The following is a 144,179-nucleotide window of genomic DNA, read 5'->3' on the forward strand; positions in this document are numbered from 1 at the left end:
TTTCTTTATTATTTTGGTTAGGTCAGGGTGTGACATGGTGGATGTATGTGTTTGTCTTGTCTAGGGGTTTTGTATGTTTATGGGGTGTTTACTAGTCTAGGTGTTTGTATGTCTATGGTTGCCTAGATTGGTTCTCAATTAGAGGCAGCTGTTTATCGTTGTCTCTGATTGGGAACCATATTTAGGCAGCCATATTCCGTTGGGTATTTCGTGGGTTATTGTCTATGTATTGGTTGCTTGTGTCTGCACTTTATATATATAGCTTCACGTTCGTTTAGTTTTTTTGATTAGTTTGTTTAAGTGTTCTTCGTTTCCTGTTAAATAAATAGAAGAATGTATTCGTATCATGCTGCGCCTTGGTCCTTCTCTCTTCCTCCATACGACGAACGTGACAGAATAACCCACCACAACCGGACCAAGCAGCGTGAAAGGAAGGAACAGCGCTTTGTGGAGCAATGGACTTGGGAGGAAATATTAGACGGCAAGGGACCATGGGAACAGCCGGGTGAATATCGCCGCCCCAAGGCAGAGGTGGAGGCAGCGAAAGCCGAGAGGCGGCATTATGAGAAGCTAGCTCGGCAGCGCGGATGGAAGCCTGAGAGGCAGCCCCAAAAATGTCTTGGTGTGGCACACGGGGAGTGTGGCGAGTTCAGGTAGGAGACCTGCGCCAACTTCCCGTGCTTACCGTGAGGAGCCGAAGATGGAACCAGAGCCAGTCGGGGTGGAGTTGGAGGTGAGCAACGGGAGTGAAACAGAGACTGTGAATGAATTAATGGGGAAATTGGAGGAGAGTGGAATGAGGGAGTTGCTGTGTTGGTGCATGAGGCACGACATTCGCCCGACGGAGCGTGTCCGGGATTTGATGTTACCTGAGTCAGCTCTCCATACTCGTCCTGAGGTGCGTGCTAACTGTCTGGTAATGACAGTGCCAGACAGTGCGCCTCCTTAGTCCTGCACCTCCTGTGGCAGCCCCACGTACTGGCTCTTCTGTGGCAGCCCCACGCACCAGCTCTTCTGTGGCAGCCCCACGCACCAGCTCTCCTGTGGCAGCCCCTCGCAACAGTCCTCCGGTGCCGGCGCCACGAACCAGGGCTCCAGTTCCAGCACCCCGCACTCGCCTTGAGGTACGTGTCCCCAGCCCAGTACCACCAGTGCCAACACCACGCACCAGGCTTCCTGTGCGTCTCCAGAGCCCTGTATGCCCTGTTCCTCCTCCCCGCACTAGCCCTGAGGTGCGTGTTCCCAGCCCGGTACCACCAGTTCCGGCACCACGCACCAGGCTTCCTGTGCGCCTCCAGAGTCCAGTATGCCCTGTTTCTGCTCCCCGCACTAGCCTTGAGGTGCGTGTCCCCAGCCCGGTAGCACCAGTTCCGGGTGGTAAGGGGCATAGTATAACTTCTTGCAACTATAGGGGGTGCTGTTTCAAATTAGCATAATTATCTCTACAGATTAAACTGCCTAGTACTCAATTCTTGCTCGTACAATATGCATATTATTGTTATTATTGGATAGAAAACACTCTCTAGTTTCTATAGCCGTTTGAATTATGTCTCTGAGTGAAACAGAACTCATTCTACAGCACTTTTCCTCCCAGTGTGTGAGATTTAGACATCTTGGCCTCTGGTTCCAGATCAGTTTTAAAAGTCTCTGTTAATCCTATGAGATACAAACACTGCCCACGCCTTCCTCTAGATGTCAGTAAGTGGTGACAATTTGAATGGAGTCGATTGCGCAATCATTGGCTCTATAAATGACAAAATACCGGAAGTAGCCTTCCTTTGGACACTGCGCTCAACGCGAGAAGGATATCTGACTGGCCTTTTTCCAAGCATTGGTTTAGCCAGTAATATAGCGTCGGTCATCTTTTTACTTGTTATAGGTGTTAGAAACATCATAATGTAGTTAATTTAAACCGTTTTATAGCAATTGATATCCGTTTAGTGCGATTTTGAGGCATTGCTTTGTAATAGACTTTGAAGCTCCGGGCACGTTTCGGGGTCCCGGTCGTACGTTAGTGGGCATTTCGACGGACAAGTGGACATCTTTCGACCAAAAGAAGATTAGACCCAAGAAAGGATTCATTGTCCAAGATTCTGATGGGAGAACAGCTCATAGTAAGAACAATTTATGATGATAAATTGTGTTTCTGTCGATAAATGTTAAACGTTTATCCCGCCATCTTGTTTGCTATAGCTTCACTTGGCGCAACCTGTATTGAAAAGTAAGGATAATTAAAAAAATGTAATTCCGTGATTGTATTAAGAATTAAATTGTCTATCAATCGCTGTCCACCCTGTATTTTTTAGTCAAGTTTATGAGTATTTATGTATAAGACTAGATCACTGTCTAATATGGTGCAGGACATTTTCTGACCAGCTGAGCTACTTTTGTCATTGTCTAACCATGATTTTGGTGGCTAAATATGCACATTTTCGAACAAACTCTCTATGTATGTTGTAATATGATGTTACAGGAGTGTCATCTGAAGAATTCTGAGAAGGTTAGTGAAAAAATTAATATATTTTGGCGATGATTACGTTATCGCTCTCTTTGGCTAGAATCAATGCTCTGGTAATGTTTGCACATGTGGTATGCTAATATAACGATTTATTGTGTTTTCGCTGTAAGACACTTAGAAAATCTGAAATATTGTCTGTATTCACAGGATCTGTGTCTTTCGATTAGTGTATGCTGTGTATTTTTACGAAATGTTTGATGATTAGTAATTAGGTAATACACCTTGCTCTATGTATTTATTCTAGTCTAGTTGTGACGGTGGTTGCAATTGTAAACTATGATTTCTACCTGAAATATGCACATTTTTCTAACAAAACCTATCCTATACCATAAATATGTTATCAGACTGTCATCTGATGAGGTTTTTTCTTGGTTAGTGGCTATCAATATCTTAGTTTAGCCGAATTGGTGATAGCTACTGGTGTTGAGAGAAAATGGTGGACAAAGAAAAATGGTGATTTTTGAAAACGTGTTTAGCTAATAGATTTACATATTGTGTCTTCCCTGTAAAACATTTAAAAAATCTGAAATGGTGGCTTTATTCACAGGATCTGTATCTTTCATTAGGTGTCTTGGACTTGTGATTTAATGATATTTAGATGCTACTATTTAATTGTGACGCTATGCTAGCGATGCTAATCAGTGTGGGGGGGGGGGGGGGGTGCTCCCGGACCCGGGGTAGAGGCTCGTGAAAGGATAACAGTGGTGTGCAGAACGGCATCTCTGAACGCACAACTCGGTCCCTGTCACGGATTTGATATTGCAGCAGACAACCACTACGGGTATCACTCCTATCAGCAAAAAACAAGAGGCAGCAGCTTTAGTGGGCACACGATCACCAACACTGGTAAATTGAGTGGAAAAACCTGGACCTACGAATCCCAGTTCCTGTAACATAATGCTATTGGCAGAGTCAGGATTTGGCGTAAGCAGCAGTAGTCCATGGCGGTGATGTTGGTGAAGGTGATGTAATGGTGTGGGGAATGTTATCCTGGCACACACTAGGTGCCTTGAAAACCAATTGAGCAATGTTTGAACACCACACCTTGCAGAATCCATTTCCCAAATAATTCAGGCTGTTCTGGAGTCAAAGGGGGGTCTGACCAGGAGCTAGATGGGTGTACCTAATAAACTGTCCACAAACACAGGGATATCACATTTTTGACTGCACTGGGCCTTTAAGATATGAATGTATGGTTCACCGCCTTGAGAAAGTTCAATGGGTGAGGGACAAGGAGGAGTAAGACAGAGGGAGAGAGAGGGATGGGGTAGGGCGGTATTGAGTGGAGTGAAGGAGTTTGTCCCCCTCTCTCTCGCCCTCCCTCCAGTCAGAATTTTGAATCAATACCTCCCACCCTTCCTCCTCCACTGCCCACACAACAGTTAGTAAGTAGCCTGCCTCACCTGCATGTTCCCCATTGGGTCTGTACACAAACCTCTCCATTCTGTTAGTCCATTCTGTTAGGCTCCAAGACACTCCTGGTCACATACACACACACTGTCACGACTTCCGCCGAAGTCGGTTCCTCTCCTTGTTCGGGCGGCGTTCGGCGGTCGACGTCACCGTCTTTCTAGCCATCGCCGATCCACCTTTCATTTTTCCATTTGTCTTGTCTTGTTTTCCTACACACCTGGTTTCAATTCCCTCAGTATTAGACGTGTATATAACCCCCTGTTACCCCCATGTCTGTGTGTAGAATTGTTTTTTGTTTCGTGTATGTGCACGCTAGACTGGTTTGCGCTGGGTTATGTCAACCCATATTGTGTTTAGGGTTCTTAGTGCCGTGTGTTTTGTTTGACGAAATAAAAGGCTCCTTTGGCTACCCAACTTCTCCTCTCCTGCGCCTGACTCCCTTACAGCCAGTTACGCATACCTAAAACACACACCCTCAAGTTGGATCAGAAGGACATCTGGACACTACTATAATTTACAAGCCATCACACCATGAGAGGATTTGCCCTCTTCTGTCTCCATGGCAACTGCTCATGGTACTACTGATGTCACGTGATTCACCATGCTGTGTGTCCGTGAGTGTGTCCTCCAGCCATACACCCCAGTAACTATAACATGCTGGCCACCCTCATTTCATCAAAACCATGTCCTTCTAAAACAGCCAATTGGATGTGTTCCTCTGCAGCGAACGGTCCCCGGCCTCAGCCGTTCTGGGTAATGAGATTGGGCTGAGTGACAGAGACTTGCAGCCTCCGCTCAAGGAAGGAAATGTCACTCCGTGGTAGGATGCCGCAAAATGTCAGAATCTGTCCTGCCAGGGGCGTTTACGGGGATGAAATTCCTATTGGCATTCTGGAACACTTTCTGACTCCCAGATAAAAGACAGTCCTGCTGTTTGTCAATAGACCAGCAAGGTTGTGATTTGTGTACCATTGCTACATGAGTTACTATTGGCTGTGTGAATGTATCCACGATACCAATGCTTCCACCTGTCTAGTGCCAAGGTTTTGTGGTCTTAGCCTTCTCTGTCTGGCATCCCAACTAGAGTCGTGAAAGGATGTGTACACCCCTCTCCCGGAGCAAAGACCACCCCCTTTCTCCCTCCTTTCATCCCTCTCCTCTATCCCCATGAATCCCCCTGGCATGTGAGCCTGTCTTTGATGGACCTCTCCACATCCGCTCCCTTTCTCCTGTGGTTCTATCGAGTCAGGCCTTTGGCCAGATCTAATCTATGGGCCGATGGTTCTCAGAGGGGAATCAAACCTACCGTATCTGCCTGCAGCAGCTGCTACCTCCCCTGTATCCATATATATACACTATATACTAGACAGTACAATGAAGGGAAAATGAGACCATTACAATGGACTGGATTACATTTTCAATAAAACGAGATTGGCAGAGATGAGGAAGGAGATTATCTTGGCTGGTGCAGATATACAGTAGGAGGATGTAGGGTAATAACATATGGCTTCCTGTGTAAAAAGCAAAGCTATATCACATAACATGACTTACACATATGCTGTATACATAAAATATCTGTTAAGGCTGTCGCTCTCCTCATCCTCGGATGAGGTGAGGAGAGAAGGATCTTCAGACCAAAATGCGGTTTGCGGGAAATAAGCCATCTTTTATTTTATAACAACGATGAAGATGGCAACACGAAAACAAACACTTTAACAAACTTACAAAATAACAAAACGACGTAGAACGAAACCTGAACATAAACTCACATCACTAAACGTAAACTCACGGACAGGAACGTTACATCAAAACGCACAAACAGCCAAACAGCCCCGAAAGTGAATAACATCGACATCACAGGAGACAATCACCCACAAACAAACAGTGAGAACGCCTTACCTAAATATGACTCTTAATTAGAGGAAAACGCAAACCACCTGCCTCTAATTAAGAGCCATACCAGGCAACCCATAACCAACATAGAAACAGATAACATAGACTGCCCACCCAAAACACATGCCCTGACCATAAACACATAAAAAACAACATAAAACAGGTCAGGACTGTTACAGAACCCCCCCGTCAAGGTGCGAACGCCGAGCGCACCAGCACAAAGTCCAGGGGAGGGTCTGGGTGGGCAGTTGACCACGGTGGTGGTTCCGGCTCAGGACGCTCTCCCCACACCACCATAGTCACTCCCCTCTTCTGTCTACCCCTTCCACTGACCACCCTAAAACTACCTTCCCCTAAATAAACAGCCAGCACCGGGACAAGGGGCAGCACCGGGACAAGGGGCAGCACCGGGACAAGGGGCAGCACCGGGACAAGGGGCAGCACCGGGACAAGGGGCAGCACCGGGACAAGGGGCAGCACCGGGACAAGGGGCAGCACCGGGACAAGGGGCAGCACCGGGACAAGGGGCAGCACCGGGACAAGGGGCAGCACCGGGACAAGGGGCAGCACCGGGACAAGGGGCAGATCCCGGCTGAAGGACTCTGGCAGGTCCTGGCTGAGGAACTCTGGCAGGTCCTGTTTGGACGGCTCTGGCAGGTCCTGGCTGGACGGCTCTGGCAGGTCCTGGCTGGACGGCTCTGGCAGGTCCTGGCTGGACGGCTCTGGCAGGTCCTGGCTGGACGGCTCTGGCAGGTCCTGGCTGGACGGCTCTGGCTCAGGCAGATCCTGTCTGGTTGGCGGCTCTGGCAGATCCTGTCTAGTTGGCGGCTCTGGCAGATCCTGTCTAGTTGGCGGCTCTGGCAGATCCTGTCTGGTTGGCGGCTCTGGCAGATCCTGTCTGGCGGGCGGCTCTAGCGGCTCCTGTCTGGCGGGCGGCTCTAGCGGCTCCTGTCTGGCGGACGGCTCTAGCGGCTCCTGTCTGGCGGACGGCTCTAGCGGCTCCTGTCTGGCGGACGGCTCTGTAGGCTCATGGCAGACGGGCGGCTTTGCAGGCTCATGACAGACGGGCGGCTTTGCAGGCTCATGGCAGACGGATGGCTCAGACGGCGCTGGGGAGACGGATGGCTCAGATGGCGCTGGGGAGACGGATAGCTCAGATGGCGCTGGGGAGACGGATGGCTCAGATGGCGCTGGGGAGACGGATGGCTCTGTAGGAAGGAGAAGGAGAGACAGCCTGGTGCGTGGTCTAGGCACTGGCTGCGCTGGAGAGGAGGAAACAGCAGGAGAGAGAACCCGGAGAGACAGCCTGGTACGGGGGGCTGCCACCGGAGGACTGGTACATGGAGGTGGCACCGGGTCTACCGGACCGTGAAGGAGGACACGTGCTCTTGAGCACCGAGCCTCCCCAACCCTACCAGGTTGAATGATCCCCGTAGCCCTGCCAGTGCAGCGAGGTGGAATAGCCCGCACTGGCCTATGCAAGCGAACCGGGGACACCACCTGTAAGGCTGGTGCCATGTACGCCGGCCCGAGGAGACGTACTGGAGGCCAGATACGTTGGGCCGGCTTCATGACATCCGGCTCGATGCCCAACCTAGCCCTCCCAGTGCGGCAAGGTGGAATAGCCCGCACTGGGCTAAGCACGCGTACTGGGGACACCGTGCGCTTTACCGCATAACACGGTGTCTTACCAGTACGACGCCTTCTACCTCCACGGTAAGCACGGGGAGTTGGCTCGGGTATCCTACCCGGCTTTGCCACACTCCTCGTGTGCCCCCCCCCAAGAAATTTTTTGGTCTGACTCACGGGCTCCCAACCGCGTCGTCGCGCTGCCTCCTCATACCAGCGCCTCTCAGCCTTCGCTGCTTCCAACTCCTCCTTTGTACGGCGATATTCCCCTGGTTGAGCCCAAGGTCCTCTACCGTCCAGGATCTCCTCCCAAGTCCAGAAGTCCTTGTTGCTCCGTAGAGCATTCCCATACCGCTTGGTCTTAGCGTGGTGGGTGATTCTGTTAAGGCTGTCGCTCTCCTCATCCTCGGATGAGGTGAGGAGAGAAGGATCTTCAGACCAAAATGCGGTTTGCGGGAAATAAGCCATCTTTTATTTTATAACAACGATGAAGATGGCAACACGAAAACAAACACTTTAACAAACTTACAAAATAACAAAACGACGTAGAACGAAACCTGAACATAAACTCACATCACTAAACGTAAACTCACGGACAGGAACGTTACATCAAAACGCACAAACAGCCAAACAGCCCCGAAAGTGAATAACATCGACATCACAGGAGACAATCACCCACAAACAAACAGTGAGAACGCCTTACCTAAATATGACTCTTAATTAGAGGAAAACGCAAACCACCTGCCTCTAATTAAGAGCCATACCAGGCAACCCATAACCAACATAGAAACAGATAACATAGACTGCCCACCCAAAACACATGCCCTGACCATAAACACATAAAAAACAACATAAAACAGGTCAGGACTGTTACAATATCCTATGGTATGGCAATATGAGAAATAATGGCGAACCCCACTGAATATTCTGAAGGCTTTTCAGGGTTGTGTGTGAGTTGGGGACAGTGGGAACAGAATAGCTGGCATTCTGTAACAACAAACAAAATGTGTATTTTCCTCCTATTGTAGCTAGTTGGTTATAACAGGGGTGTTTGTCCCTCTCTCTCTTTTCACACCTTCCATCGCCGTGGTAACTAGGAGACAGTGGCTGGGTGTGCGTGGAAATGGGTGGAAAAACAGTGGGCACACTGTAGGAAGCAGCTGTGTGGTGCCAATTGCCTGTATGCCCCCTGCACCCCCGCCCCCACTCACCCTCCCTCTCAAAATAGAATGCACACATCTTTCCCTGCTACCAAAGCAACGGCTCAAGCCAACCTCAAAGGAAGAACAAAATGTTCTCTCACCGCAGGTTGTATGCAGCGTAAGGGATGAAAAGCAGCACTGTCACCGGTGAAATAGTGGGAGGGACCCTGGGTATTGCCTTGATGTTGCCTTCTGGGAGGAGGCTCTTAATTGGATCCTGGTAATTGTAATCAGTATAGTTTGAGTGGAGTTCAGGTTTCATTTGTGTGTTCTTTTCTCATTCACATGGCATACCATAGCCCTTTCTGAGATATTGAATATAAAGCTAGTCTGAATTTCCTGTATCTACAGTAGATAGAATCAGTCATTTCCTGAAAGTAAGGACATACACTGCTCAAAAAAATAAAGGGAACACTTAAATGGCTTACAACTTGGCTTACAACAAATGGCTTACAACTTCTCGGCTGAGCCGTGGTTGCTCCTAGACGTTTCTACTTCACAATAACAGCACTTTCTGTGGCAACTCTAGCAGGGCAGACACCTGACAAACTGACTTGTTGGAAAGGTGGCATCCTATGACGGTGGTACATTGAATGTCAATGAGCTCTTTAGTAAGGCCCTTCTACTGCTTTGTCCATGTGTATTTTTGACATCTGTTTTCTTGGGGGGGGGATTATAATACAGTTTTTTAAATGCAGTAACTTAGAATATATCATATAGACAATCTTGAGAGATTTCAGTGGATTTTTTTCTCTCGTAACCCTTCTGGAGACCTAACGGAACCTGCAATCCCAACAAAGTCTTTAGTCAGAATGTTGAGGGAAATTTCAAAGTGCCACTCACTTTGTCAGGAAAAATGTATTCACACAGGAGAAACGCAGTGCAGTCGATGGCCGATAATAAATAGATGAGAGAAATGTACAAAAACATAACAGTCTATACATCAGCATCGGTTTGCATTGTCCAGGTGAATGGATAATAACTCATTGAGACATGGGTCGTAGCATTGGCACCTCCATCAAAAAGCCTTATCATTGATGATCATGACATAGCAAAGGTCATAAAAAGTCATATCTGCTGTATCTATGGGGCGGCAGGTAGCCTGGTGGTTAGAGCGTTGGACTAGTAACCAAAAGGTTGCAAGATCGAATCCCCGAGCTGACAAGGTACAAATCTGTCGTTCTTCCCCGGAACAATGCAGTTTACCCACTGTTCCTAGGCTGTCATTGAAAATACAAATTTGTTCCTAACTGACTTCCCTCGTGAAATAAAGGTAAAATAAAACATCTATGTAGAAGCCAATGGCACAACTAGCCACGACAATGTTAATTTAGTTAAAATAAGACAGCTGCTCCTTTGCAGAACACACTAAGTTTCACGATGGAAGTGTTCCCTCTCTCCTTCCTTCCCTTTCTCCATCCCGCCATCTCAGGCTAGTGACATGCGCTGCGGCCTCTCCAGGTTGGCACAAAACTTGTCCAGGAAGCATGATGCCAGCTCGTCGTCCACTAGGTACCCGTCACTAGACAGGGTGACGGTGCTCAGGGCACCGGTCTCCTCGGTCAGACGGAGCACAGACCTGGAGGTGACCACGGCCAGGATATACACCAGGATATACACCTGTGGAGGGTTGATCACCGCACTGAACCCACTGATGCCAAACACGCCCAGGTTAGAAATACTGTCAGGGAGAGACAGGAAGGGAAGGAGACAGACAGAGATTTAACCATTTGTACCAATAAAGCTAATTTTAATTTGTGAGAGGAATTGGGAGGAAAAATAGGGGAAGGAGAGAGAGAGAGAACGAAGGAGGGGTGGGGGAACGCGAGATAGAGAAAAAAAGATGGAGGGTGGTGAGAGACAAAGGGACGGGAATGAGAGAGAGAGGAGACAATGAGCATTGCATCATTAGTCTAGCTCAGCCAGGGAAAACATGCAGACAATTAACCAAGGGGAGATACAGCCAGACATAATGGGCCCCAAACCTCTTCCCTGTTACTAATTCAGTCAAGACAGCATGCACTCAAAACACAAGAAGCTGTGTGTGAGGTGAATTAAGGAGAATACAAAAGAGGATACCAGGAGACATTTCCTCAATAGACACATAAAGACATTGTGCCACTTCCAACAGCCTGAGGTGAACTCACAGAGAGAGAGAGAGACCATCCTATCTCTGTGTTTAGTAAGCAATAACATCCACAGGCAATTTCCTGTGTGGGTTAATAACATAGCCAGACCTGGGGGATGGAGGGATGGATAAAGGGAGGGAAGAAGCATGCATACATCTTCAAGAAGAGATAGAAAGAGCTTTCATCCTTTATAGAAATTAATTATCCTCCTCTCTGACACAGAAACCCCATTTATGTCTAAATTACCCAATTAATTCAAATGAGTTAAAACAGCCCGCCCTCCCCTGGAATGGATGGCCACATAATTGATGGCTCTTGTCGTCTGGCCACATATTCTCTTCATGTCTGCATGTGATAATGTAGAATCTACATATTATATGGACTAGCTGTGATGGTTGTAACTCTAATAGCAGGACATTAATGACTGCTTCCCTACCAGTAGCCTACTGACCTATTCAAGAAATGATTAACTTAGCGCCTGGTACAAACGCTGCAGATTGTCAGCGGTGAACCAGATACGGCTATTGAACACCTTGCTCCCACACCGTAGACCTGTATGTCTGCATATTCAAACATTTGACTATGTTGAAGTGCTAAGTAAGAACCTGAGTCAAACACCAGTTCACCGTCTAACAAGCCAAGAGAGAAATCCCACAGCCAAGTCTACACTGCATTTGTGCAAAGCATATCTATCTAAATAATATTCCAGGTGTAAAGGACTGAGGGTTAGTATTATCTTGCTCTCAGATAATAAGGTGTGTTGTGTTTACCTGTATGAGCCTCCCTGGTACTCATGAGGAAGCAGCTTCCCATCCCAAGCATTTTGGGCCAGTGCCTGGAGAAAAAAGATCAGCAGTCAGTCAGTCGTCGACTGTAGTCAGAGGCAGGGATCCACTGTGAGCCATAGGCTAATCAATGATCTACTGTCTAGAGGTGGTGATGGTTCAATCAGATCCATCAATCACGCTTCTAGCTGTCTCAGTGATACAGTATGGACCTCATGGTTCAACGATAATGTTGAAATAATGTCATGCTGATAACCTCCCTTCAGCTTATCATAGTCAACACTCCAAAGGCAGCCCTCACTCAGAGTTCAGACTGCATACTCCAAATGCTTCACACAAGAGCTTCTGTTAGCATTACTGAAATAAACCCAGGCATCAACACACACAGAGCTAGAGCAGAGTGCAGTTCAATCTCACTGTGTTGAACCTGTTAGGTTCTAAATAAACAAAGTAAAAAAACTCACGTACGCTTCATCAAGCTCAAACCGAGTTTATTCACCCACTGGGTCATGCAGTTGCATAAGACAAAAACATATTTCCACCAGTGGTAGTATATATACTCCAATTTGGGTGGATTCTCCTCCTTCTCTCTAAACATTACATATTTATTGCTAGGCAAGAAGTTAAGTGATACGAGCAATAAACTTTTCCTTTTCCCTTAATGTGACCTGACCTGACCTTGACCCCCTTCTTCACTACACCACATCTCTCCATCCTTATCCGTGCATGCAACCATGTGATTGCCCTTCCTTTACTCAATACACTCTAAACTTAATTGCATCCACCATATACATTCCTCCTACAGTTAACCATTAACTTCTGACGTACACCCTAGACTATAGCACTCAATATTTCAATAGGATAGTTGATAATAACAATATTCCAAGTTTAATCAGAACCCATCAAACCCCATTGAAGGCAACACTTTGACATTAACCTTTCACGAGCCTCAACCCCGGATCCGGAAGCACCCCCCCCCCCCCCCCCCCACACTGATTAGCATCGCTAGCATAGCGTCACAATTAAATAGTAGCATCTAAATATCATTAAATCACAAGTCCAAGACACCTAATGAAAGATACAGATCTTGTGAATAAAGCCACCATTTCAGATTTTTAAAATGTTTTACAGGGAAGACACAATATGTAAATCTATTAGCTAAACACGTTAGCAAAAGACACCATTTTTCTTTGTCCACCATTTTTTCTCTCCACCAGTAGCTATCACCAATTCGGCTAAACTAAGATATTGATAGCCACTAAACAAGAAAAAACTCATTAGATGACAGTCTGATAACATATTTATGGTATAGGATAGGTTTTGTTAGAAAAATGTGCATATTTCAGGTATAAATCATAGTTTGCCATTGCAGCCACCATCACAAATCTCACCAAAGCGACTAGAATTACTACAGAGAGCAACTTGTATTACCAAATTACTCATCATAAAACATTTCTTAAAAATACACAGCACATAGCAATGGAAAGACACAGATCTTGTGAATTCAGACAACATTTCAGATTTTCGAAGTAAATCGTTATATTAGCATACCACATATGCAAACGTTACCCGAGCACTGATTCAAGCCAAAGAGAGCGATATCGTTATCATCGCCAAAATATATTAATTTTTTCACTAACCTTCTCAGAATTCTTCAGATGACACTCCTGTAACATCATATTACAACATACATATACAGTTTGTTCGAAAATGTGCATATTTAGCCACCAAAATCATGGTTAGACAATGACAAAAGTAGCCCAGCTGGTCAGAAAATGTTGTGCACCATATTAGACAGTGATCTAGTCTTATACATAAATACTCATAAACTTGACTAAAAAATATAGGGTGGACAGCGATTGATAGACAATTTAATTCTTAATACAATCGCGGAATTACATTTTTTAAATTATCCTTACTTTTCAATACAGGTTGCGCCAAGCAAAGCTACACCAACAAAATGGCGGAACGTGCGTTTAACATTTTTCTACAGAACAACGATTTATCATCTTAAATATTTCTTACTATGAGGTGATCTTCCATCAGATTCTTGGGCAATGTATCCTTTCTTGGGTCTAATCTTCTTTTGGTCGAAAGATGCCCTCTGTCCGTCGAAATGCCCACTAACGTTCGACCGGGATCCCGGCTCTTCAAAGAGCATCACATAGAAATGCCTCAAAATCGCACTAAACTGATATAAATTGCTATAAAACGGTTTAAATTAACTACCTTATGATGCTGTTAACACCTATAACGAGTAAAAATATGACCGGAGAAATATTACTGGCTAAACTAAAGCTTGGAAGGAGGCGAGTCCGATGTCCTTAGCGCGCCACGCGCAGGCAGCCAAAGGAAGTTACTTCTGGTATTTGGTGATTTATGGAGGCACTGATTGCGCAATCGACTCCATTCAAAGCGTCATCGCGTACTGACACCCAGGGGAAGACGTAAGCAGTGTCTGTTTCTCCATAGCATTTACAGTGACCTTTAAACTGACTCCAGATCAGTGGCCAAGATGTTTGAAATCTGACTCCCTATCATGAAAAGTGCTGTAGATTGAGTTCTGTTTCACTCAGAGACAAAATTCCAACGGCTATAGAAACTAGAGAGTGTTTTCTATCCAATAATAACAATAATATGCATATTGTAGGAGCAAGAATTGAGTACTAGGCAGTTTAATCTGTAGAGCAAATTATGCTATTGCGAAACAGCACCCCCTATAGTTGCAAGAAGTTAACACAATGAAAACCAAATTGGCTGAGCAGGAGAAAACAGTGCAGGCAGTTGCTTTTAAAGAAAAATCATTGAAAGTTAGTCTTTAGGAGGGTTCCAAGCAGGCCATATGGGGTGGAATGGGACAGCACTATAATAATGACAAATGAACATTCTTTATACAAAATTGACCTCTTTGTCTGAATGCATGTAGACCTACTGCATCATCAATGTTTAACCCCGCTGATTCCAGGGTCTTCTACATCAGACCCTACCCTATTCCACTATTGTAGGATATATATTTTCCTCTCCTGCATACAGTGGTTTTTGCTGTTGCCAAATTGATCTTGTGTGTACTCTCTGTATTGATCTGAGTGGGCTTTCTCCGCCCGTGGCTTGGCAAGCTGGAGTAAGGGAGTTGACATGACTCAGTGAGCAGAAGACGAGTTCTCTAAAGTAATGGTGCTTTAGAAACAATTAAACACCCCCCTTTCTTCCATCACTCAAAAGTCAACATGAATCAATATGCTACCAAAGCACAAATCAATATGCTACCAGAGCACAAATCAATATGCCACCAGAGCACAAATCAATATGCTACCAGAGCACAAATCAATATGCTACCAGAGCACAAATCAATATGCTACATAAGGAGCTTGGAGGCTGCACTGTTGCACTTTATATAGGTGTGTGTGTGTTTTCTGGATTATTGACTCTCATCCCAGTGCATGTGAGGTGGAAAATCATCCATATGTTCCTCACATGCACACATTAGTAGTCAGGCGGGTCAGGTGTTTGTTCACCCACAACTGCCTTTAATTGCTAATAACCCATTTGCAACCGCCCGACTATAGGCGATAAAGTGAAAATCTGAGGCCTGCACCTGGCCCTAACTCGCTAATATAGAAAAATGCTCTGTACACTACAGTCAGAGACAGCGGAATCTTTTTTGGACCGGGGGTGGCAGGAATTTATTTGCCGATTTAGATATGTTTCTGTTTATAATTTCCTAAATGTTGGTAGGTTATTTGTTAGTCAACTTGTCTATAATTAGATATTGTACATGGAGCTTCTCTTCTGTTATTATATGTTGCCCTAAAAGACGAACTAAACCCTGTCTCAGCAGAATGTCATAAATCGATAGAAAAATGCTTCCATCTAGTTGACATCGGTAAAGTTCTCTGCCATATCAGCTTATTTCGCGGAGCAAAGACGTTTACGAACCAGGGAGAAAAAAAATGGAAAGATTGTCTGTGCAACATTTCCAAATGACATCAGTTTGACCGGTTGTAAGGAAGTAGAAAGCTTTGAAAATGTCCCAACATGTATCTGATCAGAATTTAGATCGGCTTGGATCCATATTTTATGTGGTTGAAATACTATCAGCGTTTATGAATCTAACTGTGCATTCGCATTCTCTCAAAATGCTGAAAGAAAGAAATCATATTTCTTCACTCCTGTCAAAATGTAGCCTACATTTGTTGTGTCATTTTACTGCAAGAAATGCTTAATTCTGCAGGAGTTAATATTATGGCTATGTGAGAGGTTATAGACCTACAGTCAGTGTCCAGATTTAAGTTTCTATTTACCCATCTGAACAATATTGGCGACTCTACAGTTCCTTTATGTGCCATAGGCCTATTTGAAGTCCTGATATTGTGTCAAATTTTTATTGCGCTTCACAATCATCACACAAACTGCTGTCATCCCCTTATAGCATTCACCAAATCTTTCCTAAACATTACTTTTCTTGCCCTCCCTTTTCATTATTTTCAACTCTACATTTTTCAGTTTTTCTCTTGCTGAATAATTTTTGCCTCCATGGATCGAAGTTAACTTTTTCTACCCGTTACCAAAAGAATTTGGCGATTGGCGTGTAGGCTATTTTGGCGAATGGCGTGTAGGCCCTGAAGCTTAATTAAGCTTATGCACTAATACCAGCCTAAAATAAGGAAATAAAAACCTCAATGTAGAAACATAGATAAATAGATTGAACAACAAAGACACATTTATGGATTTTTTTAAGGTACTGTTTTTTATGTTTATTCAACCCGCCACCCACCCGGCCTTTATCCACACAATATTTAATGATCCGCCCCACCCTGCGGATATAACAGGGACACAGAGGCTCCACAAGTATACACAAACACATACAGTACACACACAGGCTTATGCATTGAAGCATGTCATACAACCCTATGTATGATATTCTCTTAATATTCTATTTTCTATGGGCCAACATGACAACCCTGGCCCAAATGGAGGAAATCATTTGCAGCAGATGTGCAATAATACGTCTAACACTCATACACGTCATGCTCATTCAAATGGAAATTTACTTTAGAGATATTGCAGTGACACTGCCTTTATCTAAAAAAAGCAGTATGTCAAAAGACCCAGAGACACATTAGAATACATGGTGCGACATTAGCGATAACAGCATCGAAAGGAAAAGCAATCATGTGTTTTGTGGGTTCATGCTTGGTAGTCACTGAGTGCTCTGTGCCCCTTCCAGACCACATGTTGTATTCAATTAGCTGCTGATAAGGGGTTTACATTCTGCCCTAACTCAAACCAGGCTTCTGACTCTGGGTGGGAACACATGGACAGGAGACCACTGTGCGTGCGTGTGTGTATGTGGCACCGCAAGTGTGTATGTGTTTAATAAATGTGTTGTGGCAGGCCACAGATCGGTAGCACACGTTGTCCTTTGCAGGGAATACATTGGAATTACATTGTTACTTTCTCTATTTCTTAAGCTGGCACACTGGTGTGTGTGTATGTGTGTGTGTGTGAGTGTACCCAGCTGCTGAGGCCTATGTACCCGCCCACTATATAACCCTCCATTAATCGCTTTTAATGATCTAGCATTGTACATTTATTTATTCATAATCATGGCACGCTCAGTTCATAGCTGGCTGCTGAGATGGAGAGAACTACAGTGTCTATAATGTCATATCATACAGACATATCATACAGACATATCATACAGACATATATGTATACTCCCTCTAGATTCAGTATGGTTTAGGGCTGGGAATTGCCAGGGACCTCACGATACAATATTGTCACGATACTTAAGTGCCGATAGGATATGTATTGCGATTCGATACTGTGATTTTATTGTGATTCGATGTTCCAAACATATTGCTCACCATATGACTGCCGCAGAGGGATAAGCGAGTCATGAGAAAACAAGTTTAGATTCAACATGGAAATTAAGTTGCTGAAAACAAATTTGGCTCACTATTTAAAAAGAAGACGGTGAGCTTCGGTGTAGGTACAGCTGACTAGCAGCCGTGAAAATAATATTGCGATATTGTCAAAAATAATATGCCTATATGTAACTGTATCGATTTCCCCTCCCACATCACAAGTATGGTTATCTACTGTGTCAATCAATTGATTAAGTTATTTTAGCAATCCACCATCATCACCAAAGTCATTATGAGAAGCCCAATGGTGGCAGATTTAAGAGCTGCAAAAAATTATGCAGATAATGGTGTGGTTTAACCCTGCAGCACAACAATATCTGGTCCCTGTCCAGGAATGTAAACACCACCAACCCTGATAATGTGTTTACCTAGCGAGTGATTCAGAATGAGTCCCCACACTGCAACTCATTCCCAGCCTGAGCTTTCCAAAGAAAGCACCAGAGGAATGCAGTTACACACTGAATCTGAAACCTGCCCCTCGCCCCTACCAACTCGATTAGAGGGTCCTCCGTTGTCAAATGTTTCTGACGAAACTCTGAGGGTGACTTCAATACTGGCGAAGGGATCAAATAAACCAATCAACTTCGGGACACACTCGTGACTTGAATGATGAAATTCATGTTCCACATTTAAATGATAAAATTAGCATGAAATTCAAATGAGAAAATTCCCCCTGTCGTTTTACAAGATATAAACCTCAGTAATAGTTATTTATTTTAATTTCCAATGTTACATGTGTCAAGTCTCACAATCTGACGAACAATTACAGGTGGCAAATGTTTTGTGTATAAAATTGTGCAAGCTAAAATATTATGCAGTGAATTATGGAATACCACTTCACTCTGAAGCCGGCAGCATAGTGGACTATGTCAAAATGGCTATTGGAGGGTCTAATTATCCCTTACACCCTCCATTATTTTCACAACCACAGCTTTGGGACATGTGGATATTGTAGAGGCACGCGTGAATGAGCAAATGGAGGGTTGAGGGTGATTTGGGATTCAGCCACAGTCTCAAGGCCAAGGGGCTGCTGGTGATATTACCATTCTACACTCATTTTATAGAACTTCCATTTGAGTGCTTTGTAACTGCCACTAAATAATGGAGACAGCTAGTTCCATTTCAGATACTGTAACATTTCATGATTTTATTCCACTCCGCCCGGGAAAGTTAGCAGCTCACTGGCATGTATTTCTCCAACAGCACAGGCCCTGATTCTGAACTATGAGCTCCACACTACCCAGGTATCAGTAGTGTTCCACCCTACCTTGGCGTTAGCTGAGATCTCCTGCACTCCCTTGTCAGCAGCGTTTGTGATGATGGGGGTAATGAGGCCCTTCTCAGTCGCCACAGCGATGGAGATGCTGTTGGAGTCCAGCGCCTGGGGGCCCTCCTCCGACCAGGTCACATTGACCTCCGGCAGATCCTAAAGGCCAAGGTCAGAGGTCAGGACAGATTCTGGTAGATGGGATTCAAGGAGGAGGAGAAGAGGACTGAGGGGAAGAGAGAGTGGAGGGATGGAAGAGGAAAAGGGACTAAATGACACTGCATCCACGGCCTTCACAAGACAGGACAGAGCATTTCGGTATACCCTGTCCTATCCCCACGATTGATAAGATAAGAGATAAGATATGATAATGTTTCCACAGAAGTAAGGGAGGGTCAGGGTGAAAGGTGAATGGCCCACTGTTACAGTAGATTCAGTGGTCTGACCAAAGGCAGGACCACAGGGCCTAACAAAGTGGTGAGAGATGGTCTCATCTTCTTGTCACTTCTGTTTCTGTTTCTGTTTCCATGGATACAGTCAGTCACACAAAGGAGCCACATTCATACTCAAAATGCACATTATGAAAATCAAAGCTTATCCTAGCCAAGGCACCCAGCTGAATCCAAGGGAGTTTGTTTGGTGATTACATTCCCAGTCTTCACAGAGAGGGTAAGAGGAGAGAAGGAGAAAGAGGGGAGGGAGAGTGTCAAGTGTTATCTTTTTCCTACATAAGGAACTACAGGAGGAAGGACGGAATAAGGCATTGCAATTTATCAAGGAAAGCCCCAGGTAAAACACAGAGAAAGGAAGATCTACAGACATTTCCCTACTAAGACGAGACAAGGATGCCCTTTGTCTTTCTCTCTCTATCCTCGCCATAAATCATTTACAAAAGGATTCAGACCCTTTGCTATGAGACTCAAATTAGCTCAGGTGCATCCTGTTTTCATTGATCATCCTGTTTCTACAACTTGATTGAAGTCCACTTGTGGTAAATTCATTTGATTGGACATCATTTGGAAAGGCACAAACCTGTTAATATAAGGTCCCACAATTGATAGTGCATGTCAGAGCAAAAACCAAGCCATGAGGTCGAATGAATTGTCCGTAGAGCTCCAAGACAGGATTGTGTCGAGGCCAAGATCTGGGGATGGGTACTAAAACATTTCTGCAGCATTGAAGGTCTGCACGAACACAGTAGCCTCCCTACATCATTCTTAAATGGAAGAAGTTTGGAACCACCAAGACTCTTGGTTACCAAGGCCCGCTGGCCAAACTGAGCATTCGGGGGAGAAGGGCCTTGGTCAGGGAGGGTACTAAGAACCCAATGGTCACTCTCACAGAGCTCCAGAGTTCCTCTGTCGAGATGGGAGAATCTTCCAGAAGGACAACCATCTCTGCTGCACTCCACCAATCAGGCCTTTATGGTAAAGGGGCAAGACGGAAGCCAGTCCTCAGTAAAAGGCACATGATAGCCCGCTTGGAGTTTGCCAAAAGTCAACTAAAACTTTCAGACCATGAGAAACAAGATTCTTTGGTCTAAATAAACCAAGATTGGAGTCTTTGGCCTGAAAGCCAAGCATCACGTCTGGAAGAAACCTGGAACTAGAGGTCGACCGATTAATCGTAATGACCGATTAATCAGGGCCAATTACAAGTTTTAATAACTATCGGAAATTGGTCATTTAGGACGCCGATTTAGCCAATTTATTTTATTATTTATTTAAACATCAATGCCTTTCTTAAAATCAATACACAGAAGTATATATTTTTAAACCTGCATATTTAGCTAAAAGAAATCCAGGTTAGCAGGCAATATTAACCAGTTGAAATTGTGTCACTTCTCTTGCGTTCATTGCACGCAGAGTCAGGGTATATGCAACATTTTGGGCCGCCTGGCTCATTGCGAACTAATTTGTCAGAATTTTACGTAATTATGACATAACATTGAAGGTTGTGCAATGTAACAGAAATATATAGACTTATGGATGCCACCCGTTAGATAAAATACGGAACGGTTCCGTATTTCACTGAAAGAATAAACGTTTTGTTTTCGAGATGATAGTTTCCGGATTCAACCATATTAATGACCTAAGGCTCGTATTTCTGTGTGTTATTATTATTATTATTATTATTAAGTCTATGATTTGATAGAGCAGTCTGACTGAGCGATGGTAGACACTAGCAGGCTCGTAAGCATTCATTCAAACAGCACTTTCGTGCGTTTTGCCAGCAGCTCTTCGCAATGCTTCAAGCATTGCGTTGTTTATGACTTCAAGCCTATCAACTCCCGAGATTAGGCTGGTGTAACCGATGTGAAATGGCTAGCTAGTTAGCGGGGTGCGCGCTAATAGCGTTTCAAACGTCACTCGCTCTGAGACTTGGAGTAGTTGTTCCCCTTGCAATGCATGGATAACGCTGCTTCGAGGGTGGCTGTTGTCGATGTGTTCCTGGTTCGAGCCCAGGTAGCAGCGAGGAAAGGGATGGAAGCTATACTGTTACACTGGCAATACTAAAGTGCCTATAAGAACATCCAATAGGCAAAGGTATATGAAATACAAATCGTATAGAGAGAAATAGTCCTATAATTCCCATAATAACTACAACCTAAAACTTCTTACCTGGGAATATGGAAGACTCATGTTAAAAGGAACCACCAGCTTTCATATGTCCTCATGTTCTGAGCAAGGAACTTAAACGTTAGCTTTCTTACATGACACATATTGCACTTTTACTTTCTTCTCCAACACTTTGTTTTTGCATTATTTAAACCAAATTGAACATGTTTCATTATTTATTTGAGGCTAAATTGATTTTATTGATGTATTACATTAAGTTAAAATAAGTGTTCATTCAGTACTGTTGTAATTGTCATTATTACAAAAAAATAAAGAAATAATCGTCCGATTAATCGGTATCGGCTTTTTTTGGTCCTCAGATAATCGGTATCAGTATCGGCGTTGAAAAATCATAATCAGTCGACCTTTACCTGGCACCATCCCAATGGTGAAGCATGGTGGTGTCAGCATCATCCTGTGTTTTTTTTTCAGGGACTGGGAGACTAGTCAGGATCGAGGGAAAGATGAACGTAGCAAAGTACAGAGAGATCCTTGATGAAAACCTGGTCCAGAGCGCCCAGGACCTCAGACTGGTGGCGAAGGTTCATCTTCCAACAGGAAAACGACACGAAGCACACAGCCAAGACAATGCAGTAGTTGCTTCGGCACAAGTCTCTGAATGTCCTTGAGAGGCCCAGCCAGAGCCCGGACATGAATCCGATTGAAGATCTCTGGAGAGACCTGAAAATAGCTTTGCAGCTACGCTCCCCATCCAACCTGACAGAGCTTTGGAGGATCTGTAGAGAAGAATGGGAGAAACTCCCCAAATACAGGTGTGCCAAGCTTGTAATGTCATACCCAAGAATAATTGAGGCTGTAATCGCTGCCAAATGTGCTTCAAAATAGTACTGAGTAAAGGGTCTGAATGCTTAAGTAAATGAAATATTTCATATTTATTTTTTATAACTTTCCAACATTTTCTAAAAAACAGTATATTTTTGTTATTATGGGGTATTGTGTGCAGATTGAGGACAAAAACATTTCAATCCATTTTAGAATAAGGCAAACAACAAATTGTGGAAAAATTCAACGGGTCTGAAAACTTTCCGAATGCACTGCATATCAAACATATCATTTTTGAAAATGAACATTGTTTGAAACTGGCAGGCTAGTTAATACTCCTTGAGTGTAGCAGCTTCTGCTTTGATGATAAAATCATTGACGAACACTTTGATCTCTGCTGGAAAGAAGGAGAAAACAGTTGTCAAACACTACAGATCTATAGTTCAGGTGCTGTTAGTCAGGTAAGTGTTAGCGATTCTCCGGTACTTTTGCATATGTTTTAGCCCAAGGTTCTGAAAGTAGCACTCAAGCCAAAAGTGGTCCCCGAAAAATGCGCACTACGTAACATATGTGCAGATATGTGCACTACGTCATTGCTCTCTCTCTCTCTGCTGTATCCACTCCAACCTCATTGGATAACACTGGGCAGGCCTCTTGCTAGCTGTTACTCAAATGTGAGAGGCTGAAGTTCATGGGCTAGAACTCAAATTGCTAGGGAGCTGGCCCATGGCACCGCTTCAATAATACAGTTGCTGTCACGCTCGTTGACGGAAGAATCAGACCAAGGTGCAGCGTGGTAAGCGTACATCATTTATTTTGATGAACACAAAAAAAACAATAAACTACAACCGAACGTGAAGCTACATGCAGTGCAGAAAGCAACTACACACAAACAAGATCCCACAAACTAAAGGTGGAAAAAAGGCTGCCTAAGTATGATCTCCAATCAGAGACAACGATGATCCCTCTGATTGGGAACCAGACCCGGTCAACAAAGAAATAGAAAAACTAGAATGCCCACCCAAATCACACCCTGACCTAACCAAATAGAGAAATAAAAAGGCTCTCTAAGGTCAGGGCGTGACAATTGCTTTCAAACTAGGGATTTCATGGCTAATTAAGGTAAGACAGTAATTCTGCTCACAGGTTATGCATGTACAAACTACACATTGACACATCCAGCCCAAAGCGGGATGTTTAAAAAATACTTTCTTAATCGCCAAAGCAAAGTATCCCATACCAACTTCTCCAAAAACCATGGCAGATGACATCTGGTGTGCAAGCTATAGGATGATGTGGATTGTAAGAGAATCAGACATGCTAATTATGTGTGTTAGGACCAAGAGAGGCCTTATGCTGTTACTGTTGTTACTAGTGGAGTTTATTTTCCATTCTTCTCTCCTCCTGTTAAAGGGTAGTGTTATCATACAGGGCAGGGGGTACTGGGTGAGGGGCAGCTGGGTGGTAGAGAAAATGTCTATATGAACAAACACCCTTCACTCCCCCACCCAGTACAATATAAACTCAACCACCCACCCACCCACCCACCCATACTTTCTCTCACAACAATGTCCAGTTTAACCTTTCACGAGTATCTACCCCGGGTCCGGGGGCACCCCCCCACACTGAGTAGCATAGCCTAGCATAGCGTCACAATTAAATAGTAGCATCTAAATATCATTAAATCACAAGTCCAAGACACCTAATGAAAGATACAGATCTTGTGAATAAAGCCACCATTTCAGATTTTTAAAATGTTTTACAGGGAAGACAAAATATGTAAATCTATTAGCTAACCACGTTAGCAAAAGACACCACTTTTCTAACTCCATCAGTTTCTTACTCCATCAGGTGCTATCACCAATTCGGCTAAACTAAGATATTGATAGCCACTAACCAAGAAAAAACCTCATCAGATGACAGTCTGATAACATATTTATGGTATAGGATGGGTTTTGTTAGAAAAATGTGCATATTTCAGGTAGATATCATAGTTTACAATTGCACCCGCAGTCACAAATGGACTAGAATAAATACATAGAGCAACGTGTTTACCTAATTACTAATCATCAAACATTTCGTAAAAATACACAGCATACACTAATCGAAAGACACAGATCCTGTGAATACAGACAATATTTCAGATTTTCTAAGTGTCTTACAGCAAAAACACAATAAATCGTTTTATTAGCATACCACATATGCAAACGTTACCAGAGCATTGATTCTAGCCAAAGAGAGCGATAACGTAAACATCGCCAAAATATATAAATTTTTATACTAACCTTCTCAGAATTCTTCAGATGACACTCCTGTAACATCACATTACAACATACATATACAGTTTGTTCGAAAATGTGCATATTTAGCCACCAAAATCATGGTTAGACAATGACAAAAGTTGCCCAGCTGGTCAGACAATGTCGTGCGCCATATTAGACAGTGATCTAGTCGTATACATAAATACTCATAACCGTGACTAAAAAATATAGGGTGGACAGCGATTGATAGACAATTTAATGCTTAATACAATCGCTGATTTACATTTTTTAAATTATCCTTACTTTTCAATACAGTTTGCGCCAAGCGAAGCTACGTCTAACAAGATGGCGTCATAAGCGATTAACATTTTTCGACAGAAACACGATTTATCATAATAAATTGTTCCTACTTTGAGCTGTTCTTCCATCAGAATCTTGGGCAAAGAATCCTTTCTTGGGTCTAATCGTCTTTTGGTCGAAAGCTGTCCTCTTGCCATGTGGAAATGCCAACTGCGTTCGGCATGAACTGGAAACCTGCCCGGGGCTTCAAAGTGTCTCAGAAATAAATGTCCCAAAATGCGCACTAAACGGATATAAATTGCTATTAAACGGTTTAAATTAACTACCTTATGATGTTTTTAACTCCTATAACGAGTAAAAACATGACCTGAGAAATATTACTGGCTACACTAATGCTTGGAAAAAGAGCAGGTCGGTGTCCACCGCGCATCCGACGCAGCTGGAAAAGAGTTCCTACCTACAGGTTTTTTTCATTTATAGTGGCTGTGATTGCGCAATCGATACCATTCAAATCGTCATCACGTAAAGGCATCCAGGGGAAGACGTAAGCAGTGTCCGTATCCTGATAGCGCTCACAGTCGCCTTTAAACTGACTCCAGATCAGGGGCCAAAATGTGTGAAATCTGACTCCATGTCAGGGAAATTGCTGTAGAATGAGTTCTGTTCCACTCAGAGACAAAATTCCAACGCCTATAGAAACTAGAGAGTGTTTTCTATCCAATAATAGTAATAATATGCATATTGTACGAGCAAGAATTTAGTAGGAAGCCGTTTAATCTGTAATGCAATTATGCTAATGAGAAAACAGCACCCCCTGTAGTCGCAAGAAGTTAACAAACCCACACATACTTTATTTTGGGCTTCCAACCTCACTTACACACCGTTTAAAAAAAAAAAAATGTACTGTTTTGTCTTTCACTTCTTTTCTTTGGTGTGAATAATTAAAACTGCAAAAAACTAAAACCACTCCTTCAGAGAACACCCACAACTTTCTATTACTGTTCTCCTTCAACTTCCCTGACCTTCCGCCCTACCTCTCCCGTCTCTCTAATTCTCTGTCCTCCATCTCTCCTCCCTCTCTTTCTTTCTCTCCTCTATACCTCTCCCTCTGCTCTCTCCATACAGTGCCCATGGTGTCGTGGCAGTGCCTGGCATGGCATTAACACTGGGCTGTATGAGAGCGCCTAGTAGTGCCAAACGGTTATGAATGCTCTTAGCGGGATGACTAACAAGCTAACCGTGAAATCACTGTGCTTCTGAACAAAGAAAGCCAGGGAAAACAACCGGACGAAAAGAGAATCCCTTAACACACACACCACCCTGCTGCTAATAGGACTAGGATGGCCAGTCTCTCTCTGTTTCTTCTGCAGCACAGACACACAGGGCTGAAACAGGGCTGAAGAGCTGTATGAATGTTGATCAAATCAGGCTAAATCATATGTTCATTTTATCATCCCAGGAAATGGAAATGTATTAAACGCATTGTCAACGTCATCTTGAAGAGAATATAAATAAAGTGAGGTTTAACTGTTAGGTTTAGATGGAATGAGGAGGCTTTGCATTGTGTTCATCTCTCAAAGGGAATCATAAGCAGAACCAGGAGTTTCACCTGACCATGTAAACTAAGAAGGAACAACTTGGGACCTTGCGCCACCCCTTCACATCTCCAGGGGTTTCTGGACTGGCTCTGGTCCAAGTTTCAAAAACACCTTTGGGTGGTTGTTATGACATTCTTACGATGTTCCCTCTCTCTCTTTACTTGGAGAGTACATGTACCACCCTTCACTGAGAATAGCCATTCAGCAGAAGTGACATGGAACACATGTTGTGCAAAATGCTTTGGCTAATTTCATTGCTGGAGAGATGGGATGAGAGGTGAGACTGTGAGAGGAGCACAGGCAGGACAGAATGGGTTAGACACTGCCAGGCCTGCCTAATTACTTCACATCCGATCACAACAACAAAAACTACCCCTCCTCTCTCCATATCTTATTCAGTTTCTCTATCTCCCTCCCCACTTCCTTCTAACCGCTCTGTACTGTGTTATATACTACATTGCGATATGCTGTGCTACTACGAGCTCAATCCCATCCAGGTCTTATACAGTGCTAGCAGAGGTCTCATGAGTGTTCAGCTGGGTTGTATCATGTAGTGCTACTGTGTACTTGAACACAGCCAGCCTTCATATTTGACCAGCTTTTTGTTGTGCTGTGCCCTGTTGTGTTCTGTTATGTAGTGTTCTGATCTGATGTGTTGTGTTGTGTTCTGATGTGTTATATTGTGTTCTGATGTGTTGTATTGTGTTCTGTTATGTTATGATGTGTTGTGTTCTGTTATGCTGTGTCCCGATGTGTTGTATTGTGTTCTGAAGTGTTGTATCGTCTTCTGTTATGTAGTGTTCTGATGTGTTATGTTGTGTAGTGTTCTGATGTGTTGTATTGTGTTCTGTTCTGATGTGTTGTATTGTGTTCTGATGTGTTGTATTTAGTGTAATTTCAGTTACAGTTTACAGTAAAATGTGTTGTGTTCTGTTATGCTGTGTTATGCTGTGTTCTGATGTATTGTCTTCTGATGTGTTGTGTTCTGATGTGTTGTGTTCTGATGTGTTGTGTTCTGATGTGTTCTGTTCTGTTATGTTCTGTTATGAAGTGGTCTGATGTGTTGTGTTCTGTTATGTAGTGTTCTTATGTGTTGTGCCCTGTTATGTTGCGTTATGTTACGTTGCGCTGTAGCCTCACCTTTGGCCATCTCCTTGCGGAGCTGCAAGATGGCCCTCAGGTCACAGTCGACGGTGGTATAGGCATGGGGGATGGTGGTCTTGGACTGCGTTAGCCTCTGGTCAATGACACGCCGCACGTTGGAGGCAGTGATCTCTGTGTAGGTACACTAGGAAAAGAGAGGAGAGGCGAAAATTGAAGAATGTCAGTCGGTCACTGTGCAGATTTATGTTTCCTGATGATTTTATGACTCAGCTTCCAACAATAACTCCATTCTGGACAAATTCACTTTCACCTGAAATGTAACCCCCCAACCCTTCCTCCCATTACAGGTTACAGACACTCATCTGAAGTTAGACTTTCCTCTGAAGCTATAGTACTCTCGATGCTATTTAAAAAAAGAGTTACAAAAGATAGATTGATTGATTGTGATCAATGTTGCTGAACTAAAAATGGGACCAACTCTAAGGTGGTATATTGGATCATTTATTTGTGACTAGTCAATGTAGTGGTCTTGAAAATACAATATGGGAAACAAGACAAGGAGGAAATGTGCCATTTTTATAAACATTACTGAAATAACCATTATGACTAAATCCAGGACGTAATTTCCTAATTTACTGTGTAAATCTTTCCTTCAGTAACCCCTTCTGCAGTAATGCAACATTTAGTACTCAACAAAGTCATGAAACTTAACAGGATCTTTCCATCCGCATTACAGTGATAAAGATGCAGGGATGGAAAGCAGGCTGGGTGCCTGACCATGGCCAACCCCAACTAGTCTGGGTCGTCTTTATGAGGCTGCTGCTTGGAGTGTTTGGACAGGCCTGGCTCTAGCTTGGCCAGGGTCTGGGCTCTGTCTGAGTACAGGAGGAGCCTTCTATCTACTTCACAATACAGAATTGTCCAATAATCACTAGACTACTCGAAACAAAGGCATCAAATCAGGCTTAACAAAACAAAGCTATCTAATAAACGTACAAATACAGTTGAAGTCGGAAGTTTACATACACCTTAGCCAAATACATTTCAACTCAGTTTTTCACAATTCCTGACATTTAATCCTGGTAAAAATCCCCTGTCTTAGGTCAGTTAGTATCAACACTTTATTTTAAGAATGTGAAATGTCAGAATAAGAGTAGAGAGAATGATTTATTTCAGTTTTTATTTCTTTCATCACATTCCCAATGGGTCAGAAGTTTACACACACTCAATTAGTATTTGGTAGCATTGCCTTTAAATTGTTTAACTTGGGTCAAACGTTTTGGGTAGCCTTCCACAAGCTTTTCACAATAAGTTGGGGGAATTTTGGCCCATTCCTCCTGACAGAGCTGGTGTAACTGTGTCAGGTTTGTAGGCCTCCATGCTCGCACACGCTTTTTCAGTTCTGCCCATATTGGGATAGAGGGCAGGGCGTTGAGATGGCCACTGCAATACCTTGACTTTCTTGTCCTTAAGCCATTTTGCCACAACTTTGGAAGTATCCTTGGGGTCATTGTCCATTTGGAAGACCCATTTGCGACCAAGCTTTAACTTCCTGACTGATGTCTTGAGATGTTCCTTCAATAAATCCACATATTTTTCCTCCTCATGATGCCATCTATTTTGTGAAGTGCACCAGTCCCTCCTGCAGCAAAGCACCCCGACAACATGACGCTGCCACCCCTGTGCTTCACGGTTGGGATGGTGTTCTTCAGCTTGCAACCCTCCCCCTTTTTCCCGCAAACATAACAATGGTCATTATGGCCAAACAGTTCTATTTTTGTTTCATCAGACCAGAGGACATTTCTCCAAAAAGTACGATCTTTGTCCCCATGTGTATGTGGAGGTTTTGGAGCAGTGGCTTCTTCTTTGCTGAGCGGCTTCTCAGGTTATGTCGATATAAGACTCGTTTTACTGTGGATATAGATACTTTTGTACCTGTTTCCTCCAGCATCTTCACAAGGTCATTTGCTGTTGTTCTGGGATTGATTTGCACTTTTTGCACCAAGTACGTTCATCTCTAGGAGACAGAACGCATCTCCTTCCTGAGCAATATGACGGCTGCGTGGTCCCATGGTGTTTATACTTGCGTACTATTGTTTGTACAGATGAACGTGGTACCTTCAGGCAATTGGAGTTTGGAAGTTGCTCACAAGGATGAACCAGACTTGTGGAGGTCTCCAATTTTTTTTCTGAGATCTTGGTTGAGTTCTTTTGATTTTCCCAAGATGTCAAGCAAATAGGCACTGAGTTTGAAGGTAGGCCTTGAAATACATCCACAGGTACACCTCCAATTGACTCAAATTATGTCAATTAGCCTATCAGAAGCTTCTAAAGCCATGACATAATTTTCTGGAATTTTCCAAGCTGTTTAAAGGCACAGTCAACTTTGTGTATGTAAACTTCTGACCCACTGGAATGGTGATACAGTGAATTATAAGTGAAATAATCAGTCTGTAAACAATTGTTGGAAAAATTACTTGTGTCATGCACACATTAGATGTCCTAACCGACTTGCCAAAACTATAGTTTGTTAACAAGACATTTGTGGAGGGGTTGAAAAACGAGTTTTAATGACTCCAACCTAAGTGTATGTAAACTTCCAACTTCAACTGTATGTTAAATAACAAAACTAAAGCAAAAGTCAAGGTTCCGTTGTTAGGCAGTTATAGACTGAGAGGCCAGAGAAACCTATGTGTGTGTGAGTCATCATGCCACAGTATCCTATTCCCTCACATTATCAGATTATTGAAATCAAATTCCCCCATCCCCATACTACTTATAAATAGGTTAAAGTGTTGTCTTAACACTGGAGGTGGGCTTTTTCTCTCTGAGCGATGTACAGCGCCCTGACACAACTACCGTGACTTATCAAGAGACCCAGGAGCCTCTCTGCCTCCCTTCTGCCTCCTCACCCGCCATCTGTCAAAGGAAGCCGAAGTGATACTGATGTCTCATTTGGAGTCCCAGCAGTCACTGAGCAGCAAGGGCACTTTCATAGAGAGAGTGAGATAAACCTGAGGAGACCAAAGCCGATCGTCTCTTTATCCGTTTCTCTATATATATATATATTTTTTTTTTTTTAAATTTTGAGCCCCTTTTTCTCCCCAATTTTCGTGGTATCCAATCGCTAGTAATTACTATCTTGTCCCATCGCTACAACTCCCGTACGGGCTCGGGAGAGACGAAGGTCGAAAGCCATGTGTCCTCCGAGGCACAACCCAACCAAGCCGCACTGCTTCTTTAACACAGCGCGCCTCCAACCCGGAAGCCAGCCGCACCAATGTGTCGGAGGAAACACCGTGCACCTGGCCCCCTTGGTTAGCGCGCATTGCGCCCAGTCCGCCACAGGAGTCGCTGGAGCGCGATGAGACAAGGAAATCCCTACCGGCCAAACCCTCCCTAACCCGGACAACGCTAGCCCAATTGTGCGTCGCCCCACGGACCTCGCGGTCGCGGCCGGCTGCGACAGAGCCTGGGGGCGAACCCAGAGACTCTGGTGGCGCAGTTAGCACTGCGATGCAGTGCCCTAGACCACTGCGCCACCCGGGAGGCCCCTTTCTCTATATTTTTAACAGACATGTTGAGACAGTTGCCTGTGTTGGAGGTTTCTGGTGCTCTCGTCGACATTCGGTTACTCCCTCGTTAAGCCGAGAAGGAGGGAGGGATGGCTATCAACACCAATGTTTTGCACGGCTTACAGACGTCGTACACGTCTCAAACCAAAGGGCTTTATCAATTAATCAGTCAGTCAATAAATACATTTTTACATGGTGTTCTGTTAACACTGTGACCTTGGTGCCAGCCAGAAAATAGAAAACGCTGTCAACAGCACACATTCCAAATTACAGTGAGGCTAGAGGAGTTGGTCAGGACCCGGTCAGAGGTTCATGTCTTCAGCTCTCTACACTGTCTCCACTGACCAGATGATTCGGTCTGGATAACCCGTGCACAGCCAAAAGCCCCAGGTCTCTGTCTGTCAGTCTATCGGATGGCTAGGTCTCTCTCTGTGCATGACGAGTAAGGCGATAGGCATTCATGCTCACTTTGCATGGCATCATAGGGGCTGTGAGTAAACTCTCCTTTTGTGCAAACAACGATAAGGATCTGATCCATAGAAAACATATCAGAACACATGGCTTAGGGGGACTATTAATTCCCTAGTATTTCTTCCAAACCCTGCTGGAATACAAAATAACTGTCTACTCACAAATCTCACCGGCTATAACATGCTTATTACTACCAGTACGTGGGAAGAGTGTCACGCCCTGACCTGAGTATTCTTTGTTTTCTTTAAATATTTTGGTTAGGTCAGGGTGTGACGAGGGTGGTGTGTGTGTTTTTGTCTCATCTAGGGTGTTTGTACTGTCTAGGTTTTTTTTTGTAGATTTATGGGGTTGTGTTCATTCTAGGTGTTTATGTAAGTCTATGGTTGCCTAGATTGGTTCTCAATTAGAGGCAGGTGTTTATCGTTGTCTCTGATTGGGAACCATATTTAGGCAGCCATGTTCTTTGGGTATTTTGTGGGTGATTGTTTCCTGTGTCAGTGTTTGTGCCATACGGGACTGTTTCGGTTTGTTCAAGTTTATTGTTTTTGTATTTGTGTCCATGTTCAGTTTTCCCTATTAAAACATGGACACCTACCACGCTGTGTATTGGCCCGATCCTTGCTACACCTCTTCAGAGGAAGAAGAGGATGACAGCCGTTACAAAGAGGTGCCACAACAGGAATAAACAGGAAGAAATTGAGGACATGAAAGCCACAAATCACACCATTTAAATACCGATAGGCACGTGGAAAATATTTGCATAACCTTGGCTTTCTGATTGAGGGACTTATTTACTGCAATATGCTGTTCCTCCCCCACATGACATTATACAAATGTTACTTAAGGCTAGAAACAGGCTCCAACACTTACAGGCAAGGGAGTCATGTGAAGTCAGGAGTCAATCAATCAACGTGAACCTTCTATGTGAATCTGTGACAACGTGCCCTCAATTCAACCAATCATAGGTCTTGATAAATTGTGGGTAATGCCGATTATCTTCAGTGAATTGCAGCACTGAGAGAGGGCAAGGTAGAGTGTGTGTATAGGGTAAGGAGGGTAGGAGCCCATAGTGAGTCATACTAACCTTGAAGTGGTCGCTGTCTCCCTTTATCTGCTCGCAAACCAGTGAGTCTTGAAGAGTTAAACACACTCGTCTCTAACCCTGGCCTTAAAAACTTCTTGTCAATAGGGGGGCGCTATTTTCACGTTGGAAAAAAATCGTGCCCAATTTAAACGGCCTCGTACTCTATTCTAGATCATACAATATGCATATTATTATTACAATTGGATAGAAAACACTCTCAAGTTTCTAAAACGGTTTGAATTATATCTGTGAGTAAAACAGAACTAATTTGGCAGCAAACTTCCAGAGAGGAAGTGAAAATTCTGAAAATGGGGCTCTGTTTCAGGGCCTGCCTATTCAACTGGCTTATATTTATCGATATACATGCACTTCATACGCCTTCCACTAGATGTCAACAGGCAGTGGAAGGTGGAATGGGGTGTCTAGCTTGATCTGAGGTCGAACAAGAGCTTTTGGAGTGGCAGGTCAGGATTTTCCTTTCTCTACCTAGGCGCGCGAAGCACCTCGATATTGTCGCCTGATAAGCGTTCGGTTTACACGGCGAATATCTCCGGCTCTGATTTTATTTGATACATGTGATAATAACATCGTAAAGTATGTTTTTTCAACCGAGTTTTATCAGATTATTCAACGTTTGTTGGGACTTTTGGAGTTTTCCGTTCTTTGCGTCGAGAGAAAATGGGAACGTCATCAACATTGGCTAGCATTGTGGCGCGAATTCGACAGAAGAAAAGGACATTCTAAAACCAAACAACGATTTATTCTGGACCAAGGACTCCTTGTACAAGATTCTGATGGAAGCTCAGCAAAAGTAAGAACAATTTATGATGTTATTTCGTATTTCTGTGGAAAATGTTGATTCCTATTCTCTGCCGTTTTGGCGAGCGCTGTCTCGCAATAATGCAAGCTGTTTGTTATGGTAAAGTTATTTTTAAAAACCTAACATGGCGGTTGCATTAAGAACCAGTATATCTTTCATTTGCCATACAACAAGTATTTTTATGTAAAGTTTATGATGAGTTCTTTGGTCAGATTAGGTGAGTGTCCAAAATATCTCTGGAGATTCTGGTGAATAGATGCTACGTATTCACAATGTATAATCAGCATTTGTAGCTATAAATATGCACATTTTCGAACAAAACATAAGTGTATTGTATAACCTGATGTTATAAGACTGTCATCTGATGAATTTGTTCAAGGTTAGTGATGAATTTTATCTCTATTTTGTCGGTTTTGTGCAAGCTATTTTTGCGGGGAGTAAATTGCGTTGTGTGTTTGGCTACTGTAGTGAGCTAATATAAATATATATTGTGTTTTCGCTGTAAAACACTTAAAAAATCGGAAATATTGGCTGGATTCACAAGATGTTTATCTTTCATTTGCTGTACACCATGTATTTTTCATAAATGTTTTATGATGAGTATTTAGGTAGTTTACGTTGCTCTCTGTAATTATTCTGGCTGCTTCGGTGCTATTTGGATGGTAGCTGCAATGTAAAACTATGATTTATACCTCAAATATGCAAATTTTTCGAACAAAACATAAATGTATTGTATAACATGTTATAAGACTGTCATCTGATGAAGTTGTTTCTTGGTTAGTGACTAATTATATCTCTATTTGGACGGTTTTGTGAAAGCTACCTATGCGGTAGAAACATGGTGAAAATATGCGGTTGAGTCTTTGGCTATTGTTGTTAGCTAATAGAAATACATATTGTGTTTTCGCTGTAAAACATTTAAAAAATCGTAAATGATGGCTGGATTCACAAGATGTTTATCTTTCATTTGCTGTATTGGACTTGTGATTTCATGAAATTATATTATTGATTATATATATGATATCCCTGTCCCGTTAGGCTAGGCTATGCTAGTCATCTTTTTTGATGAGGATGCTCCCGGATCCGGGATGGGTATGAAGTAAAGGTTAACACGCTCGTCTAACATCATGATATTTTCCACTGAATACAGGTGCACGGCAGTCATGCACTTTCTTAGAAGACTTTGTCCATCTCAAATCAAGCTCTAGCCCAAGAGCACTTTGTGTAGATCTCGATTTAGAAATGTGAGTGTTTAGTGCTAGGGCAGTTTGCTGTGTGTGTGTACTTACCGGTGCTCCAGGCTTGCAAGGTATGGATTGAGGCGGATACATGGGCCTGCTGCCTGGTGGGATTTGGGCAAGTGCTGGGGTGGCCATTGGACTGGGGACAGCCATTGCTGGGACTATCGTAACTGGAGCTGCCTTGGAATCAGGAAACTTTTTCAGGAGATTCAGGTCATCTCTATAGAGGAAAAGAATGGCACAAGGTTGTTGAGAATATACTAAACAAATGAAGCAAAATAGAAAAGACCCACACATTCACCACCACTTGCACCTATTACCCAGATCAATACAAAGTAAATATAATTTGAACAAGACCAAAGTAATGTAGGCTATGAGTACAGTATGACTCATGGAAGGTGGATCTGGGACCATGGGCTTTGAAAAGACTGAACACTGGGCCACTCCTCTGACACCCTTACAGTCCAAACATCCATATGCGCAAACACTCATAATGGAAATAAAAACTGCCCTCACTTTGCTCTCACACAGCTGTATGCAGTATGACAGTAAATACAGAAACACCAGTATGTAGGTATGTAGCTAGGCACTAAGCAGCTATTTAGCTGTGTTGTGTTATTGAAGGTCTGAGGAAAGCATACATGATGTACTTTCTATCCCAGCGTAAACATCCAACTCTGGCCTTCCCTGAGTGACTGGGCCTATTGATATGGACCCTGCTTGGCTTTGGGGGAGAAAACACTAATATCTAAATGTATATCAACCGCAGACCGGAGTCAAGAGCAAAAGTGGTAACTCTCGGTTATGAAATACTCCTAGGACCAGCACAGAGATTGGACGTGAGAAGAGAAGCACTCACCAATCATAAACAAACACTGCCCCACAATGGAGGCCAGGATCGGATGTCAGATGCATTCACTCTCTCATCGGACAAACACAGCATGCATATCACATGGGCACACTGGGCAGGCTGAACAAGTTAGGAGATGTAGGTAAATAAAAAACCAACAGAACAAATATGAGCAACGAATGACGTCAACAACGCCCACACATCGCTCTCCAAATTATTATCTTTATCAATCCAATGACCAATCACAACCCCTGAGTGAAAACAAAACCTGACTCTGATTATCATTAGTTTCATCAAGAGTTCCTGAAGCATAATTAATGTGGTTTGTCAGAAAGGCACCTGGCATGGTTCAAAGTCGGCAGCCATCTTAATGGTCAAAGTTTATTTAAAAAAAAATATTTGTAAAAAATAGTAAACAAATAAAAACGAATATATCTTGATTAGATAAATATTCAACATCCCCAATACAAGTCTCTTACAACCTTATTCTCTAAGAGCCATTATTCTTTTCAAAATTCTTCAAGCTCTGTCAAATTGGTTGTTGATCAACCTGTGCTTAGCTGTATTCGGTTTCTTTTCATCTAAACCCCCCCCCATCCTAATCCTTGCCGATGACAAGCATACCTATAACATGATGCAGCCACAACCATGCTTGAAAATATGAAGAGTGGAACAGCGATGTGTGTTGGATTTGCCCCAAACATAACACTTTGTATTCAGGACATAAAGTTAATTTGTTAGCCATTTTTTTTGCTGCATTACTTTAGTGCCTTGTTGCAAACAGGATGCAAATTTAAAATATTTGTATTCTGTACAGGCGTCCTTCTTTTCACTCTGTCAATTAGGTTAGTATTGTGGAGTACCTACAATGTTGTTGATCCATCCTCAGTTTTCTCCTATCACAGCCATTAAACTCTGTAACTGTTTTAAAGTCACCATTGGCCTCATGGTAAAATACCTGAGCAGTTTCCTTCCTCTCCGGAAACTGAGTTAGGAAGGACGCCATCTTTGTACTGAATGGGTGTATTGATACACCATCCAAAATGTAATTAATAACTTCATCGTTCTCAAAGGGATATTCAATATCTGATTTTTTGTTACCCATCTACCAATAGGTGCCCTTTGCGAGGCATTGGAAAACCTCTTTGGTCTTTGTGGTTGAATCTGTGCTTGAAATCCACTGCTCGACTGAGGGACCTTTCAGATAATTGTATGTGTGGGGTACGGAGATGAGGTAGTTGTTAAAAAATCATGTACAAAACTGTTATTGAGCACAGAGTGAGTCCAGACAACTTATTATTAGACTTGTTAAGCACATTTTTACTCCTGAACTTATTTAGGCTTGCCATAAAAAAGGGGTTGAATACTTGTCGACTCGAGACATTTCAGCTTTACATTTTTTATTAATTTGTAAACATTTCTAAAAACATAATTCCAGTTTGACATTATGGGGCATTAATGGGTAGGCCAGTAAAAAAAAATCTAAATGTAATCAAATTTAAATTCAAGCTGTAACACAACAAAATGTGGAAAAAGTAAAGGGGTGTGAATACTTTCTGAAGACACTGTATGGATAACAGGGTTTGACGTTTTGTGATCGACCCACTCAGTTTTCCACCACAAAACACCAGAAAATGGCCAAAAAAGAGTAGAATCAGCTCACCTGCTTTTACACGATGATTTGACTATTAGATGATCAACACTTCTTTAGATAAAAAAAAAAAGAATAGTTCCACCATATTAAAATGAAAGTTGACCTGCACTTTAGCAAGAATTTAGTCATATAAAAAACGTAATCTTGAATTCGCCATGTGGTCTATATTAAAGAGCACTTCATTTCATTTAACATGCTTTTAAATTCAATATTGGTGCACAATTTCTACTTCAAAAGGGACTGGTTACATGAAACAACCCACCTGCTGCAACATTAGGATTTATTTGAAATGATCAAATAAAATAAAATACAATTAACATTGTCACCTTTATGACCAGACACTGCCAATTAGGCTCTAAACAATGACACCGTCACTCCTACAAAGAGAGCAGTGTGGACATGTGAAAGTAAAGGGTGGGGGAGAGATGGAGGAAGAGAAACTAAGAAGAGGAAAAAGGGATGTAAATAGAATAGGAAAGTTCTGCCCCAGTATTCCTAATCTTTGCTTTCAGGGAGGGTGTGTCAAAGCCGGGAGGTGGGGCAAGGAGGGTGAGGCAGGTCTCAGGTGTGATTGCTCAGAGGTCTCTAGTTTCACACCAGTGCACTGAGGCCCTCCAACCCCACATCTTTGTCTGAGCCAGCTGCCCCTGCTGCCCTTGTTCATACAGCCGGGAGAAGGCTGGGGCCACACCCTGCTCTCATTTTCCCTTTCCATGTAGTCCCTCTCTCTTTCCCTCCCTCTCTCCTTACCTCCCTCTCTCCTTACCTCACTCTCATTGTTCTTGGTTATTGTTGGTGGGGACCTTGTTGGAATGTTGGAAATTGTCTAACCACACACGAGAGACACACACAAACAAATGTGCAGGAGCGAACGCATTCACTAATAATTGCAGAGTAAGCAGGCAGGCAGAAGAGCCCGGTTCCTTCAGGTTAGGTAAGCTACAGGAAGCTACATGCCCTCTGAAAACCTGAGCCAATTTGCCTGGGTGGCCAAATCACTACCTGCCACTCCTCTCTCCCTACCCATTCTGCTGATACATGCGCATCTGAATTCGCATGACAGCTCCTATTCAGGCTAAGAGAACACGGCGAGCCCAGCCAGTGAACAAGAGGAGATATGAGATTTAACACCACTGACTATGTCATTACCTCCCTGTGGAGTTTCTTTAAAAGGGACGAGGGCTGCACAGGGAGATTTTCACATTATAACTTGAAGAATAACCCCACAATATACATGTACCAAATATCTACTAAATATCCTCCTATTCCTCTGTATGATGGAGTGAGGTACAGTTCTCCATAAATCCCAAAGTAATATGAAGTGTCTTTTCCATTTGATGAGAACATCAATTGATCAGCTCATAAATCCTGAGCCCAGTCCCCAGTGTGTGGCGATGACATCATCCACTGATAGGCTACTGTGTGCTGCTAGCTGGCTCACTGGCTGGCTGATCCATCACAAGACATCTGATTTTCACACAGGCCATTTACACTCCCACTGACAGACAGACAAGGCAAAAGAGCCTCAAATTCTACGAGGAGGTGACTGGAATATGATTAAAGACGCACACATAGACAGACAGACAGACAGACAGACACCCCACAGACACACGCATGCACAACTCCCCCCCCCCCCCCCCCCCCCCCCCGACTGTCCTGAGTCAAACCCAGACTACACTACCATCTGGGACAGAGTGATGATCATGAAAACCTCTTCCTTCCAGTGAAGAAAAGCCTCATGTCCCCACAGAGAGGGAAAGATCTGAGTCTCTCATCATCAAACACTAGATCTACCATGGTCTATCATTCTATGAAAGGAATTCTGTGTTGAGGTATACTGTAAAGGCATAAAACGTAATGCTGATGTTGGTAAAACTAAAGCTTAGTGTTTTCACACCACTTATCAGAGGACTATAAGACATCTAGAAAATGTATGCTGCGGACAGGTGGAGAATAAATCAAAAGTCTACCGAAAGTAAATGTACAGCATGCCTTGAAATAACTTACGAACACAGACTTCCGTGGACAAATGTTTGTATTTCTGAACCAACCGTTCCCATAAAAACACTATAAATCAGCAGCATTAAAAAAAACTCTACAGCATTTCTCTACCATCCGGCAGGCAAACATACAGTAGCACTCTGAAATGGTGGTTGTGCCTTTAACTTGGTATTGATGTTAACAACGGGGGACATAATCGACTATAATACCCTTGTTGTATGAAGACAATATGGCTGGTTTAGACACACTTCCCTCTGAGGCAGACTAAATGTAAATGTTCACTTTTTAAAGACAAAGTCCACTATATGCTTATACAAGAACATGCCCTGACATGATAACCTATTACGTAACGTGACATTAGCTGGTGAACACCCAATAGTCTAATTTACAGCATAGAAAAGGGCATTACCACAGATATTATGAAATAATATCCATGCTACGATATTCATGTATCATACTTGTGTAAATCAATCCCATTAACCATTTATTATGCTGAAACACATCCAGCAAGTGATAAATAGTCATTTCCAAGTCATTGAGGTGAGGTGAAGCATGGTAGAGATAGGTAGTGGTGCTTTATCCATCTGTAGCTACCCAGTCATATGTGTTCTCTAAACATGCCATACCTGTCAGTCTTAGAGAGGGGGAGAAAAGACAGCAGCCACATGCCTGTCATTGTGTTTGGATAAACATGGCAGGGGGAATGAAAGCTTGAAAGCCTATCAAGACCTTTTTCTCCCACCTACACCCCACACACTTCCCTCCTCTTGAGTTTCATAGTAAACAATGTTCCCCAGAAACACAGGGCCTTCCTCTTCTCCATGAAATGAAGATGAGTAGAGGAAAAGACACAGAGAGAAAGAGAGAGACAGACAGATAAAGGGAGAGAGAGTGAGAGAGTGAGAGAGAGAAAGAGACAGAGTACTGTTTACTGTTAATTTCTGATTGTTTATTTAATTTTTGTTTATTGTACATTTCACTTGCTTTGGCAATATAAACATATGTTTCCCATGCCAATAAAGATCCTTTGAATTGAATTAAATATATATAGAGAGAGACAGAGAGACTAATGATTTCACAGTTGAGTTTGTGTCAGAGCTGTCATATCACCACTCCACATCGCATCTGTTTATTTTAGTTAGAAAACTTACTGAAGGGTTACTTAACAGAGTGGGAGTGTCCGCATGTTTGTTTTGAATTACTTCCCTGCCATATTGGGTGTGTATGAGGGATATTGGTATAGTCAATCACTGAATTAACCTGGCTGACAAGACTCACGTGGTACGCACCTAGGACTGATGCGGTCCTGAAATGTAGTCACCCGGTGATTGTGAAGCAAATAACTGCAGGTCTCACGGTAATTGACTGTTAATTAACATAAACACGTCCAGCATCTCCTGGGTGCCATGCGTAGCCTACAAGCCACTGATGCAGACCTCTAGAACATCTACATTTTAAAAAGTCTAATAAATCCACTTAATACAGCCTACACCTTCACAATAAATATTTTTTATTTTAGACAGGTCTAAAGAAACATGATATGAAGAAAATGTAGTCTATTTCAGAACGGAATAGCATACTCTGAGTCGTCCTTATGTTAAGCCCTGATATGGCTATGGCATATGTCTGTGGGCTACACTGGTTCATTTAGCACACAAGATTTGCTTAGAATTCCATGGCATTATTTTTTATTATTTTATAGTATGAAGAACACAACTGAACATAGCTGAATAAAATAGAAAGAATATTTTCTCCAAAGTGCGCACATTTGGCTATTCTGTGTTGAGCGGTTAACAAAGAAACAAGTCGTCCTATGCTTAATTTATAATTGTTTATGCCACTTTAGTTGTGATACAAACGTTGGACTATATGTTAAAATGTTTAATACATTCTAAGGCTGAATGATGCGACAAATGATGATTTGGAAAAAGTCACATGAAAGGCATGAGCTCTAATTTGTTTATTGTGCAGGCTGCACAATCTTCATCAGTCTCTCATTCACAATTTGACAAGCACTTGATATTATTCTCACTATGCCTCAAATTTCAAGGCGGAATCCCCCTTGTGTGGCCATAATGCCCGCCTAAAAAAATCCATGCCTTCTGCGGCCAAAGTGGCCAAAGTGGCCTTGGGCGGAATATAATAATTATAACTCCCTTCTGCCAGCTGCCGTGCTCCGAAGCACCTCTCACTCACATGGCTCTCTCAGATATCTCTATTCTAATTAGCCAATGTCCGTCACGTGATCGGGTCCTTCTCACAGGCATTTCAGCTAAGAAGTAGACTACAAGTGAAGACAGACACATCGGGACACAACTGTGATCATCCCTCTTATTGAATTCCGAGACAAAACATACTTTTGGTTTTAGTCCACCAGCTTCAAACAGATGTAAAAATGATATTTTTCGTTACTGAAAAGTTATACTGAGAAACACTATCATTCCACTATTAGCGGGAGATATATTATCAACATCTTCTGAAATTATGATGCAAAAATAAATAAAAAAATCCTTTAAGTCAAAGAAAACAGGGCTAGGTCAAGAGCATCGACAAAGTTGGGGTGACAAAATAACCAATATACTGTAACCGAGCATGTTTTTAACAAAGGACACATGAAACCATGTCACATAGCCTATCAAATGTCAAGGTAAGCATGGAGAGGGATTAGGTTTCCTTTACCTGGTCATCTCCCCTCACTAAAGTAGGCTAAATACTTTGCTGCATTGTTTACCTTAGGTGAACTTTCTGCGTCGGGTGTGGTTCCATATACAGTATCTCCTTACACTCTTTCTTTCACAGACACAAACACGACTAACAAACAAAATGACACACGTGTACAAACATGACAAACAAACAAAATGACACACGGAAACACACAGACACGCACAAACGTCTCCCAAAACATATGGTCTGTGTTTCTATGGCCACCAGTGAGCTCCAGAGACTGGGTTGCCATGGAGACAGCTGTGTCTTAATGAGATTCCCAGCAGGGTATGAGGTGGGAAATGAGAACGTTCCATCAGACCCACGTGACAGCAGGTGGCCACTAAAAGCGTGTGTGTGTCTGTGTGTGCGCAGTTTCACAGCTTCCTCTTGTGTGAGCCCACCCACATAACAGGGTTAACTTTTTATGGCTGCAGGGGCAGTATTGAGTAGCTTGGATGAAAGGTGCCCATTTCAAACGGCCTGCTCCTCAGTCATAGTTCCTAATAGTTGCATATTATTATTATTATTGGATAGAAAACACTCCAAAGTTTCTAAAACTGTTTGAATTATGTCTGTGAGATTAACAGAACTCATATTGGCAGGAAAAATCCTGAGTTGAAATCAAAACAGGAAGTCAGAAATCTGAGCTTGTCTGTATTCACCAGAGTCCTTTAAGAAATCCAATTGAGTTATGACTGATGTTGCACTGCCTAGGGGTTTCACTAGATGTCAACAATCAATAGAAATTCCAATTAGACCTCTATGATGTTGTGGGAGAGAATGAGAGCAGAATCAGTCAGGTGTCCATCAAGCAGCCATTTCCTGATCATGCCTTTTCTTCATGCAAGGCACTGACGTTCCATTGCTCACGCAGACAAGAAGGAATACTCCGGTTGGAACTTTATTGAAGCTATATGTTAAAAACATCCTAATGATTGATTCAGTACTTAGTTTGAAATGTTTCTTCGACCGGTAATATCACATTTTTAAGATTTTGTCCGATATAACGCTGACCAGAATTAGCGTTTGGATATGTAAACTAGACGCGCTAACAAAAGAAGGTATTTGGACATAAATAATGGATTTTTTCAACCAAAACAAACGTTTATTGTGGACCTGGGATTCCTGGTGTGCTTTCTGATCCTAATCAACAAAGGTAATGGAATATTTATCATGTATTTTATTGTTTATAGTGACGCTATCTTTGCAGCTGTTGTATGCTACTTTGAGCGCCGTCTCAGATTATAGCGTGCAATTATTTTTCCGTAAAGTTTTTTTGAAATCTGACATAGCGGTTGCATTAAGGAGAGGTATAGCAATAATTCAATGTTTATAACTTGTATTATCATCTATATTTATGATGAGTATTCATGTTGGAACGATGGGCTATGCAAAGTCACTTGATGTTTTTGCATTTAATGAATCTTGTAGCCTCAATGTAAACTCAGATTTTTTGATATAAATATGATTTTAATCAAACAAAACATGCATGTATTGTGTAACATGAAGTCCTTTGAGTGTCATCTGATGAAAATAATCAAAGGTTAGTGATTCATTTTTATCTCTATTCTGGTTTTTGTGGAGCTATATTTAGCTGGGAAAAATGGCTGTGATTATTTTTGGTTTTGTGGTGACCTAACATAATCGTTTGTAGTGCTTTCGCTGAAAAGCCTATTTGAAATCGGACACTTTGGTGGGATTAACAACAAGATTACCTTTAAAATGATATAAGACACATGTATGTTTGAGGAATGAAATTATGAGATTTCTGGTTTTTGAATTTGGCGCCCTGCACTTGGACTGACTGTTGTCATATTGATCCCATTAACGGGACTGCAGCCATAAAAAGTTTTAAACATACAAATTCAATGTATAATCCAAATACATTTTAACATACACTGTATATACAAGTATGTGGACACCGCTTCAAATGAGTGAATTCCGCTATTTCAGTCACACCCGCTGCTGAAAGGTGTATAAAGTTGAGCACACAGTCATGTAATCTCCATAGACAAACATTGGCAGGAGAATGGCCTTCTTGATGAGCTCAGCAACTTTCAACGTGGCAGCGTCATAGGATGCCACCTTTCTAACAAGTCAGCTCATCAACGTTCTGCCCTGCTGGAGCTGCCCCGGTCAACTGTGAGTGCTGTTATTGTGAAGTGCAAACTTCTAGGAGAAACGAGGGATCAACCGCAAAGTGGTAAGATCACAGAACAAGACCTCCAAGTGCTGAAGCACGTAGCGCGTAACATTTATCTGTCCTCGGTTGCAACACTCACTACAGAGTTCCAAACTGCCTCTGGAAGCAACGTCAGCACAAGAACTGTTTGAGAGGAGCTTCATGAAACAGGTTTCCATGGCTGAGCAGCCGCACACAAACCTTGGATCACCATGCGCAATGCCAAGCCTCGGCTAAAGTGGTGTGAAGCTCACCGCCATTGGTCTCTGGAGCAGTGGAAATGTGTTCTCTGGAGTGATGAATCAGGCCTCACCATCTGGCAGTCCGACGGACGAATCGGAGTTTGGCGGATGCCAGGAGAACACCACCTGCCCAAACCATAGCGCCAACTGTAAAGTTTGGTGGAGGAGGAATAATGGTCTGGGGCTGGTTTTCATGGTTCGGGCTAGACCCCTTAGTTCCAGTGAAGGGAAATCTTAAGGCTACAGCATTCAATGACATTCTAGATGATTCTGTGCTTCCAACGTTGTGGCAAAAGTTGGGAAGGCCCTTTCCTGTTTCAGCATGACAATGCCCCCATGCACAAGCGAAGTCCAAACTGAAATGGTTTGTCGAGATCGGTGTGGAAGAACTTGACTGGCCTGCAAGCAGCTGCCTCATTGGTAACAAAAAAAAACTCCAGAGGAACTAGACTAGAGCTGAAGCCTATCCTCTTTTGCCTGGCCAGATAAACTTTCAGAATACATAGCTACGGTCTTTAGAAACAAAGATAGAAAAACAGACGCGTTTCGACTCCAATACAAATTAAAGCATTTTAATTCATTATGTAAAGAGTGCCTTGGTCCTCCTTTCTTTTTGATGACCAATTTACCAAAGAGCACCTTCTGTCTATCAAAACCTACTATTGTGTACCTTAGCAGCGCTTCCTTCTTTCTTTTTCTACTTTAGAACCATTCAAATATAATAAATTGGAAGGTTGTGCATGACTATGGTAGATGTAGGAACCAATCCATTTTTTCAGACTGTCGAGTATTTATCTGGTCAATATGTCAGTGTATTATGTCTGTTTGTAACAGTGTGTTACACACTATCACAATGTATGTAGACACCTGCTCCTCGAACATCTCATTCCAAAATCATGGAGTTGGTCTCCCCTACTATAACAGCCTACACTCTCCTGGGAAAGCTTTCCACTAGATGTTTGGAGAATTGCCACGGTGATTTGCTTCCATTCAGCCACAAGCATTATTGAGGTCGGGCACTAATGTTGGGCAATTATGCCTGGTTCGCAGTCCGCGTTACAATTCATCTCAAAGGTATTCGATAGGGTTGAGGTAGGCCTCTGCTCTTTAGGGGTTCATGCGAAGGAGGTGAGACTCACAGTCCTGTGGGGGCTACTCTGGGGAGAGGTGGTGGGGGTGCAGAGCAGGCCATCGGAGGGGGAGGGGCTGCAGCTGCAGGAGGAGGAGCCTGGGTGGGCACGGCTGCCCCAGGGGGAGGGATCTCCAACGTCTTCCAGTCCTCCCCTTCCTCCACCATGGGGGCGATCAGAGTCCCCAGAAGCACTGCACGACTGCCCTCCTCCATCTGTGGGAAGACAGACACACTTTTAAAATAATAATCACTTCATCAGGTTGCATTTAATTTGACTTAGACTGCTCAAGAAGACTGAGGAGATTGGGAGAAAGAGAGAGTGCACAAAATAACAAGTAAAAGAATGAGAAAGGAAGAAGAGCACTAGGGAGAAGAAAGAAGGGAGAATAAGTGAGGAACTAAAGAGGGAGAGGCCAAATGATAGGAATAATGGAAAGAGAACAACCCCGGAGAGAGAGGGTTTTCAAAATATGTGCACCTCAACACAACATTCATTACTGTTTCCAGAGGGACCATGGGCAGACCTTTCAAATCGCTGTGCATCCATCCCCACTGCCTAATCAATTTACTTCATTTCCCCTGACCGCTGTTCTGTTCCAAAAAAACACAAACAAGGGTAAAGACTAATAGAGGGGGGAATGGATTGCTTACAGTTTCTTAACCCCCCCTCCCATCGCACATTGATTCTCTCCCTCTCTCTAGCTATCCATTTCCCTTTCTAACAGAGTCAACAAGGCGCAGCATGGATGTCTCTACCCCCTCACAGTCAGCTAGGTGTTTTTCCTCTGTCAATATTGATTAGTTGTAAATGATAGGGTTAGCACAATAGATGGGCCAGGGCCGCGACACTCCATCTATTTCCAAAAGGGATCCACTTATTGAGCTGTCATTCCTGCTAAAGGGCGTAGCTCTGTTTGCCAGATAGGAAGGCAAAATAAGACAGAAAGCACAACAACAGCTGTTGGCGACAGGGAGAGCCGTCTCTTTTGATCATGGCGACACAGAACTTGATCAGGAAGTTGGTTTCTGCGTTAGATCACACCACAAGCCCTTGTAACTGGCTGAATGTCAGTTGGCTCAGATCACAGTATCAGACAGTTCTGAACCATAAGACTTGGAGGAAAACCCACAGCTGTGACTTGTTCAGCCTCACCTCTTCCAAAGTGCAAAGGGTTGACGTTTTTCAATATTAAAGATCAGCTTTAATATTGCAGATGGATTGTAGCTTCCATCAATGTTATTGTCAGTATCATTTCCAATCCCCCATATATTTTTTTGTAAATATTTTGCTTATTTTTTGGCAGGGGACATGGGAATCTTTTAAAATACTTTTACTTATGTCTTACGTTGTACACTTCTTTTAATATATTTTATTTCCAGGGAGTTGTTGTATTTTATTATTTGTTTTACTTTTGAACACTGTTTGGGGTGAGGGGATGCAATACAGTGCACCCCCCATATTATTGAACTGATTTCATCACCATTTCCAAGGGGGGGTTTGGGATTTTTTGTTTTATTGTCGTGGCTTATCTTGTAAACTTTTAACTTTTACTGCCTCAGAAACCCGGATCCGGGATCCCCCCCACCCCCCCACACTGATTAGCATCGCTAGCATAGCGTCACATTTAAATAGTAGCATCTAAATATCATTAAATCACAAGTCCAAGACACCTAATGAAAGATACAGATCTTGTGAATAAAGTCACCATTCCAGATTTTTAAAATGTTTTACAGGGAAGACAAAATATGTAAATCTATTAGCTAACCATGTTAGCAAAATACACCCTTTTTCTTTGTCCACCATTTTTTCTCAACACCAGTAGCTATCACCAATTCGGCTAAACTAAGATATTGATAGCCACTAACCAAGAAAAAACCTCATCAGATGACAGTCTGATAACATATTTATGGTATAGGATAGGTTTTGTTAGAAAAATGTGCATATTTCAGGTATAAATCATAGTTTGCCATTGCAGCCACCAACACAAATCTCACCAAAGCGACTAGAATTACTACCCTAGAGCAACGTGTATGACCAATTTACTCATCATAAAACATTTCATAAAAATAGACAAAGCATAGCAATGGAAAGACAAAGATCTTGTGATTTCAGACAATATTTCAGATTTTCTAAGCGTTTTACACCGAAAACAATATAAATCGATAAGTTAGCATACCACATGTGCAAACGTCAACCCAGCATGAATTCAAGCCAAAGGGAGCGATATCGTTATCATCGCCAAAAGATATAAATTTTTTCACTAACCTTTTCAGAATTCTTCCGATGACACTCCTGTAACATCATATTACAACATACATATATTGTTTGTTCGAAAATGTGCATATTTAGCCATAAAAAACCGTGGTGATACAATGAAAATAGTAGCAAATCAAGCCTGAACATGTCGGACGCCATCTTTCATAGTGATCTAGTTTAATCGAAAGCTAATCATATACTTGACTAAAAAATACAGGGTTGACAGGAATCGAAAGACAAATTAGTTCTTAATGCAATCGCTGATTTACATTTCTAAAATTATCCTTACTGTGCAATACAGGGTTCGCCAAGCGAAGCTATAGCAAACAAGATGGCGGATATATGCGTTTAAAATATTTCGACAGAACAACGATTTATCATATTAAATATTTCTTACTATGAGGTGATTTTCCATCAGATTCTTGGGCAATGCATCCTTTCTTGGGTCTAATCTTCTTTTGGTCGAAAGATGTCCTCTGTCAGTCGAAATGCCCACTAACGTTCGACCGGGACCCCGAAACGTGCCCGGTGCTTGAAAGTGCATAACAAAGCAATGCCTCAAAATCGCACTAAACGGATCTAAATTGCTATAAAACGGTTCAAATTAACTACGTTATGATGTTTCTAACTGCTATATCAAATTAAATTACAGACAGATACATTTCACGTTGATAACCGAGCCTCTGAAAATGGCATCCCGAGGACCTCTTCTGCGTAAAGGCAAGAGTCGAAAGGGGGGCTACCCTCACTCCTTGGCCTTTTATAACTTCTGAGAGCTACGCAGAAAGCCCATTCCACTTCTCATTGGTTACTGACATCCAGGGGAAGGCGGGTGCAGTTCAAGTCGTTCCATAGGATATACACAGACTTTCAAAACTGATCTGAAATCAGAGCTTCGCTCTCAGACCATCGCAGTACCTGTCATGGATTTCGCTGTAGAAAGAGTTCTGGGTCACCCACAGACAAAATTCCAACGGCTATAGAAACTAGAGAGTGTTTTCTATCCAATAGAATTAATAATATGCATATTGTACGATCAAGAATTGAGCACGAGACAGTTTAATTTGGCGACACCCAGAAATAAAAATGCTAATTGCGCCACCTATTGGCAAAAGTATCTGTCTGTATGATATTTTATTTATTTAGATATTGATATTATCATTTCTATTTTGCAAATAAAAACATTTTTATAGTCAAGACTTGGCTTTTCCTTGACGGTGACACATTGGCAGTCAGGATCTCTAGTCTCCACTAAGGGGAACCACATAAGCTTCCCCTTATCCAACAGGCGGTAGAGAAACAATATTTTCACTGTTCAGAGATAAAACACCGATGTTCTTCTGCCTAGCATGGACGTGGCTAGACTCTTCAGAGGATAATTAGTAGACTGAAACTAGGGTTATATCTGCTGGAAGGTGACCATTGGTGATCATCAGGTCCTGTTGGAAGGTGAACCTTCGGCCCCAGTCTGAGGTCCTGAGTGCTCTGCAGCAGGTTTTCATCAAGGATCTCTCTGTACTTCACTACATCTCATCTTTCCCTCAATCCTGACAAGTCTCCCAGTCCTTACCGCTAAAAAGCATCCCCACAGCATGATGCTGCCACCACAATGCTTCACAGTGGTTTCCTCCAGACATGACGCTTGGCATTCAGGCCAAAGAGTTCAATCTTGGTTTCATCAGACCAGACAATCTTGTTTCTCATGGTCTGAGAGTCCTTTAGGTGCCTTTTGGCAAACTCCAAGCGGGCTGTCATGTACCTTTAACTGAGTGGCTTCCATCTGGCCATTTTACCATAAAAGGCCTAAATTGGTGAAGTGCTGCAGAGGTGGTTGTCTTTCTGGAAGGTTCTCCCATCTCCACAGAGGAGCTCTAGAGCTCTGTCAGAGTGACCATGGGTTCTCGGTCAACTCGTGGGTGAACAAGGAGTACAGCAGAGTAATGATGAGACACCCCTGGGGTTGCCCTGTGTTAAGAGTCAATGTGGAGGAGGTGTTGTTGCCAATGTTCACAGCCTGTGTTCTACCTGTCAGAAAGTTAAGGATCCAATTGCGGGTTGTGTCCAGATCCAGGGCTCTGAGCTTGGTGTCAAGCTTCGATGGAACAATAGTGTTGAATGCTTAACTGTAGTCAATGAACAACATTCTCACATAGGTGTTCCTCTTGTCCAGATGTGTTACGGCCATGTGAATAGCGATAGAAATGGCATCTTTCGTGGATCTGTTGGAGCGGTAGGCAAATTGGAGTGGGTCCAGTGTACCTGGCATGCCTTGATCTGGTCCTTGACAAGCCTCTTGGAGCACTTCATGATGACCGAGGTGAGCGCGACAGGGCGATAGTCATTTTGGCATGTCAGCTTGTTTTTCTTGGGCACTGGGACAATGGTGGTCTCCTTATAGCAGGTGGGGACTACAGCCTGAGACAGGGACAAATAAAATAAAATACAATTTAATTTGTCACATACACATGGTTAGCAGATGTTAATGCGAGTGTAGCGAAATGCTTGTGCTTCTAGTTACGACAATGCAGTAATAACCAACAAGTAATCTAACCTAACAATTCCACAACTACTACCTTATACACACAAGTGTAAAGGGATAAAGAATATGTACATAAAGATATATGAATGAGTCATGGTACAGAACGGCATAGGCAAGATGCAGTAGATGGTATACAGTCTATACATATGAGATGAGTAATGTAGGGTATGTAAACATAAAGTGGCATAGTTTAAAGTGGCAAGGGATACATGTATTACATAAAGATGGCAAGATGCAGTAGATGATATAGAGTACAGTATATACATATACATATGAGATGAGTAATGTAGGGTATGTAAACATTATATTAAGTGGCATTGTTAACCTGTCTAGGATCAGCGTGGCGCTAGCGGCACACCCCCCCCCCCCCACTGAAAAACCAGTGCCGCGAAATTCAAAAAAAATATTTTTTTAAAATATTTAACTTTCACACATTAAAGTCCAATACAGCTAATGAAAGACACAGATCTTATGAATCCAGTCAACATTTCCGATTTTTAAAATGTTTTACAGGGAAGACACAATATGTAAAGATGTACATCTATTACCTAAAAACACATTAGCATAATCCACCATCTTTTATTTGTCCACCAACACCAGTAGCCATCACCAATTCGGCTAAACTAAGATATTTATAGCCCCTAACCAACAAAAAAACTCATTAGATGACAGTCTGATAACATATTTATGGTATGGGATAGGTTTTGTTAGAAAAAAGTGCATATTTCAGGTATATGGCATAGTTTACAATTGCACCCACCATCACAAATGGACTAGAATAATTACAATGAGCAACGTGTTTACCTAACTACTAATCATCAAACATTTCGTAAAAATACACAGCATACACGAATCGAAAGACACAGATCCTGTGAATACAGACAATATTTCAGATTTTCTAAGTGTCTTACAGCGAAAACACAATAAATCGTTATATTAGCTTAGCACATAGCAATTAGCAGCCCAGCATTGATTCTAGCCAAAGTGAGCGATAAAAGTCAACATCGCCAAAAGATATTAATTTTTTCACTAACCTTCTCAGAATTCTTCCGATGACACTCCTGTAACATCACATTACAACATGCATATACAGTTTGATCGAAAATGTTTATATTTAGCCACCAAAATCATGGTTAGACAATGTGAAATGTAACTCGGCTGGTCAGAATTTGTCCTTGCGCCACTTAGACAGTGATCTACTCTTATACATAAATACTCATAAACGTGACTAAAAAATATAGGGTGGACAGGGATTGATAGACAATTTAATTCTTAATACAATTGCGTTATTACATTTTTTAATTTATCCTTACTTTTCAATACAGTTTGCGCCAAGCGAAGCTACGTCAAAAAACATGGCGTCCTAAGCCACTAAAATGTTTCGACAGAAACACGATTTATCATAATAAAAATGTCCTACCTTGAGCTGTTCTTCCATCAGTATCTTGGGCAAAGGATCCTTTCTTGGGAGAAATCGTCTTTTGGTGGAAAGCTGTCCTCTTGCCATGTGGAAATGTCAACTACGTTCGGGATGAACTGAAAAGCGTGCCCAACTTTTCACATCGTTGCAAAAATAAATGTCCCAAAATCGCACTAAACGGATATAAATTGCTATAAAACGCTTTAAATTAACTACTTTGTGATGTTTGTAACTCCTATAACGAGTGAAAAGATGACCGGAGAAATATAACAGGCTAAACTAACGCTTGGAACAGGAGAGGGTCGGTGTCTTCCACGCGCATTACGCAGCAAGAAAAGACTTGCTAGCTAAAGGTTTTTTTCATTTGTAGGGCCTGTGAACGAGCAATCGAGCCCGTTGGAATCGTCATCACGTAAAGGCATCCAGGGGAAGACGTAAGAAGTGTCCGTATAGTCATAGCAACGACAGTGCCCTTTTAAATGACTTCAGAAAAGTGGCCAACGTTTCTCAAATCTGACTCCATGTCAGGGAAATTGCTGTAGAATGGGCTCTGTTCCACTTAGAGACAAAATTTCAACTCCTATAGAAACTATAGACTGTTTTCTATCCAATAATAATAATAATATGCATATTGTACGATCAAGGATTTTGTGGGAAGCCGTTTAAAAAATTAGCCACATTAGCATAAATGGTCTAAACAGCGCCCCCATCCCCAACAGGTAAGTGGCTAGTGATACAGTTTTACATAATTTACATCAAATTCCCATTATTAAAGTGGCTGGAGTTGAGTCAGTATGTTGGCAGCAGCCACTAAATGTTAGTGGTGGCTGTTTAACAGTCTGATGGCCTTGAGATAGAAGCTGTTTTTCAGTCTCTCGGTCCCTGCTTTGATGCACCTGTACTGACCTCGCCTTCTGGATGATAGCGGGGTGAACAGGCAGTGGCTCGGGTGGTTGTTGTCCTTGATGATCTTTATGGCCTTCCTGTGACATCGGGTGGTGTAGGTGTCCTGGAGGGCAGGTAGTTTGCCCCCGGTGATGCGTTGTGCAGACCTCACTACCCTCTGGAGAGCCTTACGGTTGTGGGCGGAGCAGTTGCCGTACCAGGCGGTGATACAGCCCGACAGGATGCTCTCGATTGTGCATCTGTAGAAGTTTGTGAGTGCTTATGGTGACAAGCCGAATTTCTTCAGCCTCCTGAGGTTGAAGAGGCGCTGCTGCGCCTTCTTTACAACGCTGTCTGTGTGGGTGGACCAATTCAGTTTGTCCGTGATGTGTACACCGAGGAACTTAAAACTCCCCACCTTCTCCACTACTGTCCCGTCGATGTGAATAGGGGGGTGCTCCCTCTGCTGTTTCCTGAAGTCCACAATCATCTCCTTTGTTTTGTTGACGTTGAGTGTGAGGTTATTTTCCTGACACCACACTCCGAGGGCCCTCACCTCCTCCCTGTAGGCCGTCTCGTCGTTGTTGGTAATCAAGCCTAGCACTGTAGTGTCGTCCGCAAACTTGATGATTGAGTTGGAGGCGTGCATGGCCATGCAGTTGTGGGTGAACAGGGAGTACAGGAGAGGGCTCAGAACGCACCCTAGCAGGGTGGATATGTTGTTACCTACCCTCACCACCTGGGGGCGGCCCGTCAGGAAGTCCAGGACCCAGTTGCACAGGGCAGGGTCGAGACCCAGGGTCTCGAGCTTGATGACGAGTTTGGAGGGTACTATGGTGTTAAATGCTGAGCTGTAGTCGATGAACAGCATTCTCACATAGGTATTCCTCTTGTCCAGATGGGTTAGGGCAGTGTGCAGCGTGGTTGCGATTGCGTCGTCTGTGTACCTATTGGGTCGGTAAGCAAATTGGAGTGGGTCTAGGGTGTCAGGTAGGGTGGAGGTGATATGGTCCTTGACTAGTCTCTCAAAGCACGTCTTGATGACGAGAAGTGAGTGCTACGGGGCGGGATTCGTTTAGCTCAGTTACCTTAGCTTTCTTGGGAACAGGAACAATGGTTGCCCTCTTGAAGCATGTGGGAACAGCAGACTGGGATAAGGATTGATTGAATATGTCCTTAAACACACCAGCCAGCTGGTCTGCGCATGCTCTGAGGACGTGGCTGGGAATGCCGTCTGGGCCTGCAGCCTTGCGAGGGTTAACACGTTTAAATGTTTTACTCACCTCGGCTGCAGTGAAGGAGAGCCCGCAGGTTTTGGTAGCGGGCCGTGTCAGTGGCACTGTATTGTCCTCAAAGCGAGCAAAAAAGTTATTTAGTCTGTCTGGGAGCAAGACATCCTGGTCCGTGACGGGGCTGGTTTTCTTTTTGTAATCCGTGATTGACTGTAGACCCTGCCACATACCTCTTGTGTCTGAGCTGTTGAATTGCGACTCTACTTTGTCTCTATACTGGCACTTAGCTTGTTTGATTGCCTTGTGGAGGGAATAGCTACACTGTTTGTATTCGGTCATGTTTCCGGTCACCTTGCCCTGGTTAAAAGCAGTGGTTCGCACTTTCAGTTTCACGCGAATGCTGCCATCAATCCACAGTTTCTGGTTTGGGAATGTTTTAATTGTCGCTGTGGGTACGACATCGCCAATGCACTTTCTAATGAACTCGCTCACCGAATCAGCATATTCGTCAATGTTGTTGTTGGACGCAATGCGGAGCAGTCTTGAAGCGTGGAATCAGATTGGTCGGACCAGCGTTGAACAGACCTGAGCGCGGGAGCTTGCTGTTTTAGTTTCTGTTTGTAGGCTGGAAGCAACAAAATGGAGTCGTGGTCAGCTTTTCCGAAAGGAGGGGGGGGGGGGGGGGGGGGGGGGGCTTATATGCATCGCGGAAGTTAGTATAACAATGATCCAAGGTTTTACCAGCCCTGGTAGCACGATCAATATGCTGATAGAATTTAGGGATTTTTGTTTACAGATTAGCCTTGTTAAAATCCCCAGCTACGATGAATAACCCCCCCCCCCCCCCCCCCCCCCTCAGTGTGTGTGGTTTCCAGTTTACGTAAAGTCAGATAAAGTTTGTTCAGGGCCATCGATGTGTCTGCTTGGGGGGGAATATATACGGCTGTGATTATAATCTAAGATAATTCCCTTGGTAGATAATGCGGTCGACATTTGATTGTGAGGAATTCTAAATCAGGTGAACAGAATGACTTGAGTTCCTGTATGTTGTTATGATCACACCACGTCTCGTTAATCATAAGGCATACACCCCCGCCCCTCTTCTTACCAGAAAGATGTTTGTTTCTGTCGGCGCGATGCGTGAAGAAACCAGCTGGCTGCACCGACTCCGTTAGCGTCTCTCGAGTGAGCCATGTTTCCGTGAAGCAAAGAACGTTACAGTCTCTGATGTCTTTCTGGAATGTTACCCTTGCTCAGATTTCATCAACCTTGTTGTCAAGAGACTGGACATTGGCGAGTAGTATGCTAGGGAGTGGAGCGCAATGTGCCTGTCTCCGAAGCCTGACCAGAAGACCGCCTCGTTTGCCCCTTTTACGGCGTCGTTGTTTAGGGTCGCCGGCTGGGATCAGATCCATTGTACTGGGTGGAAGGCAAAACACAGGATCCTCTTCGGGAGAGTCATATTCCTGGTTGTAACGATGGTGAGTTGACGTTGCTCTTATATTCAGTAGTTCCTCCCGACTGTATGTAATGAAACCTAAGATTACCTGAGTACCAATGTAAGAAATAACACCAAAAAAAACAAAATACTGCATAGTTTCCTAGGAACGCGAAGCGAGGCGGCCATCTCTGTCGGCGCCGGAAAACGTCCGAGAAAACGCCCCCAGCCGTTCAGCACACACCGAGGATGCAGCCAGGGACGCCATGTTGGCTGGCTGCTTTGTGAGTATTCACTCGAAAGTTTTCCTCACGTCAGCCTCAAAGAGTGAAAGCACCTGGTCGTCCATAGCAGCGAGATTCTTCCTGGATGGATCGGTATTGTCTGCCTCGAAGCGAGCATGAAATGTGTTATGCTCGTCTGAGAGGGAGGCTTCGATGGGCACTGCATCGATATTTTGTAGTCCTTGCCATATACAACACGAGTATATTCAAGTTTGAGTATGTATTATCGTTTTGCATCCCTAGTGGATTTGCGGAGATTGTACCTGCCTGCCTTGTATGCGTTGTGCGCCACCAATACATCAGGGTTCGTTCTGCTGACATTGAATAATGCAGCACGGGCTCTCAGCATGGTACGGATTTCTCCATTCATCCATTTTTGGTTGGGGTATATCTGGATTTTTATTGTGGGTACAACATCATCAACACATTTCCTAATGCTTGTGATTGACGATGAATATTCCTCAATGTTGATGGTGAAATCATTTTATTATTACATTTTTGAATTTTCCGCTTTTTCTACCCCCCTTTTCTCCATCGCGGCAACTCCTCAACGGGCTCGGGATAGGCAAATGTCGTGTCATGCGTCCTTGGAAACATGACCTGCCAAGCTGCGCTGCTTCTTAACACACTGCTCGCTTAACCCGGAGGCCAGCAGCACCATTGTGTCGGAGGAAACACCGTTCAACTGACGTCCGAAGTCAGCTTGCTGGCGCCCGGCCCACCACAAGGGGTCACTAGAGCACAATGAGCCAAGGAAATCCCCCCGGCCAAACCCTCACGATGCTGGGCCAGTTATGCGCCATCCTATGGGGCTCCAGGTCACGGCTGGCTGTCACACAGCCTGGGATTGAACCATAGGCTGCAGTGGCACCTTAGACCGCTGCGCCACTCAGGAGGTTGGTGGATGAATCTTCGCTGGTGGCTCTATCGAGTTGCTGCTTGTAGGTGGGGAGTAGGAAGAGAGATTTGATCCGATTGGCCAAAATGGGGTGGGGGATGGCCTCGTATGGGTCATGGATGTTTGTGTATATATGGTCAAACACGCTGGATCCTCTTGTAGTGCAGGATACATGTTGGTAATATCAAAAATTGTTTTAGAAAACATACCTCTCCTCCCCCCAACTCATACCACAAGCTGTCGATCAATCCATTCAGAATATGGAGAAGCAGTCTGGTTGAAAAGCAGAGTCAAGTGTATTCTCCATAAGCCCCGTTTCATCAATTGAAGCCTTTCTGAGTTCACAAAGTTTACTTTCCAGTGATTAGCCATTAGGATAATAGGAAGAGGCTGTGTAGTCCATCTTTTCAGCCTAGCTTGGATTCCCTCTTTCCTTACTCTTCTTTGTCATCGGTGTTAGCTTAGGTCAGGGCTGCCCAACCCTCTTCCTGTAGATCTACCGTCCTGTGGGTTTTCAGTCCAAGAAGCAAAGTCGAGCAGGAACTGTCAAGACGGGTGCCCTCCTCAGCACCGCCATCTTATCCGTGTATACCCCAAAGGGTTATTATGATTCTCCTTGTAACAGATTTATAAACATGAGGACCACTAAAGACAGCAGTGGAGAACGATATGCCACTAATGATTACACATTGACAGGCTGTAATGAGTGTTTGGTTAGGACTGCAGCCAGGTTTTGACACTGAGTGTATGAGTGAGTGAGAAACAGAGAGAGCAAGAAGGACAGAGATGGAGCAGTGAGGCAGTTCTTGTGTTTATCCTGCTATAACCCAGAGTGGAGGATGGGGAAAGGTGGCGGTTGAGGTATCCATACATCTTAATTTTATTGGATCAGTGCAACACCAAAGTATATCATAAACTGTCTCTGACAATCACTGTCCCAATAGACATACATGCAGCTAGTCTATTGTACTACAAAATAAACCTATTCAATTCTCACTGTGACAATGGTGCCTTTTCCTACTCCAGATTAGAGCTTGATGTTATGTGGGACACATACTGAGCAGTGAACAACGAAATGTACAACCACAGAGTCTTACACAATACTGATGTCACACAAAAAAGATTGTGACTGGGGTGTGAGGGAGAGAGAAAGCCCAGTGATGTTCCCTCCCCACTATTAGGCTCTCCATAAACATCAATTAGACAACCAGGTATTTATAGACTTATTTAATACAGCTGCCTAAGAAGCTGCTGCTGGGTGCTGTAATTCACACACACACACACACACACACACACACACACACACACACACACACACACACACACACACACACACACACACACACACACACACACCCCTTGCCACTGTCATTTTATTTTTTATTCGTCACATTATGCCATGCCATCTTATGTGTGGATGTCTCCCTCAATGAAGTAAAGACATATATAAGCACACATTTAAAATAGAGAGAGAGAGTGAGAGAAGCAACACAAACACCACCAGTGGGGCTAAACACTGCCATCATCTGGCTGTTAAAGGACAGCTACTGAGCCATTCAGTCACTCAGAGTCATTTAGTCATTTACATTATAAGACATCCTTGATTTCAGTGAAGAACGATAGGTCAAGAGGTGGATGAGGACACCATTTTTAGTAGGCTATGCATGGATTTCAGAAAATAACCATTAATTATATATGATTATATTTATTTTTGTACTGTTAAAAAAATGAAAGTGAGTGATTGGAATCTGAAAAAAAGGCCAAAATAATATTTGTAAATGCCAAAACATTGATTTATGTTTTTAGAGGGAAAGAAACGCTGGGCCAATTGTGCGCCACCCATTGGAACACCCAATCACGGTCGGATGTGATACATAATAATACTTTTTGTGGTATTATAAATATATATATATATATTTTTTTTTTATTATTTATTGAATATTCGATTAATTAAAGGCAGACTACAGAAGTGGGATACAATAATTGAATGGAGCAGATATACACTGCTCAAAAAAATAAAGGGAACACTTAAACAACACAATGTAACTCCAAGTCAATCACACTTCTGTGAAATCAAACTGTCCACTTAGGAAGCAACACTGATTGACAATAAATTTCACATGCTGTTGTACAAATGGAATAGACAAAAGGTGGAAATTATAGGCAATTAGCAAGACACCCCCAATAAAGGAGTGATTCTGCAGGTGGTGACCACAGACCACTTCTCAGTTCCTATGCTTCCTGGCTGATGTTTTGGTCACTTTTGAATGCTGGCGGTGCTCTCACTCTAGTGGTAGCATGAGACGGAGTCTACAACCCACACAAGTGGCTCAGGTAGTGCAGCTCATCCAGGATGGCACATCAATGCGAGCTGTGGCAAGAAGGTTTGCTGTGTCTGTCAGCGTAGTGTCCAGAGCATGGAGGCGCTACCAGGAGACAGGCCAGTACATCAGGAGACGTGGTGGAGGCCGTAGGAGGGCAACAACCCAGCAGCAGGACCGCTACCTCCGCCTTTGTGCAAGGAGGAGCACTGCCAGAGCCCTGCAAAATGACCTCCAGCAGGCCACAAATGTGCATGTGTCTGCTCAAACGGTCAGAAACAGACTCCATGAGGGTGGTATGAGGGCCCGACGTCCACAGGTGGGGGTTGTGCTTACAGCCCAACACCGTGCAGGACGTTTGGCATTTGCCAGAGAACACCAAGATTGGCAAATTCGCCTCTGGCGAATTGTGCTCTTCACAGATGAAAGCAGGTTCACACTGAGCACATGAGCACATGTGACCGACGTGACAGAGTCTGTAGACGCCGTGGAGAACGTTCTGCTGCCTGCAACATCCTCCAGCATGACCGGTTTGGCGGTGGGTCAGTCATGGTGTGGGGTGGCATTTCTTTGTGGGGCCGCACAGCCCTCCATGTGCTCGCCAGAGGTTGCCTGACTGCCATTAGGTACCGAGATGAGATCCTCAGAGCCCTTGTGAGACCATATGCTGACACATGCACTTTTGTGGCCTGCTGGAGTTACATTGTGCGCTCCAGAAACAGGAACTGGACGGTCACGTCAAACAAAGACCTTTTATTCCACCTCTGACCAAGATAGACACGAAATTTCTTCTCTCACCGTATCTTGACAACCAGGGGAAGGCGTAGGAAGTGTTTGTAGACTCCTTCGTCACACGCCCATGTATAGGCATGAGGTTGAACAGAGCATAGATTTCTGACATTTCACTTCCTGGTCAGGAAAAGTGCTGCAGAAGGATTTCTGTTTCACTCAGAGAAATAATTCAAACATTTTTAGACACTAGAGAGTGTTTTCTATCCAATAGTAATAATAATATGCATATTGTACGAGCAAGAATTGAGTACGACGCCGTTTGAAATGGGCACATATAATCTGGCTACTCAATACGCCCCCTGCAGCCATAAGAAGTTAAACATAAAAAAGAGTAAAATACTTTGCAAATGTAAAAGTAAATAAAAAAGTTAATAGATGATTAATCAATAAATGAGAATAGAATATGTAAAGGAAAATATATATATACGTTTACCAAGAGCCCTCCCAGATCGCAACCTGCTTTTGTAGGTCTGAACTTCCCATTAGCGGTGCATGAAATTGTCACTTTTGCACTTGTTTTTAAGGACACGCCTCAAATAACCCTCTCACCTCAGTGCAAGCGAGCTGATGTTAGTCAGTTAAATTGCCAAACCCGTCGTTAGGGCTGGAAATGCCAGTGCACCAGTTTTTGCATGGTAAAATTGCAAACTAACATTTGACACTTGCGCCTCCTTAGCACCAGCCGAAGATAGAGCCTCCAGTCTTACTAACCTTTCGATCACTGGCTGCTCTGATTCTCCCTTTAGGCTTGTACTAGGTGTTGAAATGCATGGGGAGGGAGTTACTAGATGTTGAAATGCATGGGAATGGAGTTACGAAATGTTGAAATGCATGGGGAGGGAGTTACTAGATGTTAAAATACATGGGGAGGGGGTTACTAGATGTTGAAATGCATAGGGAGGGAGTTATTAAATGTTGAAATACATGGGGAGGGAGTTACTCGATCTCCCTACAATGTAGAAAATAGTAAAATTGTATTAAAACCCTTGAATGATTGGACATGATTTGGAAAGGCACACGTCTATATAAAAGGGTCCCACAGTTGACAATGCATGTCAGAGCAAAAACCAAGCCAAGAGGATGAAGGAACTGTCTGTAGAGCTCCGAGACAGCATTGTGTCGAAGGACATATCTGGCGAAGGGTACCAAAACATTTCTGCAGCATTGAAGGTCCCCAAGAACACAGCGGCCTCCATCATTCTTAAATGGAAGAAGTTTGAAATTACCAAGACTCTTCCTAGAGCTGTCCGCTGGCCAAACTGAGCAACCGGGGGATAAGGGCCTTGGTCAGTGAGGTGACCAAGAACACAATGGTCTCTCTGACAAAGCTCTAGAGTTCCTCTGTGGAGATGGGAGAACCTTTCAGAAGGACAACCATCTCTGTAGCACTCCACCAATCAGGCTGAAGTCACTCCTTAGTAATGCACATGACAGCCTGCTTGGAGTTTGCCAAAAGGCATCTAAAGACTCTCAGACCATGAGAAACAAGATTCTCTGGTCTGATGAAACGAAGATTGAACTCTGGCCTGAATGCAAAGTGTCACGTCTGGAGGAAACCTGGCACCATCCCTACGGTGAAGCATGGTGGTGTCAGCATCATGCTGTGGGGATGTATTTCAGCGGCAGGGACTGGGAGACTAGTCAGGATCAAGTCAAAGATGATCAGAGCAAAGTACAGAGAGATCTTTGATGAAAACCTGCTTCAGAGCGCTCAGGACCTCAGACTGGGGCCGAAGGTTCACCTTCCAACAGGACAACGACCCTAAGCTCACTGCCAAGACAGTGTGGCTTCAGAACAAGTCTCTGAATGTCCTTGAGCAGCCCAGCCATAACCTGGACTTGAACCTGATCAAACATCTCTGGAGAGACCTGAAAATAGCTGTGCACTAACGCTCCCTATCCAACCTGACAGAGCTTGAGAGGATCTGCAGAGAAAATATGAGAAACTCCCCAAGAAACTCATACCCAAGAAGACTCAATGCTGTAACCACTGCCAAAGATGCTTCAATGAAGTACTGAGTAAAGGATCTGAATACTTATGTAATTGTGATTTAAATGTTTGATAAATTAGAAGAAAAAAAATTCAAACCAGTTTTTGCTTTGTCATTACGGGTATTGTGTGTAGAATGATAAAAAAAATTGGGTTTTTAATACTACTTTAGAATACGGCAATAACGTAACAAAATGTGGAAAAAGGGGTCTGAATACATTCCGAGGCACTGTACATATGGCATGTTACACAGTCTGAATACTGGATCTGGGGAAAGACTAGGAGGTGCTTGGGCTCTCATCGATGAGAGAAGTTTGTCAGGTTCAGTAAAGTCTCAAACAAATTGTCCGCAACAGTGACATGGGCTACTTCTTTGTAAATTAATGAGGAGGCGGAGCACATCTCAATTCAAACTGTTGTTAGAAATTAATTTCCAAGTTTAAATATAGCCTATAGATAATTAGCAGGCAGTGTGGGTCTTGGTTTGAGGGCAGCGCGGGTTAACTGTCCTGTTGCCTAACAATCACATTTTGTAACAGTGAGTGCATTCTGACATCTCACGCATAAAGAAACTCACACTGGGGTGACCATTAGAGATATTTGGAACTCACAGGGGAAAAGGTTAACCATGTTTGTGGCTATACAGTGTGTTTGCATTTACTTTGTTTATAAACACTGAAGTAAAACAAGTTTTTATTTGGGGTAAGACAGTTGAACGAAGTACATTAGGCATTTATAGTTATATTCTTCAAGAATCAATGAGTACATGAACTTATTGTGGCTGGGGGCAGTATTGAGTAGCTTGGATGAATAAGGTGCCCAGAGTAAACTGCCTGCTACTCAGGCCCGGAAGCTAAGATATCCATAATATTAGTAGATTTGGATAGAAAACACTCTGAAGTTTCTAAAACTGTTTGAATTATGTCTGTGAATATAACATAACTCATATGGCAGGCAGAAAACTAACAAAAAATCCAACCAGGAAGTGGGAAATCTGAGGTTTGTAGGTTTGCCTATCCAATATACAGTGTCTATGGGGTCATATTGCACTCCCTAAGGCTTCCACTAGATGTCAACAGTCTTTAGAACCTTGTTTCAGGCTTCTACTGTGAAGGATGAGGGAATGAGAGCTGTTTCAACCAGATGTCTGACAAAGTGCCATGAGCTCACTCAGGCACGCCCCCGTGAGAGGTAGCTGTGTTCCTTATTGTTTCTAAAGACAAAGGAATTCTCTGGTTGAAACATTATTGAAGAATTATGTTAAAAACATCCTAAAGATTGATTCTATACATCGTTTGACATGTTTCTACGAACTGTAATGGAATTTTTTTACTTTTCGTCTGGCCTGCGAGTCGTGAATTTGGATTTTTGAACTAAACCCGTGAACAAAAAGGAGGTATTTGGACATAAATTATGGACTTTATCGAACAAAACAAACATTTATTGTTGAACTGGGATTCCTGAGATTGCATTCTCATCAGGATCACCAAAGGTAAGTGAATATTTATAATGCTATTTCTGACTTCTGTTGACTCCACAACATGGCGGGTAACTGTATGGCGTGTTTTTGTGTCTACATGTGCCATATCAGCATTTTGTGTGTTCATGCATATTGTAGGTTCACAGTAATACTAGTTGTGTTTTTGCCAGTGTGTGTGTATTGGTGTGATTGATTGCATCATGATTAGATTTTCATATTGAAGCCATACGGTCAGGGTAGAGGGTGGGGTAGCGGTTCTGTAATCGGTGTTGGTGCGTATCCCACTTCCTCTATGAGTAACATCCCTCTCTCCGGGGGTCTCATTTATCAATCATGTGTAGGCACAAATCTGTACGTAAACCATGCGTGGCAAAGTCATAGATGTATTGATATGCTTGAGAGTGTGTGTAAATTTATGCACAGCCATGGCCACGCGTAAGACAAGTGGTGGAATAAGGGAACTGTTTGTCAAGTGTAGAATGTGGAAAATATATTTTGAAAATGTGTGAAATTGTGAGAGTAATAATTAAAATCGTTTTTGGATTGTATTTTATTTCCATTGTGAACATGTCTCACAGCCCTCAATAAACCAATGTTTTGGATGCAATCATCAGCGAAACAAACTAACATACAATTTCATACACTATCGCACAACAGGTTGACGTCAACAGGCGTTTCTTTTCCATCAATGGGTTCCCAAATACAAACGGATCAATAGACACCACAGCACCCACATCGCCATAAAAGTACCATCCCAAAACAAGTTCAAATATGTGAACAGAAAAGGCCTCCACTCTTAATTAATGTGCAGCCTATTTGGTGGCACGCATGACTCGTTCATTCTGCAGAACTGCAATGTTGGCCTATACGCCTACGGGAGGGAGCTGTTGAGGATGGATAGCTTATTGGTGAGTGTTGCCTATTCATTTTAAGTGTATAATATTTGGAGCCACAGGCTAAATATCTGGTGCCTCATTTATCAATATTGTGTGGAAACTATTCTAAAATACTACTTTCAAACAGAATTTAGGATGTTTGTACGTATAGAAAAAGTGTGATATATCAAACAGTCTTACAGGCGTCATATGCACACTAGCAGGAGATAACCAATCATAAATATACATGTTCTCAGCATCAGAGCTAGGTTGAAGTATGCAGCAAGGCCTGACCCTCATAAATAACCCCAGTGGAGCTATGCAGGCAACCTGACTAGCCCATACCCTGCCCTATCCCCACAGGCTGCACATTAAACTGGCTGCTAAATTAGAATCCTAGTGGGTACATACTTAGAGACCACCATACTACACTCACTGTGGGCTAATCTCTGATATGACCTACACAGAGCAGAGACCATACTGTCCCTGCCCAACACAGCCAAGAAACACATCCCTCACACACACACACACCAAGAGACTGGTATGCTTCCTCTCCAACACACCCACTAGAGGTTGGGCCTGGGGTGTATTGTTCAGGGGTGGGATTTTCAGGAGTGGAGTGGGGTGTTGATCTGGATACTGTCTGAGCCTGGGGGGGCTTATCTAATTCACTGCCTCTCTCTCTTTCTGCCAGCTCCCAGTCCTCCTAAGCCCCTACCCCCAACTCCTAGACCGTTGCCATGGAAATGACCTCATCCCCAGCTGAGACATGGATCGGAAGGAGGGAGAGAGTGGGGAGATTAAGAGAAAGAGAAAGCAATAAAAAATACAAAATGAGAGTGAGAGAGAATGAGCAATACAGGAATAGAGCAAGGGCTAAAAAACACAAGCCTACAACGATAACCCTTTCCCTAACCTGCTGCTTAAGTTTTCCTAACCTGCTGCTTAAGTTTTCCTAACCTGCTGTTTAAGTTCTACTAACCTGCTGCTTACGTTTTCCTAACCTGCTGCTTAAGTTCTCCTAACCTGCTGCTTAAATTTTCCTAACCTGCTGCTTAAGTTCTACTAACCTGCTGCTTAAGTTTTCCTAACCTGCTGCTTAAGTTTTCCTACCCTGCAGCTTAAGTTTTCCTAACCTGCTGCTTAAGTTTTCCTAACCTGCTGCTTAAGTTTTCCTAACCTGCTGCTTAAGTTTTCCTAACCTGCTGCTTAAGTTCTCCTAACCTGCTGCTTAAGTTTTCCTAACCTGCTGCTTAAGTTTTCCTAACCTGCTGCTTAAGTTCTACTAACCTGCTACTTAAGTTCTACTAACCTGCTGCTTAAGTTCTACTAACCTGCTACTTAAGTTCTACTAACCTGCCGCTTCAGTTCTCCTAACCTCCTACGTTTGTTTATCCCATGTGTAACTGTGTTGTTTTTGTCCCACTGCTTTGCTTTATCTTGGCCAGGTCGCAGTTGTAAATGAGAACTTGTTCTCAACTGGCCTACCTGGTAAAATATAGGTGAAATAAAAAATACATTAAAAAATCTGCTGCTTAAGTTCTCCTAACCTGCTGCTTAAGTTCTCCTAACCTGCTACGAAATGTCAAATTTGACGTTAAATTGACAAAAGCAGGATCCCTTATAGCCATGAGCGAGGGAGAGACCTATTATAATAATTGAAAGTACGTAAATGAGAGAGATCACTTCACCTGCTGTTAGTGATAACGTGGTCCAGTCAATCCTATTGGAAGATCTAAATAATTCCAATATGCATGTGGTAGAGTAGACCAGCTCCATCCTCTCTTTATTTAGGGTACACTCATAGACAACACCTGAACCGCTAAAACAATATGGGCATGCTGCGCTGTGCTAAGCGGCCTGGTTTACACTGCTAATTGCCAGTAGGACACTGCTCTGAATGATGTGACACTCACTGGACGGATGACTGCCTGGAGGGGACAATGACATCAGCTTTAAGACAGGCATGGGTACAGTATGTGCGTGTGTATAGTCCGGGTCACCTAACTAGTCGATGAATGTTGGGTTCCACTTAGAAAGGGCAACAAATAAGTAATTATGGCTGCTGGATCATTTAGCTCTGATAATGAAGAGGATGGAGGAAAGGAGGGAGTGTTTTCCAGCCGTAGCAGTACCACACTGAGTTGCCATCAACATCCTCTCTCTCGTTAGGATGTAATAGGTGTTTTCCATCTCTGCCAGATCGATCTGACAGCAGATGATAAACTGCTTTCATCACACTGTTTGGTGGGACAAACATGTGGCACAGTGTTAATGAGAGACAGTTGATCTGTCCATCTTTGTTAAAACCATTCATGTTTCCACATTAAACAGAGGCAGAGAAACAGTAAGAGAGAGAGAGAGAGATAGTTGTCATGAAGCACACCTCATCAGTGATGTTCTGCCAATTATAGAGGTGGGAAGCCCAAAGAGCTGCGACACGCGCACCCACACTGTTCACTCACCAGTATTTTGGCCAGGACACCATCATCGTTGGACTCCAGTGTAACCACAGCCTTGTCTGTCTCGATCTAACAGGGAGCCAGCTGCCACCGCCTCACCTGCAGGACACAAGCAACAGACAGACCACTTAGAATGTCATCAAAGACTTAAGCTAATAACTGGGATACGAAATTAAAGATACATGAAAAATAGGGAAGAGACCGTAGTATAGAAAGTCCATTTCTAAGGAATGCTGTAACAGCCTGATCATTACATTTACATTTAAGTCATTTAGCAGACGCTCTTATCCAGAGCGACTTACAAATTGGTGCATTCACCTTATGATATCCAGTGGAACAACCACTTTACAATAGTGCATCGAAATCTTTTAAGGGGGTGGGGGGGGGGGGGGTTAGAAGGATTACTTTATCCTATCCTAGGTATTCCTTAAAGAGGTGGGGTTTCAGGTGTCTCCGGAAGGTGGTGATTGACTCCGCTGACCTGGCGTCGTGAGGGAGTTTGTTCCACCATTGGGGTGCCAGAGCAGCGAACAGTTTTGACTGGGCTGAGCGGGAACTGTACTTCTTCAGAGGTAGGGAGGCGAGTAGGCCAGAGGTGGATGAACGCAGTGCCCTTGTTTGGGTGTAGGGCCTGATCAGAGCCTGAAGGTACGGAGGTGCCGTTCCCCTCACCGTTCCCCTCGGAGGTGCCGTTCCCCCCTCATTAGGTCATTTCTGGCTACATCATACATACATACATATATACATGAAAAATAAACTATGGTTAGAAAGGAAGCACTGCCTCTGCTTCCTAATATAGACTAACAATATGATCAAAATCACATCAAATCAAATCAAATTTTATTTGTCATACACATGGTTAGCAGATGTTAATGCGAGTGTAGCGAAATGTGTGTGCTTCTAGTTCCGGCAATGCAGTAATAACCAACGAGTAATCTAACCTATCAATTCCACAACTACTACCTTATACACACAAGTGTAAAGGGATAAAGAATATGTACATAAAGATATATGAATGAGTGATGGTAAAGAACAGCATAGGCAAGATGCAGTAGATGGTATCGAGTACAGTATATACATATGAGATGAGTAATGTAGGGTATGTAAACATAAAAATGGCATAGTTTAAAGTGGCTAGTGATACATGTATTACATAAAGATGGCAAGATGCAGTAGATGATATAGAGTACAGTATATACATATACATTATATTAAGTGGCATTGTTTAAAGTGGCTAGTGATACATTTTTTTATCAAATTCCATAAATTTCAATTATTAAAGTGGGCTAGAGTTGAGTCAGTATGTTGGCGGCAGCCACTCAATGTTAGTGGTGGCTGTTTAACAGTCTGATGGCCTTGAGATAGAAGCTGTTTTTCAGTCTCTCTGTCCCTGCTTTGATGCACCTGTACTGACCTCGCCTTCTGGATGATAGCGGGGTGAACAGGCAGTGGCTCGGGTGGTTGTTGTCCTTGATGATCTTTATGGCATTCCTGTGACATCGGGTGGTGTATGTGTCCTGGAGGGCAGGTAGTTTGCCCCCAGTGATGCGTTGTGCAGACCTCACTACCCTCTGGAGAGCATTACGGTTGTGGGCGGAGCAGTTGCCGTACCAGGCGGTGATACAGCCCGACAGGATGCTCTCGATTGTGCATCTGTAGAAGTTTGTGAGTGCTTTTGGTGACAAGCCGAATTTCTTCAGCCTCCTGAGGTTGAAGAGGCGCTGCTGCGCCTTCTTCACAACGCTGTCTGTGTGGGTGGACCAATTCAGTTTGTCCGTGATGTGTACACCGAGGAACTTAAAACTTTCCACCTTCTCCACTACTGTCCCGTCGATGTGGATAGGGGGGTGCTCCCTCTGCTTTTTCCTGAAGTCCACAATCATCTCCTTTGTTTTGTTGACGTTTAGTGTGAGGTTATTTTCCTGACACCACACTCCAAGGGCCCTCACCTCCTCCCTGTAGGCCGTCTCATCGTTGTTGGTAATCAAGCCTACCACTGTAGTATCGTCCGCAAAGTTGATGATTGAGTTGGAGGCGTGCATGGCCACGCAGTCTTGGGTGAACAGCGAGTACAGGAGGGGGCTCAGAACGCACCCTTGTGGGGCTCCAGTGTTGAGGATCAGCGGGGTGGAGATGTTGTTACCTACCCTCACCTCCTGGGAGGGCCCGTCAGGAAGTCCAGTACCCAGCTGCACAGGGCGGGGTCGAGACCCAGGGTCTCGAGCTTGATGACGAGTTTGGAGGGTACTATAGTGTTAAATGCTGAGCTGTAGTCGATGAACAGCATTCTCACATAGGTATTCCTCTTGTCCAGATGGGTTAGGGCAGTGTGCAGTGTGGTTGCGATTGCATCGTCTGTGGACCTATTGGGGCGATAAGCAAATTGGAGTGGGTCTAGGGTGTAAGGTAGGGTGGAGGTGATATGGTCCTTGACTAGTCTCTCAAAGCACTTCATGATGACGGAAGTGAGTGCTACGGGGAGGTAGTCGTTTAGCTCAGTTACCTTAGCTTTCTTGGGAACAGGAACAATGGTGGCACTCTTGAAGCATGTGGGAACAGCAGACTGGGATAAGGATTGATTGAATATGTCCGTAAACACACCAGCCAGCTGGTCTGCGCATGCTCTGAGGACGCGGCCGGGGATGCCGTCTGGGCCTACAGATTGCGAGGGTTAACACGTTTAAATGTTTTACTCACGTTGACTGCAGTGAAGGAGAGTCCGCAGGTTTTGGTAGCGGGCTGTGTCAGTGGCACTGTATTGTCCTCAAAGCGAGCAAAAAAGTTATTTAGTCTGTCTGGGAGCAAGACATCCTGGTCTGCGACGGGGCTTGTTTTCTTTTTGTAGTCCGTGATTGACTGTAGACCCTGCCACATTGCAACTCTACTTTGTCTTTATACTGACGCTTAGCTTGTTTGATTGCCTTGCGGAGGGAATAGCTACACTGTTTGAATTCAGTCATGTTTCCGGTCACCTTGCCCTGGTTAAAAGCAGTGGTTCATTTGCGCGAATGCTGCCCTCAATCCACGGTTTCTGGTTTGGGAATGTTTTAATAGTTAATGTGGGTACGACATCGCCGATGCACTTCCTAATGAACTCGCTCACCGAATCAGCGTATTCGTCAATGTTGTTGTTGGACGCAATGCGGAGCATATCCCAATCCACGTGATCGAAGCAGTCTTGAAGCGTGGAATCAGATTGGTCGGACCAGCGTTGAACAGACCTGAGGGCGGGAGCTTCTTGTTTTAGTTTCTGTCTGTAGGCTGGAAGCAACAAAATGGAGTCGTGGTCAGCTTTTCCGAAGGGAGGGCGGGGGAGGGCCTTATATGCATTGCGGAAGTTAGAATAACAATGATCCAGGGTTTTACCAGCCCTGGTTGCGCAATCAATATGCTGATAGAATTTAGGGAGTCTTGTTTTCAGATTAGCCTTGTTAAAATCCCCAGCTACAATGAATGCAGCCTCAGGATATATGGTTTACAGTTTCCATAGAGTCAAATAAAGTTCGTTCAGGGCCATCGATGTGTCTGTTTGGGGGGGAATATTTACGGCTGTGATTATAATCAAAAGAGAATTCCCTTTGTAGATAATGCGGTCGACATTTGATTGTGAGGAATTCTAAGTCAGGTGAACAGAAGGACTTGAGCTCCTGTATGCTGTTATGATCACACCACGTCTCGTTAATCATAATGCACATGCCTTTATGCTATATGCTAAATAAGTCTGTTTCTATCATACTGCAGAATGTGCACCATAGCAACTAGTTGGACTCTGTGGTGTTAAAAGACCCAGATTTTTCGGGAAAATATCAAAAGAACAGCACGCTCAATATTTAATGGGAAAGACCAGGCGAGATCGCTGGAATGTTTGATAGCAGGCTACATCTCTGGAAGGCATTAACATCTGCCTAGCAATGAAGGAGACTGCAATTATGAAACTCTGCTTCCCTCCACCACAACCATATTATGCACATCACACCTACAGACACACAGGAGAAAGAGTGGGGGACAGCAGCAGTACTGGTCGTACAGGAAGAGAAGAAGGGAAGATGGGTTCTGGTGGATGATTTCCCCAATATTACCTCATGTCTCCTACAGGGCTGGTGAATCAAATCGACAACATGAAAGGGATGATTCAATATCTTTTGGGCAATTCCATGGTAACAGAATGAAGCAGAGACTCCGATTTTCCATTTTAAAATGTATGTCAAACTAAAACCAAAGAGGGCTCCAGAGTGGCGCAGTGGTCTACGGCACTGAATCTCAGTGCTAGATGCATCACAACTGTTTTGAAGCCAGCTGAATCACAACCGGGCGGCACACAATTGGCCCTCATTGTAAATAAGAATTTGTTCTTATCTGACTCACTTAGTTAAATAAAGGTACATTTTTTAAATAATATTTACATTGCAACGACATGAAAAAACAGCACAAACTGTAATTATGTTACAGAACTTGGCATCTGCACTGTTGTTCAAGTAAAAAACATTTTTGTAGAATTATCTGTGTAAATTGTAAAAAGTCACCTTTGTGCATATAGTTGTATGGTTTATTTAACTTATCAAGCATTGGCTTTTGTTTGGCATACATTCTAAAGTGGAAAATCTGAGTCTCAGATTGGAATTGCCATTTAAAAAAGTTAAGTGAAGAAAGGTCAGAGAAGGCAGATGAGGTTGTGGCCTATGGGGTATGAGGCATATTGAGTCAGTCTCTATTTTCAACAGGCAATCCTAGAGTATAAAAGGTCACCTCAGGGCAGGACAATAACACAGGGAGAGAGAAGGTACACATCTATACACGGAAACACCAACTTCAGCTCAAATAGCCTGCTTAGTAAAAGATCACCTCAATATTTAGGAAGAGAGAAAGGGAAAATGGTGGGAGTGAGGGAGAGAGGTTACTGGGAGGATGGGAGAGAGGAAGTGAAGGGAAGAGGAAAGGAGAGAAGCAGTGGGCGGGGGTGGGAGTGAGTATTGACCTCAGAAGCTAAAGAGAGCCGGGAGAACGAAATTGGATTTGTGTGTGTGGTTTGAACACCAGGTGACCCTAGGAGTTAGACGGTGATGTACAATATTAAAGTTTAAACAGTCAACCCCTTTAACCTCTCCCCGACTGGAATAGCAATAGACTTAGGCTAAATGGTGACACAAACTGGACACTTACAATACAAGAGGATGGGATAGGGTTTCTGTTTAGGTTTCTAACTAAGTCCTCATTGCTACTGACAGGTGGCCTTGGTTAGAGTTGCAGCCGTAAATCACAGGGCTGCAGAAAAGGGTTTCTACTCCACTTGAAATAAACATGCTCCTACACTCACGTCACACAGCAATGAAAAAACAATTGCTGTGCTCTACAAGGTCGTTCCATCTGGGAACATATTTTATTTCCAAAAGCCTACATCTGATTATTTTTATACCGCCTCTGACAAACCCAAATGTCGGCATTAATATTACACCACTATATATAGAGAGCGATGGTGTAACCAATATAACAGTATAGCTTCCGTCCCTCTCCTCGCCCCGAACCAGGGACCCTCTGCACACATCAACAACAGCCACCCTCGAAGCATCGTTACCCATCGCTCCACAGAGCAAGGGGAACAGCTACTTCAAGGTCTCAGAGTGAGTGACTTTACCGATTGAAACGCTATTGGCGCGCACCCCCCTAACTAGCTAGCCATTTCACATCGGTTACACCTACATTCTCTAGAAACATATACCCATAAGTCTTTATAAAAAGCTGATAAATATTCTCTCTATACCACGAGATGCATTCCCTTCCAGTGTTAGAGCAGCCACATGGCAACACAGAGGCTACACCAATGTAAAGCGACCAATAGGAGTGGGGTATGGGCTGCCTGTCTCTAATGAATGGCTGTGTGTCTATGGCAGCGAGGGGGAACAGCGTTGCTACCTGACAAATAGACAACGGCCATGTTTCACTGTGCCAATTAGCTGGCAGCAGCTATCAGCTGCCTTCCTTCCTCTGCCTGCCTGGGGTCTGCCTGCTGTGTAGAAGGACGTGATGTCACAGGGTCAATGATTAACACTCTGGAACCATCACTCTCGCCCAGTGGTGGAAAAAGTACCCAATTGTCATACTTACGTAAAAGTAAAAGACACGTTAATGGAAAATAACTCAAGTAAAAGTGAAAGTCACCCAGTAAAATACTACTTGAGTAAAAGTCTAAAAGTATTTAATTTTATGTATACTTAAATATCAAAATAAATGTAATTGATAAAATGTACTTAAGTATCAAAAGTAAAAGTATAAATAATTTCAAATAATTTATATTAAGCAAACCAGATGGCACCATTTACGGACAGCCAGGTGCATACTCCAAAACTCAGACATAATTTACAAGTAATGTATTTGTGTTTAGTGAGTCTGCCAGATCAAAGGCTGTAGGGATGACCAGTATATTATCTTGATAAGTGTGTGAATTGGACCATTTTCCTGTCCTGCAAAGCATTCAAAATGTAACAAGTACTTTTGGGTGTCAGGGAAAATGTATGGAGCAAAAAGTACATTATTTCTGGAGGAATGTAGTGAAGTAAAAGTAGTCAAAAATAAAAGTAGTAAAGTGCAGATACCAAAAATAAACAACTTTTGGGGGTCACTTAGAAATGTCCTTGTTTATGAAAGAAAGCTAATATTTTGTCCATTAAAATATCAAATTGATCAGAAATACAGTGTAGACATTGTTAATGTTGTAAATTGAAGTTGCTTACAATATTTACCGTAAATTAGTGTGAAAGTCCCAGGTTTTACCCACTAGATGCTGCTGTTCCTGCTACCGCTACAACCTTTTATCCATTTTGCTGGTCTCCTGAGCTTATGAAAAAGATCACAACAGGAAACCAATAGCTTTTGGTCATGATGAAAATAAATAATGTGGTCATCTTCACAATCAAGCCAGTCCTCCATGAAAGCAATGTCGTTCATCATTCTCTTAGGCTTATAATCCGTGTCCAGGAAACAGACCATATGTGTGTGCTTTATTCCCTTCAAAAAAGGTCTGGATTAGTTAGACCATTCCTGGTGAACAACCAAACCTTTAGGCTACAGCAGTTCTAATGGTTTCAAATGTTATGGTCTCTAATAGTGTTCAATGGTAAAACAGAAAAGACCAGAGAACTGTATAACAGGTGGTAGGCTAGTGGTTAAGAGCAGTGGGCCCGTAACCAAAAGGTTAATGGTTCAAATCCCAGAGCTGATGTGCACGTCAGTAAGACACTTAATCCTAATTTCCCCTGTAAATCGCGCTGGATAAGAGTGTCTGTTAAATGACAAAAATGTTGTTGCAGGAACAGTGGCATCTAGTGAGCTAATGGTATATTATGAAATTGACTTATTAAATGGCTAATTTAACATCATCAGATTCACAAGGAATACATTACATTTGATGAAGATGCATCTCCCTACTACTTGTCAGACATGGAGAACTGATACTGTACAGTGGGTGTGATTGGCGTGGGGTCTGTAGGTGGCTTTTGACCATTTTATTGGACTGAATATTAATGGTTTTGCCAAAGACGGACAGATTACTTGCCTCTCATCAGCCACATGTTTGTCCCTCAGAACAGTGGGATGAAAGTTTTTCCTTCGCTGTCAGATCGATGGGAAAAGCCTCCTATTACATCCTAACAAGAGAGAGGATGTTGATGGCAAATCAGTGTGGTACTGCTACGCCTGGAAAACATTCCCTCTCCTCCATTATCAGAGCAAAATGATCCAACAGCCATAATAACTTATTTGTTGCTCTTTTTATGTGGAACCCAGCATTCATCAACTAGTCAGTTGACTAATTCTCAGAGATCAAATAACATTTCAATGCTAATATTGTCTGTTTCTAACTACATAAATTATTTCAGAACAATCTGATTCATGGAGCTCCTGAGTGATGCAGCGGTCTAAGGCACTGTATCTCAGTGACAGAGGTGTCACTACAGACCCTGGTTCAATTCCAGGCTGTTCTTAATGTTTTGTACACTCAGTATATTCTGATGGTCTATGGAGAAAGAATAGGAACAAAATGTTAGAGGAGAAATGCATGAAGAAAAATAATTCCAATCTAAGTCACGTCCTTGCCCCTGTAATCCTAGGTGCTTACAGTTTTAAGTATTACAATGTTATGCTCACTGAGGATGACAATGGTGGAAAACAGACCTGAAGATAGCACTAGTCTATTTGAAATGTCCTGCAAGACCCAAATGATACAAGGTGGGCCAAAGCTGTGGGAGAAAAGAGGGAACCTTGTATCGTATGTTCTGTCGCTCGTGTGGTTGTCCATGTGTTTATTTTGCCGTTAAAGTACGACGGTCTACTTCTGCTCTGCATGGCATGTGTAAGGAACTGAGGTCTGGATGAGCACATCACTGCACAGCAATGCCCTGGAAGCATGCCCGCTGAAACCCCCCATTCATAAGCCTGGCTCTCTGAATCCGAACAGGCAGTGGAACCCAATGTGCAATTGAGTGTGTGCTGTGCATCTGTGTTGTCAATGTTGAGGGGGGGGGGGGGGGGGGGGGGGGGGGGGTTAGTGTGAGCGAACTAGAACGAGAGAGCCTGCTATGTCAGGATCTTTCAGCCCGAGGCCTGTCTGTAAGATATTGCCCTGCCCCATCCCATCATTGACTGAAATTATTTTCATAGAGTATATTTTTTCCTCCAGCCTTATAAAAGCCCTATTACCATAATCAGATCTACAGGTTGTTGATCATTGATTGTAAAGACAAACAGCAGAAAGGTCACCACTTAATTAGAATTTGTCTGCTTTCTATTTTCATTTTGTTTTCTGTTTTCATGTTTTAATTTCAACATTCAGCTTTTTCAAACAGAAAATTGCATCCTGCAGCACTAATTCCAAAAAGTTTTGGGACACTAAAGTCCATGGGAATACGAGTACCTCCTCCCAGCTGCCCACTGCACTGAGAGTAGGAAACACTGTCACCACTGATGAATCCACGATAATCGAGAAATTCAATAAGCATTTCTCTATGGCTGGCCATGCTTTCCATCTGGCTACCCCAACCCCGGCCAACAGCTCTGCACCCCACGCAGCAACTGGCCCAAGCCCCCCCCACAAGGCTTTTGACTCTGTCAATCACTGTATTCTTATCGGCAGACTCAACAGCCTTGGTTTCTCTAATGACTGCCTCGCCTGGTTCACTAACTACTTCTCAGAGAGTTCAGTGTGTCAAATCGGAGGGCCTGTTGTCTGGACCTCTGGAAGTATCTATGGGGGTGCCACAGGGTTCAATTCTCGGTCTGACTCTTTTCTCTGTATATATCAATGATGTCGCTTATGCTGCGGGTGATTCTTTGATCCACCTCTACGCAGACGACACCATTCGGTATACATCTGGCCCTTCATTGGACACTGTCTTAACTAACCTCGAAACGAGCTTCAATGCCATACAACACTCTTTCTGTGGCCTCCAACTGATCTTAAATGCTAGTAAAAGTAAATGCATCCTCTTCAACCGATCGCTGTCCGCATCCGCCCGCCTGACTAGCATCACTACTCTGGACGGTTCTGACTTAGAATATGTGGACAACTATAAATACCTAGGTGTCTGGCTAGACTGTAAACTCTCCTTCCAGACTCACATTAAGCATCTCCAATCCAAAGTTAAATCTAGAATCGGCTTCCTATTTCTCAACAAAGCCTCCTTCACTCATCATGCCAAACTTACCCTAGTAAAACTGATTATCCTACCGATTCTTGACTTCGGCAATGTCATTTACAAATTAGCCACCAACACTTTATGCAGCAAATTGGAAGCAGTCTATCACAGTGCCACCCGTTTTGTCTTGCTATATATTCTTTGCCAAACCCACTGGCTCTAGGTAATCTATAAGACTTTGCTAGGTATAGTTCCTCCTTATCTCAGCTCACTGGTCACCATAGCAATACCCACTCGTAGCACGCGCTCCAGCAGGTATATTTCACTGGTCATCCCCAAAGCTAACACCTATTTTGGCCGCCTTTCCTTCCAGTTCTCTGCTGCCAATGACTGGATCGAATTGCAAAAATCACTGAAGTTGGAGACTTGTGTTTCCCTCACTAACTTTAAGCATCAGCTGTCAGAGCAGCTTACCGATCGCTGCAGCTGTACACAGCCCATCTATAAATAGACCATCCAACCAACTGCCTACCTCATCCCCATATTTGTTTTTGTTTTTCTGCTTTTTTTGCATACCAGTATTTGTATTTGCACATCCTCATCTGCACATATATCACTCCAGTGTAAATTGCGAAGTTGTAATTATTTTGCGACTATTGGCCTATTTATTGCCTTACCTCCTTACTTAATTTGCACACACTGTATACAGATTTTTTTTTCTTTTGTGTTATTGACTGTACGTTTGTTTATCCCATTTGTAACTCTGTCGTTGTTTTTGTCGCACTGCTTTGCTTTATCTTGGCCAGGTCACAGTTGTAAATGAAAACTTGTTCTCAACTGGCCTACCTGGTAAAATAAAGGTGAAATAAAAAATACAAAAATAAAATGAAATAAAATTTGGCTAAGCCTATGTTATATTCTTTTTGGGGGTAATTTTGATCAGGCATTCAATCAGAGGTGAGATTATCCCCATTTGTCACGTTCTGACCATAGTTCTTTTGTGTTTTCTTTGTTTTAGTGTTGGTCAGGACGTGAGCTGAGTGGGCATTCTATGTTGGCATTCTATGTTGTGTGTCTAGTTTTCACGTTTCTATGTTTGGCCTGATATGGTTCTCAATCAGAGGCAGGTGTTAGTAATTGTCTCTGATTGGGAACCATATTTAGGTAGCCTTTTTTGTGTTGGGGTTTGTGGGTGGTTGTCTTCTGTCTTTGTGTCTATGCACCAGATGGGACTGTTTCGGTTTTTCACATTTGTTGTTTTTGTAGTTTGTACGTTGATTTTCATTATTAAACATGATGAACACTAACCACGTTGCGTTTTGGTCCGATCCCTGCTACACCTCCTCATCAGACGAAGAGGAGGACATCTGCCGTTATACCATTTCAGCATTTTACCAAGCACATTTTTGGTAATCCTCTCCACATTTTCAGACCCTAGTTTATAGTTTCAATGACATAAGGAGTAATTTCATGCCGTCCCTAGGAGGGGTGCGTCACTTGAGTGGGTTGAGTCACTGACGTGATCTTCCTGTCTGGGTTGGCGCCCCCCCTTGCCGTGGCGGAGATCTTTGTGGGCTATACTCGGCCTTGTCTCAGGATGGTAAGTTGGTGGTTGAAGTATCCCTCTAGTGGTGTGGGGGCTGTGCTTTGGCAAAGTGGGTGGGGTTATATCCTTCCTGTTTGGCCCTGTCTGGGGGTATCATCGAATGGGGCCACAGTGTCTCCTGACCCCTCCTGTCTCAGCCTCCAGTATTTATGCTGCAGTAGTTTATGTGTCGGGGGGCTAGGGTCAGTTGGTTATATCTAGAGTACTTCTCCTGTCTTATTCGGTGTCCTGTGTGAATTTAAGTATGCTCTCTCTGATTCTCTCTTTCTCTCTGTCTTTCTCTCTCTCGGAGGACCTGAGCCCTAGAACCATGCCCCAGGACTACCTGGCATGATGACTCCTTGCTGTCCCCAGTCCACCTGGCCGTGCTGCTGCTCCAGTTTCAACTGTTCTGCCTGCGGCTAAGGAACCCTGACCTGTTCACCGGACGTGCTACGTGTCCCAGACCTGCTGTTTTCAACTCTCTAGAGACCGCAGGAGCGGTAGAGATACTCTTAATGATCGGCTATGAAAAGCCAACTGACATTTACTCCTGAGGTGCTGACTTGCTGCACCCTCGACAACTACTGTGATTATTATTATTTGACCATGCTGGTCATTTATGAACATTTTAACATTTTGGCCATGTTCTGTTATGATCTCCACCCGGCACAGCCAGAAGAGGACTGGCCACCCCTCATAGCCTGGTTCCTCTCTAGGTTTCTTCCTAGGTTTTGGCATTTCTAGGGAGTTTTTCCTAGCCGCCGTGTTTCTACACCTGCATTGCTTGCTGTTTGGGGTTTTAGGCTGGGTTTCTGTACAGCACTCTGAGATATCAGCTGATGTAAGACGGGCTATATAAATACATTTGATATAGCTAAGGATTTTTGTGCAATCATTTTTTTACATTAGGCATTTTCAGGGCAACATGCAGGGCTGAAGCCAAAGACCCCATCATGCTCACCATTACATCCCAGGCTGCTCTGGGTCACACAGCTCTGACCACCAACCTGAGTCTGCTCACTTTTAATGAATTGAGAAAACTGAGTCATGCTGAGCCTAGGAACCAGTAGGCCTCCACACCTGTAGGCCATCCAGTGGGCTATGTGAATTCAGGTCTATTTTATTTTCATTCAAAATGCCATGAAATGTGCCCTAACATAGACATACAACACTGAACTATTCATAACATGGAGATTTGAAAACAGATGGCACCGTATCGGTGACCTTTTTGCCCCAGGAAACAAACCATCTGTTTGGACAGTTTTACCAATTTTGACTCCCAAGTATGACTACAATGAATCCATCTTAGCATGTCAAATCATCCAGGACCAGTGTGTCTTTCTCAACAACTTTCCTTGATTCCTCGCTTCCTCTTTCTCAAAGTGCGTTGGATAACATGGATCTTCTCATCCAATGCGATTTGAAAAGGAAGTGCGAAGACACAAGGACTCAAAGAAAGATGAAAAGTGCTAGGCCAGAAAGCTAACCTTCTGGTTTGTCGAGGACACAAGGATTCCAGGAAAGACCAAATGAGAAAGACCTAAGGAAGATCTCAAATGCATACTTCTCGTGTCCTCTCTCCTCATCTTCTTCTCAAAACCCATTGAATGAGAAAACCAGAGGTCCCGCCCCGCTGACATCTCATCCAATGGGTTTTGAGAAGGAGATGAGGAGAGAGGACGCAAGGAGTATGCAATTGAGATCTTTCCAATTGTATTCAAAACAGACTTGATTTCCTTGACTAAGTCTCCGGTATGGTATGATGCTGCCCTCTGCTGGATTCTTCTGTGAATAGCCAAATCATTGGGGCAGGGGGAACTTTCTGTGTGAGCAATGACGACAGCAATCCAAACGTCCCGATTTCATTTTTAAAAGGATGTTCCCCCATTAAATGTGGTTCCTGTGCACTTAACATGTCTCCCAATTGACATTGGAGCATAATTAACATATTTTGTTCAGTTCTGTTTCTTTTTTTCCTCCAAAAGCAGAATTTAACACAACACAGGATACTTTTTATCTAGATTAGGAGGAAGGGGGATAAACATTCTGAAAAGCTGGCCTCATGACTCCTCTGATCTAACAAGATCTAGGTGGAATGAGTGGTTTGAATAGAGAGACCAGATCAACCTTAAGTCAATGTATCACTAACATGTCAATTTCAAGAAACGGAGTGGGATAATTTTGCCTGGATTGTCCGTAGTGGCATACTGAAAAAACAACTTTATTTTCAGGTTGGTCAAATCATTTTGACCTCCAACACCTAGCTAAGTAAGATAAACTATTTAGTCTAACTTTAAGCGTTGCTATCTAGCTATGCCCCCAAACACTAAATATAGCTGGATACTTGTAGCTAGCAAAACTAATAAAAAACGAGTTGTTTGTTATGACTAACATAAGCGCAACCATGACAGCTCAGCTGTAATGTACAGTATGTCTAAGATGGGGGAGGAAACCGATAGCGTGTCTGATAATGTTCAGGAAATCCAATGAAACATAAAACCCATATTAGTTACTTCAAAAAATTATCTCATAGATGCAGTGACCTCCGACTCAAACGTCTTTTTAAGAACTGGGGGTCATGAAGTTAAAAAAAAAGTTAAGCTACTGTTGCTAATGTTGGCTAGCAGTGCTGAGCTGTCATCTGCAACTAGCAAAATAAATGAAGTGTCAACGCTTACCAAATAAATATGGAGATTGAAAGAAGTTCCGGACATTGTTCTGAAACAAATGTGAAGTCCAGCAAACTTTGTTAAGCTTTGCAAAGGTTAGGCCAAATAGCGACCAAGGCGTAAGGAGGACGCCTTGTTTTCGTCCTCCGTCGGTGAGAAACTCTTGCCTGACTTCATTGATAAATGAAAATATACATGATTGTAAAGGGATTAAATGTATAGCACAAAGCCATTACATGGACTTGTTTATAGAGTATCAATTAAGCCAGGTGCCTAGACAGATACATTTATCAATAATTCTATATTTTAGTTGTAATTCTCTCTTCATTACAAAAAGGCCAAAGTAGTCCCTTGGAGAGGTCCTTCTCCAAGTGACAAGTTTTCTATTGTAGTCTTCTTCTGTAGCCAATATTTTTTATATATATTTTTTATTTAACCAGGTAAGTCAGTTAAGAATACATTCTTATTTACAGTGACAGCCTAGGAACAGTGGGTTAACTGTCATTTTACCTTGTCAGCACAGTGATCTAGCAACCTTTTGGTTACTGACCCAGCGCTCCAACCACTAGGCTACCTGCCTACACATTTGGCTTATATACATCATTGGCTGTAACCTGCTGAGGATGTTATGTCATTTCATAATTTTTCGCAGAAAAACGGTCCACCACAGCAGAATTTTTTTGATTATTTGGTTTACTTTTCTAAACCTGCTATACATTTATAAAAATCCTATTATGTATATTATTTTTAGGATCAATATATTTTCATATAGTGGTTATATTATAATGCAATTATTTCTCCACTAGACAGTTCCCTTCCTATCCAGCCTGGTCTCAGAGTATTTTGCATTATTCTGTACGTAAATCTGAGACTGTATTAATTTGTGGATGTCCATTACCCATTTCGTATGATATGTTACGAAATACAAATCAAATTATATTTTACGAATTTGCAAAAACGTACAATATGTTACGAATTTGCGAAATGCATGATACTCGACGATACGAATTCTAGCTAGGTGGCTAATGTTAGCTAGCTTGCTAACGTTAGCTGGGAAAGGGGTTAGGGTTACGGATTAGGGTTAAGTTTAGGAGTTAGGCTAAATGGTTAAGGTTAGGGGAAAGGTTAGCTAATGGGTTAAGGTTAGAGTTAGGTGAAGGGTTAGGGTTAAGGGTTAAGGGTTAATGTTAAGGGAAGGGTTAGCTAAAAAGCTAAGTATTTGCAAATTAGCTAAAAAGTAATAAATCTTTGAAAAGTTGCTAAAATTTTCCGTGATGAGATTAGAACTGCCAATCTTTGGATTACTAGACGTTTGAGTCACCAAACCATACACGCTAATTATGTTTTTGCCTTAAGTAATCATTTGTCTTATGTAACAGTACTAAACATAACCTATCATACTAAATGGTGTGTACGGATTTACATACGGAATAATATAAAATGCTCTGAGACCAGGTTGTCCCAACAAGTGAACATATGTGCAAAACAAGAGGACCAGCCTACCAGTATAATGTAAAAAACAGCATGACTTGCTTGAAAAAAAATGCAACCCTATTTACATATTTGGCCCAACACCAAAAGAAAGTTGTCTAAACCCAGGCTTACATAGCCAAATCATCATCAAGGAAAAACACATTCTCAAGTGTAAGACTATTTGGAGTACATCTAACTATAATTCAATAAAAGGTGTTAAACTATGCATATGGTGGAATAATTCAAACACTTGGTGGCAAGGGACTCTGTAGTGACATAATTATATCCTCCTGATTCCTGCTTACAAGCAAAAAAATTAAAGCAGGAGGCACCATTGACTTGGTCTATAAAAAAGTGATCACATGAAGCAGATGCTAAACTACAAGAATGTTTTGCTAGCATAGACTGGAATATGTTCCGGGATTCTTCCGATGGCAGAGTACACCACATCAGTCACTGGCTTTATCAATAAGTGCATCGAGGACGTCATCCTCACAGTGACTGTACGTACATACCTCAACCAGAAGCCATGGATTAAAGGCAACATTCGCACTGAGCTAAAGGGTAGATCTGCCGCATTCAAGGAGCGGGACACTAACACGGAAGCTTATAAGAAATCCTGCTATGCCCTCTGACTAACCATCAAACAGGCAAGGCGTCAATACAGGACTAAGATTGAATCGTACTACACCTGCTCCAACACTCGTCGGATGTTGCAGGTCCTGCAAACTATTACAGACTACAAACGGAAGCACAGCCGAGAGCTGCCCAGTGATACGAGCCTACCAGACGAGCTAAATTACTTCTATGCTCGCTACGAGGCAAGCAACACTGAAACATGCATGAGAGCATCAGCTGTTCCGGATGACTGTGTGATCACGCTCTCCACAGGAGATGTGAGTAAGAACTTTAAAGAGGTCAACATTCACAAGGCTGCAGGGCCAGACGGATTACCAGGACGTGTACTCCGAGCATGCGCTGACCAACTGGCAAGTGTCTTCTCTGACATTTTCAACCTCTCCCTGTCTGAGGCTGTAATGCCAACATGTCTCAAGCAGACCGCCATAGTCCCTGTGCCCAAGAACACTAAGGTATCCTGCCTAAATGACTACCGACCCGTAGCACTCACATCTGTAGCCATGAAATGCTTTGAAAGGCTGGTCATGGCTCACATCAACACCATTATCCCAGAAACCCTAGACCCACTCCAATTTGCAAACTGCACCAACAGATCCACATATGATGCAATCTCTATTGCACTTCACACTGCCCTTTCCCACCTGGACAAAAGGAACACCTATGTGAGAATGTTATTCATTGACTACAGCTCAGCGTTCAACACCATAGTGCCCTCAAAGATCATCACTAAGCTAAGGACCCTGGGACTAAGCACCTCCCTCTGCCACTGGATCCTGGACTTCCTGATGTGTCGCCCCCAGGTGGTAAGGGTAGGTAACAACACATTTGCCACGCTGATCCTCAATACGGGGGCCCCTCAGGGGTGCATGCTCAGTCCCCTCCTGTTCACTCATGACTGCATGGCCAGGCACAACTCCAACGCCATCATTAAGTTTGCTGATGACACAACAGTGGTAGGCCTAATCACCGAGGACGATGAGACAGCCTGGAGGGAGGAGGTCATAGACTTGACCATGTGGTGCAAGGATAACAACCTCTCCCTCAACATTATCAGGACAAAGGAGATGATTGTGGACTACAGGAAAGGGAGGACTGAGCACACCCCCCTTCTCTTCGACAGGAGTGATTGAGCAGGTTGAGAGCTTCAAGTTCCTTGGTGTCCACATCCCCAACAGAGTAACATGGTCCAAGCACAGCAAGACAGTTGTGAAGAGGGCACGACAAAACCTATTCCCCCTCAGGAGACTGAAAAAATTTGACATGAGTCCTCAGATCCTCTAAAGGTTTTACAGCAGCACTGTTGAGATCATCCTGACGGGTTGCATCACTACTCGGCCTCCAACCGCAAGGCACCATAGAGGGTAATGCGTACGGCCCAGGACATCACCGGGGCCAAGCTTCCTGCCATGTCAGAGGAAGGCCCCAGACTGCTCTCTCTGATACCCAGTGGGGGTTCTAGCTTGTATGGCTCCCTGGGCTAACATTCAGCGCCCCCCCCCCCCCAAAACAAAAGCACCATTCTGCACTAACTGTAATTTTTATTCAGACATTTGGAACAACACAAATAATAATCATAACATTAAAACGATATAAATATAAAAATATATACTAAAATAAGACAAAAAAACAAGTAACATACACAAATAGAAACAAATTTGTGTTGATTTGGTACTCGAGCATCAATTCCTTACCCATCCTCCAACGCTTAGAGTATATTATTCTTAACGATTTCATACAAACCAGAAATAAATGCAACACTATGTCTGTGGAACTATATATTCACAGTATTATGAATGAATTGTGGTTCATTTGGTAGAATTTTGTAGTGTGACTGACTTTACTAGTTTCATTGTACAAAGTAGAGGTGTGCTATTTGATAGATTCCCCCGCTCCCCCTACCTCAGGCTTCCAGTGGGGAGACCTGAGGTTAACCTACCCCCACCCCCATCTCGTACTTCTGAGTGGGAGACCTTCCCATGCAGTAGCCTGCCTAGCTCACAATCTAGAATCAGGGCGCCCACTCCGCGACAAGGTTAATTGACCCAAACGTCCAAGAGGCTCCTAAATAGCTTCTACCCCCAAGCCATAAGACTCCTGAACAGCTAATCAAATGGCTACCCATACTATTTGCATTGCCCCCCTCCCCCCTCTGGAACGCTGCTGCTACTCTCTGTTATTATCTATGCATAGTCACTTTAATAACTCTACATACGTGTACATATTACCTCAATTACCTCGACACCGGTGCCTCTGCACATTGACTCTGTACCGGTACTGTCACGCCCTGACTTTAGTTATATTTGTTTTCTTTATTTTTTGGTTAGGTCAGGGTGTGACAAGGGTGGTTTGTTTAGTTTTTGTATTGTCTAGAGGTTTTTTCCTGTCTAGGGTTTTTGTTTATCTATGGGGATTTTGTATGGTCTAGGGGTATGTAGGTTTATGGTGGCCTGAATTGGTTCCCAATCAGAGACAGCTGTTTCTCGCTGTCTCTGATTGGGGAGCCTATTTAGGTTGCCATTTTCCATGTTGGTTTTGTTAGTAGTTGTTTTCTGTTTTGTGTTGCTGCACCTTACAGGACTGTTTTGTTTTCATTTCACGCTCTTTGTTATTTTGTTTAGTGTTTCTGTTCTAATAAAAATAACATGAACAATTACCACGCTGCCCTTTGGTCCGATGACTTCTCTTCATCCGAAGACGAATATCGTTACAGAACTACCCACCACCAACGGACCAAGCAGCGTGGTAAGAAGGAGCAGAGGGTTCAGGACGCCTGGACTTGGGAGGAGATATTGGACGATAAGGGACCCTGGAGACAGGCTGGGGAATATTGCCGCCTGAAAAAAGAGCTGGAAGCAGCTATAGCTGAGAGGTGGCGATATGAGGCAATGCAGCGCAGCAGGCACGAGAGGCAGCCCCAAATGTTTTTTTTGGGGGGGGACACACGGGGGTATTGGCGGAGTCAGGCGATAGACCTGAGCCAACTCCCCGTGCTTACCGGAAGCAGCATGGTACTGGTCAGGCACCGTGTTATGAGGTGAAGCGCACGGTATCGCCAGTGCGCGCTCATAGCCCGGAGCGCTATAGGCCAGCCCCTCGCAAGTGCCATGCGAGAGTGGGCATCCAGCCAGGGTGGATTGTGCCAGCTCAGCGCGTTTGATCTCCGGTGCGCCGTTTCGGCCCAGGGTATCCTGCGCCGGCTCTGCGTACTGTGTCTCCGGAGCGCTGGGAGGGTTCAGTTCATCCTATGGCTGCGCTCCGCCCGTGCCGGTCTAAAGTGGGCATTGAGCATAATGGAGAGGTGCGAGTGGTAAGCACCAGATCTCCAGTGCTCCCCCACAGCCCGGTTCGACCTGTGCCTGCACTCTGGAGGGGCTGGGCTAAAGTGGGCATTCAGCCTGGAGGAGTGGTGCCAGGGCTGCGCACCAGAGCTCCAGTGCTCCCCCACAGCCCGGTGTATCCGGTGCCTCCTCTACGCACCAGGCCTCCTGTAGGTCTCCTCAGCCTGGTGGGCCCTGTGGCAGCCCCACGCACCAGGCTGTCTCTGCGTCTCCTCCCTCCAGAGTCTTCCTCCAGTCCGGACCCTGCAGTGACGTCCTCCAGTCCGGAGCTCCCAGAGTCGCCTTCCTGTCCGGAGCTGCCAGAGTGTCCCTCCTGTCCGGAGCTGCCAGAGTGTCCCTCCTGTCCGGAGCTGCCAGAGTGTCCCTCCTGTCCGGAGCTGCCAGAGTGTCCCTCCTGTCCGGAGCTGCCAGAGTGTCCCTCCTGTCCGGTGCTGCCAGAGTCGCCCTCCTGTCCGGTGCTGCCAGAGTCGCCCTCCTGTTCGGGGCCCGCTGCAAGGGTCCCCAGTCCAGGGTCGGCGGCGAGGGTCCACGTCCCGCGCCAGAGCCGCCCACGCGGATAGATGCCCACCCAGACCCTCCCTTATATCTTTAGGTTTTGCGGCCGGAGTCCACACCTTTGGGGGAGGGGGGGGGGGGACTGTCACGCCCTGACTTTAGTTATATTTGTTTTCTTAATTTTTTGGTTAGGTCAGGGTGTGACAAGGGTGGTTTGTTTAGTTTTTGTTTTGTCTAGTTTTTTTTTTATCTATGGGGATTTAATATGGTCTAGGGGTATGTAGGTTTATGGTGGCCTGAATTGGTTCCCAATCTGTTTCTCGTTGTCTCTGATTGGGGAGCCTATTTAGGTTGCCATTTTCCATGTTGGTTTTGTGGGTAGTTGTTTTGTGTTGCTGCACCTTACAGGACTGTTTCGTTTTCGTTTAACTCTTTCTTATTTTGTTTAGTGTTTCTGTTCTAATAACATGAACAATTACCACGCTGTGCTTTGGTCCGATGACTACTCTTCATCCGAAGACAAATATCGTTACAGGTACCCCCTGTATATAGCCCCGCTATTGTTATTTACTGCTGCTCTTTAACCTGTTGAGGACAGAGGGCGCTGTTTTCACTTTTGGGGAAAATCGTGCCCAATTTAAATGGCCTCGTACTCAATTCTTGCTCGTACAATATGCATATTATTATTACTATTGGATAGAAAACACTCTCTAGTTTCTAAAACCGTTTGAATTATATCTGTGAGTAAAACAGAACTCCTTTTGCAGCAATCCAGGAAGTGGAAAATCTGAAATCGATGCACTGTTCTAGGGGCTGCCTATTAAAGTCCTTGATATTTAAAAGTTTAGATGTACTTCATACGTCTTCCACTAGATGTCGACAAGCAGTGAGAGAAGAAATTGAGTGTGTAACTTGATCTGGACTCGAATCATAGCTCTTGGCATGACGTGTCACCAGTTTCCTGTTTTCTGGAGAGCGCGAGGAGGGACCTGGTTTTGCCTTCTGATAAGCTGACGTTATGGACGACTAATATCTCCGGCTTTGATTTTATTTGATCCATGTGACAATATCATCGTAAAGTCCGTTTTTTCAATATAGTTTAACTTTTACTGCCTCAGAAACCCGGATCCGGGAGCACCCCCCCACCACCCCCCCACTGACTAGCATAGCTAGCATAGCGTCACAAGTAAATTGTAGCTTCTAAATATCATTAAATCACAAGTCCAAGACACCAGATGAAAGATACACTTCTTGTGAATCTAGCCACCATTTCTGATTTTTAAAATGTTTTACAGGGAAGACACAATATGTAAATCTATTAGCTAACCACGTTAGCAAAAGACACCATTTTTTTTACTCCACTATTTTTCCACTCCATCACCAGCTATCACCAATTCGACCAAATAAAGAAATAAATAGCCACTAACCAAGAAAAAAACTCATCAGATGACAGTCTGATAACATATTTATTGTATAGCATAGGTTTTGTTAGAAAAAGTTGCATATTTCAGGTATAAATCATAGTTTGCAATTGCAGCCACCATCACAAATCTCCCCAAAGCGACTAGAATTACTACAGAGAGCAACGTGTATTACCAATTTACTCATCACAAAACATTTCTTAAAAATACACAGCTCACAGCAATGGAAAGACACAGATCTTGTGAATTCAGAAAATATTTCAGATTTTCAAAGTGTCTTACAGCGAAAACACAATAAATCGTTATATTAGCATTCCACATTTGCAAACGTTACCCGAGCATTGATTCAAGGCAAAATGAGCTATAGCGTTATCATCACCAAAATACATTAATTTTTTCACTAACCTTCTCAGAATTCTTCCGATGACACTCCTGTAACATCATATTACACAATCCATATAGAGTTTGATCGAAAATGTGCATATTTAGCGGCACAAATCGTGCTTACACAATGGAAATAGTGTCCAACTACTCAAGCAATCTGCCCGGCGCCATCTTGAAAATACAACTATTTTTATCGAAAACTATTCATAAACTTGACTAAAAAAATACAGGTTGGACATGAAATGAAAGATGCATTAGTTATTAATTCAACCGCTGAGTTAGATTTTTAAAATTAACGTTACTAGACATACAGTGTGCGTTACAGCCAGACTAGTGCCGCAATAATGGCGTCACTAGTCGCCATTATTGAGTTTACATTTTTCCACATAAAAACGGAATAACATCATAAATAGCTCTTACTTTTCGACGAGCTTCCATCAGAATCTTGGCCAAGTGGTCCTTTGTCCAAAAGAATCCTTGCTTGGTTGTAAAACGTTGCATTCAACTTCTGATATAGCAGCTAACAATAGCTAACAATAGCTATTTTGCCCCAACGTGTCCAAATCCTCAAGACGCAATACTGAGGAAATTCCGAAAAATAGCAATATACTCGCATAATCTGATATAACTCGGTTTAAAATAGCTTCGTTATGATGTTTCTAACACCTATATCGAATTAAATTACAGACGGATACATCTAAGGTTGATAACTGAGTGTTTGAAAATGGCATCCTGAGGTCCTTCTCTGCGTAATGGTCAGCGTCGAAAAGAAGGCACACCTCACTCCTTGGCCTTTTATAAACTCTGAGAGCTACGTAGAAAGCCCATTCCACTTCTCATTGGTTACTGACATCCAGGGGAAGGCGGGTGCAGTTCATGTCGTTCCATAGGATACACACAGACCTTTAAAACTGATCTGAGACCAGAGCTTTGCTCTCAGACCTTCGCAGTACCTGTCATGGATTTCGCTGTAGAAAGAGTTCTGGGTCACCCACAGACATAATTCCAACGGTTTATGAAACTAGAGAGTGTTTTCTATCCAATAGAATTAATAATATGCATATTGTATGAGCAAGAATTGAGTACGAGGCAGTTTAATTTGGCAACACCCAGAAAAAAAAATGCTAACTGCTCCCCCTATTGACAAAAATCTGATTATTGAAATTTTTTCGGGAGTTTTGCCGTGTTCCGTTCTCTTCCGTTTGTTGACGATGGAGAGATTCGTGCCACTTGGCAAGTGTGCTTGATAAATCGAGAGGGAAAAAGGCCGTTCTAAAACCAAACAACGATTGTTCCCGACAAAGGACCCCTTGTACAACATTCTGATGGAAGATAAGCAAAAGTAGGACCCATTCTATGATATTATTTCATATATCTGTCGTACATGTGAACTAGTCGTTTGCGCCCAGCTTTTGGGTACTCTCTCGCTATACCTAAGCTGCATGTCGTAATGAAGTTATTTTTAGAATTCTAACACGGCGATTGCATTAAGAACTAGTGTATCTATCATTTCCTATACAACATGTATTTTTTTGTAACGTTTATGAATAGTTATTTGGTCAGAATAGTTGAGTGCCATAAAAATATCCGCACATTCTGGGAAAAAGAAGCTACGTTAGCACAATGTATAACCACTGATTTCAGCTCTAAATATGCACATTTTCGAACAAAACATAAGTGTATGTATAACCTGATGTTATAGGACTGTCATCTGATGAAGCTTATCAAGGTTTGTCAAAATTATATATCTTGCTGGTTTATTCGCTATCGCTAACGTGCCTATTGCTATCGCTAACGTGCCTTAATGAATTCATGTGGTAGTGTGGTAGGCTATTGTAGTAAACTAATATAATGCTATATTGTGTTTTCGCTGTAAAACACTTAAAAAATTGGAAATATTGGCTGGATTCACAAGATGTTTGTCTTTAATTTGCTGTACACCATCGATTTTTCTGAAATGTTTTATGATGAGTATGTAGGTATTTGACGTTGGTGTCTGTAATTATTCTGTCTGCTTTCAGCGCAATTTCTGATTGTAGCTGCAATGTAAACTATGTCTTATACCTGAAATATGCGAACAAAACATAGATTTATTGAATAACATGTTATAAGACTGTCATCTGATGAAGTTGTTTCTTGGTTAGTTTGGTTGGTTCTTGGTTAGTTAGGTTGGCTTTGTGCATGCTACCTGTGCTGTGAAAAATGTCTGTCCTTTTTTTGTATTTGGTGGTGAGCTAACATAAATATATGTGGTGTTTTCGCTGTAAAACATTTTAAAAATCGGACATGTTGACTGGATTAACAAGATGTGTATCTTTCATTTGCTGTATTGGACTTGTTAATGTGTGAAAGTTAAATATTTCAAAAAAATATCTTTTGAATTTCGCGCTCTGCCTTTTCAGTGAAATGTGGGAGGAGTTCCGCTGGCGGAACGCCAGAGCCAGACAGGTTAATCATTTGTTATTCTTATCTCTTACTTTTTTGGGGGGTTTCTTAAACTGAATTGTTGGTTAAGGACTTGTAAGCATTTCACTGTAAGGTCTACACCTATTGTATTCGGCGCATGTGACAAATACAATTTGATTTGATTTGGGCATGTTTCACAAGTGAGGGCAATAGGCTCTGTTGATTTAGATAATTAACACTTTTTTTCATTTTCCTCAAGTGAGTGCGAACAAGGATGTGATTTAAAAAAAACTTGCATCTAGGTAAACAGACAGGGGAAATCCCTCTCTGGTATGTGGTTAGTGTGTTGAGCAGGAAATATAGACTGGAATACTGGCACATAATAATTTTCAGATTTTCCTCTGACATTCTGATTGTTGTAGTCATTGTTATCTGGGTTATACTACTGAGTGAGCACTAAGGATTCCTCAACTGGTGATAAGGATGATAGTCCCATGTGCCGAAATCTATAGGTTCTACTTAACCAGTGTAATACAGATAATCCTGTTATGGCTGCACGCTGAATATTGAAAAAACTGGAAAATGTGTGCACATTTTCAAACGGCCTCCTAAGAAACTTTTTATTTTCCAATATGCATATATTTACTACTGTTGGATAGATAACAGTCTGTAGTTTCTAAAAAGGTTTGAATTGTTTCTCTAAGTCGAACAGAAATATTTTTACAGCCATTTTCCCAGCCGAATTGAGTTTTCCAAAATGCGATGTGTCTCTTTAAGACCTTCTCTATAAAAGGCCATTTGACTTGGGACGATAGGGACACGTCACAGGCGTTCGTCAGACTGTAATGCGGAAGTGAGAATTGAAAGGAGTCGAATATCTCGTCCCTGGACTGAATAACACAACTTCTTGTGAGACCTGCGCAGTTAAAAAAAAAATCCGGGCGCGAAGGATAATTTGGTCTCGGCTTCTGGAACAAGGTAGATAACGTTGAATATGATGCCTGACTACGATATTATTTGATACATGTCACAAAATCATCCTAAAGTATGTTTTTTCAATATACTTTAATTATATTATTGCAATTTATTCTGGACTTTAGATGTGAAACGACGGAAGAATTTTTTGAAGAAACGCTTTCTAGCGCAGCAATGCTATCGTGCCTGCTAACCAAAGAGGGAAATAATTCGTTCTGGAACCCAACTAAAGACTCTACTGGACATTGGACCCCGTTACAACATTCTGATGGTACATCAAGAAAGATAAGACCCAATTTGGGATGCTTTTTCATATATATGTCGAACTGTTGAATGCTAACTCTGCTAACTGTGCTAGGCTAGTGCTTGACTAGAATCAATGCTGCCTTATGCTAGCTTCTGTTGTTAGCTAATATAACGATATATTGTGTTTTCGCTGTAAAACACTTCAAAAATCGGAAATGTTGGCTTTATTCACACGATATCTGTCTTTCATTAGTTATCCACCATATGTTTTTCTGAAATGTTTTATGAGGTGTAATTAGTAGCCGACGTTGGTGTATGTATTTTCTCTGGCTACTCCCGGCTGGATTCAGACTCAAGCTATGTATTAGCATTTTTGGGTAGCATCAATGTAAAACTGATTTATAGCTAAAATATGCACTTTTTATGAACAAAACATAGATTTATTGTGTAACATGTTATATGACTGTCATCTGAGGTCGTTTTTTCTGGGCTCTTTAGGTTGGTTTTAGTTTATTTCGGTTGGTTGTGCATGCTACTTCAATCATAATTCATACTTCATAATCATAATTCATACGTGTCTGTCCACTTTTGTATTTGGTGGTGAGCTAACATAAATATATGTGGTGTTTTCTCTGTAAAACATTTAAAAAATCGGACATGTTGGCTGGATTGACAAGATGTTTATCTTTCAAATGCTGTATTGGACTTGTTAATGTGTAAAAGTTAAATATTTTTAAAAAATAGATTTTGAATTTCGCGCCCTGCAGGGGTGTCATTTTCGGTCCGAGGTCGGGCTTGCACCCCAAACAGGATAAAGGCCTCAATTTCTTTCCATAGCCAAAAAAACTACTATTCACCTTTAATCTACAGTGTACACTGTAAACTATGTATTTTTTACAGAAAATTCTATCTAATATTTACTTGCTTTTTATATTCAGTATATAAAAGGAAAATAATAACAGAGCTTATCATTATAAAAACAGATTTACCTTAACATTTTAAAATGTTAAACTTTAAGTATAAATTGCCATACTTCATACGCATCAGCTTTACAGTAAGTGCAGACGACCATTCAAAATGTCACCTGGCCAGAGCAGTTTTGATGAAAGAACACACGTTTTTGAAACTCAAATCGCAACTACGTTTTTGTCAAAAATACAATTGTGAATTCTTAGTTTTTGCTAATCACATCCTACAAAATGTCTTAAAATATTATAATTACCCCAATTTGGCGAAATCACTAATATATCACTAGCTAGCAAAGTAACAATAACTTCTAACTGAACTGGTGGGGCTTCCAAGTTCCAACAGTCATTTTGGTTTTGGTGCTAGAGGTTGTGCAATGGAGGACTCAGGAACTGTGTCAACTTAGAAACCAAGAAGTAGAACGCTGTTTGAGAACGTGTTGTTTTGGTAGCGAAGCTGAGTAGGCCTAAATATATTATTTGAGACTTGGTGGTTACTTGGTGATTACACCAAACCTTTTTTACATAGCTAGCTAGATGACTAAGCTAGTCTAAAGCTAGTTAGCATTGCTGCTAGAATGAGGAGGTAGAAACAGTAGCTAGATATTCCTATTTCTTGCTACGTTTGTGGACCCTGAATGGCAAATCTTGATATCTAGTTTCTGATATCTGGTTTCTGAATTTATTGTCAGAAACAGATCGCAGGACAACACTTCAACTCTGACCAACCATCTCCAGAAAGACTGGTATAATATCTGGGGTAAGTAACAAATGTCACTTTTTTGCCCTATGTGGCATCAGTGGTAGTCATAAATAAATTATAGTCACAAAGTTCACAAAAAGTAAAAAAAAAATAATAATAATAATTGAATATGAACAAGTATTTTTACATTAAGTCTAAAATGGCAAAGTCTGAGGTTAGGGATAACTCATAAATTCTCTCCCAGAGAGCTCATAGAGCACATTAGGCGCACCGGCTAAATGTTCTGATCTCAACGGCAGACAAGCACCGAAGCTAACTGGCTAAAGTTGTTTAGCTTTCTACCCCATTCAGAGACGCGAACTACTTTAGCGCCTATTGACGATAGTATCTTCTGACCGGGGCATTTTTTAGGCGCCCCAACGCTAGTCTAAACATTAACACACATTGCTTGCAGTACATTTTGGAAACATAAGGAATATATCTTTCATATCAGCAAGAAATAATAATAAAATAAAAAATATAAAATTACTACACACCTTTATAGGTTTAGGGTTCATTTTCCCAAACGGACAAATCTCCATGTTACATCTCCCTGGCCCGGGTATCCTGGAAGGATATTGACCTCATCCCGTCAGTCGAGGATGCCTGGTCGTTCTTTAAAAATAATTTCCTCACCATCTTAAATAAGCATGCCCCTTAGAAAAAATGTAGAACTATGAACAGATATAGCCCTTGGTTCACTCCAGAACTGACTGCCCTCGACCAGCACAAAAACATCCTTTGGCAGACTGCAATAGCATCGAATAGTCCTTGCGATATGCAACTGTTCAGGGAAGTCAGGAACCAATACACGCAGCCGGTCAGGAAAGCAAAGGCTAGCTTTTTCAAATAGAAATTTGCATTCTGTAGCTCTAACTCGAAAAAGTTTTGGGACACTAAAGTCCATGGAGAACAAGAGCAACTCCTCCCAGCTACCCACTGCACTGAGGCAAGGTAACACTGTCAAAACCGATAAATCCATGATAATCGAGAATTTCAATAAGCAATTCTCTATTGCTTGCCATGCTTTCCTCCTGGCGACCCCAACCCCGGCCAACAGCTCCGCACCCCCCGCAGCTACTTGCCCAAGCCTCCACAGCTTCTCCTTCACCCAAATCCAAATAGCAGATGTTCTGAAAGAGCTGCAAACCTTGGACCCGTACAAATCAGCTGGGATAGACAATCTGGACCTTCTCTTTCTAAGTTTATCCGCTGCCATTGTTGCAACCCCTATTACCAGTCTGTTCAACTTCTCTTTCGTATCGTCCGAGATCCCTAAAGATTGGAAAGCTGTCGCGGTCATCCCCCTCTTCAAAGGGGGTGACGCTCTAGACCCAAACTGTTTTTAACCTATTTCCATCCTGCCCTGCCTTTCTAAAGTCTTCGAAAGCCAAGTTAATAAACAGATCACTGACCATTTCGAATCCCACCATACCTTCTCCGCTCTGCAATCCGGTTTCCGAGCTGGTCATGGGTGCACCTCAGCCACGCTCAAGATCCTAAACGATATCATAACCTCCATCAATAAAAGACAGTACTGTGCAGCCGTCTTCATCGACCTGGCCAAGGCTTTCGACTCTGTCAATCACCGTATTCTTATCGGCAGACTCAATTTGTTTCTCAAATGACTGGCTCGCCTGGTTCACCAACTACTTCTCAGACAGAGTTCAGTGTGACAAATTGGAGGGCCTGTTGTCCGGACCTCTGGCAGTTTCTTTGGGGGTACCACAGGGTTAAATTCTCGGGCAGACTCTTTTCTCTGTATATATCAACGATGTCGCTCTTGCTGCGGGTGATTCCCTGATCCAACTCTACGCAGACGACACCATTCTGTATACATCTGTCCCTTCTTTGGACACTGTGTTAACTTCTTGCGACTATAGGGGGTGCTGTTTTCGCATTAGCATATTTTGCATTACAGATTAAACGGCTTCCTACTCAATTCTTGCTCGTACAATATGCATATTATTACTATTATTGGATAGAAAACACTCTCTAGTTTCTATAGCCGTTGGAATTTTGTCTCTGAGTGAAACAGAACTCAATCTACAGCACTTTTCATGATAGGGAGTCAGATTTCAAACATTTTGGCCACAGATCTGGAGTCAGTTTAAAGCTCACTGTAAATGCTATGGAGAAACAGACACTGCTTACGTCTTCCCCTGGATGTCAGTGCTTGATGACGCTTTGAATGGTGTCGATTGCGCAATCAGTTTCTCTATAAGACACCAAATAGCGGAAGTAGCTTCCCTTTGCTGCCTGTGCCTTGTGCGCGATGGACATCGGACTCGCCTCCTTCCAAGCGTTAGTTTAGCCAGTAATATTTCTCCGGTCATGTTTTTACCCGTTATAGGTGTTAACAGCATCATAAGGTAGTTAATTTGAACCGTTGTATAGCAATTTATATCCTTTTAGTGCGATTTTGAGGCATTGCTTTGTTGTGCACTTTGACGCGCTGGGCACATTTCGGGGTCCCGGTCGTACGTTAGTGGGCATTTCGACGGACAAGTGGACATCTTTCGACCAAAAGAAGATTAGACCCAAGAAAGGATTCTTTGCCCAAGATTCTGATGGGAGAACAGCTCACAGTAAGAACAATTTATGATGATAAATCGTGTTTCTGTCGAAAAATGTTAAACGCTTACGCCGCCATTTTGTTTTGTATAGCTTCGCTTGGCGCAACCTGTATTGAAAAGTAAGGATAATTTAAAAAATTTAAATCAGCGATTGCATTAAGAACTAATTTGTCTTTCGATTCCTGTCAACCCTGTATTTTTTAGTCAAGTATATGATTAGCTATTGATTAAACTAGATCACCCAAAGATGGCGACCGACATTTCCAGGCTTGTTTTGCTACTATTTTCATTGTATAACCACATTTTTTATGGCTAAATATGCACATTTTCGAACAAACTGTATATGTATGTTGTAATATGATGTTACAGGAGTGTCATCTGAAGAATTCTGAGAAGGTTAGTGAAAAAATTAATATATTTTGGCGATGATACGATATCGCTCTCTTTGGCTAGAATCAGTGCTCGGGTAACGTTTGCGTATGTGGTATGCTAATATAACGATTTATTGTGTTTTCGCCGTAAAACACTTAGAAAATCTGAAATGTTGTCTGAATTCACAAGATCTGTGTCTGTCAATTGCTATGTGCTGTGTATTTTTAAGAAATGTTTTATGATGAGTAAATTGGTAATACACGTTGCTGTCTGTAGTAATTCTAGGAGCTTGGTGAGATTTGTGATGCTGGCTGCAATGGCAAACTATGATTTATACCTGAAATATGCACATTTTTCTAACAAAACCTATCCTATACCATAAATATGTTATCAGACTGTCATCTGATGAGGTTTTTTCTTGGTTAGTGGCTATCAATATCTTAGTTTAGCCGAATTGGTGATAGCTACTGGTGTTGAGAGAAAATGGTGGACAAAGAAAAATGGTGATTTTTGCTAACGTGTTTAGCTAAGAGATTTACATATTGTGTCTTCCCTGTAAAACATTTTAAAAATCTGAAATGGTGGCTTTATTCACAAGATCTGTATCTTTCATTAGGTGTCTTGGACTTGTGATTTAATGATATTTAGATGCTACTATTTAATTGTGACGCTATGCTAGCGATGCTAATCAGTGTGTGGGGGGGGGGGGGGGGGGGGGTGCTTCCGGATCCGGGGTTGAGGCTCGTTAGAGGTTAACCTGTTGATGATAGGGGGCGCTATTTACACTTTGGGGGAAAACCGTTCACAATTTAACTTCTTATGGCTGCAGGGGGCGTATTGAGTAGCCAGATAATATGTGCCCATTTCAAACGGCATCGTACTCAATTCTTGCTCGTACAATATGCATATTATTATTACAATTGGATAGAAAACACTCTCAAGTTTCTAAAAACACTTCCTACGCCTTCCCCTGGTTGTCAAGATGCGGTGAGAGAAGAAATTTCGTGTCTATCTTGGTCAGAGGTGGAATAAAAGGCCTTTGTTTGACGTGACCGTCCATTTCCTCTTTCTGGAGCGCGCGAAAGAGGACATGGATATGGCTTCTGTTTAGCTGTGGTTATGAAAGACGAACATCTCCGTCTTAGATTTGATTTGATACATGTCACCATATCATCGTAACGTATGTTTTTTCAATATAGTTTAATCAGATTATTGAAACTTTTTCGGGAGTTTTGCCGTTTTCCGTTTTCTAACTTTGTTGACGTTGGAGTAATCCGTGTCACTTGGCAAGTGCCCATGCTAAATGAAGAGGGATATTTGCCGTTCCAGATCAAAACAAAAACTATTCTGGACAAAGGACACCTCATCCAACATTCTGACGGAAGACCACCAAAAGTAAGAAACATTTTATGATGCTATTTCTAATATCTGTCGTGCATGTTGACTGGTCGTGGGCGCCCAAGTGTTTCTGGCTATTGTGGCTATGCTAATATCACGCTACATTTTGTTTGCGCTGTAAAACATTTAATAAATAGGAAATATTGTCTAGAATCACAAGATGCCTGTCTTTCAATTGCTGTACACTATGTATTTTTCAGAAATGTTCAATGATGAGTAATTAGGTATTTGACGTTGGTGTCTGTAAATATTATGGCTGCTTTCGGTGTAATTTCTGATTGTAGCTGAAATGTAAACTATGAATTATACCTGAAATATGCAAATCTTTAAAAAGAAACATATGCTATACAATAAATATGTTATCAGACTGTCATCTGATGAGGTTGTTTCTTGGTTAGTGGCTATTTTTATCTTTATTTGGCCGAATTTGTGATAGCTACTGATGGAGTCATAAACTGATGGAGTAAGAATATTGGTGTCTTTTGCTAACGTGGTTAGCTAATAGATTTACATATTGTGTCTTCCCTGTAAAACATTTTAAAAATCGGACATGTTGGCTTGATTCACAAGATGTGCACCTTTCATCTGGTGTCTTGGACTTGTTAATGTGTGAAAGTTAAATATTTAAAAAATATATCTTTTGAATTTCGCGCCCTGCACTTGAAGTGGCTGTTGTCATATTGATCCCGACTTAGGGCTTGCAGCCCAAACAGGTTAAACGGCCTCATACTCAATTCTTGCTCGTACAATATGCATATTATTATTACTATTGGATAGAAAACACTCTCTAGTTTCTAAAACCGTTTGAATTATTTCTCTGAGTGAAACAGAACTCCTTCTGCAGCACTTTTCCTGTCAGGGAGTGAGATTTCATAAATCCAGGTCCCTGTTCTGAGATCAGTTTATAAGTCTCCATGCAAGCTATGAGGGTACATGCACTGCATACACCTTCCTCTAGATGTCAGTAAGCAGTGAGAATTTGAATGGAGTCGATTGCGCAATCTGGGACCTTATATTAGACGTGGAACCGGAAGTACCGTTCTTTTCAACAGTGCGCTTGGCGCATGAAGACATCAGAATGGCGTCCTGCAAACGCTTTCGTTTTAGTATTTCTATATCTCCAGTCATGTTTTTATTCGTTATAGGTGTTAAAGACATCATAAGGTAGTTAATTTAAACCGACTTATAGCAGTTTATAGCAGTTTATTGCGATTTTCTGGGATTTCTTTGCCATGCGCTTTCACGAGTTGGACACCACTCCAGTTGGCGGCTAACGTTTAGCGGCTAATTCGACCGGACAAGAGGACATCTTTCAACCCAAAGACGATTGTTTTGAAGAAAGGACACCTTGCCCAAGATTCTGATGGAAGCTCAGCTAATAGTAAGCAGTCTTTATGCTGATAATTCATTGTTCTGTTGAAAAATGTCAAATGCATGAAACGCCATTTCCTGCAGTGTAGCCTTGCGTTATCGCAGACTGTATTGCGCAGTAAGGTTAATTTTAAAAATGTAATTCGGCGATTGCATATAGAACTAATTTGTCTTTCAATTGCTGTCCAACCTTTATTTTTTAGTCAAGTTTTGGAATAGTTTTCGATAAGAATAGGTGTCTTTCCAAGATGGCGCCGGACATATTGCTTGACGTTATGGACACTGTTTCATTGTCTAAGCACGATTTGTGCCGCTAAATATGCACATTTTCAAACAAACTCTATATGCGTTGTGTAATATGATGTTATAGGACTGTCATCTGAAGAATTCTGAGAAGGTTAGTGAAAAAATGAATATCTTTTGGTGGTTTATACGTAATGGCTATGTTTGGCTTAAATCAATGCTATTGTGAGCTATTGTGATGTTTGCTATTGTGCTAAGCTAATATAACGTTATATTGTGTTTCCGCTGAAAAAACACTTAGAACATCTGAAATATTGTCTGGATTCACAAGATCTGTGTCTTTCAATTGCAGTACGCTGTGTATTTTTAAGAAATGTTTTATGATGAGTAATTAGGTAATACACGTTGGTCTCTATAATTGCTCTGGCTGCTTCGGTGCTATTTTTGACGGTAGCTCTGATGGTAGCTGCAATGTAAAACTGAATTATACCTCAAATATGCACATTTTTCGAACAAAACATAGATTTATTGTATAACATGTTATAAGACTGTCATCTGATGAAGTTGTTTCTTGGTTAGTTTGGTTGGTTCTTGGTTAGTTAGGTTGGCTTTGTGTATGCTACCTGTGCTGTGAAAAATGTCTGTCCTTCTTTGTATTTGGTGGTGAGCTAACATAAATATACGTGCTGTTTTCGCTGTAAAACATTTTAAAAATCGGACATGTTGACTGGATTCACAAGATGTGTATCTTTCATTTGCCGTATTGGACTTGTTAATGTGTGAAAGTTAAATATTTAAAAAAATATATTTTTTGAATTTCGTGCTCTGCCTTTTCAGTGGAATGTGGGAGGAGTTCCGCTAGCGGAACGCCAGAGCCAGACAGGTTAACAAACCTCCAAACAAGCTTCAATGCCATGCAACACTCCTTCCGTGACCTCTAACTGCTCTTTAACACTTGTAAAATGAAATGCATGCTTTTCAACCGTTTGCTGCCCGCACCCGCCCACCCGAATAGCATCACTACTCTGGATGGTTCTGACTTAGAATATGTGGACAACTACAAATACCTAGGTGTCTGGCTAGACTGTAAACTCTCCTTCCAGACTTATATTAACCTGTCTAGGATGAGAGTGCCGCTAGCGGAACTCCCCCCCCCCCCCCCCCCCCCCCCCCACTGAAAAGGCAGAGCCGCGAAATTCAAAAAAAATATATTTTTTTAAATATTTAACTTTCACACATTAAAGTCCAATACAGCTAATGAAAGACACAGATCTTGTGAATCCAGCCAACATGTCCGATTTTTAAAATGTTTTACAGGGAAGACACAATATGTAAAGATGTACATCTATTACCTAAAAACACATTAGCATAATCCACCATCTTTTATTTGTCCACCAACACCAGTAGCTATCACCAATTCGGCTAAACTAAGATATTTATAGCCCCTAACCAAGAAAAAAACTCATCAGATGACAGTCTGATAACATATTTATGGTATGGGATAGGTTTTGTTAGAAAAAAGTGCATATTTCAGGTAGATGGCATAGTTTACAATTGCACCCACCGTCACAAATGGACTAGAACAACTACATTGAGCAACGTGTTTACCTACTTACTAATCATCAAACATTTCATAAAAATACACAGCATACACTAATCGAAAGACACAGATCCTGTGAATACAGACAATATTTCAGATTTTCTAAGTGTCTTACAGCGAAAACACAATAAATCGTTATATTAGCATAGCACATAGCACATAGCAGCCCAGCATTGATTCTAGCCAAAGTGGGCGATAACGTCAACATCGCCAAAAATATATTAATTTTTTCACTAACCTTCTCAGAATTCTTCAGATGACACTCCTGTAACATCATATTACACAATCCATATAGAGTTTGATCGAAAATGTTTATATTTAGCCACCAAAATCATGGTTAGACAATGTGAAATGTAGCCAAGCTGGTAAGAAAATGTCCGTGCACCACTTAGACAGTGATCTACTCTTATACATAAATACTCATAAACGTGACTAAAAAATATAGGGTGGACAGGGATTGATAGACAATTTAATTCTTAATACAATCGCGGAATTACATTTTTTAATTTATCCTTACTTTTCAATACAGTTTGCGCCAAGCGAAGCTACGTCAAAAAACATGGCGTCCTAAGCCACTAACATTTTTCGACAGAAACACGATTTATCATAATAAAAATGTCCTACTTTGAGCTGTTCTTCCATCAGTATCTTGGGCAAAGGATCCTTTCTTGGGAGTAATCGTCTTTTGGTGGAAAGCTGTCCTCTTGCCATGTGGAAATGCCAACTGCGTTCGGGATGAACTGGAAGCGTGCCCAGCAATTCACAGCGTTTCAGAAATAAATGTCCCAAAATCGCACTAAACGGATATAAATTGCTATAAAACGCTTTAAATTAACTACCTTATGATGTTTTTAACTCCCATAACGAGTAGAAACATGACCCGAGTAATATTACTCCCTCCACTAATGCTTGGAACAGGTGCGGGTCGGTGTCCTCTAGGCGCATGACGCACCAAGAAAAGAGTGACTAGCCTCAGGGTTTTTTAATTTGTAGTGCCTGTGAACGCGCAATCGACCCCATTCAAATCGTCATCACGTAAAGGCATCCAGGGGAAGACGTAAGCAGTGTCCGTATACTCATAGCAATAACAGTGCCCTTTTAACTGACTCCAGATCAGGGGCCAAAATTTCTGAAATCTGACTCCATGTCAGGGAAATTGCTGTAGAATGGGCTCTGTTCCACTTAGAGACAAAATTTCAACTCCTATAGAAACTATAGACTGTTTTCTATCCAATAATAATAATAATATGCATATTGTACGATCAAGGATTTTGTGGGAAGCCGTTTCAAAAATTACACGATTAGCATAAATAGTCACAACAGCGCCCCCATCCTCAACAGGTTAAATATCTCCAATCCAAAATTAAATCTAGAATCAGCTTTAGAGACTTATATTTCCCTCACTAACTTTAAACATCAGCTATTCGAGCAGCTAACCGATCGCTGCAGCTGTAAATAGCCCACCCAATCTACCTACCTCATCCTCATATTGTTTTTATTTACTTTTCTGCTCTTTTGCACACCAGTATTTCTACTTGCACATTATCTTCTGCACATCTATCACTCCAGTGTTAATTTGCTAAATTATATTTACTTGCTACTATGGCCTATTTATTGCCTTACCTCCTCATGCCATTTGCACACACTGTATACAGATTTATTTTTCTATCGTGTTATTGACTGTATGCTTGTAAATCTCCATGTGTAACTCTGTGTTGTTTGTGTCACACTGCTTTGCTTTATCTTGGCCAGGTCGCAGTTGTAAATGAGAACTTGTTCTCAACTAGCCTACCTGGTTAAATAAAGGTGATAAAAAAAGAATAATTGTTTACAGAAGACATAATTGAAATTAGCTACCTAGCATGCTCTGAACACCTGGGTGTAAACGTAACTGGGGAGGAAGTATAGTTCGTCAACTGGATGCACACACAGCTTGTGGATCCGTGCAAAACTGCATCTTTTTTATTTGAAAACAAATTCTTGCTGATTTAAAAGAGAAGGGGCTTATCAGCATAGGTTTTGAAAACCAGGTTGAAAGTGATGATTATTGACATTTATACATGTTAAAACACAGTATGAAGTGTAGTTTACATGGAGCAAACAGTGGGCTAATTGAACAGCTGAAAACCCTACATACGGAAAATAAGGGTTTTTGAGCGCTAGACACAAATGAGAGAATACTTGAATCTGACAATTAAACTTGCCATAGCACAGATGGTTAGACGATGTGTTATGAGCATCAAATATTATTTTTTTCTTTGCGGATCTTTACAACCTGTAGAAAAAGGGTGACGTCAGTCCTTAGGACACTGCCATACTGTTCAGGATACTATTGAGGACAGGGATGCACAAGCTGTCCGTATTATTTTGTTGGTGGCTGTCAAACTTATGAAAAGCAAACAACACCAGTCATATGATCAAGTGCCACAAAGAGGGACACAGGCAAAGTAAAATTGGCCAAGAATGGAGCAGTATGGCTGGCCCTTAAAAATACACGGAGGGCTAACATTAATACTATGCCTGTCAATCTCTCCTGCCCCAAAGTGGAGGAGAGATTGACTTCTTCACTACTTCTATTTGTGAGGAGGATTGACATGTTGTATGCACCGAGCTGTCTGTTTAAACGACTAGCACATAGCTCAAACACCCATGCATACCCCACAAGACATGCCACCAGAGGTCTCTTCACAGTCCCCAAGTCCAAAACAGACTCAAGGAAACACACAGGACTACATAGAGCCATGACTTCATGGAAATCTCTTCCATATCAAGTAACAGATACAAGCAGTAAAATCAGTTTTAAAAAACACAGATACAACTACACCTTATGGAACAGTACGGACTGTGAAGAGACACACGCATACACACACATGCTAACACACGCACTCTACACACACGTACATATGGATTTTGTATTGTATATATGTTGTAGTAGTGTGTAATAATGTGTTGTGAAGTGTAATGTTTTAACTTTATGTGAATTGCCTTTATATTGCTGGCCCCCTGGAAGAGTAGCTGCTGCCTTGGCGGCATCTAATGGGGATCCGTAATAAAATATAAATACTTTTTGTTTAGTTTTTCCTGTCTGGATGGTGTGTTATCTGGCATGTTTAAAAGTTGTTTTCATATTTTATCCCCCTGGCTACGCAAAGGACCCTCTTAAAGGACCCTGTGGTAAAAACAAAAAGTTCAAGTGTATCTTCTGGTAGAGTACAAACAGTGTTTCCAAACACACATTGCTGCTTTCCAGATGAAGTCATTATGATACGTGTTTTTTAAGTGTGTGTTTTGCATAGTGAGATATATTCACAGTCCACTAAGGAATAGGTCTGACTTGTGCCTTGGACCGTATGCCTTCGATGGCCCTGTTGGTGTGGGCTGAGAGTGATAAGAGGCTCTGATAAGCTGTGATTGGGTATCTGTGTGAGACTACAATACCTCCAGTGAACAGGTAATGGGACAGAGACAGAGAGCCTGCTGGGTTTGTCTTTATGCCTGTGGTTATCACCCATCACTTCCTTGTTCTTCATCCACCATCTATCTGATAGCATTAATGTCTTCTCTTTTAAATAATAAAATGTCCCCCTCATGGCTCATTCAAATTGGGATATAATCTTTCCACTGCGACAAGATATCAAGAGCCAAAGAACAGTGATTGCATGGGTTATAGCTGATACATACTGTACTATATCATTGTGGGAGATTCCCAGCCTCCAGTGAAACAATGTGGATAAGGTATCCAGTCAATCTAACCAGATATAGTCTCTTATAAGGTATTCACATTGATATAAAACAAAGTATTCCTGTGACAGTTTCATCACTGAAAATGTGTTTGTTGGCATTCCATTTTAAACTCTGTTGTTCCAGATCCTGAACACAATGGTGTTTCAACATACCATTCCACTGTGAAACTGATCACTTGAAGTGCACAAATACAACATCTCAGACAGACTAAGCCAGCCATACAGTCATTATGCATTGTTCTCTCCATTATCCTTCATCTGTTAAATGCAGTTTTCCCAATAGGGTACAACTGCAAGATTCTCAAACAGACATAGATCCAAACAGTAAGTCTGGGCCAAAACCACCTGTTACAAGCTATTTCCAACTAGGCTTAATCACTCTACTGCACCATGTCTTTGTGACATGGACTAAGACAACTGAGTCTGTTCTTCTTCTAGGTCATATTGTGCTTTTTGTTGGTTTGAAACCAGACACTTTCAGAGAGACATGAGACAAAATATCACTACAGTGCCTATGAATGCAGTACAATGCACAGGCATGTGCGTGTGTGTGTGTGTATGTGCACGCTCACCTTTGTTCATGAGAGTATAAGCATCTCTTGAGGATGCATTACAACCAGTTCGGGTTTGTCAGGTTTGTCTGCCAGGTGCCGTTGGTTGGTGCCCATGTGCCAAGAGTTTAACCTTGCGTGGGAGACCTTGTTTGGCTGGTTCACCAACGCTTTCCTCAAACCTCTTTCACTTTGCCACCTCAAGATGTGTCTTTAACTGCACAACTTGATCCATTAGATTAACTATCATTATGTCCTAGACGTTCTTACTCAGGACCCTCATACACTGTTTTCAATTGACTGTAGATTGAACACAAACATGCATATATATACAGTACTTGCACATATGCACATGTAGTACTCAGCAAAACATCTGCATACCAGGAGATTTTTTTACCAGACCCCAATATTCTGTAACTATACTGGGTACTTTGTCTATTCCCCTCCTTTGCATTCACTGGCCAGTAGTCAGTTAGGGAAATCAGCCTCATGTTTCTTTGCACAACAGAGGTTATGTCAGTCTAGACCATTTGCCTAACTGCTCAGTAATCTCTCTGAGACCCATATTCACACATTTCCCTATGTATCAGACTCGCAGCAACATCAACAAACACAACAGTAAAATCAGACCGGATTCCAGCCGTTCACACAGACCAGTAACGTTGCTGATTTAAACTGATAAAATCATCAATATCACCTCTTTATCTACTGTAGTTGTGATACTGTATGCATACAGGAAAGCTTATTAGGATATGATAGTGTATGCATGCGGATATGCATTGTGCAGCACTTCAGAATTCATGGATGCGCAAGGTGAATCAGTAATAAGGTGTGCTTTCTCTACCTGATGTTCATTTAACAACTCAGTTTACATTCCACCTATATGATGCAAGGTATGGTTTAATATAAAATGGTTTTCATTGTTAAACTTAATTTACATTGTCCTGATTCATGGCGGTCCAATCAAACGTTGACACTAACAACCATCTGCATAATATCTCAGTAGAATATGCTATGTATATTCTGTGTCGACTGACTTTATGTCTGTCCTCAATTTATCAAAAAGTCTTATGAAAAATATCTTGAACTGTCAACTGGGACCAGATCATATCGGAAGAAATGTTGAAGTTTTGGCCAGTTTGATATGCTAGCCCTGATGTTCGGCCATTGATGTTGAAATTAAGCCATTTGCTTCCCTCTTTACTTAATTTCCTTTTCATAACATTTAAAAAATACAGACTGCCACGACCTCGTCCTCGCTCCAATGTCAAACTCAAACTCAAACTCCGGTTATATAAAGTCGTACAACAGTGTCCATGAAAGCAGAGAGAGTGAACATTGATAACATTTTCAAAGATGGGTACATTTTGTGGACTTCAACAAAGACACCAAAATAATGACACAGCAATCAGTGTTATGTAAAGGAGGAGGATTAAAAAAATATGAATTGCACAGAGCAGGGGTGGAGGCATGGACAGGGATTTGACTGCAAACACAGGGCGTGAGAAAGGGGGCATTGAGTGTCGCTTTTCTTATCTGAGCGGGCATCAGAGGCGAGTCATCTGTCCATCACCCCGAGGTGCCAGCAGAACGGCCATGACATGCACCGGAGAACAATTAACTACCTGGCATTTTACAATCTCAGGGATAAGACAGCAATGTCATGTCCTATCTCTAAAACTGATGGCTTCTCATAGGCAGGCATAGAGAGAAAGAGATAGCGAGAGAGAGATTTGAGCCTCATCCAACACCTCTGTATGAAGGCCTGGTTCTCTGCTCTCTGTTGACAAATGGGTACTGATCCCATCTCGCTAAAATTGAAACAGCCCAAATTGCAATTGGCAGTTAAAAGTGAAAGCTTGAGTCAGATAAGATTACTTGATTATAAAAAATAAAATAAAAATAACAAAACTCAGCTTGAGTTCTTGTTACATTTGCATGATAGCAGTCAATAAAGTTCAGATTGACATGAAGGGCTCAACAGGGAGAGTTGTCAGTCAACTGATTTGTGTGATAATCATCCCACTCGGAACAGATGTCAGTTCACAGTAAAACATTTTTACATTTGGTTGAGTTGTCAACTAATGTAAATCCAACGTGAAATTAACAGTGGGATGTTCAATTAGCTCACACACATAATGACACACAGGCAGGCTTTCATCTGTTGTTTCAAAAACACAAATCCTTTATTATTTAAAATTCATATATGATATTTACACATTTCTTTTTACAGCATAGCGTAGTAAATGGGTGAAGACGAGTTGACATGGCAAAATGAGTAGACATTTCTCAGCATCAGATCTTGAAGAACACACACAGAACATCCTCTAATTTCAGCATGCCCCATTGTTGCATCTGAATGTGCTCTATCATACTATCCTGAGCTGCCATTGTGTTTGGGCCAAACAGTTCTCTGTTTATCCTGTACATGAATAGGGAAGTTGTGGTTCTATTGTGAGATCTGTTACAATTTCATAACTAAAACAAATTTGAAGAGGATGAATGCAAAGAAGACAAGAGTTTCATATTTACTAAAGGAGATTTCTTGCATAACACATCAATTAAACATACTTCGGAAAAAACATTACACAGTTTAAATGTGTATAACAAGCTGGAAATATATAAAATAATGCATCTGTAGTTTTTAAAACTTTTGAATTAACTAGGCAAGTCAGTTAAGAACAATTCTTATTTACAATGACAGCCTAGGAACAGTGCCATTGCCTGCCTTGTTCAGGGGCAGAACGACAGATTTGTACCTTTTCAGCTCGGGGATTCAATCTAGCAACCTTTCGGTTACTGGCCCAACGCTCTAACCACTAGGCTACCTGCCGCCCCAAATGTCAATGCTTTTTGCTGTTCAATCAAAAATAGCTTTCAGTGCAAATAGTCATCACTCTCTGAACAGGAAAATGTAAGCAGACAAATGTAAATTATGGTCTTTCTTAACCATATGTAAATATATCATACAGAAACTCCCAAAAATGTCAAGAGTTGCAATGAGGCGTTCTGCTCCTCTTTGTAAAAGAAACAACATATATAGTAAAACATCACAGTGACACATTAAAATCAACAAAAAAACATAAATAGACATCTTTGCATGGTGGTTAAAAAAGGCACAAAATGGTGGAGAGGTGTCTTTCACTTCTCTGACTCCCTCCATCCTCGTGCATTCCTTCCAAACTTGTAGACCAGCCTTCGTCCATCTACACGTTCCAGGATTTCCCGTTTGTAGTAATATCTGGAATGGTACAAACAGGGACCTTAACGGAACAGCCAAAATAACTTCCTTCTTAACATGTGAACCAGGAAATAACATGAAAACACCCTAATCCTTTCAGTCTCTACCTCATAGCTCGGCTGAGCTTCTCGTAGGTCATGCTGCTGTTGTTCTTCTTCTTGCCCCACAGCTGAGCCACGGCCTCTGACTTGAGGAAGCGGAACACGCCCTCTGTCCGATCCTCCCACTTGATCAGGCCTGGGTTCCGCTCCGGGTTCAGCAGAATGTCCCTAATGAACTCCCACAGGTGGGTCCCCCGGGGATCTGAGGAAAAACACACAGGTGGTGGAAATTAGAACCATCTACTGCCATCTACTATCAGTAATAGCATGGGTGAAATGTTGAGCATTTATATTAAAATATTTGATTTGTTAGTATTGAAGATGTTCATGTAAATACTACTCACTGTGTTTTTTGACCTGATGAGGGCGACTGTGAGATCTATTTGTGTCTGAAAGTAAAATAATAAACAGATATGGTAATTTAGCAGATGCTAAAAACAAATAAAAATTAAGAAATTTAATACATTTGGTACATGTGGCAATCGAACCCACAAGTTGGTCTACCATCATAGTAGTCCAACCAACTAACCTACAGCAGCAGGTAGCCTAGTGGTTAGAGCATTTGTCCAGTACCCAAAAGGTCACTAATTTGAATCCCCAAGGTGAAATAATCTGTCGATATGCCCTTGAGCAAGGCACTTAACCCTAAGTGCTCCAGAGTAGCACTTGACAATAGCAGACCCAGGATGACCCCACTCTCAGGGGGAGTTGGGATATGCAAAAAGCTTTCCAGGGATATGCAGTTGACCTGGGTGGGACAAAGCAAGGCCTAGAACCGTTTAACTGGCTAAGAGACTTGGAAACGTCCCGTGACCACACCTGACACCACTTACTTATAAATCTGCCAATTTATAGTTGTTAGATCTACCAATCCCATTTTTTTTTCAGATATTGTTCACAATTTGTAGAAGCCATCTGATGTGTTTCCAGCTCTGAGCATCAGTATATGAACCCAGGCCTGATCAGTATCTGATATCTGATCAGCATCAGTATCTTTCATCTTTCAATGAAAGATTACTTAATTTAAAATGTTTTAGTGTGTGCTTGATCTTGTGTATTCTAAACGGTGTAACTCCTACCTGTCTTCTGATCATTTCCTCACAATCTCACAGATGTCTTCTTTCCAAATATGCCAAGTTTTTGCATGTCGGAATCATGTAATTACACATGAATAGCAGTTACTTTTGAGTATGTCTATTTAGGCGGAAATCTACAATTTGCCATTACATTGAAGAGGAAGCTATAGGATGAAACATACCGGCGTGGCACTAGCTATTGCTACCTGCAGTAGATATCAATTTTTATTTTATTTTTACAAATCAATACTTGGAGTCAAATTTCAATATAATATTGTCCAAAAATAATATTGCAATATGTAAATGAATCGATTTTTCCCCATCACTAATCCACACGTGTTAGCCTAACCTTTGTACCACTGTTTTACGCATTTCAGATTAATTCCATGGAGCCCAACACTGAACAATTACATGGGTGTGGGGAACATAAACAGGATGAGTTTGTTCAGTTGTATTGTCATACATTGTTTGCTCAGTGACGTTGTGGTGATGTAGTTTGGTGATAAGGAGTAGACTCAGCTGCCTCCTTCCCAAAATGATCACTCACTGAACGTTCATGGACTTTACTCAATAGCCTTGTATTGCCACTCTGTTTGCTCAGTAATATAATAATATATGCCATTTAGCAGACGCTTTTATCCAAAGCGACTTACAGTCATGCATGCATACATTTTACGTATGGGTGGTCCCAGGAATTGAACCCATTACCCTGGCGTTACAAGCGCAATGCTCTAGCAATTGAACTTCAAAGGACCACGATGAAGTCATATTTTCTTTGGGGGCTAAGCTACTGTAGGTCGATGTCTTCCCTTGGATCGGGGCTCGTTCCAATTAGTGTGTTTACATAAGGTTTAGTAGGTTTTCAGTCCTCATCTTTGGTCTTGTTTCTTACCTGGACTGGAGGGAGTGGGTGAGGCCACAGGTGCAAGGGATTGAAACGAGGGATCGTAAATATCTAAAAAGTAAAGAAATATCAACAAGTAAAAAATTATGCTGTCCATAAGTTAGTTAACATTTTGACCTTTCTCCAAAATCCTATCCATTGCAATGTGGTACCTACCTGCAGGATAGATGCTAGGTTCTGTGAATGGGCAAGGGAAATCTACTAAAACAGGAGAGCACATTAAGCTTGCATGTACGAGACATTACATACATTTAACATTTTAGCAGACACTATTATCCAGAGCCACTAGAATTACGTGTCTATTGCTCAAGGGCACATCGTCAGAGTTTTCACCCAGTCGGCTCGGAGATTCAAACCAGCAACCTTTCGGTTACTGGCCCAACACTCTTAACCGCTAGACTACCTGCCGCCCATCTGAAGAGTTTAGTCTAATCACAGACTAGTTTCAACTTACATCATTTATTAATTAAATAGTGTCAAACAAGTTGAGACATGCAATAACTGGATGAGTTTCTTAGGGATGACTTGAAGAACATGACTCTATGTGTTCATGCATGCCAGTGTTAGTCTATGGTGCATTTACCATCTGGCTCTGATTTGATAACGTCCAGCGGTGAAAACTCCACACCAGGATACTGACCTGTGTAGGGATGACATGGAGAAACAAGGGGTCATTTAAGGGCAAAACCATTACACGTACAGTAACATGGGCTTTCATTATTTTGTGTTAATCAAACTTGATATTGAATTCCTAAATCCTTGATCCTCCCACGCTGGTACAATTTGCTGTTCCGTTTTTTTTGTGATATTCTAACCGCCTCAAGTGTTAACTGAAATGAAATACTACCATTCAACATTTGATGACCTAATCTATCACAGTATGTTTCAACATTGCATGGCCTGACCTGGCCTTCATTCTGATAAACATAACAATAACAGAGGACCATACAGCCCAGTGTGTGAACCCACCGCTCCATTTGAGCTCGGTGAGGCTGTGGTAGAGGATAGGCCCCACGGTGCCCGCAGCACGGGTGAAGTCCTGGTAGGTCATGCTGCATAGCTGACGTCCGTCCACATCAAAGTTCTGGAAGGGGATGGTGGCAGCGTCGATCTGGTGCATATCCAGCATCTGCTGCAGCCACTCCCACACCTGATACTTCGACCAATACTGAGGCTGGGAGTCCTGGGACCACAGGCGACTGGTGTAACCAGGCATCACTGTGGAAACTGGAGTCAGGGGTAAAGGTAGAGATTAAGTGGGGGTTTTTCATACTTTGAATGTGTTGGGCGTGTAGTGAAAACATTTGAACTCCGGCTAGCCCAGGTATTTGTAAATAATTAAACCAGCAGAGCAATTCACTGAATTGAGCAACCAAACTAGTCCTCACTGTCAGAGCAGGGGTAGGAGCTCCATGTTGTGGGCAGCTGGCTCTCAATGCTGGCAGTGGAAGGGATGCTCATGATGCAGGTGGTATGACGGACCATGGTCCAGAGCTGGGGGAGAAAGACACATACATTCAGTATGAAGTAAAACCCTGAACAAGATGACTGGTAGGTTACAGTGTAATCACACACGGTGCACACAAACGGTGTCTTTCCCAAATCTGAGTATCTGAGTTGAGATAGGTTATGTTTCTATATGACGACATTGACAGATGTGAAACAGGATGACAAAGGGAGTCAGTGTGAAGACAGCATGGGAGTGATTGGGTGACATCCTCATCGTCCTTAACACGTGTATTTGCAAAGTGATGGATCTGTATGACTGTCTGTTTTGCATACATAAAGGCCTATTTGTTCTTCTGATGGTTGAATGAAATGAGTCAGTCACACAATGATGTGTTAATACCGGAGACCTCGACAATTTAGTGCAGAAACGCCTGCAGGACATGTATGATTGACAACCCAGATAAAACAAGCTCTTCCTTTAAATGACATGTCTGTGTTTTAAATAGATTAGGTTACAGTGCAGTTCCTTTTTTTCAGATCTACATCCCCTCAGGATGTCAACACATATTAATAGTGCTGTGATACTCAGGTAATTATAGTTGCTAATGCCAATTAATGAACAGCATACATATGAAGGAATGTTTCATCCAGTGTGCAGTATGTAATATGCTTATTCAATATGGTAGACAATAGCTGTTATAGTTCTGTATACTGGAGAAATAAATTAAGAAATAAAACACAATGCCATGATCAGATCAACTTTGACTGTAATGACAAGTTTAAAGTTTAAAAACAAGTTCAAATAAAGTTCTAAAGAATTTGTAATGAAGTGTTATTGTAAAAGTAAATACAACATAAATAGTATCAATCATTAGTTATTTGAATATCTATGGGAAGACGTCTGTAGTGCACAGCAGGTGAACCACTGTATCATCTCCGTAACCCCACTATAAAGGACTGCCCGTGAAATGTTAATAGTGTGCCAACAACATGGCTACGTTCATTTAACTGTTGTTGAGAAAACACTTCACCACAACTATATTTGCATGTTATATGTAAATATACAGTACATTAGAATTGCAGGTCGGCACTGAGGCCTATGACAAGAATATTGAAGGTGGGGTTGTTGCAGCACTGTACTTGTAATGGCCTTGTCACATGTTGTACTGTTGTCTAGACTGTAGTCCATTTATCTCGACTTTGTGGAAGAGAATGCCTACCTGGAGTTTAACTTTTTGGTTAGCTCATCTCAAAATCAGCCCACTTTTGAAATCTGAAAACATCTTGATTTTGGATTGAATATTTAATGTGACAATCTAATCTGCTTTATCATATTGTAAGAGCGTATTATAAACGAAAATGGTCTGTCTGTGAAAAGTTGTCATAGTGTTCACCTGCAGCTTCAGTTTGACAAACAATAGACTCAGCTCTTTATACTGTGACCTATATTCAGCTTCTCTTTATTGACCACTACCTGGAAAAGGCTGGATTATGATGGCTAATAAAAACAATGACACCAAATAACTGTACAACACCATGACCTATGTGGGCACAGTGACAGGCTGAATGAGAAACATACATTATACCAAGTCTTCCTCAATCCTAAACAAAATCAGTTTCCCAAGAACAAGATCCCTGAGTGAGATTTCACTAGAGGTATGTGGCACTTGGCAGTTTAGGCCATGGCTTTGGTTCAGCTCAGGATGCCAAGTCTCACCACCTGAATGCTTTGTGTGAACTCTCAGTGCTGTCTACTATTTGTCTGCCTACCATCTGGTCTGAGCAGTCTGAAGACTGCCTGTCTTCATGGAAGTAGACTGCAGGTATTGTATTTCCTGACCGTTTAGTTTGGCATGTCCCTAACATCAGGGAGCAGTTTCCATTTACTACAATCTCCTGGTCTGTTCAAGATTAACTTATTAATGATCCAATGTGTGAACTATTCAGCAGTGAGTAATACAGTTCCATGTTAGCTAGACAAAGCTTTTGGGAAACTTGCCCCTGATCAATATTCACTACCTGTGCATCTTATCACCCCCCAAAATAAAAAGCTCATTGCATATATAATCACCTACAATCATGATGATAGGCTTACAGATGAAGGAAGTAAACAGACAAACAAATGATCACTGACAAATTTAACTTTTGGTAAGCAGTAAACAAGTGCAGGCAGGTCACACTTTCCTATACTGAAGCTTCTGGAGAATCCCTCTGTGGAGTTTTATCTCAACGGATTTGTTACAACCCATGTGAGGTGATTACAGTACACTAGCGTGTAGATGTACTGCACCTTGTCACATATTACTATGATACACAAGCATTTCACTACACTCGCAATAACATCTGCTAACCATGTATATGTGACCAATACAATTTGATTTGATTATAAAAGGATCTTACCAACATTTGTTTTACTTCTCTTTCAAAGGAGCCGTTTGTATCTCAAAACAAAACAGAGCCCACGAGGAGTACATTTATCCATGATCATATTTACATTGTAAACAAAAGTGTATGCCATTTTTTTTAGGACTTCAAATACAAGCCACACAGTTATTTAAAGCCTAATGTATATTCAGTCATCTTCTTTAACGCTGTATGAACGGCACTGAACAGTTTGTTCTAATGCTCAATTAGCATTACAGGCAATCAAAGCTTGACACACAGTTAGACAAATGAATCAAACCATCACATTCTAGTCTGAAAGACACCTAAAGTAGTGCCTACATTGCTTTGTTACAGTTCGAATACCCACTGTCTGAATAGCCAAAACACCAATTCACTCCTAAGCCCAGCCATTTCAGCCATTGTTTTGATTGTGCTAATCAGTCATTATAACAGCGACTAACAACATAGAAGCAAAGCTGGTTGCCTAGCAATGCTCAGCATGGTTTCCTACCAGAGCTATGGACTGGGTTCCGACCAGGATGGGAGGTGTCGTCTCTCTCTCTCTCTCTCTCTCTCTCTCTCTCTCTCTCTCTCTCTCCTCTCAGATGACTTCAGGTAGGTGAGGTAGCTAGCTGTGTTTCTCTACACAAATGAGTGGAGTGTTGTTTTCAGTGCTAGAAGCTGTGCTCTTTTGCTTCCCAAAACTTGAAAAAGGTTCCAGCCCACACACACACCAAGGTGCTGCCCCAGCAGTGGTTATTTTATGCTGTCAGCTTCCTTGTCCTATCCTTATCCCTCCCCAATTGGCTACCAGGACAGGTTCGGGACAGGTAGGAATTTGCATACGAATGACTGAGTGAATTACAACACATCTGACATACTGTAGGTGTTACTTTCACTCTTTGGCTCTCTGGTCTCTGGTCTGGTCTCTGGTCACTTTCTCTCTCTCTCTCTCTCTGTCTTTGTTTCTCACATGCACGGCCACATACACATACAAACACAGAATGTCGCAAGGTGGTATGAAGTTCGCATTGTCTCAAACCTGATGATGTTTCTGTTCCCAGAACATTTGGCTAAAGAAAGACTCTGAAAATATATTTTACTAACCTTTCGACGCTAACAGCAAGAACGATGGCCTACATGTTCCTTTTATTTTACTCATACACTTACGTTTTTTTATCGTCCTTATGCACAATTAGATTTCCTTCAACTAATTGTCCATTAGAGAACCCTGTTTTCATATGAATACTTTGTGACATTGAATCAGTGTAAACATACCGTTTGCTTCGGTGCTCAGAGCTTCTAGCTATATGTTTACACTTCAACCTAGTTGTTTTTTTCTGTCTGACACAGACAGACACCAGAAAAACACATGAGCATAGTGAGATGAGTGTTCAATATGATCTAATTGCTGCTGGTGCCTTTGTTAGAGCTGATGTTTGGCATGCTGAGAGCTTCTCCTGCTGCTCTTATCATGTGATTCTCTTTGTCTGTTCCATGGGAACCGCATTAGCTGATTGATAGAGATAGAGATAGTCATATTACTGTGTTATTCAGAGATACTATCATGCCTCTATTCAAATCCACCAAACCCTGTTGCCCGGGCAACCTAATTATCTAACAGAACATGAATTACTGGCTAATTAGACAGTTCAATGTTTGAGTGACTTTATGCCTTTGAAATGTATATTTGATGTATCTTACTTTGATCTCTACAAACCTAGTTTGAATAACACAACAGTAAATACAATCAGAATACTGTGTATAGAGAATTCAGTTCATCACATGCAGCTCTTTAGTGAACCATGTCACCCTTTTTACTTGCAGTAGTTGTTTTTTGAAATTATCAGAAGAAGTACAAATAGTCTATTTCTGCTTGTTGCCAATTAGGGTTTTGCCAAATGTAACATTGCCACACTCATCTATGCTCTTAAAGCACACAGATAACTCTCTTTGGAGTTCAGCAGAGCTTAGATTGGAGCACTAACAGCTTCATGTCGTTGACTGAACATTTAGAAACGCTGAAGCTGTCTAATAGGCTGAAGCAAGGAGAAGTCAGAGAGGGAGGAATATGTCAAGTTTCTTCCAACAAAGTCTATCCATGTCATGCATGAGTCACATGTTTACCTAAGCAAAGCTATCATTCTCCAACAAAACTCTTTCCTTATGGTAAGGGAGGGGCAGAACTGTATGGTATTAGTGACAATATTAACAACTTTTAGGCCGACTTATTCAGTCCTATAAGAAAAAACACTGAATATGTACAGTAGGTCATTAAATGTATAAATCAGTACAACACAGGTTTTCTATGTTTCAAATGAGTTTCCCCCTTCTCTCTGTTGGTCTAATTAACTGTAGATTTTGTTCTCTCCTTCTCTCTGTTGGTCTAATTAACTATAGATTTTGTTCTCTCCTTCTCTCTGTTGGTCTAATTAACTATAGATTTTGTTCTCTCCTTCTCTCTGTTGGTCTAATTAACTGTAGATTTTGTTCTCTCCTTCTCTCTGTTGGTCTAATTAACTATAGATTTTGTTCTCTCCTTCTCTCTGTTGGTCTAATTAACTATAGATTTTGTTCTCTCCTCTCTGTTGGTCTAATTAACTATAGATTTTGTTCTCTCCTTCTCTCTGTTGGTCTAATTAACTATAGATTTTGTTCTCTCCTCTCTGTTGGTCTAATTAAATGTAGATTTTGTTCTCTCCTTCTCTCTGTAGGTCTAATTAAATGTAGATTTTGTTCTCTCCTCTCTGTTGGTCTAATTAAATGTAGATTTTGTTCTCTCCTTCTCTCTGTAGGTCTAATTAACTATAGATTTTGTTCTCTCCTCTCTGTTGGTCTAATTAAATGTAGATTTTGTTCTCTCCTTCTCTCTGTTGGTGTAATTAAATGTAGATTTTGTTCTCTCCTTCTCTCTGTTGGTGTAATTAAATGTAGATTTTGTTCTCTCCTTCTCTCTGTTGGTGTAATTAAATGTAGATTTTGTTCTCTCCTTCTCTCTGTTGGTCTAATTCACTGTAGATGGGGACATACACTACATAGCCAAAAGTATGTGGACACCCCTTCAAATTATAGGATTAGGCTATTTCAGCCACACCTGTTTTTGTCTGGTGTATAAAATCAAGCACACAGCTATGCAATCCCCGTAGACAAACATTGGCAGTAGAATGCCCCGTACTGAAGAGCTCATGACTTTCAACGTGGCACAATCATAGGATGCCATCTTTCCAACAAGCCAGATCTATACATTTCTACCCTGCTAGAGCTGCCATTGTCAACTGTAAGGGCTGTTATTGTGAAGTGGAAACGTCTAGGAGCAGCAACATCTCAGCAACGAAGTAATAGGCCATACAAGCTCACAGAATGGGACCACTGAGTGCTGAAGTGCGTAAAAATCATCTGTCCTCACTACCGAGTTCCCTTACTACCAAGTTCCAAACTGCCTCTGGAAGCAACGTCAGCAAAATAACTGTTAGTCTGGCGACTCAAGAAATAGGTTTTCATGGCCGAGAAGCCGCACACAAGCCTAAGATCACCATGCGCAACGTCAAGCTTTGGCTGGAGCGGTGTAATGCTCGCCACCATTGGAGTCTGGAGCAGTGAAAACATTCTCTGGACTGATGAATCACGCTTCATCATCTGGCACTCCGATGGACGAATCTGGGTTTGAAAAGTGAATCTTGGCCAGGAGAGTACTACTTGCCCGAATGCACAGTGCCAAATGTAAAGTTCGTGGAGGAAGAATAATGTTTTCGGGCAAGGCCCCTTTCCAGTGAAGGGAAATCTTAACACTATAGCATACAATGGCATTCTAGATGATTCTGCGCTTCCAACTTTGTGGCAACAGTTTGGGAAAGGCCCTTTCCTGTTTCAGAATACCCCTGTGTACAAAGTGAGGTCCATACAGAAATGGTTTGTTCAGATTGTTCCAGCAATGTTCCAACATTTAGCGGAAAGCCTTCCCAGAAGAGTGGGGGCTGTTATTACAGCAAATGGGGGACAAACTCCATATTAATGGCCATGATTTTGGAATGAGATGTTCGACGAGCATGTGTCCACATACGTTTGGCCATGTACTGTACTGTTCCTGGCCTTAGTCCTGGGAGGAGCAGGGTGGATTGCTGCCCTCTGCTGGCTTAGGTAACTCTCTGCAGTTCTCTACTACATGTGACTGGGACCAGTTCCCACGACACTGCTGAGGTAATGAATGAGGAAACCCAGCATTACCATGATGGTCTCTGAGAACCCCCCTGTCCCCCTTCCTCCGTCCCCTGTCCCCGTCCCTGTCTCCCCAAGCTACTCAGCCTGCTTGGTAAAACCCACTATTGCTGATCTCCAGCTCAACTCCCCAGCTGCACCCGCTGCCTATTTGTAACACAGGTGCTGTTTGCCGGCTGTTTTGGAGCAGTTTTTCATCTTACTTGTAAAGGGTAAAGTCCCTCCAGGGTGTAATTTGGGGGCTTAAGTTGCGCTTGGTGCCGTCCAACTATGTACGGCTGACCAGATTTGACTTTTGTAAGATTAATACACACATCAGCGGTGAACTGGAGTCGCAACCTATTTATTACAGCCGATGGCTTGGCCTGTTTTTCCCCTCTCTCCCTCTCAACTTTATCCCTTCTTTCCCCGTGTTCAAGTCTTGCTTTCACAATGTTTTTGCCGTCGTGAGAAGAGTCGAGTATTTGGCAGCTCATTTCATGCATCTCTGTTCCGCCTTTTCCAGGTGGATGGGGGTCGGTTGATGATATAGAGGTCCATTGGGGAAAATAGGAGAGAGAAAAGAGAGACAGAGAAGGAGAGATCAAAGTCTGTTTAATCAACTCTTTGGAGACTGTGTGAATTGCCATACCAAAGGAGTGAAAAGTGGAGCGATAAACTGAACATCCTACTTCTTTCACTTCATACTTCTAGATTTTAAATAGATACACATATTCCTATATGAAAGTATACAGCGCTACAGTTCTACAAAATGTAATCATACAGTGCATTCGGAAAGTATTCAGACCCCTTCACTTTTTACACATTTTGTTACGTTACAGCCTTATTCTAAAAAAAATTTTTTTTATCCTCATCAATCTACACACAATACCCCATAATGACAAAGCGAAAACAGGTTTTCAGAAATGTTTGCAAATTTATAAAATAGAAAAACAGAAATAAGTTATTTACATAACCTTCCAGAAGGACAACCATCTCTGCAGCACTCTACCAATCAGGCCTTTATGGTAGAGAGGCCAGACGGAAGCCAGTCCAAAGTAAAAAGGGAATGACAGTTCGCTTGGAGTTTGCCAAAAGGCACCTAAAGGACTCTCAGACCATGAGAAACAAGATTCTCTGGTCTGATGAAACCAAGATTGAACTCTTTGGCCTGAATGCCAAGCGCCACATCTGGAGGAAACCAGGCACCGCTCATCACCTGGCCAATGCCATCTCTACGGTTGAAGTATGGTGCTGGCAGCAACATGCTGTGGGGATGTTTTTCAGCGGTAGGGACTGAGAGATTAGTTGGAATCGAGGGAAAGATAAACGGTGCAAAGTACAGGTAGATGCTTGATGAAAACCTGCTCCAGAGCCCCCAGGACCTCAGACTGGGACAAAGGTTTACCTTCCAACAGGACAACGACCATAAACACAAAGTCAAGAGAACGCAGGAGTGGCTTCAGGACAAGTATCTGAATGTCCTTGAGTGGCCCAGCCAGAGCCCAGACTTGAACCCGTTTGAACATCTCTGGAGAGACCTGAAAATAGCTGTGCAGCGACGCTCCCCATCCAACCTGGCAGAGCTTGAGAGGATCTGCAAAGAAGAATGGGGGAAACTCCCAAAATACAGGTGTGCCAAGCTTGTAGCGTCATACCCAAGAAGGCTTAAGGCTGTAATCACTGCCAAAGGTGCTTCAAAAAAGTACTGAGTAAAGAGTCTGAATACTTATCTAAATGTGATATTACAGTTTTTTTTATTTAATACATTTGCCAAAATTCCTAAAACCTATTTTTGATTTGTCATTGTGGGGTATTTTGTCGAACTTGATGAGGGACTTTTAAAAACAAAATACATTGTAGAATAAGGCTGTAATGTAACAAAATGTTGAACAAGTGAAGGTGTCTGAAAACTTTCCAAATGCACTGTATAACAGGCCTAAGGAACAGTAATATAGCCCTCTATAGGGTCCTCTCTGAAGCCCCTAATACCTAATTACAGTCAGTGGTCATGGCCATCATGGCCAAGATAGCTGTCAGTCAGCATAATTTTATTAGCGTCAATTACAGCTACAAATGACGATTTCTCTGGCTCAATTGTAATTTGTCATTTTTTCCCCCCCAGAGAATGAGAGAGAACAATGGCTGTATAATTACAGTAATGAGCACCGCAAGAGAGGAGTGAATTATTAGAATATTTCCTCTTTCTCTGGTGAATATGGAGCTGGTCTCTTTGCTAAATATTTAACAGAACGAATGGGTTAAAAAGAGAGTGAAAGAACACTGTTTGTGTGTGTGCATGCGTGTATGTTACATATTATGACAGGTCAGGTCCCTGTATTGAGAGTACCAATGATTTCAAATATCATGTCACAGTGTCTTTGTTAGTCTAGGTTGGAAGACTGTTACCTGGACTGTGAGAGTGTGGCTCCCTCATAAACCCATAGGTGACACTGTTGTCTCAGGAACAGAAGCGGATTTCTGAAAACATGGAGGGCCCAAGGAAGAGAGACACAGATGCATCTGAAATGACAATAAATAAGTGATGACGCCACTGCATGTGCTTCTAGTCACACATGCATTCAGGAACCATACCCTGGGATGCGCTATTCATGTGACATAATGAATAAATAATGATGATTCAGTACAGTCTAGTACTGTGTCTAACTCGTACTTCATGAAGGCACCTGATTCCTGTGATTCTCCTTTTCGGAGATACTTTTCCTAATGACAGAGAGAGCAAGGAAAAGGAAGGAGAGAGATTATCGATGTGTGTGAGGCTGTATTTTTGTCCTACTAAAGCTCCAGCCAGCCCCCTGTGTTTAAATTAACCAAACTTAGAGACAAGCCACCACATATATCTGCCCCAGGCCCAACAGCCGCCTCTCTCTGACCCAGCTAGTAGCATACCACTAGATCAAACAGACTATATACCTCCCCTGATTGGATCCAACATAGTACCACAGCCCAGGAAGAGAAGGCTTGAAACAATGAAGAAGCATCTCAGCATCTCATGTCCCAGACCTGTTGTTTTTCAACTCTTAATGATCAGCTATGAAAAGCCAACTGAAAATTATTCATGATTATTATTTGACCATGCTTGTCACTTATGAACATTTTTGAACATCTTGGCATAGTTCTGTTATAATCTCCACCCGGCACAGCCAGAAGAGGACTGGCCACCCCTCATAGCCTGGTTCCTCTCTAGGTTTCTTCCTAGGTTTTGGCCTTTCTAGGGAGTTTTTCCTAGCCACCGTGCTTCTACACCTGCATTCTAGCTGTTTGGGGTTTTAGGCTGGGTTTCTGTACAGCACTTCGAGATATTATCTGATGTACGAAGGGCTATATAAAATAAAATTGATTGAAATTGATTGATAGTAGCTTAGTAGTTATGAGAGGAACTGGACAAGACAATAATAGTAGAAGTCATACCCTTGCATACTGTTCTGTTGCACTACAACATGCTAACTTCCAGACATAAATGCAAGGGAAGCAAATTAGGCCAAAAGAGACTGTTTTGAGAGGTTTCCTTTTCTTTTTTGCTTTGTGTCTGTTGAGAGTTTGGGGAATACCATATTTTTGGGCAACTCAGTGAAACAAAACAGTTTAGCTCTGAAACATGCTGGCTACAATTAAAAGTTAATGTGATGGTGTTTTGTGTCAGTCTGTAATATGTGAGAAGTGGTAAAACAATGCCGCAGAATAGTACAATGTACAGAACAGAACAATGGGATTATAAAGAGGGCAAACAACAAAATGCTTTGGTGGCTTTTGTTTTGTCTGTTTCCACTGCTGCTCTATATTCATGATGGTAAATGACTGATGAAGTACTCTATCTCACGGCAGATGTTGAAGCTCTCCCAGTGCTACCCCCCTCTCTGTTCTATCTTTCTTTTTGGCTAAAAGTGGTATTGCACAGAAGGTGGTCTAGAGGGACAGAGTGGAAGAAAAGGAGAAAACCGAGATTGAAAAGGAGAGAGAGGAGGGATATGATGAGAGTAACAATTAGCACGGGTGAGTCAGGTAACTAATTATGTGTGTTGTCGTGACTGACTGACTGAAGATACATTCTGTCGTCAGGTTTCTCTGTTTTACAAATCCCTTTTAGCTGGTTGTGGAATGACTTTTTGCTCACATAGATTACCATAACAACGAGTATCTGGCAGTGAAACACTGCTTTTCCCTCAAGACCAGAACAACATCTAACAGCATATTTATTTAATTGTAGTTTGATTAATTGTTTATCTACGGATACAAATTAACTAGAGTTGAAACTAGCAGATTGTGTATCGCTATAGTGAAATGTAAAACAGAGTGATATATCAATAATCCCACCAATAGCTTCAGTATGGAATCTGAGTTCCAATGCCCAAATGTTGTAGCCATACCCTTTGGTGTCATTGACGTATCATTGATGTGTTGCTCAAGATTATTCAAGATTTGGGTGGAATCCATTCAAAGTGCAATGGATGACCACGTTCAGGGACATTACCTAGCTATCTAACCAACTAACTATCATTCCCAAAGGTATCACTCCCCAGCGGGATTCAGACATTACATTCCCACTATGTGGTGCAGTTCTTATGGGTACAAACTCAGAATCAGTGAAATACTGATTCTGAGCACAGCAGAATCAGTATTTCACAGACCTCATGTCTGAAAGATGGAGGGAGGAAAGAGGAGGAAAGGGATAGATGGAAGGGACATGTCCTTCACTCTCTCACTCCTCTCAGTCTTCTCCGTTCACCCTATCTTTGCAAACAGCTGAAAAGACTGATACATTATTGGAGCTAATCAAAGTTGAATGAGGAAAAGCGCTGAGGTGAGACAACAGAAATTACCTAACTTCATCCTGCCTGCTCTCTCTGCCCTCCCTCTCTCAGGAACCTTTGTATTCCTCCTGTACTATGGATGATAGAGAAATATTGAGGTAGAGAAGGAGGGAGGGAATGTAGTCGAGGTAGGGTAACCACAAGGGTCCATGACTGACAGCCCTAAATAAGGGCACAAAGGACAAAAAAGGCCTCATGCAGGTTAGAGAGAGATTTTTTTCAAATGACATACTCTTCTTCATGATCAACATAGACCACCATAACTGTAATCATTTATTTATTTTTATTTCACCTTTATTTAACCAGGTAGGCCAGTTGAGAACAAGTTCTCATTTACAACTGCGATCTGGCCAAGATAAAGCAAAGCTGTGCGACAAAAACAACAACACAGAGTTACACATAAACAAACGTACAGTCAATAACACAATAGAAAAATCTATGTACAGTGTGTGCAAATGTAGAAGAGTAGGGAGGTAGGCAATAAATAGGCCATAGAGGCGAAATAATTACAATTTAGCATTAACACTGGAGTGATAGATGTGCAGATGATGATGTGCAAGTAGAGATACTGGGGTGCAAAAGAGCAAGAGGGTAAGTAAAAATATGGGGATGAGGTAGTCGGGTGTGCTATTTACAGATTGGCTGTGTACAGGTACAGTGATTGGTAAGCTACTCTGACAGCTGATGCTTAAATTTAGAGAGGGAAATATAAGACTCCAGCTTCAGTGGAGCAGAGAACTGGAAGGAAAGGCGGCCAAAGGAAGTGTTGGCTTTGGGGATGACCAGTGAAATGTACCTGCTGGAGTGTGTGCTACGATTGGGTGTTGCTATGGTGACCAGTGAGCTGAGATAAGGAGATAAGGATAAGGAGATGCTTTACCTAGCAAAAACGTATAGATGACCTGGAGCCAGTGGGTTTGGCGATGAATATGAAGTGAGGGCCAGCCAACAAGAGCATACAGGTCACAATGGTGGGTAGTACTGTATCTGGGGCTTTGGTGACAAAACAGTTGGCACTGTGATAGACTACATCCAGTTTGCTGAGTAGAGTGTTAGAGGATATTTTGTAATTGACATCGCCAAAGTCAAGGATCGCAAGTCAAGTATTGTCAGTTTTACGAGGGTATGTTTGGCAGCATGAGTGGCAGTTTTACGAGGGTATATTTGTCAGCATGAGTGGCAGTTTTACGAGGGTATGTTTGTCAGCATGAGTGGCAGTTTTACGAAGGTATGTTTGTCAGCATGAGTGGCAGTTTTACGAGGGTATGTTTGTCAGCATGAGTGGCAGTTTTACGAGGGTATGTTTGGCAGCATGAGTGGCAGTTTTACGAGGGTATGTTTGGCAGTATGAGTGGCAGTTTTACGAGGGTATGTTTGTCAGCATGAGTGGCAGTTTTACGAGGGTATGTTTGGCAGCACGAGTGGCAGTTTTACGAGGGTATGTTTGGCAGCATGAGTGGCAGTTTTACGAGGGTATGTTTGGCAGCATTTATTTTTCATTTATTATTATTATTTTTTCTTAAGGGGTGGATCAGCTTAATATTGCGGAAAGATTGTTGCTTCCGTCAATGTAATTGTCTGCATCATTTCCAATCCCCCATATATTTTTGGGGTAAATATATATATATCCATACACGCACGCATACATATAAGCATATATACATACACATACGTATATAGAAATATATACTTTTTAAAGAATATACCTTTATTATTCCCCGCAAACCCTACCACCCTTCCCCCAATTGGAGTAAACTAATAAACACTTAGGCTTCTACCTTCAGTTTGTACATCTTATACACATTTTACAGGCACAATCTATTTGACAATTATTATATTTTGTTTGTTTTTAGTCCTTCCTCTATTTCTGTTGTCCATCAGTTTGATTTCTATTTGTAACTGTGCTATTTCACAACATTTCTGAACCTATATACATTTTACAGACCCCGTATGTTTAACATTAGTTATCTTGTTATTAGTCCCACCCTTCAGCTCCATTCAACCCCTCCCATCTATCTCTCAATTTCATCCATTTTGGATTTCTATTTGCCATATATTTTTCAACTGTGCTGTGATGCTTCACAAAAGTACTGCGCCTTTCTATTCTCATAGCTTCTACATATTGTAAATTAAAAATATATTTTTTTGCTAAAATAATTATTATATTATTGATTGATTGACTATGGCTTTTCAAATCACCCAGTATTGCTATCTGCAGTGTTAGTTCTACATAGGCAAATGTTGCAATTCTTCAGCCATTCCTGGACCTATGACCAAAAACGAGCTACATATGGACAATACCAAAATAAATGATCTAATGGCTCTGCCATCTCACAGCAAAATCTGCAGACCTGGGAAGATTTTATCCCCCATATATATAACATTCCATTGGTTACAAGAATTTTGTACAGTCGTTTTTTTTTTAAGTTTTGAATTCGGCGTTGTTTTGCGTATCAATTCATAAACCATGTGCCATGGAATGGGTACATCGAAAATCTCTTCCCAACTATTTGGAATTTATATGGCACAGCTGTCAGTTTTTTGGTCCTTAAATGAAATTAATATATGTTTTTATTTATCACACTTTTCTTTAACCATTTATGTTCTTTAATACAGGGCCGACATACAAGTTCCTTACTTTTTCCCCTTGTACTTCTACTTGCCTCTTCCATTTTTGTGGTAATGCTGCAATTAATTGGTTGTAATTTTGGTAGAGCAGACATTTCCATATGTCTGTGTTATCTGCATGTGTGACATAACTCCACCAGTCCTATTTATGATATCATTCACTAAAAGTATACAATTTTTTTACATTTCCCCCCCCCCGCATTTTTTAAAAATCAATTAGTATAGTTTAGTTTAACCACCATATTTGTTGTATTATTTGTTCTGTCTTTTCAGGTGGATTAAAATGAAATTGCAACCAAATTTCCAAGGCTTGTTTAAAAAAGAACGATATTTTGGAGATTATGTCCTTTTCAAACAACCGAAAGTGAGCAGGTGTAATCTGAATAAAGGGGAAAAGGCCCTTCTTGAACATAGGATGAGACATTCCTACCAATTTACTAAAGAACCAGTTTGGATTTAAGTATAACTTTTGTATGACTGATGCCTACCATCAGTATGGCATTTAGTGAGAGGTCTAATGCTTTAATATTAAATCATTTCTGCCCTCTGAATTCATATTCGTTATATTTATAGGCCTTTTTAATTTTGTCTGGCTTGCCGTTCCAAATAAAATAGAATATGTTTTGTTCATATAATTTAAACAGCAGGTCACTAGGTGTAGGCAAAACCATAAGCAAATAGGTAAACTGTTATATGACTAAAGAGTTAATCAGGGTGATTTTTCCACAAATAGACAGGTATTTTCCTTTCCATGGTAGCAAGATCTTATCTATGTTTGCTAACTTTGTATAAAAATGAATTGGAGTGAGATCATTTCTTTCTTTTGGGATTTGTATACCGAGTATGTCCACATCTCCGTCAGACCGTTTGATTGGTAAACTACACAGTAATGTAAAATTTGCTTTTTTTTAATGATCCAATACATAATATCACTTATCATAATTTGGTTTTAATCTAGAAAGGATAGCAAAAGATCCTCTATGAGGCCGTGGAGAGATTCAAATTGTGGTTTTAAAAGAAAACATGAATCATCAGCGTACAATGACACTTTAGATTTTAAGCCACGGATTTCTAAACCCTAAATATTATTGTTTGATCTAATTTTAACAGCTAACATTTCGATAACAATAATAAATAGATATGCCGACAGTGGACAACCTTGTCTTACTCCTCTACATAGTTTAAAACTTTATGAGATGGAGCCATTATTTACTATTTTACACCTAGGGTTACTATACATAACTTTAACCCATTTTATAAGACATTCCCCAAAATTGAAATATTCTAGGCATTTATATATCAACTCCAGTCGTACTTTATCAAAATACTTTTCAAAATCAGCTATAAAAACCAGGCCTGGTGTCCCCGATATTTCCAGTACGTGTCTTATATTATCTCCAATATATCGTCCATGTAAAAAATCTGTCTGATTAGGATGAAAAATATCTGACAATACTTTTTCAATTCTATGCGCCAAGAATTTTGCTAGGATTTTTGCATCACAACACTGAAGTGTAAGAGGTCTCCAATTTTTTAAGTGGACTGGATCTTTATATATACCACTTAGATCCTGTTACAGTAATAATAATATCAGACCTTCTTGTTGCGTGTTTAATAATCTACCATTTATATAGGAGTTAGCATGGTTAAAACATGCTAACAAAGGTCCTCTGAGTATATCAAAAAAGTTTGGTATACTTCCACTGGTATGCCATCCAGCCCTGTAGTTTTCCCAGCCTTAAAGGCTTTAATTGCATCAAGAATTTCCTCCGCTTCCTCATCTGAGTGAAGGGGTTTTGTTGTGAAATAGGAAGCCGATTCTAGATTTTATTTTGGATTGGAGATGCTTCATGTGAGTCTGGAAGGATAGTTTATGGTCTAACCAGACACCTAGGTATTTGTAGTTGTCCACATATTCTAGATCAAAACAGTCCAGAGTAGTGATGCTAGTCAGGTGGGCGGGTGCGGGCAGCAATCGGTTGAAGAGCATGCACTTAGTTTTACTAGCATTTAAAAGCAGTTGGAGGCCACGGAAGGAGTGTTGTATGGCATTGAAGCTCGTTTGGAGGTTGGTTAGCACAGTGTCCAAAGAAGGGCCAGATGTATGCAGAATGGTGTCATCTGCGTAAAAGTGAATCAGAATCAGAGTGAATCTCCTGCAGCAAGAGCGACATAATTGATATATACAGAGAAAAGAGTCGGCCCAAGAATTTAACCCTGTGGTACCCCCATAGAGACTGCCAGAGGTCCGGACAACAGGCCCTCCGATTTGACACACTGAACTCTAACTGAGAAGTCCCCTGTGGCTCAGTTGGTAGAGCATGGCGCTTGCAACGCCAGGGTTGTGGGTTCATTCCCCACGGGGGGGCCAGGATGAATATGTATGAACTTTCCAATTTGTAAGTCGCTCTGGATAAGAGCGTCTGCTAAATGACTTAAATGTAAAGTAGTTGGTGAACCAGGTGAGGCAGTCATTTGAGAAGCCAAGGCCATTGAGTCTGATGATATGCATACGGTGATTGACAGAGTTGACAGCCTTGTCCAGGTCGATGAAGACAGCTGCACAGTACTGTCTTTTATCGATGGCGGTTATGATATCGTTTAGGACCTTGAGCGTGGCTGAGGTGCACCCATGACCAGCTCGGAAACCAGATTGCATAATGGAGAAGGAACAGTGGGATTCAAAATGGTTGTTAACTTGGCATTCGAAGATTTTAGAAAGGCAGGGCAGGATGGATATACAGTAGGTCTATAACAGTTTGGGTCTAGAGTGTCTCCCCCTTTGAAGAGTGGGATGACCGCGGCAGCTTTCCAATCTTTGGGGATCTCAGACGATATGTAAGAGAGGTTGAATAGGCTCGTAAAAGGGGTTGCAACAATTTTGGCAGATAATTTTAAAAAGAGAGGGTCCACATTGTCTAGCCCAGCTGTTTTGTAGGGATCCAAATTTTGCAGCTCTTTCAGAACATCAACTATCTGGATTTGGGTGGAGATGCGGGGGGGTGCCTGGGCAAGTTGCTGCAGGGGGTGCTGAGATGTTGGCCGGGGTAGGGGTAGCCAGGTGGCCAGCTGTAGAAAAATGCTTATTGAAATGATTATCGTAGATTTATCGGTGGTGACAGTGTTTCCTATCCTCAGTGCAGTGGGCAGCTAGGAAGAGGTGCTCTTATTCTCCATGGACTTTACAATGTCCCGAAACTTTTAGAAATTAGTGCTACTGGAAGCAAATTTCTTTTTGAAGAAGCTAGCCTTAGCTTTCCTAACTGGCTGAGTATTATGGTTCCTGACTTCCCTGAAAAGTTGCATATCGCAGGGACTATTCAATGCTAATGCAGAACGCCACAAGATGTTTTTGTGTTGGTCAAGGGCAGTCAGGTTTGGCGTGAACCAGGGGCTATATCTGTTATTTGTTTTACATTTTTGAATAGGGCATGCTTTTTTAAGATGGTGAGGAAAGCACTTTTGAAGAGCAACCACGCATCCTCTACTGACGGGACGAGGTCAATATCCTATTTGACCGCGGACCCATTACGCACGCAGGCAATGAGGCAGTGATCGCTGAGATCCTGGTTGAAGACAGCAGAGGTCAGGATTATATCCAAGAGGGTGCCTGGATAGTATGACAGAACTCTGCAGGCTATCTCTGCAGTAGATTGCAACTCCGCCCCCTTTGGCAGTTCTATCCTGTCAGAACATTTTATAGTTGGGGATGGTAATTTCTGGATTTTTGGGGACCTTCCTAAGCCAGGATTTAGACACGGCTAGGACATCCGGGTTGGCGGAGTGTGCTAAAGCAGTGAATAAAACAAACTTAGGGAGGAAGCTTCTTATGTTTACATGCATGAAAACAAGGCTTTTATTGTTACAGAAGTCAACAAATGAGATCGCCTGGGGAATGGGAGTGATGCTGGGGCTGCAGGGCCTGTGTTAACCTCTATTTCACCAGGGTAAAAGAGGAGGAGTAGAATAAGGGTACGGCCACAGGCTATAGGAATAGGTTGTCTAGTGCATTCGGAACAGAGAGTAAAAGGAGCAAATTTCTGGGCGCAGAAGAATAGATTCAAGGCATAATGTACAGACAATGGATGTGAGTACAGTGGAGGTAAACCTAGGCATTGGGTGACGATGAGAGAGGTTTTGTCTCTAGAGGCACCATTTAAGCCAGGTGAGGTCACTGCATGTATAGGGAGTGGAACAAAAGGGCTAGCTAAGGCATATTGAGCAGGGCTGGAGGCTCTACAGTGAAATAAGACAATAATCACTAACCAAAACAGCAATAGACTAGGCATATTGACATTAGGGAAAGGCATGCGTAGCTGAGTGATAATAGGATCCAGTGAGTAGCCAGGCAAGCTGGAGACACAGCAATTCAGACAGCTAGCATGCCGGGCTAGCAGGCTAGCAGAGGATCCAGGCCAATTGACAAAAGAGGTATTGAAGCCCAGGAATTGTCTGATGGATCTCTTCGGCTAGCCGGGAGATGGGCCTAGCTCGAGGCTTGCTCCATGCTAACTAGTGCTTGCTTCGGGACAGAGACGTTAGCCAGGAGTAGCCACTCGGATAGCAGCTAGCTAGCTGCGATGATCCTGTGCAAAGGTTCAGAGCTTGCGGTAGGAATCCGGAGATGTGGTAGAAAAACCAGTCCGACGTTCTCTGGGTTGATATCGCGCTGTGCAGACTGGCAGGAATATACCGGGCTGAGGCTGGCCGATGTCCAAGTTAACGGTGATGAACACTAGCAGTGGCTAACTGACCACAAGCTAGTAGCTAGTTAGCTGGCTAGCTTCTGACGGGGATTCCGGTTCTAAAGTATAAAAAATTGCAGATCCATAACACATTGTGTGAGGCGGGTTGCAGGAGAGTATGTTCAGTCCGTAGATGGAAATTGAGATTAAAAATATAAAAAATATATACGAAATATATACGAAGAAAACTATATTTACACGGGATGGGACAAGACAAGACAAAACAGACATCCGACTGCTATGCCATCTAGGTATTCCATCATTGATTTTGTCCCCTTTAACAAATGAGTATCATTGCAGTTGAGAGTTCCTATTCCATGACTTTAACGGCTTGGACTACTTTAAGCTGTGTGTGTGTGTGTGTGTGTGTGTGTGTGTGTGTGTGTGTGTGTGTGTGTGTGTGTGTGTGTGTGTGTGTGTGTGTGTGTGTGTGTGTGTGTGTGTGTGTGTGTGTGTGTGTGTGTGTGTGTGTGTGTGTGTGTGTGTGTGTGTGTGCGTGCGTGCGTGCGTGCGTGCGTGCGTGCGTGCGTGCGTGCGTGCGTGCGTGCGTGCGTGCGTGCGTGCGTGCGTGCGTGCGTGTGTGTGTGTGTGTGTGTATGTGTGTGCATACTTTAGAGTGTGTGCCTAGCTGAATGTCCTTACGGATTTTAGGTTTTTCATGGTGCTGAAAATGAACCAAAGCAAAGGAGAGAGGGAGTGTAGGGAGCAAAGGGGAGTGGATGGCCAGCGTACGAGGAATGACAGGTAAGGAATAATTGAGCCTGTGCCAGTAGAGCCTGGCTCTGTGCGGGTCCCCGTAACTAGAGCAGCCTGATCGCTAGAAATAGACTTCGATTTCGGACGTTTGAAAAGGTATATCCCTTCCTCTACACTCACACAATGTTTAAATGATTGACCAGCACTGGGTGTGAACTTGTGATGCTTGGAGAGTCATTTTTTATTATTTTGTTTTAAGCCATCTCCGAAGCACAGCCTTATTCTCTCGGAATGAATGTCTAAACTGTTAACCTTTTGAGTTGTTTTTGTTTTAACCTTGTAACCCCGTGGAATTAACCCTGTAACTTGCGGAATTAATGCCTCAAAAATAGATGTTCATCCATAATACGTCGAATGTCGAAGGGAAACTATGAGATCTTGTTGAACTAGAGGACCTGTGCCAGGGGGAGCCAGCCAGTCATTCACCTTACACTAATTTTCTTATAGTAAACACATTGCTACTTTCTCCCCCTCTCTCCCTCTGTTACCCCTCTCTTTTTCTCTCCCTCCCTATTTTTCCCCTCTTTTTCCCTCACTCTCTGCCATCAACCCTCTCTCTTCCTTTGAGAAAATATCTTGTCGGTGCTCATGGGAACAACAAAGCACACAGACCACAACAGTAAAACTTTGGATAATAGACAACATTTTGGGGCCTGAAAGTTGGACACAGTGGGGCTGGGTGAAGGGAGGTTGGAGTTGCCTAATTTGTAGTAGTTATCCTGACAGGGAGTGGGTGATAGCCTGTCCTTGTCAGAAAGGAGACAAGCTCAAAGCAGCAGCTCTATGCATGGGTGGGGAAAGTGTGGTGTAAAATGCATCTATAGAATAAAAACAGTTTTTTGTTTGGGGAAGCCATACTAGTTTGGTGGAGAGTTTGTACATTAGAGAAATGTAGGAATTGAATGAAAAGGATCTGTTAAAATCAATCATGAAGCAAATATTGCCATGATATCGCGCATGCACGCACACACACACACACACACACACACACACACACACACACACACACACACACACACACACACACACACACACACACACACACACACACACACACACACACACACACACACACACACACACACACACACACACACAATCACAAATACCCATCCACCCTCTCCAGCCACAGTTTGCCACCTCTAAAGCATCTGTCCCCTCTGAGGTAGATCATGGTGTTTGACAAGACAGTGACAGCCCCTCTACCCTCTCGGTTACCCTGTTAACAGATCTATTCTCCCCTTGTCTCCCAGCATCACTGTCCCACACATGCTCCCTCTGGCCTACAGGCGGTCAAGGGGCTTTAAAAGGTTCATTAGGTTTTATTTTGTTCGTATTGTGGTCAGCCTGTGAAGTCTGATAGTCTTGTCACAGCTGTGCCTGGCCCGAGGTCCAAACGTTTTAATCGTCCATAAACACAGGAAAAGCCTGCAGATGACAGCCTGTCACAACCCAACACCTCACTGTCTGTGGCTTGCTAAAACAAACTCCTAAAATAAGTGTTTGGGAGTTGGTTGTCTCTGAGTGCTTCCCTGTGGGAGGGTGTATAAGAAAAGAAAGACGGTGAGAACTAAGTGTACGTGGCACAGCCTTGCCTGCGGCTTCTGTTGTAACTCTGTCGGATAGGAGTGCTCACGTGAATGTCTGTGTAAATGCATGTGTCCGTGTCTGTAAGTCTCTCCTTGTTTCCATACACATCAACTCTGCTGTGTTACTATGTGAGGTATGGGGGCCAACTTGGTAGCACATTAGATCTGTGTAGAACTAGTATGTAAAGAAAGACACCAATAGAAATGGGTGCAACACATTTCAGATCAAATGCAAAATAATGGAGACACATACACTCCTGCTCTTTCATCATGTGGCAATACAATGAAAGACTAATCACCCATCCAGACTTGTCGTATCAATCCCACATACCGCCCAACCTGTTAAATTACAGCCACACATCTCTGGCCACCATGCTGTTTTCACTTCTCTGATCTTGGCCTTCTGGTGTCAGGTTGAGTCCCGCTGGGCTGAAAGGACAGAGCAGAGCAGCTAACAGCAGCCTTAACAGCCTGGGTGATAATGGTGTTTGCTGTGTTTCTGCTGGGGAAAGAGAGCTGGTCCATCTTAAAGGCTTATAGCTTTTAAAAGGCTCTCCATTCATCAGCTTACTGCTGTATGGAGGGAGAGAGGTGGGCACCCACCGCCCACCTGCCACACTCACCCAAGGACAAACTACAAAACAAGGGGTCAAATCAAATCAAGCTTTATTTATAAAGGACATTTCAGACATGGAATGCAACGCAATGTGCTTTACAGGGGAAAAAATAATAAAACACATTTAAAATAAAAGCTGAAATATTTACCACACAACAAACATAAGAGGATAAAAAAAGAATGATACAAACTGAACAAATAAAAAGCTCCCTAAGGAAAAGCAAAGCTAAAAAATATGTGTTTTAAGATCTCTTTTAAATATGTCCACAGTTCCGGCCCCCCTCAGGTACTCGGGCAGGCTACTGCAGAGCCTGGGGACATAATAACTAAAGGCTGCCTCTCCATGTCTCTTGGTTCTAGGCTTTGGGATAGTTAAAAGGCCAGTGCCAGAGGACCTGAGGAACCTACTGGCTACATATCTTAAAAGTATATCTGACATACATTGGGGTGCACAATCGTGGATTGATTTAAAAACCAATAGAAATTAAAATATATTCTAAACTCATAGGCCGCCAGTGCAGAGGCCTTAAAACCAATGTCATACGTGTTGAATTTTAAAGGAATATTGATTGTTAAAATATAGATCAGGCATTATGTTTTCATCATCTGTTTCAGAAATAATCTCAACCTGTATTCTACAGTAACTATCGTTTTCTTACCACCACATCCCTGATCGCAACAAGGATGGTAGGGAATGAGTGTGGAGCTGAGTGCTTCTTGTAAAAACACAGGAGAAATCCCTCTCTGTCTCTCCAAGCATCTTCCTCCTGGTGATTTATAAACATGAAGCCTCAACAGGAGACGTGCGAAGATGCAACCAGCAGTGTTTCAGGGACGAATGAATGGGTAGAGCAGTAGTTGTTTCATTTACATCTATTGTACAAAGTAAATGGTGTTTGTGTGTGTATGGGTGTGGGTGTGTCTGTGTGTGCATGCATGCATGTATGGGTGCATGTGTCTGTTGGTGCATGTGTGTGTGTTTGCTTGTGTGTGTGCATGTGTATCTCTGTAAAAAGGACATAAACTATAGACGTGCTGTAGGCTAAGTGCAAAGTTGTTTTCCAACAGCTTATGTCAGAATGTTTCTTGGTAAACAGGGAAGCTGTACTGGCGGGTTGTTCACCATGGCTACATAATTTGCCAGCAGTATACCACCCTGCATAGCACTGCTGGCTTGCTTCTGAAGCTAAGCAGGGTTGGTCCTGGTCAGTCCCTGGATGGGAGACCAGATGCTGCTGGAAGTGGTGTTGGAGGGCCAGTAGGAGGCACTCTTTCCTCTGGTCTAAACAATGCCCCAGGGCAGTGATTGGGGACACTGTCCTGTATAGGGTGCCGTCTTTCGGATGGGACGTTAAACGGGTGTCCTGACTCTCTGAGGTCATTAAAGATCCCATGGCACTTATCGTAAGAGTAGGGGTGTTAACCCCGGTGTCCTGGCTAAATTCCCAATCTGGCCCTCAAACCATCATGGTCACCTAATAATCCCCAGTTTACAATTGGCTCATTCATCCCCCTCCTCTCCCCTGTAACTATTCCCCAGGTCGTTGCTGCAAATGAGAACGTGTTCTCAGTCAACTTACCTGGTAAAATAACGGTAAAATAAAAAATAAATAAATAAATAAAAATGACCAACTTCCAGAAACGTCCCTTTGAGAATCCTTATCCCTGATCCCATGGACGATGACAGGAGAAAGGGGCAGAAGATTGGAAGACAGACGTTTTATGATGTCCCACTTCATTCCCCACAGATGACTCACAATAATAACACCTCCACAAGGCAACAAATACAATTATTCCTCTATTGAACTATAGGATTATCTTTTTTCCAGGAAACCCATGTATTTGAGCATTGATGTGCTCTAGTGGAGGAGCATGCTATTCTTACTCATGATAACATGCAGTGTGCCAGGCTTAGGGAGAAGCCTCTCCATCACCAGCCACTTTCACCAGCATCCTGTGTACTTTCCTAGGCACTTTGACAAAGCCAGATATTATTTAGGGGATGTTTTCACTGCAGTGACTTACTTGTGTTTATTTGCATTGTCCGATCTACTGAGAGGATCATTGGCTGTCACCTGCCCTCCATCGAGTTGCTTTCCCCATGCTGTGACCCTCATCAACCGGCTATCAGGCTCATAGAGACTACGAGACTTTGCATTTGAGCCGATCACTGCAACTTGTCATCAATGACCTGTAATGCTAATAACTGTAGTATACTGTATTTACACTATTCACTGTACACCTCTGAACAATATTGCACTGTATATATTCATTTGGCAGTATCCCTCCCTCTGCATACAGAGATACAGTGCATCCCCTCTGTAAATTGTATATCCTCACTGTAAATCAAGTTAAACTGCAGAGTTTTATGTTTTATGTTTAGTGTATTAAAGGGATTCTTCGGGCATTTTGGCAATGTGGTCCTTTAGCATGCTAGCAGATACCCATAGACTTCAAGTGATTGTGCTAATGCTAATTAGCATTGTCTTGCGAAACTACCTCTAACTTCCTTCATACTGGACACAGAGATATAACAATGGTATCCACGAGTTTATCTGACTCTGGGGAAGTATGAAGTATCCCTTTAATATTGTATATTCTGTATGTTGACTATGTTGACTATGTTGACTTGTGTCTGTATTCTGTTTGTACATTGTCGATTGCTGGCAGCACCTATTCACTAAGTCAAATTCTTGGGGAATGTGTACTTGGGGAATAAAGTGATTGTGATTCTGACTTGATCCATGGGATACCATGGGAAACATAGTTGTACTGTATATCAAGCAGAAAGCAGAATGAGTTACTATTTATGTTGTGGCTTGAGGGCTCTCTCTCTGTCTCTCGCTCTCTTTCTCTCTGTCTCTCTCTCTCACTCCCTCTCTCTATCTCTCTCACGCTCTTCATTCATCTCACTCCATTTTACCCTCTTCGTCTTTATTTTCCCAGTAGAGCCAGGCAATTGTTCTGAGATCCTTATCACATTGATCTGAGAGGTGCGTGTGTGTGTGCGAGTACCTATCTCTGTGTGTGTTTGTGTGTGTGTTTGTGAGATTGCATGTCAGTGTGCTGGGCTCTTGCTCTGATATTAACTCATATTAAAGAGTCCCTAAGCTCAGGCTAGTAAGCAGCCTTGCAGCCCGCTTGCCACGCCCCACGAGGAGGGGGGAAAGGTAATATTATTAGTGCATATCTGGAAAGGTTAGGTCGTTATGGAGATGGATATCAATATAATTCCGGAAAGCTCTGTTATTAGTGTAAAAGCCATCCACAAAAGTGCAGTCCTGCCTGCAATCCTGCAGGCTAGGGGAACACTGTCTCGGAATCACCCAGTTCAGAGGACAGGAATTATGGGACAATATTTAGAGGTTGACCAGGAAGTATTAACTGGGATGGAGACAATACATTATTTGCATAGAGGACATGTGCTGAACACTGGCAGTTGCATGGCAGCTACCTAACATGAATATAATGTAACCACGTGTCACAAGCTACATGCCTAACTATCTTTATCATGTCAGGTATGGACTTGACAGACTGAACAGGTCTTATTAAAACAAAGGACTACATGAATTGTTCAACTCCCTGATTTTGGTGTCAAACAACCAGCATGTTATATAACTGAAGCTAGAACAGACATATATTGAATTTGGTCTGAGAGTCTAAGCTCATCTCACTTTGTCCATTGTCTTTGCTTGTAGCCTACTATACTGTGCAGTGAGAATATATACCTTAGGTGGTAATGATTGGGTCTTGTAGGCTCATATGACCTGAAACTTACTCTCATTCTATCAGATGGCCATGGAGATAGCGCTATCGCATGCGCCATTTAGGAACCATTGCCCCACAGTAATCCAATGAAATACATTTGCTTTGTAATTATTTTACAGATTAGGGTGATAAAAGCAGACATTTCGAAAGGGGGTCCATCTGGGGTTGACTCCACGAGGCTGTAAACACACACACACACACACACACACACACACACACACACACACACACACACACACACACACACACACACACACACACACACACACACACACACACACACACACTTAGAAAAAATAAATACTATGTTCTATGTTGTGGCTGCTTGACGTAGGAGTAGGGGTAGGGGGTTGAGAGAGTGGAAACTGCCGTCAACACAATTATCATCTAAGCTGCAACACTGTTTATGACCTTCAGTGTGACATTGCGGCTGCATATCAGTCTATTCCCTTCACGTTAGGAGTCATACAATATTGTAAAACCTGGATCCATCAAGCTATATAGGACAAGCTTTGTTATAAACCATTCTGAGTGGTACATTTATTGGAAACATACGGCGATTTTAACAGAATGACTTTTTATGTATTTACCTGCACTTCTGCCTGACTCCAATTACATTAGACATACTGCTGATTCAAGCAACACACATTATTATGCAAGTTAAAGCGCTGATGGTTAGATATGAGTGCTGGTGAATGATTCCCACTCTATACCCTACCTAATGAACTTAATACAGCCTAAACGTAAAGAGACTATTACTGAGAATGATGATGCATGCACAGTAACATTTTCATCTTCATATATGATTATTAAATGTAATGAGCATAGAATATGACTATCATATCAATGTATTATCAGACTGATACTACTTTAATGTGTCAGTGGCAATTTAAAGCATAGAATAACTAGCTTGTTGAAATAATTCTGTACTATAATATCTTTGGAACATTTTCCCCATGATTTGCAGATTAACAAACAAATTAGTAAATGTAAAAAAAAACACCTTGCATCCCAATTAATTGGAACATTTGACATTCATCTCTATCACCTCACAGTTGGTGTCACCCACTGCACATATCTGTAGATTTAGACTGTCAAGAAAGTGTTACCACTTTTGTCTTTTCAAGCCAGCTTTAGAAAATAACATGTACACCGAATGACTCCCTTACATTCTGTAAGTCAAATCAAATCAAATTTTGTTTGTCACGTGCCCAATAAACAACAGGTGTAGACTAACAGGAAATGCTTAATTACAGGTCCTTTTCCAACAATGCAGAGTTAAAGATAAAGATACAAAAAAATAATTTATGACACTCTTTCACACTGCAATAGTGAGTGTTCACCACCAGTGGTGTGTATTCATGGATGCCAAGGGATGCCAGGCATCGTAAGAAAATGTACCAATATTTTTTTTTTTATCTTTCATTTCTGTGTTTGATAATTTTCCTTCAATTCGCAAGAGGCTGAATGTATCTCACAGAAGAAAGCATCCAAGAAAGCGAAACAGCGCCCCTCTGTCTCTCTATGTGTAGGCTATCTATCTAAGGCTGTCTGGTCCAAATAATTATGACATTTTTACCACCTATAGCATTGAAAGCAAGGGATGCCAGAGAGCATCTGGCCTCCCTTCACAAAAAAATTATAACAAATTTGCCAATCAGGATTGAGCTAAACTGAGGGAGCTCAACTGTGAATGATCCTGGCGCACCAAAAAAATTGTCAAAGGAAGCCAGCTTGGATTTTGCGTCACTCCTATCAAATCCCATTGAGATCATACGTCATTGATAGAAAAACTTGAATTGTTGCATCTCGTGTTGTCCTCCGGTGGCTAGCTAGCCAGCTAGCTAAAATGTACCGTTTCCTAAATTAGCCATGGATGGAGATAGCGATTTGGACTTGTGGTTTTACATAATTCTCCATACTGGCCAATGATTTTAACGGCGATTCTGATCCAACCATTAATTAATTAGTTGTTGAGCCCCTGGCCTGAGAGGATGAACTTCAAAGTGTAGATATATGTAGAAGGCTAATGTGAACAAGCTAACATTGCCCGTGAATGTAAGCAAGGCTAGTGAGCAAGCATTTTTGCCAGGTAGCCTAGGACAACAAAAAATAAAAGTGTGTACTGTATGACAGTGATAGACTTTGTCAACATGAAAGAAAGGAGGATGGCATTGGCCTTTCTCTACAAGTAGTGTGAGTCAAAATGATTTTCTACTTGCATAAGCGCACACATACACACACACACACACAGAAATCAGAACCATGGACAGAACCATGGACAGCCATATCATATTTAGCTTACGTTGACTGGACTACATCGTTTTCGGTATCTTTTAGTTCTCACTCTATTAGACTCAGCAGAAATGATTTGATGATGTTGAAATGGTCCTGGAATAGTGGAGGCTGCTCCTGTTTTCTTTGTGACTTGCGGTAACTCGCTGTGGTTCTAAATCAATAGTTGTTTAGTCGTACGAAAATGCCGGAAACATTAACTTGTTTGACCATGCTGTAGCTCATGTAATGGTCTGTATACTGTACATGCAATATGTTTTGTGGACTTCACTGGACAGAGGTTGCTATCCAGTTTTGTGATAAAACAAAGGTGAGGTTGAATTTATTCTGCCACTGTGTCTTCTTATTGTTTTTATTTAATTTTATTTGTCTCTGCCTTTAGGCCTATATTTCACGGTCGCAAGACATATGAACTAACAGGTTCTAGAACAAACAACGCAATTATCACAACACATAGGTTGTAATATGGCTTTTTTTGATGGTGGGCTTGGCTTCCCAAGTGATTTCACCCACGCACCACTACTGATCACAACACATTGTCTTTTCCCCTCCCTCAGGGTTCCATAGTCTTTTAATGTGTAGGGGTCTACATGGGCCATACATACAGGCTCTAGAGACATCAAGCTGTCCTTTATTACACACATGGCCACTTCCTCTCTGAGTGGAAGGCTGTGGAAGCTATTGGACTGTAATATATGGCTCCCATATATAAAAGCTCAGTGCAAAATAGGCCTCACATGAAACATGATAGACTTATTATGATATCAACAATAGAGGATGACATGTTATCCCTGTCACACCTTTCAGCCATATAGCCTACACCATGAAAACGTTGGAATGATATGGGACAATTTGTGTTGGTAATGTGTATGCTTATACTAATTTGGAATGTCTTCTGTTGCCTCTTATTTTTACTGCAAATATGTTGACAGTGATGTCACAATATGCTAAATAATTGATGTATCAGGGTAAGCGAAATCAGGTTTACAAAAAAGCATGTTTATGTTGTAGTCATATAGCCCACTCCCGAAACAAGATACAAAGTTAACTTTGACTATGTCATCTTTCTTAGCTCTTACATCAGGGCACCTCTGGGATTAAACCCAACACACATACTGTACATAAAAAGTCACAGTGAATCCCCAGACTGAATCACCTGACATTGGAAGGTTGACTTTCGTCCCTCTGATGGCACAAATAATTGTCCCTTGGAACATATGTCTTTTTTATCACCTTGTTTTTCCTGCTTTGCTTCAGCAGGCACAGCACTAGACACCATCATCCCCCCAACCTCGCTACCCTCCGGTCACCTAACAAACTCTCCCCACACCTGGTGCTCCCCTCTTGCCAAGAACCTGCCCTTGACCAGTTCATTTGTCACTCAGTATCCATCTTGTTATGTGTAGGAATCAGGCTCCCAGTGCCCAGACTTCTGTTGGTTCCAAAATCTCTGAGCTCCTCAACACAACAACAACAGACCTTTAGTGGCATCCACACTACACAGTAAACACTACCACCACCCTCAACACTACACACCACACATTACACACTACACACTCGCTGGCCTGCCTGGCTGGTAACAACTGAACAGGGAAATAGTTACTCCAGGATTGTGTGGGTGCATTTCAAATCAAATCAAATGTATTTGTCACATGCGCTGAATACAATAGGTGTTGTCTGTATATTCTCAATTCAGAGTGTAAAAGTAAGAAGAATTAACTAAATAAAAAAGTAAATAGAAACACAATAGAATAACAATAAAATAACAATAGCGAGGCTATATACAAGGAGTACCGGTAACGAGTCAATGTTCAGGGGTACGAGGTAGTTGGTAATTGAGGTAACATGTACATGCTGGTAGGGGTAGAAGTGACTAGGCAATCAGGATAGATAATAAACAGAGCAGCAGCAGCATATGTAAAGAGTCTGAAACAGTGTGAATGTGTCTCTATGTGTTTGTGTATGTTGGCGTCAATATGCATGTTTGTGTGTGTGTTTTGTGGGCATGAGCGTATTTAGTGTGTAAGTGAGTGAGTATGTGTGTGTGTATGTCTGTGCTGGAGTGTCAGTGTGGTACATATAAGTGCGTGTGGGTAGAGTACAGTGACTGTGCATAGAGCAAATGCAAGAGGGTAGTGGCTTGGGGGTATAAGCTGTCCAGGAGCCTTTTGGTCCCAGACTTGGCGCTCCAGTACCGCTTGCCGTGCAGAAGCAGAGAGAACAGTCTGTGACTTGGGTGGCTGGTGTCTTTGACAATTTTTTGGGCCTTAGTCTGAGACCGCCTGGTATAGAGGTCCTGGATGGGAGGGAGCTCAGCCCCAGTGATGTATTGGGCCGTGCGCCCTACCCTCTGTAGTGCCTTGCAGTCGGATGCCAAGCAGTTGCCATACCAAGTGGTGATGCAGCCAGTCAAGATGCTCTCAATGGTACAGCTGTATAACTCTTTGAGAATCTGAGGGCCCAAGCCTAATCTTTTGAGCCTCCTGAGGGGGAAGAGGCTTTGTAGTGCCCTCTTCACGACTGTGTTGGTGTGTTTGGACCATTATAGGTCCTTAATGATGTGGACACCGAGGAACTTGAAGCTCTTGACTCCCTCCACTACATCCCTGTCGATGTGAATGGGGGCGTGCTCGGCCCTCCTTTTCGTCTAGTCTACGATCAGCTCATTTGTCTTGCTGACGTTGAGGGAGAGGTTGTGGTCCTGGCACCACACTGCGAATTGCGAATTGGAGTAGGTCCAGGGTTTTTGGGATCATGTAGTTGATGTGAGCCATGACCAGTCTGTTAAAGTATTTTATGGCTACAGACGTGAGTGTTAAGGGGCGATAGTCATTTAGACAGGTTACCTTTGCAATATTGCGCACAGGAACAATGGTGGTCTGCTTGAAACATGTAGTTGTTACAGACTCGGTCAGGGAGAGGTTGTGTGCATGTGTTGTTGTTTGAGTTTGTGTGCTGATGTGTAGACATACTCATGTTGGTGTGTTGTTTGAACTTTTCAGCACCACCAACATTCATGAGAGAAGGCATGCAGTCTGTAGACAACAAAACACAACACCCAGTGAGGTATGGTCACACCCCATTAATCAGGAAACAATCCTGTATCCTCAGATTTTTTTGCTACCTGTATCCTGGAAACTAACAGCAGCAATCCACATGAGTAAAACCTGAAGATGTGCAGTTTGTACATGTAGGGAGGAGGATAATGGGCTTTGTGGGATGGGGACAGGTACAATTTAATCACTTGTAGCAAATATTTCCCCCATCTAGATAGGTGTTCTCCTCTTAACTGTTGTCCAGTTCAAACCTGCTTTATAATTGGGTCCAGGGTGAGGGTGTACACCCATGGAGCTTGGGAAAAGCAACTGAATGTTATCATCATCATCCTCCGAAGACAGTGTGTGTGTGTGTGCCTGTGTTTGTGTGTGTGTGTATGTCTGCAGGCATTTGTCTGTGTGTCTGCGTGAGTGTATGTTTTTTTGGTAACGTGTGTGTGTGTGTGTGTGTGTGTGTGTGTGTGTGTGTGTGTGTGTGTGTGTGTGTGTGTGTGTGTGTGTGTGTGTGTGTGTGTGTGTGTGTGTGTGTGTGTGTGTGTGTGTGTGTGTGTGTGTGTGTGTGTGTGTACTGTACTGTACGTCTCATTCACCTGGAAGAGGTTGGGAATCAGATCAAAGGCAAACAACTTTATTAGCTTTCTCCATAATTCAGCAGCTGTTCCAGGGGTCAGAGTCTTCCCTTTGAGCTGGATCCGCTTAGATTAATGTTTAATGCTCTCCTGCCTGGGAATAATGTATGGCATGAGGCATTCTAAGCCACACTGGCAGCCACACAGGCAGCCACACAGGCAGCCAGGCTTGGATAGAAGGGAGCTGTGCAGGAGGGCCTATAGGGGTATAAATGGGATCAGGGGGATAAGTGCAGGTGGGGGCTCTGAGGCTATGTGAATTTCACATATGTGTGTGTGTGTGTTTTGTTTTACTATCCTTGTGGGGACCAGAAGTCATCACAAGGATAGTAAAACAAGGAAAATTCGGACAAGTGGGGACATTTCACCAATCCACAAGTAGGACATAGGCTATTTGAGGCTTAGGGGTTAGGTTCAAGGTTAGGGTTAGAATTAGGGGTTAGGGTTAGGAGTTAGGATTATTGGTTTGCGGTTAAGGTTAAGGTTAGGGTTGGAGTTAAAGTTAAAGTTATGTTAAGATTTAGGGGTAGGTTTAGGGCTAGGGGTTAGGGAAAATAGGATTTTGAATGACAATCAATACACCACACCAAAGTTTGATTTTATGGCTGTTTTACAACGGATGTCTTGCAATTCTACGTAGTAAAGATGTTTTTTCACTACGTTGTCATTTGATTTGATAGCATGTTAACTCTATGCAAATAAATTATTTGAATTGATAGTTTACCTCTCTGTTTTCTTTTATTCTGTAATATGGTATTTTGTAATGTGTTCAAGCTAATCAAAATCAAAGTTTATTTATGATACAATGTGTAAGATAAAAAATGTGAAATGCTTGC

General features: G+C 42.3%; 1 protein-coding gene and 1 pseudogene across 2 annotated transcripts; both read right to left on the minus strand.

Annotated features, from left to right (window-relative positions):
* Window positions 1-8,677: 8,677 nt before the first annotated feature.
* Window positions 8,678-73,823, minus strand: LOC129862965 (pyruvate dehydrogenase protein X component, mitochondrial-like; annotated as a pseudogene).
* Window positions 73,824-107,247: 33,424 nt separating this feature from the next.
* Window positions 107,248-114,973, minus strand: ehf (ets homologous factor). 2 transcript variants are annotated; one of them, XM_055933761.1, is made up of 9 exons: window positions 114,747-114,973; window positions 111,790-111,895; window positions 111,371-111,628; window positions 110,985-111,041; window positions 110,558-110,599; window positions 110,390-110,452; window positions 108,766-108,810; window positions 108,428-108,623; window positions 107,248-108,320 (listed from the first exon to the last, which is right to left on the minus strand). In XM_055933761.1, the coding sequence occupies exons 2-9, from the start codon at window positions 111,884-111,886 to the stop codon at window positions 108,221-108,223; spliced, it is 858 nt and encodes a 285-aa protein (XP_055789736.1). In that variant the 5' UTR covers window positions 111,887-111,895; window positions 114,747-114,973; the 3' UTR covers window positions 107,248-108,220. The 2 variants fall into 2 exon arrangements, with proteins under 2 accessions (XP_055789736.1, XP_055789735.1); XM_055933760.1 differs by having other exon boundaries at window positions 110,558-110,602.
* Window positions 114,974-144,179: the final 29,206 nt, after the last annotated feature.

This window comes from Salvelinus fontinalis, chromosome 9 (assembly GCF_029448725.1).
Source record: "Salvelinus fontinalis isolate EN_2023a chromosome 9, ASM2944872v1, whole genome shotgun sequence".
Taxonomy (NCBI): Eukaryota; Metazoa; Chordata; class Actinopteri; order Salmoniformes; family Salmonidae; genus Salvelinus; species Salvelinus fontinalis.

Excerpts from the sequence above, each read along its gene's own strand:
- ehf (XM_055933760.1), bottom strand. The coding sequence starts at position 111,886 with ATGGTCCGTCATACCACCTGCATCATGAGCATCCCTTCCACTGCCAGC. Across the intron at positions 111,042-111,370 it reads CACCGAGCTCAAATGGAGCG|GTCAGTATCCTGGTGTGGAG; the intron begins GTGGGTTCACAC and ends ATCCCTACACAG. Across the intron at positions 108,811-110,389 it reads ACCCACTCCCTCCAGTCCAG|ACACAAATAGATCTCACAGT; the intron begins GTAAGAAACAAG and ends TTTTACTTTCAG.